This window comes from Schistocerca gregaria, chromosome 1, assembly GCF_023897955.1.
Source record: "Schistocerca gregaria isolate iqSchGreg1 chromosome 1, iqSchGreg1.2, whole genome shotgun sequence".
Lineage (NCBI taxonomy): Eukaryota > Metazoa > Arthropoda > Insecta > Orthoptera > Acrididae > Schistocerca > Schistocerca gregaria.
The window spans coordinates 1052858197-1053002375 of NC_064920.1; the positions used below are offsets into that span (position 1 = coordinate 1052858197).

General features: G+C 41.1%; 1 protein-coding gene across 1 annotated transcript; it reads right to left on the reverse strand.

Moving 5' to 3' along the window:
- Window positions 1–12115: 12115 nt before the first annotated feature.
- On the reverse strand, window positions 12116–107981 carry LOC126280974 (protein halfway). Its single transcript, XM_049979807.1, has 9 exons — window positions 107888–107981; window positions 72716–72938; window positions 72281–72586; window positions 71951–72120; window positions 54708–54875; window positions 52972–53130; window positions 29594–29704; window positions 29442–29513; window positions 12116–15337 (listed from the first exon to the last, which is right to left on the reverse strand). Exons 2-9 carry the CDS (start codon window positions 72936–72938, stop codon window positions 15128–15130), a joined length of 1419 nt encoding a protein of 472 aa, XP_049835764.1. The 5' UTR covers window positions 107888–107981; the 3' UTR covers window positions 12116–15127.
- Window positions 107982–144179: the final 36198 nt, after the last annotated feature.

A 144179-nucleotide genomic window follows, 5' to 3' on the forward strand; every position in this document is an offset into this window, starting at 1 on the left:
TTTCCTTCCTTGATAAACTTGTAAGAATATAATCCCGTTTATCAAAATTGGTTTCATTGAAAGGAAGGCCTAAATCTTCACACTGCTCATCTCACTCTTGCACTTTCTCCTGTAGAGAAAGGAGCAAAAATGCTGCCTTAAAAAATTTGACCATGACTTGGCAGACAATGAAATTTTAAAAATTAATATAAATTATTTCTCTTGACAACTCCCTCTACTCTGTACATGCATTACTGAGTAGACAGTATGTAATGTCACTGTGGTTGTGTTAAATTTATCAAATTTCATTTTTCCATTCTTCCATCCTTTTTCTTCATATATTCAGTCCAGAATTTGGTTAAAAAGTTATCCAATTGTATTTACACTTTAAAACAGTGACTTTGCAACTGTTTATAACAGACTTACAAAATAACCCCAGAAAAGGTGATTGATAAGTAGACCATTTCATATGTAATAGGCTCTTTGATGAGTGCATTCTCATTGTTCTTAGGAGTTAGTTGGAAATTTGGCTGGAAGATGGCAAGAAGTTCCTGTGTGGATTGTGTCATTTCATATTCTAAGTTTGAGACTCGCCTGAAAGTTGAAATTGTGATATGTCAAAGAGATGAGAATTAAATGATCTGTGTGGGAAATATAGTGGCTCTAACAAGTTATTTCCCATACATATTTTTAACTAAAACCTGAATATTCTCCCACAAACAGAAATCATACTTCTAGCTAAAGAATTAACAAACACATCAAAATACATCAAACTGTGACAGTAAGATAAGTAATGAAAATTACTAAATTAATTTTTATCATAATCTTTATTTTATGAACAATTTGACCTGTGTTCATATTTGTTCTCAGTGGCAGAACACATTATGCAAACATATGCAAGAAGCAATTTGTGAAGTTTATTATAAAATTATATTTTGATAAAGTAGTAAATGTGAGTATCAAGGTTTGAGACTGGACTGCGAAGCATTTGAAAATGAACTACATTCCTGGTGCATCCATATGGCATAAGTTCATATACTGAAATCACAACTTTTTGTTGGATAGTGAGTGAAGACAGTTACATATTAAGTTCACAGGTAACTCCATATGATAGCCAAACATCGATGGTAGGTACCAACAAAGTCCAGGTCACAGACGAGGAGAAAACCACTTAGCGCAGGCCCACCAGAGATGTTGCATAAACATCATTTGTTTGTAATAAGTGACACTATGGTGGTCCATGGCAACCATGTAATATGCTGCAGATATTTTTGCATGTGAGCTGGTGCCAATGGATGCATACTCCTGTGCCACACCTAGTGTCCTCAGTGGACAATACATACAGTGAGACATCTTTGGTTACTTCCAATCCCTCCACCATTAATCCATTGATAACTCATTATGGAAGGCAGATACCTTGTGCAAAGATATTCTCATTTAGTGAGTTAAAATCTGTAACATGAAACTTTTAATTTTATTTTTGATGGTGTCAAGGTTCTGTTATGTGAATCACAAACAAACATCAAGTTATTTGCAACCCCGTTGTCACAAATTTTAAATGTATGAACCACATATTACATTAAATTAGCCATACTTCATGGAACCTGGGGAGCGTGGTGTATGGGATGGAGAAATAATTAAAAAAATGTGCATATGTACAGAGGCAGGGGGGAAGGAGGATCATAATGTTACATAATTTGCTTTGTCCAAGTTTATGTGCATATCCTGTTCATAGGTTTTATGGTTGCCCATGATATAGAAAGCACTTGGTGGAAGTGGACAACAAAGAATTTGAAAACTTGTAGGACAAATCGAAGCACTAGACCAACCTTAGGAATTGGTAGCTCCAGTTAATGCTGTAGGAGTCCCATTTAGCTTGGGAGTCATGAAATTTACCCTGAGAAAAATAAATAGATCTGAGAATTTATTGCCAGCAGCAGTCACAGCACAAACCTTTCTCATCAGGTGCAGTCCCTTCAGCATTTTGGTACCATGACTTCTGAAAGCTCATATGAGCTTAATCTTGTTCCATCGTAATTCTGTATGCCATTTTGTTGGCATTGATGATAGTCAAAGATCTTTTTGTAGCTGTTACAGATATCTGCACAATTTCTTTATTGAAAGTAATATCCCAAGCCAAAATTTTTGCTTGAGGTTTCCAAAGGGACAGTGTATCATGATAGTTATTGCCTTAAACTTCAGCCTTTGTTTAGCTACACTTTTTTGGCCAATTCAAGAGGAATCCATGACTTTTTATTACAAAGTCATAAACCAAAGACATTACTTGGCTTTCTTTAAGGTCATAGAACATAATTGCCATAGTTATCAAATTTTTAGCAATAATTGAGCCTCTTTGTAAATGAAAACTTTTTTTAAATACATATACAAAAAAATGTCTAACTGTTTGAATGTTTTGAGGTGGAAAATCAAGATACTTCTTTAAATTAGAGGACCCTGATGACTTTCTTGAATGAGCTTTGTGGCAGTTTCCTTATTTTGCATATCACTTTTTTCCCAGCACGATGCCAGTCTTACACTCAGTATCTTGAAATGTATTCTAGCAGTGCGAAACAAATCACTGAGTAGACATCTGAAACATTAATTGAAAGTGTTCTCACAATTAATTCTATACATAGTTAATGTCATCTGTAATTAATTTTATAAAGTGTGTTTAGTTGACCTGATCAAAGTACAACACATTAAAGTGGTCAGGGATAAAACATGTTGTCAGTATTTTTTGTGTTATTTGTTTTAGATTAGGAGCAGAAGATTCAAAGTTTTCATTCTGCATACTGAAAAGTTCATAAACATTTTACTTTTATTTCAGCAGTATAATACCAACCCATCAAAGGTTGTAGTCAAAAGGTAACAGTAGAAATTCTTACATTTCAATGATGATAACTGATAGAGATTTACAAGCAGTTTACAATAAGTAATGCAATACACTTTTTTTTCAGCCAATTTTGGCTGAAAAAATTCGGAACTGGTTGTGGGACATAGTGGAATATTCAAGCTTCAGCACCTACAGTTTCATGAATTTCTGATAGGTGGAAGTCCTATATGTAGCCTTCAAAATGGCATCTGTAACAGAGGTAGATTCCAAGCAAAGAGCTGTCACTCAATTTCTTTCAGTGGTAAACCAGAGCATTGCACACATTCATAGGCAATTGCAGAATGTCTACAGAGCCCTGGCAGTGAACAAAAGCACTGTGGGTCACTGGGCAAGGGTTCTATCATTCTTGCAACATGAGCACGAAAACCCGTCTGATCTCCAGTGCCCTGGCCAGCCGCACACAGTTGTGACTCCTGCGATGTTGGAATGTGTGAAGATTCTCATTCTAGAAGACGAACCACAATCAAAGACTTTGTTGTTCTTCTGGGTGTCTCTGTCTGTAGTGTTGACACACTCATTCACAAGTTGGAGAACTCAAAGGTTTGTGTCCGTTGGGTTCCTTGATGCCTGACAGCAGATCTCAAAAACCAACAAAGTACCATATGCGTGGAATTGCTTATGCATTACAACCTGCTGATCATGACCATTTTTTGTTGAACGTCATCACAGGCAATGAAAAATAGGTTCATCACATTTAACTGGAAACAAGAAGAAGATGTTAAAAGCTGCACCCTCAGCTAGTAAAGTTACAGTGTCAGCCTTCTGGGGCTCTGAAGGGGTTATTCTGCTTGATGTCATTCCTTATGGTGCAACATTCAACTCTGAAGTGCACTGTGTTACACTCAGGAAATTGAAGAAACAACTTCAGCGTGGTTGTCACCACAAAAATGCAAAAAAATTTCTCCTTCTCCATGAAAACGCAAGGCCTCACACAAGTCTGTACACCTGTGGTACTACTGCAACTGTTGCTGAGTTGGAAAGTATGGATTCTTGTAATGTGATTGCTTATTGCACTGCAAATGTAGGAGAGGTTGAAAATAAGGAATTTGGTAGGTCATATTATGCTTCAATATAGCTTGGCTCTCCCTACTCACAGTAAAAGTAGATTGGAGGGTACTGTATGTGTAAATCTGTGGTTCATTGGACTGTTCTTTCTCACCCACTCTACAGCCTGGATCTCTTGTCTTCTTTCCCCACTCTCTCAGTCTTTATTAGAATGAAGTTTCCCACTTTAAAGCTAATATGCTTGACTCTTTCATTGTATCTCCTATTTCTCTCATTGGACATTCTTTTTATCCATTGCCTAGCCAGTCTTTTCTTTCCTTACAAAACCAATTTTCTAATTTTTATCTTATTGGTCCAATGAAGGATGAACTCCACGTTGGTGATGGACTTCAGATCTAAAGCATTCTCAAGCCAAGCTTTCTTTCTTCATTTATTGGCTTGGAATTATTCTTAGTCTTTACTAGAATGAAGTTTCCAATTTAAAGCTGATGTGCTTCACTCTTTCACTGTACCTCGTATTTCTCTCATTGGTCATTCTTTTCATCCATTGCCTAGCCAGTCTTCCCTCTCCTTCCAAAAACAATTTTGTAACTACCGGAAACTCTGTTTCTTCCATAATTATGTTTCTCAGTTTCTCACCTGGCATAATGTGGCAAGAAAAAAGCCCTACTGCTTTTTACAAGAAGTTATTACTGTAATGCTGTTCTTCTCACTACTGATATGAAACCAGACTTTGCTGAATGTTTTCTGTGAGATTATACCCTACACAAATGATTTAAACCCTTCACTCTGATTCTGCTCATATTTGCTGATGGAAAGTGTTTATAAATCTATTTTATTTCTTTCCAGGCATTCCTTGAATATCTTGGATATGCAGTGTGCCTTGTATTATATCAGTTGATGCTTTTACATGTTGGCATCAGTAAAATATATGTAGGTGATTCTTTAAACTCATTGACAGGTTGTTAAAGCTCAAAAATTCTTGCAATTTGACTAGTCAATTTGGCAAAAGTCATGGGATAGTGATATGCACATATACAGACGGTGGTAGTATCGTGTACACAAGTATAAAAGGGCAATGATTGGTTGAACTACCATTTGTACTCAGGTGATTCTTGTAAACAGGCATCTAACATGATTATGGCTGCATAACAGGAATTAAATTTCAGGCATTACCTCTCACCACAGACAATGCAGTGGCTGGCAATCTTTACTTAACGGCCAAGAGCAGCAATGTTTGCGTAGAGTTGTCAGTACTAACAGGTGAGCAACAATGCATGAAACAACCACAGAAATAATTGCGAAATGTATGACAAACATATCCATAAGGACAGTGCAGAAAAATATGGCATCAATGGGCTATGGCATCAGAAAACAAAGGTGAGTGCATTTACTAACAGCATATCATCTGCAGTGCCTCTCATGGGTTCGTGGCCATATTGATTGGATTCTAGATGACGGGAAAACTGTGGCCTGGTCAAATTAGCCCTGATTTCAGTTGGTGAGAGCTTATAGTAGGGTTCAAGTGTGGCACACACTCCATGGAGCCACAGACCCAAGTTGTCAATAATGCACTGTGCAAGCTGGTGGTGGCTCCATAAACATGTGGGCTGTGTTTACATGGAATGGACTGGCTTTTCTGGTCCATCCGAACTGATCATTGATTGTAGTGGTTACATTCAGCTAATTGAAGTCCATTTGCAGCCGTTCAGGGATTTCATGTTTCCAAACAACAGTGGAATTTTTATGGATGACAATGTGCCATGTCACTGGGCCACCACTGTTCATTTTATTTTATTTTATTTACACATCACGTAACATGGGACCAAATTGAGGAGCAAATCTCCATGGTCATGGAATGTGTCAGTACATGAAATTACAACATAAAAGTAATAACAGATAACAATAAACGTGTATGAGCCTGAAAAAAGTCAGTCCATAAATTTAAGTAAACACAATCAACAATACAATAAGAATCAGCTTAATTTTTCAAGGAACTCCTTGACAGAATAGAAGGAGTGACCCATGAGGAAACTCTTCAGTTTTGATTTGAAAGCATGTGGATTACTGCTAAGATTTTTGAATTCGATTGGTAGCTTATTGAAAATAGATGCAGCAGGGTACTGCACCCCTTTTTGCACAAGAGTTAAGGAAGTCCAATCCAAATGCAGGTTTGATTTCTGCCAAGTGTTAACCAAGTGAAAGCTGCTTATTCTTGGGAATAGGCTAATATTGTTAACAAGAAATGCCAGTAAAATATATATATATATATATATATATTTTTTTTTTTTTTTTTTTTTTTTTTTTTTTTTTTTTTTTTTTTTTGAGAGGCCACTGTCAAAATACCCAGACTCATGGACAGGGGCCGACAAGAGGTTCGTGAACTTACACAACTTATTGCCCGAAGCACCCGTTTCTGACCCAAAAATATCCTCTTAGAATGGGAAGAGTTACCCCAAAATATAATATCATATGATATAAGCGAATGAAAATAAGCAAAGTAGACTAATTTTTGTGGCGAACGATCACTCACTTCTGATATGGTTCGAATAATAAAAATGGCAGTATTAAGTCTTTGACCAAGATCCTGAATGTGGGCTTTCCACGACAGCTTACTATCTATCTGAACACCTAGAAATTTGAACTGTTGAGTTTCACTAATCATATGCCCATTCTGTGAAATTAAAACGCCAGGTTTTGTTGAATTGTGTGATAGAAACTGTAAAAACTGAGTCTTACTGTGATCTAGCGTTAGTTTATTTTCTACAAGCCATGAACTTGGGTCGTGTACTGCACTATTTGAAACCAAGCCAATGTTGCACACAACATCCTTTATTACCAAGCTAGTGCCATCAGCAAACAGAAATATGTTAGAGTTATCCGTAATATTAGAGGGCATATCATTTATATAAATAAGAAGCAGGAGTGGCTCCAACACTGATCCCTGTGGCACCCTCCACTTGACAGTACCCCACTCACACCTAACAACACAGCCGTTATCAACATTGTGAATAATGACCTTTTGTTGTGTGTTGCTAAAGTAAGAGGCGAACCAACTGTGAGCTACTCCCCGTATTCTAAATGGTACAACTTCTGGAGCAATATTTTGTGATCAACACAATCAAATGCCTTAGTTAAATCAAAAAATTGCCAAGTATTTCAGACCTTTTTGTTTAGCCCATCCAGTACCTCACAGAGAAAAGAGAATATAGCATTTTCAGTTGTTAAACGACTTCCAAAGGTGAACTGTACATATGACAGCAAATCGTGTGATATGAAATGTTCAATTATCCTTTCATACACAGCCTTTTCAATAACTTTTGCAAACACTGTTGGCACAGAAATAGGTCTAAAATTATCTACATCATCCCTTTCTCCCCTTTTATAAAGTGGCTTTACTACTGAGTACTTTAATCTCTCATGAAACTGACCATTCCTAAAGGAAAAATTACACATATGGCTAAATAGAGGGCTGACATGTACAGCACAGTATTTTAATATTCTGCTAGACACTCGATCATAACATAATATCCTGTAGAAACTGAAATTTTATTTAATTCACAAGCAATGCTCGGAAAATAATTGTTAAATACTGTACATATATCTGATTTACCAGTAATAAAAATATTTTTACTACAAATTGACTTTATATTGTCGACCTTGTGCTGCTGACCAGACACTTCCTTCACAACGGACTATATGGTTTTAATTTAATCCTGTGAATTAGCTTTTCCATTTTCGTACCACATACTGGTACTCTTTGCCTTCCTAATAACATTTTTAAGCACCTTACAATACTGCTTGTAATGGGATACTATTGCTTGATTGTCACTACTACTAATATTCTGATATAATTCCCGCTTTGTTCTACAAAATATCCTTATCCCACTAGTCAGACACCTGGGCTGACAAGTTTAGTTTCACTAAATTCAACTGCCCCTGCACAACATTCAAATATCTGTTCAGTGTAGTGTTGTGATACATCTATGAACTCAAATGGAATACTGTTTTTTACGTACATAGCCACTCCCACCATCCCACAAGGAACTCCTTGAGAAAAAGCCACTCATTCTGTATCCTGGTAAAGGAAGCCTCTGAATTGTCAAATTATTTAAGTGGTGTTCTGATATATCAATAATTTTAGAGTCAACATCTATAAGCAGTTCACTAACTTTATCTCTAATACCTCTTATATTTTGATGAAATATGGTAATTCCTTCTCTACTTGGAATCATTACATCATTGGAAGGTGAGCCCTTAGTTAGAGGACTTCCTTTAAGCAGGTATACCTATCAGCTTACTTCAATCTAAAAAAAGGTGCAGCTCTAACACCAACTACTACAGGAATTTTTCCATGAGTGACCCCATCACCACCACTCACTACACTGTCACCTATAATTTTAGCCAGCTTCCCCTTCCCATACCTACTGAGGTGCAGGCCATGCCTAGTGAAACCCGATCTACTGACAGACCCAAATGGCACCACTGAGATGTGACCCATGCCCTCTGCCATCAGCGCCCTCCCCAGCCCCATGTTAACACGCCTAACAGCCGCATTAAGGTGAGGCCCATCATGACGCTGAAACAGTTTCACGAAATGGACATTAGTGCCACAAGTTTGAGTAGCTATCTTTACCAGCTCACCACCTACATCATATCCCCCATCCCTATCAAGACTGTTCCCTGCTCCACCCAATATCACTGCCTCATCCTCCTTCGTAAAATTCCTACATAACTCCCCTATGCTGTCAGTCTCTTGAGCCAACCCTGCACTGGGCTTCACAATGCTGGTGACCTGGTACTCACTCCCCATCACATCCTGCAACTGCTGGCCCACACATCTACCATGAGAACTACATAGCAGCAGAACCTCCTTCTTTCTGCCAGACTTTACGACTAACATAGGCAACTAACACAGGCCACCTAATTTAATTGCTGAGCACTGCTGCATGTTCCCTAAATCTACAGCTACTTGAGGTTCCCCTTCACTCAACTCTGACAGTTGGTCACATATATTGCATACCCAAAGTAAAACTGTCTGAATACCTCCTCTTCCTAGCTGCCTTCTTGCCAACTGCCAGTTCCCATTCCCTACCACCCTTCACCCTTCTCAACCTACCTAGTTCCTCCTTGGTGCGTTGTAACTGCATCCGAAGGGCACAGATCTTACACTCCTGCTCCTCTATCAATTTACTTCTACTACAGATTCTGCATTCCCAGGAGAGGATCTCACTAAAGTGACCACTGGCTTCCCCACTGCATTCCCCCCAATGAAAATACTTTGAACAAATCCCACACCGTAACCCACTACTCACAAACCTACAACAGAGCCCACACTTCTCACTGATGGTAAAATTTTACAGTTACTGAGAAAAACCATACGTCTACATTACCAAGTTAAGTTACACCAGTAGAACTATTTATAGAACTAACTATAATGGTCTCAAAATTCTCTGCCTACTAAGAAAGCAACAACTTGTATTAATACTACTACACCACAGCTAATACCAATACCAACAAGACTTCACAAATTTATTAGCTAAAACCAAAAAATTCAAATGGCCACTGGAACACTTAATGAAGTTAAAACACTGAATGCAAATTTTACTGAAATATTTCACCAGAAACAATAAGAAACGCCAGTTGAAAACTGATGCACAAAATTTACTAAACGACTTCAACGCACAGAAAACTCTAAGAAACACAGCAAGCAAATGTTTCCAAAAGTTTACTAAAACATTATTTTGCCACTATTAAATTTAAGAACTGTATAACAGTGCACAAATAAGTTTGTCAGTACTTAGCTTTATAACCGCTACAGCTGCAGTGCATGCCACAAAATGTAAACACACTACTCGCAATTGGTTTGAAGAACATTCTGGATAATTTTAGAAAATGATTTGGGCACCCAGAACACCCAACATGAATCCCATCAAACATTTATGTGACATGATCAACATTTAATTGCCAAGGCAATATGGCGATGTGTGTAAAATAACCGCTGAAAGTCTCATCTGCAGAAGGACGAAAAGTGGACAGTGCTTCGATACCAGCGTGGACAAAATCTTGCACCAGCAACACTTTCGCAAATTGTAGATGGCTATAGATGCAGCACAGCTCAATATTTCTGCAGGGGACTTCCGATGACTTGTCGAGGTTGCTGCTCTACACCAGGCAAAAGGAGGTCTGACATGAAACTAGGAGGTATCCCTTGGCTTTTGTCACCTCAGTGTACAGTTCCTGACACCAAATTGCCCATAACTTTGTTTTATGTAATCGAAACAATTTATTTACATCATGATCTGGCAAGTACAATTTACAACATCTCAATTTCAGCTGAGCAGTATTCCATTTTACAACATGTAATATATTTTCTCTTGGGTTGGTCATTTGGTTTCAAGTAACATTTCACTTCCAACAATCTATTGCTATCATCTTGCTGTTGGATATTTCTGAAAACTGAACTCTTAAGCTCACTGTTGATTATGACTGCTATGTATGGCAAACTGTGCTCTCAAGTTCATTGTCTTTTACTGATGTTACACAGAATATCCTTATCTCTATGTTGATCCTTCTTCTAAAAACTGCTTTTTCCTAAGCTCTTAGCATTCTTGTCAAGGTGTTTACCTTCACATCTATAAAAGGTAATATTGAACTGTTGTAAATATGTGGTCTATCTCATCAGGCAACCATCTACAGCTTGTCATAAACACTCAATACCTTATGATCTATGGACACTACTGCTCTATGCTCCTGCAGACATTTTATTTTATTTTTTATTTTACTCTATTTTCACCATCGCCTGCAGAACAAAACCCAGTAGTAGATTCCAAGATGGCTATACACAGCAAATGGCTGCAATTTTTCTCAATAACTAAGAAAATTTTCTTCATATCCTTATCCATTTCCTAGATACAGAGCTTCAAAGTCACCCTTCTTGTACACATAAAATCCAGTGTGAGATGAAAGTGTAGTTTATAAAGTGATATAGCACAGAGAAATAGTCCGTAAAGTCTCTCTTTAATCATCTGGAAACCCCATGTGTTATGACTAAAGCACATGCAAACTTTTTTTTTACAAGTAAAATTTGGTCTGGGATGTAAAATTAGTTTTGCATTATTTCAGTTTCACATAAGTAAACTGTCTAAATTTTACTTTCATTTCATATGAGTTACTTGCCCTGCTTCAGTAGGGAAAAGAAGAGAACCAATGGAAAAATGCTCCTATCAGAGCACAAAGAATGTGAATAAGTTCCTGTTTATATAAAAGATTGTGACTGAAAAGTGGGCTACTAGCTGCCTAATTTTACCTTCCTCAGCACCTTTAAAAATTTCCCCTAAAATTTTGGCATGCATACATATTTGCACTTTTTTAGGCCAAGAGAGATGAAGCCATTGGCACAGAGAGAGAAATGTAATAGTGGAAGATGGTAGACTTTGGCTGTGATATAGAAAAAGTGAAGGAGACAATGGCTGTGTGTGAGAGAGAGAGAGAGACAAATACAGTGGCAGTGGAACATAATTGAAAGTGACAGAACAGTGCTAGGCAAAGAGTGAAGGAGACAGTAAAATGGAAAGACAAAGTGGAAGTGGGTCAGTAATAGAGTGACAGAGTATACGACAATGACAACAAGAGAGAGAGATTGGGACAGTGATAAAAGACAGCAGCAGAAGGAAAGAAGAAATGAGTTTTCAGCAGTAAGAGAGACCAAGAGGGAGACAGTGTAAGTGATAGGAGACTAGTAGTTGGACAGAATGAAGGGGGGGCTGTGGCTGTGACCCAGACGACAATGACAGAAAGACACAAAGAGATAATAACAATGAGTTGTGTTGAATGCACAAGAGAGAAAGGGCAACTGAGAGTGGATACGGGTACGAGCAACTTACAGCAATGGACTAGCGAGTGAGTTACAGTTCGGGGAGCTTGTGGGATTTAAAAATAGTGTGAATATGTTTGCGTGACAAAATTTTTAGAGGTGCTGATGAAGCTCTCTTCTTTGCTTGTGTGATGATGGTGGCATATCATCCTTGTATTGTCTTGTCTTCTACAACTTACTCCAGGCTGCTGTTTTATTGTCTAGAACAATATGTATAAGGCTCCACATTCTTGAGTGTCTTGTAGTACTAAATTTTCTTTATTTCTTGGTTCTTTCTCCAAAAAAAAATTCACAAGAGTACTTAAACCAACACATGAAATGGAGCTGCAAGTGAGTCTTATTTAAAATGAAAAGCTGTTAAATTGGAAGTAATAACTTCGTTTATTTGAAATATAAAGACATTAAAAACAGACATAAATTCAAATCACATTTCACATTCATTTAAAAATATATATATCAAAGTGACTAAAATTGTGTACATCATATGAAATCCAACAGAAGGCACCATCTGACTATCTTTGAGGTTCTTTAGCACTGTTACTCATACTGCAGATGTAAATTTCAGTTGATTTGAATCTGATGATATATAAGATATAAAGTTAGGTGATAGGCATTTCAGTTTGGCATTAGAAAAGAGTCTCTCTCTCTCTCTCTCTCTCTCTCTCTCTCTCTCTCTCTCTCTCTCTCTCTCTCTCTCTCTCTCTCCCCCCCCCCCCCCCCCAACACACACACACACACACACACACACACACACACACACACACACACACACACACACACACACACACACACACAGACTTATAATAACTTTACAAAAATATATGTACAAATGTAAATTTATATCTACATACAATAAAATACCATATAAAATATCAATCAGAATTACTACAGTTATCAGCAATGACTGATATGCTATATGTTTACTCAGTCCATCAGCGTACTCAATCCATTATATGCTGAATAAGTTGCAGATCAATCTTCAGTATTTAGACATTGATTTAATGACAAAGAAAACCAACAGTATACAAGAGAGCTGCAATCCACATGAAAGGTTTAGACAGAAATCAAAATATTTCTAGTTCTTGCACTACTAAAGTCATACTGAATAAAATCTGCTTGGTTTTCAAGGCATGTCACTTTCAAAACACATTCAAGCTTCTGACAGCTATCTCTACCACTGCCATCAGGATTAAATACCAGTGACTGCCGGCACCAGTTCGGTGTTCCACTTATGTAGGCACGATACCAGTATTTGTAAACTTCCAGAGAAAGCTGAAGTGATACTTGCATGGACGGTGAGCTGGGAAGCTCGTAGCAGCTGCAGCCTGCCACAGGACTGAGTGACATCAGGTGATGTGAAAGGCTGGTACCACAATCGAAACTGACACTTCCACCTTCCTAACAGCATTAAGCATCCATCTTTGCTTCTGCTCGATATCCAAAGCCAGCCCTCATGCTCTACTAAGGGTGTAACTTTTTCTCTGTTAAAACTGTTGCAGTTTATTCTAATTATGACCACCTCCTTTGTAATGTAATCCCAATGTGATGCATAAGCCAATACTCTTGTCTCATGGTGAGTCAGAGCCACTACAAGCTGTCCAACTCATTTTACCATGCATGCTCTCTATTGGGTGCAGATGCTGCTATCATGCCCAAATAACCATATACACAGAACAGTGTGGCAGTTCTGGCATTCAGTGATTTTTATCCCTAGCGATGACGGCAGAGCCAGCTGTCAAAAGCCCACGTGTTTTATGTGAAGTGATATGGCTTGAAAGCTGAGATGATTTTATTCATGCATGCCACTGTCAACAAGTCGCATTGATTTAAGAATTGTTTGTCAGATGCAATATATTTGTCAACAGTGAGAAACAATTAGATTTTCTGTACTATAAGGCAGCCATTCAAATGCCTGTTTCCTCCCCTGACATAATGATTGTGACTTTTTGTATTTAAAAAAAAGGCATGTTCACAGTGTAAAGTAGCTTTTTCTTTCACTTATTTTCTTCACATGATAAATTAAATAAATTTCACAGAAACACAGCACATTCAACATCTGCTAAATAATAGCACTGAAACAATACATTTCTAGTTCAAGAAACACAAATAAGATAATTAAAAAAAAATCAGATCTCAGAAATAAAGAAATTATTAACATCTCAGAAATAAAGAAATTATTAACAACTTCAGATCTCACGTGTTGCTATGAAAGGTGTACTGGACTAGAAAGGAATGAATTGAGATTATACACCAGTAAAAAAGTTACAGATATTGTCAAAAAAAGAAGTCATTTTTTCTGTAGTACTGGAGAACAATAAACAACTTTTCAGGAATCTGATCTCTACAAAACTATTACAAACAAAATAAACAGAGGGGATGGGCATAAAATTTTAAGAAAATATCTACATCACAGAAAAAGCAATGCAATAAAGACTAATGAGACAATAATAATAAAAATAAACTGGAAGTGTAAAGCACTACACAATTCAGAAAAATAGGTATTTGAAACTTGTGTTAAAAAGGTCAATACACTGTCTCATCTCGGTTGCAAATTTTCTTTTTAAATTTTAGGTGCACTAAATTTTTTACACTATTGTATATTAATTTTTCTGTAAAGCCAAAAAAAATATACTGGAATGAACACTACGGCATGGCCATGTCTTCACACCTTTTGTGCAAACTGTCAAACAGCAATTTCAATACCTCTGAGAGAGCATAAGAATTCGTATTTCCCTTAAAAATATGATGAATTGCTGTATTATTTATGTTTGCCTCTCACACAGTCTGCATGTACACAATGCAATACACACTCTGTAAATATAAAGCTCAAAATGAAGGAACTGCCTAGCTAGTACCATAATAACAACAATAATAAGTCATATTACTAAGTTTTTGGACCCATGAAATGGAAATTCATATTCTAATAACTCTTCATATGTATCTCAATCTCTGACCATCAAATTTTAGCAAAAGCTTTCAGTTTATTCTTTAAAATATAATGTACATACAAAATCAATGCACTCCACACATGATGCATTTGATTTGTTATAGTGCCACTTTAACTTCATAAGGACATGAGCAACAGCAGTAAGCAAGATTCTACACCACTCCACTGTACAGCATCAAGAACTGATAATTTATATTAAATTCACTGAACTGTAATAATGGTTACTTTACTGTCTTCATCACATGGGTCCAGCATAAAGCAACTAATTGTAAAATTAGAGAGAGATGTTCCAATGCTTTCAGAATTATTTGTACATTTTTCAACACCAGTATAAATGGCAAGTAACATCTGTATAAAAATATACAATATGAAATTTGAGTTTCCATTACAGGAAGTTTTCAGAATAGGCAAGGCTGAATTAGTGACTTTAGGCTTCACAAAGCCAATCACAAGGCAACTTTGGCATTTTAGAAGCAGGCCATGGTAAGTGTCCAACAGTCCTAAAGACCCAGTAATCATAAGAGACCTTACTGATCAATAGTGCCAGCAACAGTACTTCTCCAGCTATTATATAGTAAATGTAGTCTGTTAACACACGATTGGCTGCACATATTTCACTGATTTCAAGGTTAACAACCTGCAAAATGAACAATGCTGCATCAAATTTTCATATTACGACAGATGACTGTAATAAATGATAATACACCACTACAGCAATTTCAGAAGAAAGAAATAAAATCAGTACACAACAAAACATAATATTTCTAAGGCATAACAAAATTCTCCCACTTTTATAATGCTTAGTAATACAAGTCACATGTCACAAGCTTAAATAACCTTCATGAGTTTTCAGTTCTCTCCTGCTGTTTAGTAAGCAGCATATTATCTTATCACTTACAGATTCAGATGTTAAAATGTCGTTAAGCTCATTCTGTCTCCAGAAGAAACTTCCAATTAGAATTTATAAATTTGAAGATGGCAAAACTACAGTCACAGCATATCTTTTACATGCACCCAAGCTTTTAGTGAAAGCAAAAAAGAATAACAGAAAGTATCAGTCAGTCTTTCCTTCTCATCCCATGCAGTAAGTCTTCCCTGACCTGACTTTCCCGAAATCTACCCCTTTTCCTAGACATCTCCAGTCCTTTTCCTTCACCCCCCCCCCCCCCACCCTCTTCCTTCTCCATCAACCCTTCTGTCTGAAGGAGCCACTGCCTCCAAAAGCTTGCCAATTGCAACCATCTTTTATGTGTGTGTTCTGCCACCACTTGGTGAGTACTTTTTTTATCCATCCAGTTAAATTATTTTGACAAAAAGTGACTCATTCTTCAACCACCTACAAAAATTTTTCAGCATCTAGAAGCACTTAGCTGGTACATGCTTAATCAACAAAAATTTAGGTCAATGTAAAACTAACGTCTGATTAATTTTTTACAGGTGTATCATAGTTTACAAATAAGAAACAACTGAACTGATGAATCCTGCAACCATAAACAGAACAATATGTTCCCCATAAGTTGAGGAGCACTTATCTTTATGATTGTTTTTGTTGTAGTAGTAGTAGTAGTAGTAGTAGTAGTAGTAGCTGTTGTTGTTGTTGTCTTCAGTCCACAGACTCATTTGATGCAGTTCTCCATGTTACTTTATTATGTGCAAGCTTCTTCATCTCCAAGTAACTACTTCAACCTACATCCCTCTGAATCTAGTTAGTGTATTCATCTCTTGGTCTCCTTCTATGATTTTTACCCTCGAAGCTGCCCTCCAATACTAAAATGGCGATCCCTTTGTGGGGCGGCGGGTGGAATTTACTTGTTATAAAAATGATAACTGTGGAATGCCTTTCCCGGCACATGCACCATATGTGGGGCGGCGGGTGGCATTTACTAGTTGTAAAAATGATAAATGTGGACTGTCTTTCCTGGCACATGCAACATATGTGGGGCGGCGGGTGGAAATATTTGTTATTAAAATGTCCCTACGATTTATTTAATGCTGTTGTTTGCCGTTCTCAACACTGGCTCTCTAACTACAATATTGGCAACCAGAAAGTGATTAGCAAAGCGTGAAGCCTGTAATTAGAATTCCTAGTGCCCACTTCATCTGAGAAATACATTTATAGTTACAGCTTATAGCTCTGAGGAATTAGGAGATTGTTTGGGATTCATAATCAAAAACGATTCTCTCTAAAATGTTCACTATATTCTGAAAGTCACAGACAAAAAAGAATCGACACAATCCAACTACTGGAGCAGTTCAGAGTCTAATGCGCTGATGCAACTATAACTGTTCAAATTAAATGTTTAAGTGAATGCTCGCCTTAATTTGATGATAATGTTCATCAAACGCCACGCTAAATAATGGTAGAATGTCTGTCCTGTGGCGGCACGTGAAAATACGACATACGCAATCTGAAGATAGATAATTACAGTCACCCCAGAATTAACGATTCACTCGAAAACGATTTCATGGTTACACATATCCCGAGTAACTTATTACGGTATCCGAGGCTGTTTATAGCAATGATACCGACGCGACGCGACTCCCAGCAGAGTTGGTGCGCTAATCAGCGTCTGGAAAGAACTGGGGCCTTTTTTTTACTCGTGCAGTGTTCTTATATATAAAGCCGCGGTGCGGACAGCTAAGGGAACGCCTGATTAAATCCGCTCTCCCGACTAGCCGCTGGGCTAGTAATGCACCACTTCAAGTTATCGAATAAATCATTGTTTCCTTTGCTAATGACCGATGAAGCTCTCAATTTAAATGTGTAATCAGCACACAGGTAAGTAATCATAATAAAAGTCTGACGTGGCTCAGTCAAATATTTTGGGTGAGAGAATTAATTTAATTACACTACACGCAGTAGATGAGATCTGAACTTGCCCTTTGGAGATACGCTATCACTATAGTTTTATAGTTATTCAGTTGAAACTTCTCACATCTTTATGATTATAGCGGATCTCCCTTCTACTTAAATTTAAACATCTTAGCTTTATTTCTTAGCCTACTTAATCTATCTTGCTTCCTTAATTTTTAAGAAAAAACCCAGAAAATCATGAATTTCCACTAAAATTTTAATTTATGAGATCCAGAATACTGTTTCTACGAAATTATTATGAAAAGGAATCTAAATATAAATTTTTAAGTTTCTAGCTCTTTTCTGTTGCGCCAATGATTTTTACAGAAAAACGTCCAAATTTCAAAAGTGGTTAAAGTTATTGAACTGACATTTGACACATTGATTTAGTATTACTCCTGACATGCTAGAAACGTTTCAGGTTATTTACTTGATTTTTAAAGTGTTGGGCAACATTTATGACGTAAGAGCTAGTTACAGCGGGCTGGTTGGCACACAATGGAAAGACTGATGTGAATTTTATAAGGTGTGAGTATGCTGCTTCCCTACACCTTGATGCCTCAGAACATGTCCTACCAACCGATCCCTTCTTATATTCAAGTTATGCCACAAATTCCTCTTCTCCCCAATTTGATTCATTATCTCCTCATTAGTTATGTGATCTACCCATCTAATATTCAGCATTCTTCTGTAAAACCACATTTCAAAGGATTCTATTCTCTTCCTGTCTAAACTATTTATCGTCCATGTTTCACTTCCATACATGGCTACACTTCATACAAATACTTTCAGAAAAGACTTACTGACATTTAAATCTATACTCAATGTTAACAAATTTCGCTTCTTCAAAAACACTTTTCTTGCCATGGTCAGTCTACATTTTAAATCATCCCTGCTTTGCTCCCCAAATAGCAGAACTGATCTACTACTTTAAGTGTCTTATTTCCTAATCGAATTCCCCCAGTATCACTTGATTTAATTCCATTACATTCCATTATCCTCATTTTGCTTTTGTTTATGTTCATCTTATATTCTCCTTTCAAAACACTGTCCATTCCATTCAACTGGTCTTCCCGGTCCTTTGCTGTCTCTGACCTCAAAGTTTTTATTTCTTTTTCATGGATTTTAATTCCTACTGCTTGCTCAATGTACAGATCAAATATCATCGGGGATAGGCTACAACTCTGTTTCACTACCTTCCGAACCACTACTTCCATTTCAAGTCCCTCAACTCTTATAATTTCCCTCTGGTTTCTGTACAAATTTTAAATGGTTTTCACTCCCTGTATTTTACCCCTGCCATCTTCGGAATTTGAAAGAGGGTATTCCAGTCAACATTGTCAAAACCCTTCTCTAAGTCTACAAATGCTAGAAACGTAGGTTTGCCTTTCCTTAATCTATCTTATAAGATAATTGGTAGGGTCAGTATTCCTTCACATGTTCCAACATTTCCATGGAATCCAAACTGACCTTCCCTAAGGTCAGCTTCTACCAGTTTTTCCATTTGTCTGTAAAGAACACCTGTTACTATTTTACAGCTGTGACTTATTAAACTGAAAGTTTGGTAATTTTCTCATCTATCAACACCTGCTTTCTTTGGGATTGGAATTATTATGTTCTTCTTGAAGTCTGAGGGTATTTCACCTGTCTCATGCATCTTGCTCACCAGATGGTAGTTTTGTCAGGGCTGGCTCTCCCAAGGCTATCACTGGTTCTAAGGGAATGTTGTCTACTACCAGGGCCTTGTTTAGAACTAGGTCTTTCAGTGCTCCGTCAAATTCTTCACGCAGTATTGTATCTTCCAATTCATCTTCAGCTCTTCTATTTCCATAATATTGCCTTCGAGTAAACTGCCCTTATATAGACCCTCAATATCCTCCTTCCACCATGCTGCTTTCCCTTCTTTGCTTAGAACTGGTTTTCCATCTGCGTTCTTGATATTCATACAAGTGGTTCTCTTTTCATCAAACGTCTCTTATTTTCTTGTAAGCAGTATCTATCTTACCCCTAGTGATATATGACTCCACACCTTTACATTTGTCCTCTAGCCATACCTGCTTAGCCATTTTGCACTTCCTGTCAATCTCATTTTTGAGACGTTTGTATTCCTTTTCGACAGCTTCATTTGCAACATTTTTATATTTTTCTCCTTTCATCAGTTAAATTCAATATCTCTTCTTTTACCCAAGGATTTCTACAAGCACTCATCTCTTTACCTACTTGATCCTCTGCTGCCTTCACTACTTCATCTCTCAAAGTTCACTATTCTTCTTCTACTGTATTTCTTTCCCCTGTTCTTGTTTCTTTGCCCTGTTCTTGTCAATTGTTCCCTAATGCTCTCTCTGAAACTCTCTACAACTTCTGGTTGCTTTAGTTTATCCAGGCCACTTTTCTCCTTAAATTCCTCCTTTTTGCAGTTTCTTCAGTTTTAATCTACAGTTCATAACCTATAGATTGTGGTCAGAGTCCACATCTGCCCCTGGAAATGTCTTACAATTTAAAACCTGGTTCCTAAACCTCTGTCTTACCATTATATAATCTATCTGAAACCTTCCAGTGTATCCAGGCCTCTCCCACATATAAAACCTTCTTTCATGATTCTTAAACCAAGTGTTAGCTAAGATTAAGTTATGCTCTGTGCAAAATTCTACCAGGCAGCTTCCTCTTTCATTCCTTACCCCCATTCCATAATCACCTACTACTTTTCCTTCTCTTCCTTTTTCCTACTATCAAATTCCAGTCCCCATGACTATTAAATTTTTGTCTCCCTTCACTATCTGGATAATTCCTTTTACCTCATCATACATTTCTTCAATCTCTTCACCATCTGTGGAGCTAGTTAGCATATAAACTTGTACTACTGTTGTAGATGTGGGCTTTGTTTCTATCTTGGCTACAATAATGCATTCACTATGCTGTTTGTAGTAGCTTGCCCACACTCCTATTTTTTTATTGATTATTAAACCTACTCCTGCATTACCCTATTTGATTTTGTATTTATAACCCTGTATTCACCTGGCCAGAAGTCTTGTTCCTCCTGCCACCAATCTTCACTAATTCCCACTATATCTAACTTTAACCTATCTATTTCTCTTTTTAAATTTTCTAACCTCTCTAGCTGTTTAAGGGTTCTGACATTCCACTCTTCGATCCGTAGAATACCAGTTTTCTTTCTCCTGATAACAAAGTCCTCCTGAGTTGTCCCTGCCTGGAGATCTGAATGGGGACTATTTTACCTCTGGAATATTTTAACCAAGAGGAAGCCATCATCATTTAACCATACAGTAAAGCTGCATACCCCAGGAGAAATTATGGCTATAGTTTCTCCTTGCTTCCAGCCATTTGCAGTACCAGCACAGCAAGGTCGTTTTGGTTAATGTTACAAAGCCAGATTAGCATGCAAGCCTCCCCACCAACAGCAAGGTCCATGGTTCATGGGAAGATGATGATCAGAAGACAGTTTATTATAACATCAAAGCACAATATTTCGCAATTTAACATTTTATAAAATAATCATAACAAGGTTTCTGTTGACCATAACAATGGATTTCAGTTAAACACTGTTTGAAATCTGCTAGCATACATAATATTAAGAGATTGTAATAATCCAACATGAACCATGCCTACACTTAGACTTGAGTGCATTCTGAAGACTCTTCTGAGCTATTCACCCTTTGGCATAGATTAACATATTCTGGAGTGCTACACATTTTTTGTCATGTGTGGGCAGTTACTACATCAGCAAGTAACAAATACATCTTTATGTGCCACAAAAGAAATATCCATTTCAGGAAATGCTATAAATATGATTATGCTCCTATCTCCAAACAAACATGCTTGACCAAACAAAACAGCTAAAATAACCAAAAACCAGATTTCAGAAGATAATTCCAAAATAATCAAGAGAAGAAGATAAACAGAAGGAATAACAAAAAAAATTTGCCAAGAGCCAGAAATGTGCTATGGGCACTGATATGAGTGATAAAAATAACGAGTGGAGACCACCATAGATCTACATGTAGAAAGCTTTCCAAGCAATTTGAAATCTTCACATCTATTGCAGAATATATATTCTCCTTGGTGTGTTTCATTTTAGGGGGGGAAAGGTCCCTTTTAAACCCAACAGAATGTATCACAGTCATGATACCTGTGTGAAGATCAAAGTTCTCTTCAAGTTGAGCATAAATGAAAAAAAAACGTGTTAAGATTCAACAACAAACTACTTGAAGTATTGATGTACAGGTTAAGGTTGTTGAATTGATTCTGTGCGTTTTGATAATGTTATGTTTGAGATACTCCTACAGCTTAGTGCGGCAGTTGGAGACCTCCATTCAGGTCACTGAGATCAGTGCAAGTTTTTGCTGACAGTCTACAGTACTGTACAGCATGTCACAGTGTACAATGGATTGGGAGATTCCATGGTGGAGCCATGCAACAATCACAAATACAGTATGCAGCTACAGAAAAAAGAAAAATTATACTCAATGTAAAAGAGGAGAGTTATGTTTGCTACAATTCAAGCACTCAAGTTAGAGTCTGAAGTATTATCATACTTTGAGAGAATAAATCAATCATTAATATGCACAACTACTCTGCAATTCACAATTAAGTGGCAGCAGGGTGTTCTCCACACCAAATTCAGACTATTTCTCTACCGTTCCACTCCCTAAAAGTGCATGCAAAAAATGAACACTTAAATCTTTTTGTATAACCTCTGATTTCTCTTATTTTGTCATAATGATGGTCTCACCCAGAGCAGGTGGGCAACAACAAAATATTTCTGCATTTGGAGGAGAAAATAAGTGAGTGAAATATTGTGCAAAAATCCTTCCGCAACTAAAAATGCCACTGTTTAATGATTGCCTCCTCTGCTCACTTACTATATTTGTGACACTCTCTCCCCTATTTCACAATAATACAAAATAGCTGACATCCCTTGGACTTTTTCAATGTCCACCTTCAATCCTATCTGGTAAGGATGCTATATTACATGGAAACACTAGCAGTGAATGGACAACCATAGTGCACACACTCTCTTTAGTACACCTGTTGCATCTTCTAAGTGTTCTGCCAATAAAAGACAGTCTTTGATTTGCCTTTCCCATAATTTTATCTACGTGATCATTCCAATGTAAGTGTGTGTAATTGTAATTCCTGGGTATTTAGTTAAATTGATAGTGTTTAATTTTATGTGATTTATTGTGTAACTGAAGTTTAGCAGACTCCTTTTAAGACTCTTGGATGCCGTAAACTTTTTATAATTTAAGGGCAACATCATTTTTCACACCATACACATCACAGATTGCGAGGCAAAAGTCTTTCTGGTCTTGACTCAAGGGCCATGGGACAAACCTGGTGGTAACACGATGCATTCCAAGATGCTGTGCCAGGATTTTATGACATGATAGAACTGAAATGTTATGTACTTCTGCAATCTTTCGGATCAAAGTGTGCAACACAACATTCTTCTCAATACAGCACTGAAAAATAACTAACAAACGTACAACAATGAAACTTCCAACAGTTACACATTAAACACAGACATGTGCAGGGATGCCAACCGCATTTTGCTCCAGCACACCATTTGTGCAAAATTATCAATGTTCTGAGATTTTTGAACGCACCTCGTATACAGCCCAGAGGAGGGAAGGAATGACATTACTTTCATTATGACCTTCAGGAAGAAGTGAGCAAAATTAACAAGCTAGACCATGTTGTCATTGATGGTAGTTTTAATGCAAGAGTTGGAAATCTAACTATACCAGGAATAGTATGATTATTTGGAGAAAAAAACCCTTAAAAATGATTGATGGGAGCTATGCCACTTTGCCTCTTTTTAATAACTTTAAAATTACTAACACATTTCACAGAAATAATGAAATTCACAAGTTTACTTGCAATGCACGAGGACTGAGGTCTGTGAATGATTAATATGCTAATTAATAAAAAAAGGAAGAACCTTATGCAATATTTACATGTTTATAGAGAAAGCACCATAGGTAACAGCGACCAATTCATTTTAGGCAGCAAAATAATGCAACGATTAAAATGGAAGAAAACAAAGAAACCTCAAAAGAAGCCACAACATGAGTTTTTCAAAATACATATCCTGTCAGAATATAGTATTAGGAAACATTATCAAGACAGCCTCCATGAAAAGCTTGCTTCACTGCCAATCAATAAAGATGACATAGATACAGAATGGAATAATATTAAGACCTACATCAATGAAGCAGCCTCAGAAGCACTTGATAAAGGGAATGAAACAGATGAGAAAAAATGACCCAGAATTTGGAACACAGAAATTAAAGAAGCCATTACAGAAAAACAAGTATCTTATTTGCAGTTTCTACAAACAAAAACCTCATCAGAGAGATGGGAAATATACAGAACAAACAGGAATGCAGTGGAACAAATAGTGTGCAAAGCACACCAAGAGTTATGGGACTCATTCAGAAGTATGTTAGAACATGACATACATGGCAGACAGCAAGGGATTTCAAACTGATTCTGTAATTCTTTCAAATTTATTCTGCATTTCTAGTTTTCTATAAGGCTTTTGACACTGTACCTCGCAAGCAACTTGTAGTATCATTGTATGCTTATGGAATACCTATACAAATAATTTAGGAGACAATCTGAGCAGCCACCTTAGGTTGTTTGCAGATGATGCTGTGTTTTATCATCCATAAAATCATCAGAAGAGCAAAAGAAACTGCAAAACAATTTAGAAAAGATACCTGTATGGTGCAAAAATTGGCAACTGACCCTAAATAATGACAAATGCTAAAAGAAATGCGTTAAACTTTGGTTACATGATAAATCAGTCAAATCTAGAGGCTGTAAATTCATATAAATGCCTAGGAATTACAAACTACTTAAATTGGAAAAAAACACGTAGAAAACGTTGTGGCGAAGGCAAACCAAAGGCTGCATTTTATTGGCAGAACTCTTAGAAGATGTAACAGATCTACTATAGAGACTGCCTACACTATGTTTGTCTGTCCTCTTTTGGAGTACCCCTTTGCGGTGTGAGATCCTTACCAGAAAGGGGTAACTAAGTACATCAAGAAAGTTCAAAGCAGACCAGCACATTTTGTATTATCAAGAACTAGGGGAGAGAGTGTCACTGACATGATACAGGATTTGGGGTGACCGTAATTAAAACAAAGGCATTTTTCATGGAGACAAAATCTTCTCATGAAATTTCAATTACCAACATTCCCCTTCAAATGCGAAAACATTTTGTTGACACCAACCTACATAGGGAGAAATGATCACCATAATGAAATAAGAAATCATAGCTCGCACGGAAAGATATAGGTATCTGTTTCTTTCCACGAGCTGTTCGAGATTGGAACAATAGAGAATTATTGTGAAGGTGGTTTAATGAACCCTCTGCCAGGCACTTACATGTGGCTTACAGAGTATCCATTTAGATGCAGATTTACAAGAAATACAACAGTAAAATTAGTAACAAAACAAAAATACAGTGAAACCCCTATTTTACATTTTCCTGTGGTCCAGACTTTAAAATGCAAAATTGAGGAAAACACAGAATCGAATAAAATGTTAAAACCCCCCATAATATGAGCAAAGACACATTTAATTGTCTTATATGACTAAATATTGCAATCTTCTCCAATACTTTGTATAAAATCTGTCTAAGTGAAGGAAATTAGATGTACAGTAAAGTGTTTATACAATAATTTGTAGTAATGAATTTCATCAGTTCTTAAAAAGTCACAGATGTGAAACAGCACGTAAAAACTCATCAAAGAATTGAAATTGGTATCTGGGTACAAGGTAAAAGAGCTATTTTACAACATGCTACAACCACAAATTATTTGTTCAAAACACACGTTTTCGAGAGTTCATCCTTTGTGCTTACTCAGAGAAAAGCAAAAATTGATGAACATGTTGAATTAAACCAAAAACATCACAGCAGCTAAATGGTTAAACCAAAAGTATAAATGCAAACATCTGCTAAATGATGAACTTTGTCACCATTGCTTTCTTATGAGCCATACTTCATATGCTCACCACCATTACAGTGTTATTTCGAAGTTGGTGAGAGAAACAGAGATGCAAATGCACTATCATAAAACTCTTGCTCTATTTCTGTGTGACATCTCTGCAATAGGACATCATCTTCACAAAAAGTATATTTTCTGCACTTCACAAAATGCATTTGTCCCTACCTGCATTCTCATAGCTGAAGGGCCACTCCGCTTTGCCCCACATCCAGAATGTGAGCGCATTTTACGTGTGTTAGTATGGTGTAGTGGCTGTGCTGCATATTGAGTGACTTAACAAGTTGCCAGCCAATAAGAGTTCACTAGCCAGAAATGGGCAACATTTCCTCGATTATGACCGAGCATATTCTTCAAGACTCAGTGTTTGAATTTAAAGGGTTGATGACTGATATTGATGCTGAATACAGTACATCGGAAAGACATGCAAAATGATGAGACTGAGTTCTAAGCGACATAAGAAAAGGTAGTGGCTGGGCCCCTTTGTCATGTACTGGCTCAGTCCAGAACACTTCACGTCAACTGCCTTGTTTTTCCATTACCACTGCATCCCAGCAGCAGTTGTATTGTAACTGTGTAGTGAAGCTAAACACTGCAAGCTGTGTTGGTAACACCGACTGTGGATTACATCAGCATTTCCCCTCTCCAGAACAGCCTAAAATATTCCCTTAGCTCCGCAACCACCCATGGTGAGAACCATCTGTCTTTTGTGCCGCTTATAACTCATTTAGTCACATCAAATGACGATAGGACGAAAATGGGATGAAGTCAACAGAGATGACGAGTAAGAACTTAGAATCGAGGAACACTTTACTTGGAAGAAATGTAAAATTCAGGAATTTTTAGCAGTGATATTATGGTTTTTTTACAGGGGCTATGAATTTACAGTGTGGAATTGCGAAAACATAAAATCGGAGAATGTAAAATCAAAGTAGCATTGCAATGGCAACCCGAGGAAAATGTTGTTGTTGTTGTTGTCATCAGTCCTGAGACTGGTTTGATGCAGCTCTCCATGCTACTCTATCCTGTGCAAGCTGCTTCATCTCCCAGTACCTACTGCAACCTACATCCTTCTGAATCTGCTTAGTGTACTCATCTCTCGGTCTCCCTCTACGATTTTTACCCTCCACGCTGCCCTCCAATGCTAAATTTGTGATCCCTTGATGCCTCAAAACATGTCCTACCAACCGATCCCTTCTTCTAGTCAAGTTGTGCCACAAACTTCTCTTCTCCCCAATCCTATTCAATACCTCCTCATTAGTTACGTGATCTATCCACCTTATCTTCAGTATTCTTCTGTAGCACCACATTTCGAAAGCTTCTATCCTCTTCTTGTCCAAACTAGTTATCGTCCATGTTTCACTTCCATACATGGCTACACTCCAAACAAATACTTTCAGAAACGACTTCCTGATACATAAATCTATATTCGATGTTAACAAATTTCTCTTCTTCAGAAACGCTTTCCTTGCCACTGCCAGTCTACATTTTATATCCTCTCTACTTCGACCATCATCAGTTATTTTGCTCCCCAAATAGCAAAACTCCTTTACTACTTTAAGTGTCTCATTTCCTAATCTAATTCCCTCAGCATCACCCGATTTAATTTGACTACATTCCATTATCCTCGTTTTGCTTTTGTTAATGTTCATCTTATATCCTCCTTTCAAGACACTGTCCATTCCGTTCAACTGCTCTTCCAAGTCCTTTGCCGTCTCTGACAGAATTACAATGTCATCGGCGAACCTCAAAGTTTTTACTTCGTCTCCATGAATTTTAATACCTGCTCCAAATTTTTCTTTTGTTTCCTTTACTGCTTGCTCAATATACAGATTGAATAACATCGGGGAGAGGCTACAACCCTGTCTCACTCCTTTCCCAACCACTGCTTCCCTTTCATGCCCCTCGACTCTTATTACTGCCATCTGGTTTCTGTACAAATTATAAATAGCCTTTCGCTCCCTGTATTTTACCCCTGCCACCTTTAGAATTTGAAAAAGAGTATTCCAGTCAACATTGTCAAAAGCTTTCTCTAAGTCTACAAATGCTAGAAACGTAGGTTTGCCTTTTCTTAATCTTTCTTCTAAGATAAGTCGTAAGGTCAGTATTGCCTCACGTGTTCCAACATTTCGACGGAATCCAAACTGATCCTCCCCGAGGTCTGCATCTACCAGTTTTTCCATTCGTCTATAAAGAATTCGCGTTAGTATTTTGCAGCCGTGGCTTATTAAACTGATAGTTCGGTAATTTTCACATCTGTCAGCACCTGCTTTCTTTGGGATTGGAATTATTATATTCTTCTTGAAGTCTGAGGGTATTTCGCCTGTCTCATACATCTTGCTCACCAGCTGGTAGAGTTTTGTCATGACTGGCTCTCCCAAGGCCGTCAGTAGTTCTAATGGAATGTTGTCTACTCCGGGGGCCTTGTTTCGACTCAGGTCTTTCAGTGCTCTGTCAAACTCTTCACGCAGTATCGTATCTCCCATTTCGTCTTCATCTACATCCTCTTCTATTTCCATAATACATCACCCTTGTATAAAACTTCTATATACTCCTTCCTCCTTTCTGCCTTCGCTTCTTTGCTTAGAACTGGGTTGCCATCTGAGCTCTTGATATTCATACACGTGGTTCTCTTCTCTCCAAAGGTCTCTTTAATTTTCCTGTAGGCAGTATCTATCTTACCCCTAGTGAGATAAGCTTCTACATCCTTACATTTGTCCTCTAGCCATCCCTGTTTAGCCACTTTGCACTTCCTGTCGATCGCATTTTTGAGATGTTTGTATTCCTTTTTGCCTGCTTCATTTACTGCATTTTTATATTTTCTCCTTTCATCAATTAAATTCAATATTTCTTCTGTTACCCAAGGATTTCTAGCAGCCCTCGTCTTTGTACCTACTTTATCCTCTGCTGCCTTCACTACTACATCCCTCAGAGCTACCCATTCTTCTTCTACTGTACTTCTTTCCCCTATTCCAGTCAATTGTTCCAGTAAAAAAATAAAAATAAAAAAAAATGCTTTGGATAATTCAGTTTTAGAACAAGTGTCTCAAATTTCTTATTCAGAGTGTGCTGTAAGTTTTGATTTTGATATTGATATTGAAAATAAAATATACAAATTCTAAGCTGTCTGTGGTACCATCAGGACAACATTGCGCTATAAACTACAAAATGAAACAATCACAAAATTCTATAAAGCGAATGTTGTTCCTTTGTTATCCTCTGAAAGCAAAAGCTGGGAAAAAGATACTAGAACGGAATTAAACGTTTTCAACATAAATTAAAACATTCAAAAGTGTCATGAAGATTGGAGACAACTCCTCATGAGAACACCACGTCACGGGATTCCCCAGAAGATAATTTTTCAAATTCCTTTGTACTGCATTTACTCCAGTTTTCATCATCCAACAATCTGACAACACACATGTCAAAACTATTCTACCAAAACTTTTGGATTTATATTTGGACTACATTGATAAATATTAGTTTCTCCATGCCTGGATGATGATGCCTTTGATTCTGCAACTGATGTTCAGTTTATGAAAAGCTCCTCCAGTCACTTTTTTATTTTTATTTTTTTAAAGAATTTTATTAAGTTAACTACTTAGGTGAACTTAATAAAGTTCTAAGAAAAGTAACCAGAGCAGCTTTTCATTAATTAAAATACAGCAAATTATGAGCCTGAGTGTTACATAACTCCCTTGAATGCATAATCCTTATTTCAAAATTAACACAATTCAATCTGTGAACAAGTTACACTGTATGCAGAATACTTCAAATGGCGCATAGATCAATTTATACATCATTTTATTTGCCAGGTTTCCATGATCTATTAACGATATCAGCAATAAACTTACCGAAATTGGAAGATTTGCACACATTACTTTGTCTGTATCTTTTATATGACCTTTATTTGACAGGAACCATTTCTGCAGACAAAAATAAATGATTAGAAACAAAACTATAAAACTAAAGGAAAATAAACAAACTTATGTACCATTTTACAAACCTTTAAGGCCTGTGCAGTATTACATTCACAAGACAGTTTATTTCCAGCCAGGTTTATACTTAACATATTTCTGTTTCGACTAAATGTGTCAGTCAGAAAATATGTTGGCACCTAAAACATTGGACAATACATCATTTTCGAAACCACATTTGGAAAACATGATAAAGATATTATAACACAAAGATTATAAAGCTGAAACATTTTGTCCAAAATCTTCAATTATATTACTGAGGTTTCTGCATTATACAGTAGAAGAAATACATTCAATCAAAAATTCATTATAAATTATCAATTACACTTTGTAATACAAGTTCCTGCATGGTGAACATTTATACTGAATACATTATCAACTGTAGTTGTTATTCTGTTTGTCACTTGGAAGACTGGTTTGCTGCAGCTCTCCATGCTACTTGATCTTGTGCAAGCCTCTTCATCCCTTTGAACCTGTTTACTGATTCATCTCTTGGTCTCTCTATGATTTTGTCACCCCCCCCCCCCCCCTCACACACACACACACACACACACACACACACACACACACACTTCCCTAAATTGGTGATCCCTTGATGTCTCTGAGGGGGTACTATCAATCAGTCCCTTTTTTTTAGTCAAGCTGTGCCACAAGTTTCTTTCCTCTACAATTCTATTCAGTAGCTCCTCACTAATTACACAATCTTCCCATCTAATCTTGCAGAGCAAAGTGGGTGGTGCGGTGGTTAGCACACTGGACTCGCATTCAAAAGGATGACAGTTCAAACCCAAGTCCAGCAATCCAGATTCGGTTTTCCGTGATTTCCCTAACTTGCTTCAGGCAAATATGAGGATGGTTCTTTTGAAAGGGCACGCTCCATTTCTTTCTCCATCCTTGACAAAATCCAAGCTTATGGTCCGTTTATAAAGACCTTGATGTCGACACAACCTTACACCCAAACTTCCTTTCTTTCTCATCTAATCTTCAGCATTCTTCTGTAGCACCACACTTCAAAAGTTTCTTCTTGCCTGAATTGTTAATTGTCCACATTTCACTTTCGTACAAGTCTACACTCCAGACAAACACCTACAGAAAAGACTTTCTATCACTTAAATTTATATTAGATGTTAACAAATTGCTCTTTTTCTGAAATGCTGTTCTTGTCATTATCAGTTTACATTTTATATTCTCTCTACTTGGGCCTTCATGTGTTATTTTGCTGCCCAAATAGCAAAACCCATATACCACTTTTAGTGTCTCATTTCCTAATCTAATTCCCTCAGCATCGCCTGATTCAGATGGACTACATTCTGTTATTCTTGTTTTGCTTTTGTTAATTCCTTTCCTTTCAAGACACTGTCCATTCCATTCAAATGCTCCTCCAAGTACTTTGCTGCCTCTGACAGAATTGTATTGTTGTAAGCAAATCTCAAAGTTTTTATTTCTTCTCCTGAACTTTAATTTCTGCTCCAAATTTTTCTTTGGTTTCCTTTATTGCTTGTCCAAGGCATATACTGAACAACAACAAGGATAGGCTACAATCCTGTCTCACTCGCTTTCCAACCACTGCTTCCCTTTCATGCCCACTGACTTTTACAACAATTGTCTGGTCCCAGTAGAAGTTGTAAATAGCCTTCTGCTGCCTGTATTTTACTCCTGCTACCATCAGAATTTCAAAGTGAGTGTTTCAATGGACATTGTCAAAAGCTTTTTCTAAATCCACATATGCTGTGAACATAAATTTGCCTTTCCTTAACCTATCTGTTAAGATAAGTCATTAAGCTTTTTCTAAATCCACATATGCTGTGAACATAAATTTGCCTTTCCTTAACCTATCTGTTAAGATAAGTCATTGGATCAGTAGTGTCTCACGTTCCTACACTTCTCCACAATCCAAACTGATCTTCCCCAACGTCAACTTCTACTAGGTTTTTTTTAAACATTTTTCTGTAAAAAATTTAAGTTGGTATTTTGCAACTAAAACTTACTAAACTGGTAGTTGGGTGATACTCTCACCTATCAGCACCTACTTTCTTTGGAACTGGAATTATTACCTTCTTCTTTGAAGTCTGAAGGTATTTCACCTGTATCATACATCTCTCATGCCTGCTGAACAGTTTTGTCGTGGCTGGCTCTCCTATGATTATCAGAAGTTTTTATGGACTATCATCTGCTCCAGAGGCCTTCTTTCTAATCAGATCTTTCAGTGTTCTGTTAAATTCTTCTCACAATATCACAGTTCTCATCTTTGTCTACATTCTCTTCACTGTCTATAATACTGCCTTCAAGTTTATCTTCCTTGTATAGACTCTCTGTGTACTCCCTCCACCTCTCAACTTTCCCTTCTCTGTGTAGTACTGGTTTTACATCCAAGCTCTTGATATTCATGCAGCTGCTTTTCTTTTCTCCACAGGCCACTTTAATTTTCCTGTATGTAGTACCTATCTTACCCCTAGTGCTATTTGCTTCTAAATCCTTACATGTGTTCTCTAGCCACCCCTGTTTAGTATTTTTGCATTTCCTGACACTCCCATTTTTTAGACATTTATATTCCCTTTCGGCTGCATCATTTGCTGCATTTTTATATTTTCTCCTTTCGTCAATTAAATTCAGTATCTCTTGTGATCTTCAAGGACTCCTACTATGGTTTGCCTTTTTATCTATTTGATTCTCTACTGCATTTACTATTTCATCTTTCAAAGCTTTCCTTTTAGCCTCTGTCAGGTTAATTTAGTGCAATCTCACAAATCACAAAAAAATTGAACACAGCAATAATTGTGACAGCACAGGTGTAGTTGCTAAACACACACACACACACACACACACACACACACACACACACACAATAATCTTGTGATTTACGCACATTGTATATTTCAGTAGATTGAAAGTTGCCTATCTGGAGGACATCTTAGGAAATTACCATTGCCTGTGATATTCCAAACACCATACCATTCAAAGGAATCTTCTCTCTATTGTATTCCTTTCCCGTGTTCTTGTCAATTGTTGACTGATTCTCCCTGTGAAATTCTCAACAACCTCCAGTACTTTCAATGTATCCAGATCCCACCTCCTTAATTTCCTATGTTTTTGCACTTTCTTCAGTTTCAATCTATGGTTCACAACCAATAAATTGTGGTCAGAGTACACATCTGCCCCTGGAAAGAGGCTAAAACATATTAATGAAGTCTAGTCATTACAGACAGCATTATGTGATTTTTTGCACTTCCAGGAATAGTAAGTTGTGATTTACTCAAATGCTAGCATACAGATACCAATCATTTGATTCTGATTAAAGTACAAGGGACATGTAAAAAAATTGTTAATACAACTTCACTGTAGCTAATAAGATAGAGCGTTATTTAAACTTTAATGTAATTTTTTGTGGAAAGACATTTATATTCACATAACTAGATGACTGTTCAAATATTAGTTCATCCTTCATGAAATCTTCAACTGAGTTGTAACATTAGTCAAGTAGAGTATCATGTGGCTTCCACTGCAGTGAATCTAGGTTTCTAGTCAGAATGTTCTTGGCTTTTAGTTTGTTGTAAATTTCAATCTCAAATATTGTGTCATCGTAGCTGCCATCTGTGTCACATCTGCTGTGCAGTGAGCTACATTACTTTAAGTATTAACTGTATTTTTCTTACTTGTCACTTCTTCTTCCGTGTGTTTTTGCTTTTAGGAAGCTTTAATTGTCGAGTGCTAGTAATAGTGTTCCACAGATTTCGTGTTTGTTTTGAACACCTTTAGTGAATTACCAGTCTAGTTAAAAGTCATTAACTCTCTACAGTGAATTGATTTCTTAGGATGGATAGGATGTGTGACTGCTGCGTACGGACACAGGAGGAGCTGGCCACTGTTCGCGAGCAGCTGCACGTGTTGACGGCCGCGGTCAGCCGTCTTCAGGCTGCTGCCTCAGAGTGTAGCGGCAGTGGGGAGTCTGCTGCGTCGCATGATACACCCCAGGTGCTACATGCTCCACCCACTGTCCCTGCTGTCGAGACATCTTCGCGGGTACCGTGCGCGGTTGGGCCACCCTCTCCCCAAGGGGAGTGGCGGGTGCAGCGGCATTCGCAGTACACGAGGCGGAGGGTCAACGTGGAGGCTGGCCATGTGGCATCGCCCGCTCTGCCTGTGAGTGGTGAGTGGACATGTGGCCGCTCCTTTAGCAAGGTCCGAGCAGGCACACGGGGGCAGGGGTTTATTAGTGATTGGGAGCTCCAACGTTAGGCAGGTGATGGAACCCCTTAGGGAAATTGTGGAAAGGTCGGGGAAGAATGCCAGTGTTTGCTCTGCCTGCTTGCCGGGGGGGGGGGGGGGGGGGGGGGGGGGGGGGGGGTCTCATCCGTTGCTCATGTCGGCACCAATGACTCCTGCCGTCTGGGTTCTGAGGTCATCCTCAGTTCATACAGGCGGTTGGCGGAGTTGGTGAAGGCGAAAAGCCTCACTCGCAGGTTGTAGTCTGAGGTAACTATTTGTAGTATCGTTCCCAGAACCGATCACGGTCCTCTGGTTTGGAGCTGAGTGGAAGGCTTAAACCAGAGGCTCAGACGATTCTGCGGAGATCTGAGGCGCAAATTTCTCGACCTCCGTTATCAGGTGTGGATATGTGGGGTCCCCCTGAATAGGTCAGACATGCACAGCACACAGGAAGTGGCTACAAGGGTAGCGGAGTACGTGTGGAGTGCACATGTGGGTTTTTTAGATCAGATAATTCTCTCCCTAGGCCCGACAGGATGCCTCCTGAGACGCGGCACAGTAGGAGTAGGAAATGCAACAGGGAATAACAATATTAATCTGACAACAGTAAACTGCAGGAGTGTCTATAGAAAGGTCCCAGAACTGCTCTCATTAATAAATGCCCACATAGTACTAGGGACAGGAAGTTGGCTGAAACCAGATGTAAACAGTAATGAAATTCTAAACTCAGATTGGAATGTATACCACAGAGACAGGCTGGACAGTGAAGGGGGAGGCGTGTTTATAGCAATAAGAAGTGTAATAGTATCGAAGGAAATTGACAGAGATCCGGAATGTGAAATAATTTGGGTGAAGGTCACAGTTAAAGCAGGCTCAGACATGGTAATTGGATGTCTCTATAAGCCCCCTGGCTCAGCAGCTGTTGTGGCTGAGCACCTGAAGGATAATTTGGAAAATATTTCGAGTAGATTTCCCCACCATGTTATAGTTCTGGGTGGAGATTTTAATTTGCCGCATATAGACTGGGAGACTCAAATGTTCATAACGGGTGGCAGGGACACAAAATCCAGTGAAATTTTTTTAAGTGCTTTATCTGAAAACTACCTTGAGCATCTAAATAGAGAACTGACTCGTGGCAATAACATATTAGGCCTTCTGGTGACAAACAGACCCGAACTATTTGAAACAGTTAACGCAGAACAGGGAATCAGCGCAAAGCGGTTACTGCATCGTGACTCCAGCCGTAAATAGAAATATTAAAAAAGGTAGGAAGATTTTTCTGTTTAGCAAAAGTGACAAAAAGCAGATTTCAGAATACATGATGGCTCAAGTACAGATAGTGTTGAGGATCAGTGGACAAAGTTCAAAACCATTGTACAATATGTGTTAGATGAGTATGTGCCAAGCAAGATTGTAAGAGATGGAAAAGAGCCACTGTGGTACAACAACCGACTTAGAAAACTACTGCGGAAGCAAAGGGAACTTCACAGCAAACATAAACATAGCCAAAACCTTCCACACAAACAAAAATTACGCGAAGCGAAATGTAGTGTGCGGAGGGCTATGCAAGAGGCATTCAATGAATTCGAAAGTAAAGTTCTATGTACTGACTTCGCAGAAAGTCGTAAAAAATTTTGGTCTTATGTCAAAGCGGGAGGTGGATCAAAACAAAATGTCCAGACACACTGTGACCAAAATGGTACTGAAACAGAGGATGACAAACTAATGGCCGAAATACAAAATGTCTTTTTCCAAAGCTGTTTCACAGAGGAAGACTGCACTGTAGTTCCTCCAATAGATTGTCGCACAGATGACAAAATGGTAGATATCGAAATAGACGACAGAGGAATAGAGAAACAATTAAAATCGCTCAAAAGAGGAAAGGCCGCTGGACCTGATGGGATACCAGTTCGATTTTACACAGAGTACGCAAAGGAACTTGCCCCCCTTCTTGCAGCGGTGTAGCATATGTCTCTAGAAGAGCATAGCGTTCCAAAGGATTGGAAAAGGGCACAGGTCATCCTCGTTTTCAAGAAGGGATGTCGAACAGATGTGCAGAACTATAGACCTATATCTCTAATGTCTATCAGTTGTAGAATTTTGGAACACGTATTATGTTCGAGTATAATGACTTTTCTGGAGACTAGAAATCTAGTCTGTAGGAATCAGCATGGGTTTCGAAAAAGACAATCATGTGAAACCCAGCTCGGGCTATTCATCCACTAGACTCACAGGGCCATAGACACGGGTTCCCAGGTAGATGCCGTGTTTCTTGACTTTTGCAAGGCGTTCGATACAGTTCCCCACAGTCATTTAATGAACAAAGTAAGAGCATATGGACTATCAGACCAATTGTGTGATTGGATTGAAGAGTTCCAAGATAACAGAACGCAGCATGTCATTCTCAATGGAGAGAAGTCTTCCGAAGTAAGAGTGATTTCAGGTGTGTCACAGGGGAGTGTCGTAGGACCGTTACTATTCACAATATACATAAATGACCTGGTGGATGACATTGGAAGTTCCCTGAGGCTTTTTGCGGATGATGCTGTGGATATCGAGATGCTGTAACAATGGAAAATTGTACTGAAATGCCGGAGGATCTGCAGCGTGTAGGGAATGGCAATTGAACCTCAATGTAGACAAGTGTAATGGGCTGCAAATACATAGAAAGAAAGATCACTGATCATTTAGCTACAATATAGCAGGTCAGCAACTAGAGCAGTTAATTCCATAAATTATCTGGGAGTACGCATTGGGAGGAATTTAAAATGGAATGATCATATAAAGCTGATCGTTGGTAAAGCAAATGTTAGACTGGGATTCATTGGAAGAATCCTAAGGAAATGCAATCGGAAAACAAAGGAAGTAGGTTACAGTACACTTGTTTGCCCACTGCCTGAATACTGCTCAGCACTATGGGATCCATACCAAATGGGGTTGATAGAAGAGATAGAGAAGATCCAACGGAGAGCAGCACGCTTTGATACAGGATCATTTAGTAATTGCGAAAGCATTACAGAGATGATAGATAAACTCCAGTGGAAGACTCTGCAGGAGAGACACTCAGTAGCTCGGTACGGGCTTTTGTTGAAGTTTCGAGAACATATCTTCACAGAGGAGTCAAGCAGTATATTGCTCCCTCCTACATATATCTCACGAAGAGACAATGAGGATAAAATCAGAAAGATTAGAGCCCACACAGAGGCATACCGACAATCCTTCTTTCCATGAACAATACGAGACTGGAACAGAAGGGAGAACCGATAGAGGTACTCGAGGTACCCTCCGCCACACACCGTTAGGTGGCTTGTGGAGTATGGATGTAGATGTAGATGTAGATTGGGGAGGTGAAGCATATAAATTTAAACAATTTGTAGGGACTTAAATTATCTTTATTTCCTATATTATAGGAGTGATCAAAACAGTCTAACTTGCTTGATTCTAAATAGCTATGTCAAAAGATAATAATATTGTAGATTTGAATGGAAGGAACTGTTAACAATTTAAGACTTATAAATAAGGGTGATGATATGCAAGACTGTATATTTCAGTTTATTCTTCATTCTTCTGGTGACTGATATTTGTTACTGATTTCTTACATGAAAGTTAAAATGAAGTATCCTGCATCAATACCTTTCGTCAGTGCTCCTTACTTTAGGGTAAAACGAGTAACTAAAGTGGTGACCCCACAATTCAAAGATTAATTTGTCCACACTGCACAATATACTACACCACCACAAAATGGTAGATCAAGAGATGCCTCCCTTCACACAGAAATATCAGCAGCAATACAATCACAATTCCCTGGTTTTGTCATCAACCTCTTTACAAATGAATATTTCACCTATAAAAAAATCTGTACGAATACTGACTTTCTGGACAACTCTTCCTAAGGAATGATTCGTACAAGTGGAATGCAACTTTCAGCAATAGTGTGTACAATGACAAAGACAGACTGAACTATATCTTCACCAACACGGATCAGAAACTGGTTAAAGTGATGCATGATCTGGTATCGCAACCAATCACCAAGCAGTCATATTAAAGCTTTAAAGACACAGTAATAAAGCACTTGTTGGTGCTGAAGGAACAACATATGCAATGCATTCTACATGAGGAGGTCATCAGAAACCAAAGCTTGTCAGAACTATTGCAGCACTTGGATAATTTGGTGAATCAGAACCTTTTTTCAGAACAAGTATTATGCATGATACGGTTCAATGACCTTCCATCAACAATGAACATCATTTTGGTGACATACAACAGTTTACCAATGTTGACTTTAGCTAAGAAATTTTCCATTTCTCCCAGTCCGCACTCACTCAGTATACATGCACTACAACAAGGTCAGTTCCAGATGCTCTATTGCATGGTGGTGTAATAGAAAGTAACACACCAGACATTCAGACTGACACCACCTCTGCCAAAATGTATTGAGAAAAGGATACATTTTTAGGTGCTTTAAGAGATCTACAACACCATTTCAGTATTTTGGAAGGGGATATCGGTGTCTACCACCATGCAAATAGTTCTCAATCTGCATGACAACAATACAACTGCAGGTCAAGGATCAACAGAAGTTATATTTACAAGTGGTCCTGTGTCATATCAAATTCAGAAATAGAGCTAGGAGGTGTGAACAACAGTGCTGTTACCCAAGTGCTAAAAGCAACTGATATAGGAAAATATTGGTTACAAACAACAGTTTAATCACACTGCAGATACTGAACAAAAGTGAGTGCATGACAACTCCACCTACCCACACTGTTCATATCTGCAAGTATCAAACACTTCAGTAAAGCATATAATGCTAAAGACATAGTGACCAACATCAAATATTTAATTCACAGAGGATAATATATAAGCAACATGTTCCCACAGTGCACTACACCCACACATTTTCACCTGCAAACAATACAGTCATCCCTGCTTCTGGCATGCAAATACATGGTGAATGGACTTTTAAAGTTTGCATAGTCTCTCACTCTATATTATGGATGGATTTTTTAAACCACTTCAGACCTCCTGTGGATGTACACAACCATCAGCTATATACAATGGATCTTCAACAAATAATCCTGCAACAATGATGAAAAGTCAAATGCAACCACCACTGCTATGGAGGACAACAATCCACTTCAAAAACTACAGAGCTTTCCATACTTAATCACACTAAGCATACCCAAAAGGATATGAGGCATTCAGCAGTGCACTACATTCTAACAATTCCTAGACAACCTTTTTCCACCCACACCCATCACTTAGCACAAGAATATTATGCTGCAACCAAGCAGCATTTCGACAAGTGGTTGGATGCAGGAATTACATGCAGATCAGTCACTGGGCATCACCACTTCATTCGATGGTACCATCTTTATTTTAGGGATCTGAATGCTAGGACTGTCCGAAATCTTTACGTCATTACAAATGTCCAGGACTTAACATGTCCTTTTCACAGTGCTATGAGTTTCAGTGCAATTTAATTGGTCTGAATTTTTATTTCACATACTACAGATAACATTCTGGTTATTTTACACGATGAATAAGAACTCAAGGAACATTTATAGTTGCTGTTTCAGTGTTTCCAGCAATATGGCTTACTCCTAAATGCAAACAAGTGCACATTAGGGAAGCCTTCTATTAAATTTTTAGGATACGAATTGGCAGCAGAAGGTATAAAACCAATCCAAGACCATGTTCAGACAATTTTGGATATGCCCCAGCCAAAAACTTATAAAGATTTAAAACATTCTGTGGAATGATAAACTTTTACCGACGACATTTGCCAAATGTGGCCCAAATCCAAGCCCCTCTCAATGCCATTCTCAAAGAAAAATACAACACTGGCAAATGCTTAGTGCTATGGACACAAATGATGACAGAAACCTTCAACAGACTTAAGGATGCACTGGGAATGGTTATCTTGCTCTTTCATCCAAATCATTCTGCACAGTTAGCTTTAACAGTAAGCACTAGCCAAACAGCCACTGGTGCAGCATTACAACAACAGGTATTGGGAGTTCGTTATTAATTTTTTCTCATAAACATACTCAGGCTTAAACCTTGTGGTCAGTAACTGATCAAGAATTATTGGAAATGTATGAATGTTCACCATCTTCATGGATCATCGACCTCACGTCATGGTTTTCCAGAGAATTAGTCAGTAATTAGTCAGCAAAGCCCACCTCACTGCAGGACACTTTTAGGGTGTATAGGGCAGTTAACTACAGACATTCACCACATAAGCAGGTTAAAAAACATTGTCACCTGATCCCATCTCATGTCCATGCAATGCAATCAGTGGAGTGTCATGGCCAGACATGGCTGACACAACATTTTATATGGCCAGGAGCTGATAAACAGTGCCAACTGCTAGCAAGAACATGTTTGCATTGACAGCCAACAAAACAATGTCAATCAGCACACCTTGCACCTATTGGAGATATACTCACCCCAGTAACCAAATACACATATGTGCACTTGGATATCGTTGGAATACTTCCTTACTCCAACACGTACAAGTACGTTTTGATGACAATAGACCATTATCCCCATTGGTCAGAAAATACAGCAATTATCCAGCAAAGACTGTGGCTAAAGATTTTGTTTACACATGAATTGCAAGATTTGGAGTTCCAGCTACAGTGACCAAGGATTGTGCCTGTCGACTTGATTGCTCACTTTTTACGAGCTCAAAAAACTAAGTGGAGTCTCCCATCTCAAGACTATGAGCTACCACCGTGCAAGTAATGGAATGGTAGAACAGCTGCACAGAACACCTAAAAGTAGCATTCATGCGCCACTACAGTACCTGAAATGATGCACTGCCTGTCATGCTACTCAGCTTGAGAACAGTTATCAAGCCAGTCAGAGACCTGGCCCTGAGCCACCTAGTTTATGGATAGCAAATTCCTGTTCCAGCAGATCTCAAAGAAAGCCAGGAGGTTACAACTTCCCTGCCCCATGTATGGCAAGAGTTTGCACAGACACTGCAGCACACAATGCAGTGGCTCATTCTGGAAAAACCAACCTGTCATGGCATCAAGCAAACACTTTTTCAGAAGGCTCTCAGAAACTGAAACTTCCTGGTAGATTAAAACTATGTGCTAGACTGAGAATCCAACTCAGGAACTTTGTCTTGCATGGCCAAGTGCTCTACCACCTGAGCTACCCAAGTACAACTCATGACCCATCCTCACAGCTTCATTTCCACCAGTACCTCGTCTCCTACCTTCCAGACTTCACATAAGTTAACACGAGTTCAAGGAAGGTAACTGAAAAAAAATCATGGGTGACAGAAGAGAGACTTCAACTGATCAACAAAAGAAGGAAGTACAAAAATGTTCCTGGAAATTCAGGAATGGACAAATACAAGTCACTTAGGAATGAGATAAACAGAAAGTGGAGGGAAGCTAAGGCGTAATTGTTGCATGAAAAGTGTGAAGAAATCCAAAAAGAAATGTCTGCCAAAAGGTCTGATTCAGAGAGCAGGAAAGTCAAAATGACCTCTGATGGAATTAAAAGAAACGGCAGTAATTTTAAGTGTGCAGTGGGAATTCCATTGTTAAATGCAGGGGAGAGTGTGGATAGGTGGAAAGAGTACACTGCAGGTCTCTATGAGTGGTATAACTTGATGGTGACATTACAGAAGAAAAAACAGGAGTTGACAGGGAAGAGATATGGGATCCAGTATTGGAATCAGAATTTAAAAGAACTTCGGACAACTTAAGATCAAATAAGTCAGAAGAGAGAGACAATATTCCATAGGCAACAAAATGGCCATTCACATACGTGTATAGAATGTATGAGACTGGTGATATACCATACCTGCTCGTCACTATTGATGCCACCTCCCTGTACACTAACATTCCTAATTCCCATGGCCTTACTGCTATTGAACACTAACTTTCCAGATGCCCTATGGATTCCAAACAAACAACCTCCTTCCTAGTCGCCATGACCAACTACATCCTCACCCACAATAACTTTTCCTTAGAAGGCATTACATTCAAACACATCTGGGGTATGGTTGTGGGCACCCACATGGCAGCATCCTATGCCAACCTATCCATGGGCCATCTAGAAGTATCCTTCCTAAAAACCCAAAATCCTAAACCCCTCACCTGGTTCACATTCCTCCAGAACCTCAACAACTTCTCCCCCATGTGCTTCACCTGGTCATACTCAACCCAACAAGCCACCTTCCTATATGTTGATCTCCACCTCAGAGATGGCTATATCAGTACCTCCATCCATATCAAACCTACTAATCACCAGCGATACTTCCACTTCGACAGCTGCCACCCATTCCATACCAAGAAGTCCCTTCCATACAGCCCAGCCACCCGTAGTAGTCGCATCTGCAGTGACGAGCAATCCCTGTCAAAATATACCGAGGGTCTCACTGAAGCCTTCACTGACCGTAATTATCCTCCCAACATAGTATAAAAACAAATCTCACGTGCCTTATGTATCCAGTCTCCCACCACCTCCCAAAGTCGCGCAGTCCAGCCACAGGGGAGCATTCGCCTCGTAACTCAGTACCATCTGGGACTGGAGCAACTGAATTACATTCTCCTCCAGGGTTTCGATTACCTCTCATCATGCCCTGAAATGAGAAATGTCCTGCCCACTATCCTTCCCTCCCCTCCTACAGTGGTATTCCGCCATCCATCGAACCTACCCAATATACTCGTCCATTGTTACACAATCCCTGCTCCTAATCCCTTACCTCATGGCTCATACCCCTGTAATAGACCTAGGTGCAAGACCTGTACCATACTTCCTCCTACCACCACCTACTCCAGTCCTGTCACTAACATTACCTATCCCATCAAAGGCAGGGCCACCTGTGAAACCAGTAAACTGATTTACAAGTTAAGCTGCAACCACTGTGCTGCAGTCTATGTAGGCATGACAACCAACAAGCTGTCTGTTCGCATGAATGGCCACTGACAAACTATGGCCAAACAACAAATGGACCACCCTGTTGCTGAATACACTGCCAAACATAATATTCCTCATCTCAATAACTGCTTCACAGCCTGTGTCATATGGATCCTTCCCACCAAATCCAGCTCTTCTGAATTGCGCAGGTGGAAACTTTCCCTGCAATACATCCTACATTCCCATAACTCTCCTGGCCTCAACCTTCGTTAGTCACTGTCCTCACCCATCCAGCCCCCTCCTTGTTCCCGATCCAGCACTACACAGCCATCATTTCACCGCCACACCCTGTCTTTTAATTGATTTTTATTTCTCTCCTTTCTGCTACTTAACCCCCCTCCCCACCTTCTCTCGTGCCCTCCACCAAAACAGCAGCACTTTACTGTCCACCACCCCCACAATACTATCCCTCCTCCTCCCCATTCCAGCCTCCTCCTTACCCTCACCTAGTTGCCACTCCCATCATGCACTGATGCTGCTGCTCGCAGTGTGCTTTCAATTGCCTGAGACTGCAGATGTGTGTGTGTGTGTGTGTGTGTGTGTGTGTGTGTGTGTGAAAGAGAGAGAGAGAGAGAGAGAGAGAGAGAGAGAGAGAGAGAGAGAGAGAGAGAGACGCTATATGATGAGTAGCAACTTTCCTTCTCTAATATTGAGACATTCCATCCTGGATTTCCCTTTGTTTGATATACCATCAGACTTTCAGAAAAACATGATCCACATAATTCCCAAGCTTACAAGAGCCAACAAGTGTGAAAATGATTGCACTATCAGCTTAATAGCTCATGCTCCCAAGTTGCTGTCAAGAATAACGTACAAAAGAAAGGAAAATAAAATCGAGGTTCTGTTAAACAACAATCAGTTCGGCTTTAGGAAAGGTAAAGGCACCAGGGAGGCAGTTCTGATGCTGCAGATGGTAATGGAATCACGACTGAACAAAAATCAAGACTCCTTCATAGGACTTGCAAATATAGAAAAAGTGTTCAACAATATAAAATGATGCATGATGTTCGAAACCCTGAGAAAAATAGGAGTAAGCTGCAGAGAAAGGTGGGTAATATATAATATGTACAAGAACCAAGAGGGAACAATAAGATTGGGAGATCAAGAACGAAGTGATTGGATTAAAAAAGGTTGTAAGACAGGGATGTAGACTTTCACCCTCACTGTTCAATCTATACATCGAAGAAGCGATGATGGAAATAAAAGAGAGGTTCAAGAGTGGGAATAAAATTCAGCGTGAAAGGATATCAATGATACAATTCTCTGATGACTTTGCTATCCTCAGTGAGAGTGAGGAAGAATTACAAGATGTCAATACTTTCAGCATTTCGTGGCCCTGTCAGCAACTGTATAAATATTAAATTCAAAATTAACAGCCTCAGTTGCGGAGTTACCTACATTTACCTAGGTTTCAATTGGGATAACCCAACCTTCTTCAGAATTACACTTACTAATGTTTGTCCATAATGGACATTGTCAAACTAAAAATACAAATACACCAAGTGTCGTCATATTTTAAAAACTTAACTGAAGCTGCCTCAGCCCCACTTCCCGACCGCGATGCGGCAGCCACGAGTGTTGTACTGGAACTGACAGTAACATCATGAGGCCCGTCTAAGCGGACGCATTACTTCGCGCCTGCGCATAAACTGTGTGATGTGTACTTTTTGGGGCAAGACGCAACCTAACTCTTAAATTAGAATTTACCAAAAAATGAAATAAAATAAAGGTGCAAGTGAGGAAAAGGGCATATATATTAACCTGTGCAGAACGTATTTGGAACTACTGTCTTAACATTTATTGATTATTCTTTGATCTTGATATGAAAAGGACATCACGTGTTTACAATGTGTGACCTGTCTAGGACAATATTGTGCTTAATCACGAAGTTTAATCACCTAATAAGAACATGGGTGTGGGAAGGACATTAGAATGCCCACATCGTCATTATTATGCCTAGGTGCATAATTTTCAAGACGTAAAGGTTAAGCATTTGCTTAGCTATAGTTACAACGCATGAACATCCTATTGACTTAGCACACAAATGGTCATGAATGAACTTATGAACAGTCTACATCTAATCTGTAACAGTTGGAAATACTGACCATATAAAATAGTCAATATTCAAGATTAGTATACTTGACCTGATGGGCCAGAAACAAGCCAAAACCATTTAAGCCGGCCGGCACATCAACTAGAACTTGCACCGTGTTCCTCAATCCATTCCATCACACTCCTAGTCTTGTGGCATGGTACATTATCTTGTTGAAAAATGTCACTGTTGTTGGAAAATATGATTGTCATGAAGGGATTCATGTGGTCTGCAAACCAGTGTACGGCACTCTTTGGGTGCCATGGTGACTTGCATGAGCTCCACTGGACACATGGATGCCCACGTGAATGATCCTCAGAACATGATGGAGCTGTCACCAGCCTGTCTCCATCCTGTAGTACAGGCGTCAAGAAGCTGTTTCCCTGGTGATGACAGATTTGCGCCCTCCTATCGGCATGATGAAGAAGGTATCAGGATTCATCAGACTGTGTAACACACTGCCAACACACCAATGTCCAGTGCCAATGGTCACATGCCTATTTTAATCAAAGTGCTGATTTTATGGTGTTAACTCTGCACATGCAATGGATCATCGGATGTGGAAGCCCATTGTTGGGACTGTTTCATGCAATGTGCATTCAGACACATTTGTACTTTGTACAGCATTAAATTCTGATATTATTTCTGTGACAGTTTACCATCTGTACTGTTTCACCAGTCTGCCCAGACTATGATGTCCAACATCTGTAGAGAAGTGGGCCGCCTAACCCCTTGAATTCTGGATGTGGTTTCACCACATGTTAAAGACATTCACCCCAGCACTCCACAAACACCCAACAAGTAGAGCAGTTCCTTCTTAAATATCTTCTAGCTGTAAGTAAATCCAGTTTTTCTTCAAAATATGCAGAACCTATTTCAACAAAGCATATTTCACTGAGAAGGAAGAACACTATTTAATTCTCATGACCAGCTGTATCCAGAAATAAAATTATGTTATTAACAAAAGTAAATCTAATCATTAAAACAAGTAAATATCTCCCCCTTCCCTAAAAAAAAGAAAAAAATCCAACATTAAAACAGAATTAAAACTGGACATTAATAACTGACCCACAAACCAACCTCACCCAATCTGCAATGTAATAAATTTGTCATGAAAGATGAAAATTTTTCCCATTATGGGACACAATCACAGATTTCCTATTTTTCCCTTGATCACCTTCCTTAGGCAGCCTGAGCACACCTCCAGGTCTAGCTCAAACTTTCATTGTCACTGATGTTTCCACCTACAATTTACAAACAGTACTAGCAGTTCTCTCTCTGGATGAGCTCCCATATCACTTTTCATCAAATTCAGGACATTTTTAAAATAATATACAAAACTCTGGACAAATGAGCAGAAATCAACCATACATTGATGAGAGGTTAACAGTAGCATTGCACGTACAAGGGTCGTTCAGTAAGTAATGCCCCATATTTTTATTCTCAAAGCATATTTATTGTTAAGAGTCAGAATTTGGTGACAATATACATCAACATATCTTGCCCATATCCTATTTTTCTACATAGTCTCCACCACGCTCCATGGCTGTACACCAACATTGTGGAAGACCATGTATTCCCTGCTGATAAAAGCTCTTTCCAGCACAGAGCAGCGCACCCAGACTTTGTCTCCCGTTCCAATCCATGACAGAAAGGCCTCTCTGTCAGTCTCAAAATGCTCCAACAATTCAGTTGAAATGGCCTTTCTTTGAATCTTGTGGTCCACTGTGAACATTCATGGAACCAATCGCGAGTATGTCTTTGGATATTCGAGAATGTCTATTGTTGCAGGCACATTTCCAATGCTGACCGACAACTACAGAGCCAATTTTTTAAGTTGTGGTGTGCTGGTCAGAACGAATAATGGCATCCGCACGATTCAGCATGTCCGGAGCAGTGGCTGTGACAGGACATCCCATCAAGAGTGGCTGGTCGTGGAGCTCTGTTTCTTCATTTCCTGAGGCTGAAACTTCGCCCAACTGTACTCCTATCAACTGCAGCATCGCCATACACTGCACACAAACGTTTATGGATGTTCACCATGGTTTCTTTTCCTGCATACAATAATTCAACAGCAGCATGTTGCTTGTAACATGAGTCATATGTAGACACCATTTTTGATGCTGTACTATGGCTCTGGCATCTGCCTGAATGCTTCGAAACTTCACAGGTGCACATAACAAATATCAAATGTGAAGCACCAAGAAAGATGTTTGTCTATGTATACTACTGGCTTTTAAAAACAAAATGTGGGGCATTACTTATTGAACAAACCTAGACAATTTGGATGTAAATATAAACAATAATTTCACACATATTATATGGAAGATGATGGCACAGGCACATTGTTACTGTCGCTTGTGTAGTACTGTTTAGTCTGTGTATTTGCTCTAGAAGTTTATTTTCATTAAGTATCAAATTGCATAAGCCCATACAAGGGAGGCTAACAATTGTGGCTATTATCACTGTCGGAGCTTTTACTGTTTATAATTTTAATCATTTTTACCTCCATTTGTTCACAAAGCTTAATTAGAGAAAATGCTTTTTCAATTGAAGAACTGGAATAGCTAGTGAAAATTTAACCAAACTTCTAATAAGTTTTAGACAAACTCATTCTTGTGAAAATGAGTACAAATTTCCTGCCTTTTTCACTAACATTAATATTTGATTTTATATTCCAATCTGGCAGATTACCTTCATGATATTTACTTACTAAACAGCACTTGACAAACAGTTTTCTGTCATCTCAGTGAAGTTCATGACACCACATTTTATTAAACTATATATTTTTGAACACTAATCCAGCTGATGATTTTTCTTGGGGTGGGCCACTTCATTGGCTGAAAAGGTTCCAAAAATGGTTCACATCATTCACCGGTATATCCATAGAGCAGACATCATAAAAGCTGTGGTGATACTATTAAACTGACCAAGTGTCACTTGCCCTCACTTTCCAACATGTTTAACTGCTGTCAAATATATTTCAAAGTTTCTGGCTCCTAATTCTGGTATAACAAAATTATTTTGCCTGCAACTTCAGTTACAGTTACAATTACTTTCAGTGAACACAATATTGTTCAAGGAATTGATTAATCGACTTGAAAAGAACTGAAAGATGATGAAGGAGAAAGGATTTTTGAAAAAAATTGTTCAGTGTGATTGGACACTTGTCAAGGGTCAGGAAATAGGAGGAGGAGGAAATTAGTGTTTAACGTCCCGTCAACAATGAGGTCATTAGAGACGGGGCGCAAGCTCGGGTGACGGAAGGATGGGGAAGGAAATCGGCCGTGCCCTTTCAAAGAAACCATCTCAGCATTTGCCTGAAGCGATTTAGGGAAATCACGGAAAACCTAAATAAGGATGGCCGGAGACGTGACTGAACCATCGTCCTCCCGAATGCGAGTCCAGTGTGCTAACCACTGCGCCACCTCGCTGGGTCAGGAAATAGGATTTTAATGCTTGGAAGAGATATGTAGTTACTCTTTCAACAGCTGATAGTGGAGATAACCACCTACTTTTACTACGACCTAAATCTTTCTTATACTCCACTTCAGCAAACTCACAGGCTGATTTTCGTTTTTCAACTCATACAGAGTAAATATGGATGGACAGGTTTTACCAATTATGAGCCGTATATCAATGAGTAAGCTGTCTGTGCCAATTTGGACAGTATTCTGCACTATATGAGGGCATCCCACAAGTACTACATTATTTTCACTCTCTTCTTCCAATTTAAAACTCTGATTTTTTTGCATCTTCCCTTTTCTTTTGCCAGATTGCAGTGTTACAAACTTTTTCTTAAGAATGAAATTTTACAATACAAATAAAGCACACAAACACAAAAACCCTGCACTTAACACCAAAGGTCACCAACTCCAACACTCACATTAAGATATCTGGCTTGTAAACCTGAAGGAACCAGCTTCATACCCATGTGGCAGGGAGAATCTATCACCACTGACATAGACTATGTTTCTTTCAAATCCATCATTTGTTCCATAGCAAAGGGTGATATCATGTTCATGAAAGGTGATTTGGTTTTCATGTATGACCACAAGAACTTCTTCAACACTGATTTAATTATGTCAGTGGTGCAGTTCAAGGACTTGAAATTCTTGTTGTGAATAACTTTTTGGTGCACAAGTGTGCATTCTTGCACTACAAATTGCTAATCCATATCTGAACCTACCTTCAGTAATAAGCAGTTATCCAGTTTTGATCTTTAAGAGTTTACCTGAAGCACAGCTTTATCTCTGTTGATTTCATATGAGTTACTATGTTGGCGTCCTCTGTATCCAATGGTAAATTTCGCACCACAAACAAACACAAACTGTACTGTGCCCTTTAACAAACAGGAATTCTTGCTGCATGTTCTGTTTAGTTTCCACTTGTGTTTTTCCGTTATAAACACATGTAACGTTAAGATAAAGTCAGTCAAACTCACTGCTGAAAGCACTTGAAACATTAAACTATGACACAATAGAACAACACACTGAGGTTGAATATTAATGTAGCCAGGCCCTAACTGGGACCCTACAATCACCAACATTTTCCCCACATCCTGCTGGTTGCCTAGGGACTGTGCCACAGGCGTTTCATTATCCAAGGCACCAGTTTACTGCTATGCTGCATGTGCACTTTAATAATGGTGCAGTGATCACAAAACTATTAACTTCATCCAGGATCATGTGGCTACGCGCATCTGTGCATGCATCATTCATAGTGGCACTCTGATCACAGTCACGCAATTATGCACCTATCAGTCCACCTGCCTTTACGGGCAACACCAAGGCCACCAGCAGGCAGACAGTTCTCCCACTCTGGGCATTTATATTGGCCTCTTGCGGCCCACCAGTCAGAGCCTAATCATCTGTCTTACCCATACATCAGTATCGTAGTGTCCTATGGGGCCACCAGTGATCACGCCGTTACTCCCATCAGCCACTGATGCCTACCAATGTCATCATTCGCTCATCACGGGGCCCTGCTGGTTGAGTGCCGCATGCTAGGTGCCATCCATCCCTGCTGACAGTGCCATCACTGCACGGCAACATCACCCTTGCTGGAGACCACCAGCAGACAGACAGTTCTCCAATTCTGGGCAATTACACTGGCCACTTGCGGCCCAACAGTCAGAATCTAACCATCTGTCTTGTCAGCCTGTCTGTATTACCCTGTCCTTTGCCATCACCACTGGTCATGCCACATATTCCCTCAGTCACTAACGCCGGCCAAAATCATCACTCCATTGGCAGCATTGCATCCCAGGGGACCTCCTGGTCAAGCATCATATCCCTGCTGCTGCCAATGCCTGTTGACAACAATCCTCTTGCCACTCTGTCAATCACCGAGCACCTGCTGCACCCTGTTGGGCATCACCAAGCACCAGCTGTATCCTTGCCACAGCACCAAGCTGGATCCAGACCACATCTGGAAGAGCTTTCTATATTTTAATACCATCCGTCTTCTTCTTGTTATGCTTGTGCAATAAACCCTTGCAGATGTCACTGGGAACCACTGTTTAATTCCTGTGTCCTTGCCACCATGCAAGGACACAAACAAAGCATGATGCCAAAGATTTCAGAACTTCAAAATTGATGTTTAAAGACAGGTAATTAGTTTAGAAACACAAAAAGACATGCTACATACTATGAAAATCCAGGACATTCCACTGATTCAAAAGAGGATTTGCGGACATTCTGTTGAATTTTGTTAAAAATTGAGACAGATCTGGAAAAATCTGTATGAATGAGAACCCTACCCATGCAATATGTGGAAATGCCACCACTGGAAGAATGGAGTCAGTGGAGGACCCTGATCTAGCCTCCACAAGGAGTATGTATTTACTGAGTATCAACTAATATATATTTCTTTGCACTGCATAACAACTGACACAGATTCCTTGTGGTAGAACAAACCATGGTATTCTACTGACTTCGCCATCCCCTCCTCTCTCCCTCATGATATTGTTCCCATGTACACTGTGGAAGAACTTCTGATACCGTAGTACTGTTCAGAATCTGTAAGTGGAAACAATCTTGACAATGGTAGTTTATGTCAAGCCTAGAGGCATGCTCATATGACCCAGTTGTTCTGGTTTGTATCTTCATCTGGCGCAAAATTTTGTTAGACATAACATATTCATGTGGACATAAACTGATTTAACTGGTCGTCAAATTTTATGGAACTTTTTTACAGTGCAGCATTTAACTCCAACAGACCTGACATGTACCAATAAAATATAAAATTTTCATGAACTCAGTGTCAAATTGATGCTCTGAGTCAGTCTACACAGCACAGAATATAAATTATTCATCACTGAACATTTTATATACACAACTTTCAGCTTGAGAAAAAGTTACCATATCTTTGAACTGCTACTGAAAATGGGTCACACAATAAGAAAAATGTCAGAACCAATGTACAAACCAGTGGACAGATTAAATATCCTCTGAAAGTCTGTTGAATACTTTGATTATATTAGTTTCGCAGTGGTTGGGATGAGGTGGCTGGAACTAAACAATGTTCATCGGACATATTACGTGATAAGGCTTTCACATGTCTAAGAGCAAGTGGATAAGGAGGTATAATAAGAGATACCATTGGCCTTCACAAGCATGTTAAGAATTATGTGACTACAGATTTTTCAAATACACTCCTGGAAATGGAAAAAAGAACACATTGACACCGGTGTGTCAGACCCACCATACTTGCTCCACACACTGCGAGAGGGCTGTACAAGCAATGATCACACGCATGGCACAGCGGACACACCAGGAACAGCGGTGTTGGCCGTCGAATGGCGCCAGCTGCGCAGCATTTGTGCACCGCCGCCGTCAGTGTCAGCCAGTTTGCCGTGGCATACGGAGCTCCATCGCAGTCTTTAACACTAGTAGCATGCCGCGACAGCGTGGACGTGAACCTTATGTGCATTTGACGGACTTTGAGCGAGGGCGTATAGTGGGCATGCGGGAGGCCGGGTGGACGTACCGCCGAATTGCTCAACACGTGGGGCGTGAGGTCTCCACAGTACATCGATGTTGTCGTCAGTGGTCGGCGGAAGGTGCACGTGCCCGTCGACCTGGGACTGGACCGCAGCGACGCACGGATGCACGCCAAGACCGTTGGAATCCTACTCAGTTCCGTAGGGGACCGCACCGCCACTTCACAGCAAATTAGGGACACTGTTGCTCCTGGGGTATCGGCGAGGACCATTCGCAACCGTCTCCATGAAGCTGGGCTACGGTCCCGTACACCGTTAGGCCGTCTTCCGCTCACGCCCCAACATCGTGCTGCCCGCCACCAGTGGTGTCGCGACAGGCGTGAATGGAGGGACGAATGGAGACGTGTCGTCTACAGCGATGTGAGTCGCTTCTGCCTTCGTACCAATGATGGTCGTATGCGTGTTTGGCGCCGTGCAGGTGAGCTCCACAATCAGGACTGCATACGACTGAGGCACACAGGGCCAACACCTGGCATCATGGTGTGGGGAGCGATCTCCTATACTGGCCGTACACCTCTGGTGATCGTCGAGGGGACACTGAATAGTGCACAGTACATCCAAACCGTCATCGAACCCATCGTTCTACCATTCCTAGACCGGCAAGGGAACTTGCTGTTCCAACAGGACAATGCACGTCCGCATGTATCCCGTGCCACCAAACATGCTCTATAAGGTGTAAGTCAACTACCCTGGCCAGCAAGATCTCCGGATCTGTCCCCCATTGAGCATGTTTGGGACTGGATGAAGCATCGTCTCACGTGGTTGCACGTCCAGCACGAACGCTGGTCCAACTGAGTCGCCAGGTGGAAATGGCTTGGCAAGCCGTTCCACAGGATTACATCCAGCATCTCTACGATCGTCTCCATGGGAGAATAGCAGCCTGCATTGCTGCGAAAGGTGGATATACACTGTACTAGTGCCGACATTGTGCATGCTCTGTTTCCTGTGTCTATGTGCCTGTGGTTCTGTCAGTGTAATCATGTGATGTATCTGACCCTAGGAATGTATCAATAAAGTTTCCCCTTCCTGGGAGAATGCGTTCACGGCGTTCTTATTTCAATTTCCAGGAGTGTATGTTCTCTCATATGATACGATGTGCCACACAGATCCATTATACATCAAAAGAATGCATTTGCACGCAGAGATACATATTCACTTACTGATGCTATTCTGTTATTCTGCAGGCTAAGTACATGAAAATTGCTGATGAATTTTGTTCCTTCCAGTTCACTTATTGATGTTATGAAATTGTTATCTGCATCAAGTTCACGTATTCCTTCATAAGTAGGATCAGTGCTCAGTGCAGCTAAAGATGTAATCTGCAATAGAGAAAAACAATGTACGCCCTCTGCCAGGCAGTTAATTGCAAACTGCAAATTAATCATCTAGATGCAGATGAAAGATAACATGTATTTCCAACCAATATAGCCTGGTCAGCACAATTACATTAGAACCATACACATAATCTTCTACAACAGTATGTACCAATCATTAAAATATATTACAAACTCATGACTTAAAGAGTACAGAATTAAGGCAGAAGAAAATGCTATACAAGGAAAACTGTCAGTACATATGCAATATCTTCAACATAAAATGTCAGAGATAAATTGTAAAACAGGAAACTTAAGTTGCTGAAGTTAATATTAATATTTCCAAAACAGGTGACAGTATTTATCATCAAAATTTGCTATTATGAGAAAAATGGAATTCCACCATTTCATGGAAATATAATGTTATTACCAAATACATAACAAAAAACCTCTCAGTACAAAAACAAGTTACATAAAATTGAACAGTTGAAATCACAAGAGCTAAAAGTAGCATTTCACAACAACAACAAAAAAATCACAAGGCTTAAAAGTAGTGTTGTGTACACTATGTACTGACGGGTCAAGATTGCAAAGATTTCGCAGTGGCCTTTGAACAGGTCACTAGCCTGCAACAGGAGGTGGTGAGTGGGTGAGTGTATAGGTCACGCCTTGCTCTTGGTTTAACCGCAGGTAAATGAACTACAAGATGCGCTCCTGGGAGTAGAAGTGACATTGCGCTTGAGCAGAATACTGAGTGGATGTAATGAGCATCAAGATGTCATTTTGGAGGTGAGGATATGTGTTGAAGTATTATATCTGTTATCTCACAGCAGGATCAGAGGTAGTCACACCCCGTCAATGTATGTGGTAGAGTTGTTCAAATTGTTAGTGAGATGGGGAAAACTGACTGGTAGCTAGCTGACTGTGCAGTGAATTTGTTAGTGTCAGTGGACAATATGGTGTAGTAATTATACTTTTGGAGAAAGAGGCGGGGGGGGGGGGGGGGGGCTGTAAAAAGAGGAGAATAGGAGATATAGAAGCTACTAAAAGAGAGAAGCACATGAATATAAGCCTGTCTTAATCACAAAAAATAGCCTCTACTTAACTTGCATTCATAAGTTTGTACGTTCCTTACAAATGGCTCTAGTCCATTATCCAATGGGGAAGATCTGTATTTCCACCAATAAATGAGCAAAAAAAAGAAATGTAAACAATGTAAGTTCATTTAAGCGCAACGAATGGAACAGTAGAGAAACTTTGAAAGGGCAGTGAATGGCTTTTTATAGAACCTGGCACCAACTCACCAGTAAAGAAGGCTATAATGTAATAGGCATCTGTAACCCAAAACACATCTACTGTGACAGTAATGGAATAGTAATAAGGATTACGAAAAAGATATATTAGTTTGAAAGAAAACACAATAAACAATAATATTACCACAGGTAAAAATACTTCAGCATAACTACAATAACCAATGTAAGTCAAGAAAGAGTATTTGATTATTCAATAAAATAAACTTGTAGCAAAAACAGTCTAATGTAAACCATACAACCTTAATAAGAACAATGTTACCTGTTACTTACATTGTTGTTAGAAACATTCAGATAATATGTATTCTGTGGTAAGTTTGGAGGTAGGCTAGTTAAATTGCTATTGGAGCAATCAGCCATCACACTGAATGATGGTTCTCTTCCGATGAACATAGTCCTTGCAGCATCACATTTGCATACTGGTGGACATGTCTGCTCCGCCTATTGAGAAAAGAAAAATCATAATATTTATTTATGTTGTTTTTGAAGTTTTCCTGACAAGATAGAATATTCATCAAGTTTAATGTGTACATCTGGGACATCATTATTCCCTCTTCCAATCAATCATCAGTTTCACCACATAACATTAAAAAAAAAAAAAACTTCTTTTGTTCTCATATCTAATAGTTCAATAGAGGGATGGGGGCTATAGGACATCTTGTGCACAATATATCAATCCATAAGCAGTTATACTTAATGATATTGAGCTGTCATCATCCTTTGTAGATTCTGAATGTTGTTACAACTTGGACTGACAGGAGACAAGTACTGTCTGATACTGACACTTACCAAGGTAAACTGGTACGCCTAAAGCTTGTGCCAAATATCTCTTCTTGAAAACAGTAATGACATTGGCATTTTTATATAATTCAGAATACTTTTTAGCTCCAGCAACACTTACATAAAATTTGATAGGTAATTTGGCCTTTCCCCTATTAAGAGACTGTATAATTTTGTTCATAGCTGCAGTTCAGCAGTTGCAGAATACTTCAACGAAGATAATAAGTCATGTGTAAGCTGCACAAGAAAACCTTTATTTGGTTCACTTTACCAGTTTCTTAAGTTTAAACTGTCATCTTCAGAAGTGAAACAGGCTCAAGTCATTGTAGGCCAACAGAAAAATAACAATCAGGCACTAGTGTCCTACAAGGGAGTCACAAAAAATAATACATAAAGCAAGTGTGTTAAAAGCAAATGTACAAAGATTGAACAGGAAATATGAAACAGATTTTTTTAAACAGATGTAAAGTAGTTAAGCTTAAGAGCCACAACATACCTTTCCTACAGGGTCAATAAAACAGAGTACCATCTCTGAAAATGTATGACATGTGTGATGAGTGGCAAACAGTTAACTTTCAAATTTCATATTGTACATAGCACATGCAAGAAAAGTCAGCCACCAAACTAATGACATGAAGGGCACTGAACACACCTATGTACAAAGTGGGAGATCTAGCGTACATACAAACTGATTCTGCAACAGGTAAAGTGCAAATACGCATTAATCTTATGAAATCAATGAAAATGATTAACAGAAGACAGTAAACCATGGGCCAAGTGTTAAGCAGACAGACATATACAAATAACATCACTACTACGTGAAGGGAGGAAAAAAGGGAAGGTAAACTGTTCAAATTTTATCATCATTTTATGGTGGCAACATCAGCTACTGGAACAGCAGTAATACATTGCACTGTTTAATATCTTGGAGATGAGGCCAGCCGCTGGATGCACATTAGCAGTAAACACAAGTGAGTGAGCTGCAGTCCAGCTTCGATAGCAGGAATTGGACAACACCAAGTTGAGTAAGTGCGAGGGGTCCCAGCAAGTGATTACAAGCAGCTTTACTGTGTGGAAACATTCCTGTAGTATGTCTAGGTGCTAAGTAAAACTTGGTGCTTGCAAACTAAAAACCTTGGTTGGCATTTAAAAGTCAGAAAGTGACAGTTACACATTAAAAATAAGTAGTAGTTCATGGTTATACAGAGGAGACATCGTCAGATTGTAAAAAATCTATGTTATATAAATGCGTTAGTACATATTGGACAGAAAAGATATAATAAAATTACTTTAAAACCTGTGAGCAAGTCAGCATCAATTGAGTAGTCAGATAAAACAAGAGCTGGACATGATGTAGATCAAAGTAAATCATTTAACAGAGAAGTTATACAATCAAAAAATAATCTGTCTTTCAGTGTGATCTGTACCATTGATTTTTTACATTCTAGACAATGTCTTCTCGGTGTAACCATGAACTAATACTTATTTTTAATGTGTAACTGTCACATGCTGACTTTTTAAATGTCTACCAAGGTTTATTATTTCCCAAATACCAAGTTTGGTTTAGCATCTAGATACATTACAGGCACGTTTCCATACAAAAAGTCAACTTGTAAACATGCACTGGGGCCCCTCGCACACCTTCAACTCGGCAGCATCCACTTCTTACTATCGAAGCTCGATTGTAGCTCACTCGCTTGTCTTTCTTGCTAACATGTGTAAAGCGGCCAGCCTCATCTGCAGGAACTAAATGTATCACTGCTGTTCTAGTGGCCCATGGCGCTACTATAAAATGATGATAAAATTTGAACAGCTTACCTTCCTTTGTTTATACCTTTGCATAGTAATGATGTGATTTTCAGATGTCTACTTATTTAACACTTGGTCCATGGTTTACTGTCTTCTGTTAATCATTTTAAGTGGTTTTATAAGGATTAATGCATACTTGCTCTTTACCTGCTGCAGAATTTATGACAAGGTGTGCATACACCAGAGCTCCCACTTTGTATATAGGCATGTTCAATGCTCTACATGTCGTCAGTCTGGTGGTTGACTTCTCTAACATGTACTATGTACAATGTGAAAATTGACAGTTAACTGTTTACCACTCATCGTGCATATTATATATTTTTAGAAATGTCACTCTGTTTTAATTGGCCCAGTCACAAAGTTATGTTGTAGCTTTTAAGCTTAACTATTTTACATTTATTTTAATGAACCTGTTTTACTTCTGCTGCTGAAACTTTGTGCATTTGTTTTTAACACAATTGCTGTATGAAACTTCTTGGCAGATTAAAACTGTGTGCCGGACCGAGACTTGAACTCGGGACCTCTGAGTCTCGATCCGGCACACAGTTTTAATCTGCCAGGAAGTTTCATATCAGCACACACTCTGCTGTAGAGTGAAAATTTCACTCTACAACTGCTATATGGTTTACCAATGATTTGAGTCTATTTCACTTGTGTAGATGACAGTTTAAACTGTCGAAACTCGTAATGTGAACCAAATAAAGATTTTCTTGTGCAGTTGATGACTGACTTATTATCTTTGTTGACAGAGACTGCCATCAGGTCTGCTAAATGGCACTCCAGTTATTTAGTCATATGCTATAAATTGACACCCACTACAGGAGATGCTCAAAGTTTTGCCCAGATACACCGAGAGATGCCTGATGTCGACACTGCTATTAATGGCGCACCATCTCAAAGATATCTGGTGTACCTTGAAGACATCTTACTGCCACAACAATCCTTGCTGCTTCATATACAAGGCCCTTCAGATAACTCCTTGGGAAAACATTGATTAGGGACAGATCGGGTATCATGGCGGTGATGCAACCAGCCGACTGCAACTAATCCAGTGGCTGGCAAAGGTTGCCTATATATATGTCCTCACCCATCTGCTAAAATGCATGGGGGCTTCATCAGCCTGAAATAATTGTGGCAACAAATAGGGAAGTGAACACTGTTCAGCATGTCTGGCAGAACCCATCACCGGAATTGCAAGAAACATGCAAACATCAAATCGGTCAAAGAGAAGGTACAACCCAATTAACCAATTTCCGACAATGCTAGCCCACACGTCAAGGATAAATTCGTATTGTGAGGCATCCATACGTCTAGTATGTGGACTCACATCCACGTACATATGCAGGCTGCAAACATTCATCACACCTGCAAGTGAGAAAGCAGTGTCATCAGTGAAGAGGACACTCCCTGTGAAGCTTCAGTCTGCAGTAAATTCCTGCAGAAAACGCCACGCAAATCCCATGCATTTGTTGTACTCCCCCTGTTGCAATGCCTGGGTGCGTTGGAAATGAAATGGATGCAGTCCTCCATCACGTACAACATGCCAGATGGAGGGTTGGGGTGTATCAATGGCGCGGGGTACACATCATGTACTTGACAATGTATGCTGCAGATTTTTTAGAACATTTTCTTCCACCGCAACATTCCATGTTGTTTGTTGGTGACTAGCATCCATCTTGTGCACATTGAATGAACCAGTTCCGCATAATCAGCAAAACAGGGTGGCAAAAATGAGTGGAAGGGCACCTTTCTATTGGGGTATTTTGTGTGATACAATCACACAACTTCTCGTCAATTGCAAATGGCTGTGCCATAAATCAAATGCATCTGAGTCATTTTGGAGTACATGCAACTAGTCATGCTACTCCCAATGTCTCCAAATTTTGGGACAAAGGCCTACCAAATCTCAAACACTAGAGAATTTATCTTATGATGACATGTTGGAGGCATACCATGTGATAAAACATAAAAGAGGACAACGTGTATGAAGTTTCCTCAGTCCAAGAAAAGGAAACTGGCATACAAGTGCACCATATGTATTCACCAATTTATGTGAAATACATATGATGAAAATTGTTGTGACAGTGCCACAACATTTAACAGTGCCACCATGACAGTACGCGCAAACGGCGATAGAGGTGCTCTGCAACTCGGCTGAGCGCAGGAGCGCCACCTAGCTACGAACGGCGCCGGCCACGTGTCACGGCACGGCAGTCGAATACGAGATACTGAGTTGTTATCATGTAACCAGCTATTGTTTCTAAATGATAGTGTTTGAATATCCACACAATTATTGGTGATTAAATGTTATAACACTTTTTGGCGACGAGGATGGGATATTTTCACTGCGTTGTGGATTTGTGTGTTTGTGATGGGGCAGACATGGAACAGCTTATGCAAGTGCTCATTGAACAACAAACACAGCTGACGGCTGCTATTAAGGCACAACAAACACAGCTGACGGCTGCGATTCAGGCGTTGTCGACATCGCTTACTCATTGTCTGTCTTCCTCTTCTCCGTCTCAATTCCCTCCTTACAACAAGGCCGCTGAAGACTGGGAGGATTATGAGAAGCGTTTGCGGCAACACTTCTTGGCTTTCAGCGTTATTGACGCTCCTATGTGTAAGTTGTTATTTCTATCTTGGATTTCCCCACGGATCTATCAGCTGCTATCTCAGTTAGCCCCTCTGCAGGAACCTGCCTCTCTGTCCTTCCAAGAAATGTGTGACTTATTGTCTAACTATTACCGAAAAAACACCCACATCGTTGCCACCTGCGTGACGTTCTGCCGGTGTCGTAAACAGCCCCATCAATCTTACCGGGCTGCGGCGGCGGATCTACACGGTCTGAGTAGGAAATGTCAGTTTGTCACGGACACTCATCACGAGTCTTATGCTGATTCAATGGTTAGGGATGCTATTCTACAGCTTGCTCCTGATAAAGAAGTTGGGCAATGTGCCAAACCCGTCGTTGTCAGAAGTTCTAAGCATCGCTCAATCCTTTGAAGTGTCTCACGCTGCTGGCGTGCAAATAGATGCGTGGTGTGATGTAGGCGCTGTACAGTCAACTTTCAACACGGACAATTTTCCTGTTTCACAGGAGAATGAAGATGTGGCGGCAGTTCACTCGTGTAAACAACGTTGCGTTGGGCCGCAACGCTCGCAGCGAAACCAACAACCACAGAAGCGGGTTCGTTCCGCACTTCCTTCTTGTCCACGTTGTTTCATACGGCATGACAGGGCCACGTGTCCAAAACGTTGGGCCACGTGTAATTCATGTAGGAAAAAAGGCCACATTGCTTCTGTGTGTCAGTCCCATAAAGTTCCTGTCGACGAGGACGAGGCATCGGACATGGATGATCACTGCGTGCTTTCTTAAACAAATAAGTTGTTTCTTACTGTTTGTGTTCTGGATAAAGACATCCGGATGCAAGTGCACACTGGCTCTGCAGTAACTCTCATTAATTCTCGCACTTATTTGGAGTTGAGCTCCCCTCCTTTGTCTCCAGTTACGCAAAATCTGAGAACTTATAATAAACAGAAAATTCCTATCATTGGCCAGTTTGATGCTTCCACTGCCTACAAGTCTGTTGTTAGGCCCCTCACGTTTTATGTGGTGGATCATGCGGGCACTGAAAACCTGTTCGGTTATGATGCTTTCCAGCTATTCGGGTTCTCCATTGATGATGATGTGCACCTCATATCTGAGGATATTCCGCATCAACAGCTGGATGGATTGTGTTCTGAATTTTCGTCCGTGTTCTCTGCTGGTCTGGTTCGTGCCAAGGATTTTGAAGCCCACATTACTCTTAAACCTACAGCTCGCCCTAAGTTTTTCTGGGCACACCCTATTCCGGTGGTGTTGCGTGCACCTGTCAAGGCTGAGATAGACAGGTTAACAGCTTCAGGGATTCTCCTTCCTGTTACCTCCAGCAAATGGGCATCGCCAATCGCGGTGGTTTCTAAATCAAACGGGAGTCTGCGATTGTGTGGTGATTTTAAAGCGAATGTCAATGCTCAGAGCCTCATTGACACTTATCCTCTTCCCCGTCCTGAGGAGTTATTTACCAAGCTTGCTGGGGGCCAGTTCTTTTCCAAACTTGACTTATCGGAGGCATACCATCAGTTGCCGTTGGATGCTTCTTCCAAGGAATTTCTCATCATCAACACACCTTGTGGGTTGTATCAGTACCAGCGGTTACCATTTGGCGTCGCTAGCGCGCCGGCCATTTTTCAGCGGTTTTTGGAACAGCTCACGGCTTCCGTTCCCGGCTGCATAAACTATCATTGTTATCATGGGGGCCTCCACTGAGGAGCACCTTCGCAATTTGCATTCACTGTTTCGGGTTTTGCATTCGGCTGGGTTGAGGTGCAATCTGGACAAGTCACAGTTCTTCCAACCCTCCATTGTGTATCTTGGTTTCCACTTGGCCCGTGACGGTATACGTCCTCTACGTCAGCACGTTGCGGCCATTAACGCTCTACCCAGGCCGTCTACGGTCAAAGAACTTCAGGCGTTTCTAGGCAAGATTGCTTCTTATCACAAATCCATTCCATCCGCAGCGGCGGTAGCTCATCCTCTGCATCAGCTGTTATGCAAAAAAGTCCCTTTCTGTTGGTCCGACGAGTGTGAGCAGACTTTTGTCCACCTGAAGGCTCATTTGCAGTCGGCGCCTTGTCTTGCCGCATTCCGTCTGGGTCAGCACTTGGTTTTGTCGACTGACGCGTCACAGTATGGCCTAGGGGCTGTTCTCGCCCATCGGTATGAGGATGGGTCGGAACGACCCATCGCCTATGCTTCCAAGACCCTCAACGATGCGCAACAGCGTTACTCTCAAATTGAAAAGGAGGTGCTTGCTATCATTTATGCTCTAAAAAAGTTCAGAGTTTTTTTTGTATGGTTCTAAGTTTCACCTGATCACCAACCACAAGCCGCTGGTCTCTCTGTTCAGCCCATCGGCGTCGCTTCCGGATAAGGCAGCTCACCACCTGCAACGTTGGGCCTATGCTTGTCTCGTTTTCACTATGAGATTCACTATCGCCCCACGGCCCAGCACGCCAACGCTTACACATTGTCGCGATTGCCGATGGGCCCCAACCTGGTTTTCGATCATGATGAACTACTCTGTTTCCACATTGATGAGGAAGAACGTCGTGCTTTCGAGGGTTTTCACTTACAGGTTCGCAGGTCACTTCGGCTACTGCACGGGACCCGGTCCTACGTCAGGTGATCGGTTTTGTTCAACGGGGTTGGCCAGACAGGACCAAGGGCCGGGCATCTGATCCCCTTCGCAACTACCATGCCTTGTGCCTTCGCCTGTCTGTTCGTGATGGTGTTGTTCTTCTGGCCACGGATGGCGCATCTCCACGGGTCGTGGTGCTAGCCTCTCTTCGCAAAGATGTTCTCAAACTGTTGCATGGAGGTCATTGGGGTATTTCTCGGACTAAGTCCCTGGCCCGCAGGCACGTTTATTGGCCCAGTATTGATTCGGATATCACCCACATGGTTGCTGCGTGTGCTCAGTGTGCTCAACAACTGGCTGCACCTCATAAAATGCCCTCTCCGTGGCCTGATCTGCCACATCCATGGGAACGGGTGCACGCTGTCTTTGCCAGCCCCTTCCTCGGTACTTATTGGCCACTGTTGATTGACGCCTTCTCGAAGTTTCCATTTGTTGTTCGATGTCCGTCGCCCACCACTGGGGCGACAACGCTGCCTTTGTCCAAAATCTTTGCACTAGGAGGTCTTCCATCCACGATCCTCCCGGACAATGGCCCTCAGTTCTCTTCGCAGGCCTTCTGTGATTTTTGTACTGGACAAGGAATTCATCATGTTACAGCACCGCCCTTCCATCGGCAATCGTATGGGGAGGTTGAGTGCCTTGTCCGCACTTTCAAAAGCCAGATAAAAAAATTCCTTTGTGATTTTTCCACAGATGACGCTCTGCTGCAATTTCTGAGTTCTTATCCCTTCACGCCTCAGGGTGATCGCAGCCCTGCTGAACTCTTTCATGGCCGCCAACCGCGCACTCTACTGCACTTGCTTCACCCTGTCAGGCCTTGTGCTGTGTCCCCAAGTGCGGGAAAATACTCGGTGGGCGCCGACGTGTGGGCACGAGGGTATGGATCTCGCCCTAAATGGATTCCAGGGGTGGTCCAGGCTCTTCACGGCCACCGGCTTTGTGAAATACGTACAGACGACGGCATGGTTGTTCGCCATTACGACCAGATGCGCCCACGAGTGGTGGCCACGGCGGTGCCACCGCCCCTTCCTTCGCCTCCACCAGCCCGAGAAGCCAGTCCTGTCGCTGCTGCCGATCTACCACACGTGTTGCTGCAGCCGACGTTGCTACCGCTTCCGAGTATGCCGGAACCAGCCCCAGTCGCGACGCCGCCTTCTCCGGGGTCCATCTCGCTGGAGCACACCCTCTGGTCCACGACACCTATAGATGCTGCTCCGGAGTTTTCATCCATCATCTCGTCCAGGAGGCACATTCCACGCATGAGCTTCTGTCCTGGACATTTTTGACCATACTCTCATGTCTCTCCGCGGGATCTTCTCGGGGCCTCACAAGAGGCCATGGACGTCTCCGCACTGTCCATGTCTCCAAGAAAGTGAGTGTTTCCCCCCCCCCCCCAAGGGGGGGGGGGGGGGGGAAAGCGTTGCGACAGTGCCATGACATTTAACAGTGCCGCCACGACAGTACGTGCAAACGCCGATAGAGGCACTCCGCAACTCGGCTGAGCGCGGGAGCGCCACCTAGCTACGAACGGCGCCAGCCGCATGTCACGGCATGGCAGTCGAATATGAGATACTGAGTTGTTATCATGTAACCAGCTATTGTTTCTAAGTGAGAGTGCTTGAATATCCACGCAATTATTGGTGATTAAAGGTTATAACAAAAATAATGTGGAATGGAGAATAAGAGGAAATGAAGAATTAAGAGGGCTCTACAAACACCGTAACATCATCGAAGTGCTCAAGAAGAGAACGTTAAATTGGACAGGCTATATAGCAAGAATGACAGAATAGACTATCCGGTATGGCATTCGTCAGAACTATAGATGGAACAAGAGGAAGAGGAAGACCCAGAATTAGATGGCGGGATAACATTTGGGAGGACACAACTAGGATAAGCAGCAACAGCAACAGCATCTGGACAAACAGCGAATTGGACAGACAGAAGTGGAAGAGGCTCATAGAGTACGCATATGGTCAATAAGGCCCTTGCCACATGTAAAGTAAAGTAAGTATATGTGCTTCAACTATGCGAAAGTGATGTGATTTAATATTTTCAATTCAACTAATCATTACCTTTGTTTACATTTTCTGAATTTTTCATTTATATTCATGAATATCATGACTTGTGTAACAATGTTAACAGTCATTTGATACTAAATGGCCACATATACTTATGGTATTTTGTACTTGTTTTACATAATGTAAACAACAATCCACATGCTGAAGAGTACCAAATTTACTTCTAATATGATTTAGCTGACTCTTTTCTTAAATTTTGTCAATTAATGTTGAGTTATGTGATAAGAAATTTTAATGTCTAAGAGGCAGCACATTTTCACATTTGAGAGATGTTTAGGGTTATCTTTCAGCTATATATTTGGCACATGAAACAATAAATGGGCATACTCCAATACTCATCACTTGACTCACAATGACAATGATAAAGAGGCATTTTAGCCATATTATCAGAAAAAGAGGAAGTAATGATATTGAAATACACTGCTAAAAAAAGATCATGGAATATTTAAGTATCTTATTTTGTTTACTGATACTATTATAATTACTTTTGGAAGGATAAAAATGTGAAGGTTAATACTATAAGTGTGAAACATTAACTTCTTACAAAATACTAGTGTCTGACCGAAAAATAATTTGCGGCCGAAACCGAATCTGTAACTGAATTTTGGCTCCTCCTCTAGTTTTAGGTGAAACCATAACTGAAATCAGAACTTACATAATGAAGTTAAAATTTTGCTAAATTTACATTATAGTCCAAATCAATAGTTTTTTGCCCAACTTTGCAGTAGATTATTGGATTAAGGTAAAATAAAAGGTTTTGATTTATTAGTAAATCACTTAATTTTTTTAATACATTGTAGACAAAGAAAAAAATCCATTGAACTACAATTTATATCACTTTTAAGTCTATTGTTATGTATCACAATCAACTAGTGTTTCCAAGAATATTTTGTTAGTATCTTGTTGATAGCAACATGTTTGTTCTGTAATACATTTTATAATTTTTATTATATTTGGTGGTCTCCTATAACAATATTCTTTCCTTAACTCAACAGCAAGTCATTAATTAAATCACTAAGATCTTGCATTTGACACTTTTTAACTATCAATGTCAAAATAATGATATGGTCAGGTTTTCAAAACAAGAAAATTGAATTAATGTAAATAACAAAATTATTAGTAAAAAATCTAAAAAAATAACTGTTATTTATAGATAGAAATAATACCAGAAACACTTTAAATGTTCCACTGATGAAGCAGTCCTAGTAATTGTAACTAAAAAGTCCTAAATTTTAAGCTAAGAAAAGAAGTTTTTCCACATTTTCACCGAGCAAATTACTTCGATGATCTGCATAAATTTGTCCAGTGGAACTGAACAGCTGTTCACTAGGAATGCTAGTAGGTGGAGTAGAAAGGTACTTCAAGACTGCTTTTCTTAGAGTGGGTTATGGAATAGAGTTCCAGTATTAGTATATGCTAGCACAGTGTGGTTCAAAAGGTAACACTGCATCGTCTGCTTGAACAATGAAGTTCGATCCTACCAAAGAATTACAGAAAAATGAACTATATTATCACTAGTGCCTCTTATAATGTACTTTTAATGAATTTTTAATGTAAATTCTATAATGTGTAATACATATATTATCTTTTTGTAACTAGCAGATATATGTACCAGTCAGATTATAAATGTTATCAGACATAAACTGGTATATGCCACTGTATTCTTTACATACACGTACACTTCATGTAAACATGACGTGTCCCATATCGTTGTAAGAAACGATCTATGGACAAATAAAGAATAAAGTATATAAAGTGCAATACTGTTGTATCCAAGCCTGACTGATGGCCTTTGCCTATCAGTAAACTACCATTATGCCCTTTCAAGAATCCGATTATTTCGGACATTGCAATGCCCATGCCCATTATGTCAGGAAGGGGGGGGGGGGGGGGGGGGGAATCCAGGATGGAATGTAATATTGTTACATTCTGTCAGAAGTAAGATATGTAGATTTAAACCAAGGGTTGAGAACTGTTGCAGCAATCAGTGAAGGATGTACTTTAACACAAAAGAATTTCATGTTTAAAGATTCATGCAGTGCCTTTCTCATAATTGCCCATGTCCCATCATCATTTTCGCATCGAGCTTGCAGTTTGCAGTTCAACAAAGATGACACAGGTATCATTACAGAAATACAAGCTTTACTGAGAGATAAGTCCAATGTGGCTTTGTAGAAAAATTTCAGGACATCTAGAAAATGTTTTATAACAAGCTGGTCAAAACGGAAAAGTGTGCTATTTGCACCACGTTCAAAACTACACAAGTTTACTGCTTTTTTTTCTAAAAATCTTTGCAACATTAAGTATGTGCTGTTCCATCTCACATCGGCATCTTGCATCAAATCACGTTTTGGCACTCCACACTGATTCTGACATTGTTAGTTTTCAGGAAGCTTGCTCACTGTGGTGGAAATGGTCCATGATTTTTTACTATGGCCTTGGTTTGTTCATTTGAGAACAGGGAACATTTCATCACAAACTGCAATGTATGTGACACACAAGCTATAGACACATATTGCCCACGCATTACACAAACCATACTTAGTGTGCTGACACATAATATCAGAAAAATCTTGTCCCTTACACTCCACTCATTAATCATCTCTGTTAACTTTTGTTTGATATATTGCCTAGTACAATAATGTTATAACACAGTTGCACTCAATATTACTCTCAAACATTGGTGCTCAATGATGAAATGCTCTGGAAAGCTGAGGAGATCATGTTTTGCTTGTGCTGGTTCATATGTCGGTGGTAGCAGTCAACCACTTCCATTTTTCAATCAGATTCTTTACTACGGCTTTCACTTCACTGTAGGTCTGCAACATCAACATTGTTCTAAAAAATTCTTCATATCTGAGCTGATATTTGTGAACAGCCTGTGGAGCAATAAAATTGACACAACGCAATGCATCACCATCTACCAAAGAATACGGCAGCATATCAACAATTAACAAATCCATAAAAGCTTTGTCTATTCTTTTCATAATCTCATGATTGTCTGCCCAGTGTGCAGATTTAGAGATCAAACTTGGAATGGTTGACTGAATTAGATCAGATTTTTCACCCTTGTCAGTACACAAGAAGAATATGGAATCCATCCACTTTGATTTGTTTTCATTTTTCAAATCATCAAATTCTGACTGACATTTTAAAACCCAATTTTATTTTGAGTCATGAAATTTTGGTAAACATTGCTTCAGTTCATGCAGTCTTTGCCTTTTGGGTCCACAGCTGCCCAACAAAAGTGTTTTGTTGCAAACTGTGCAAATGGCTATAGATAAATCAGTGCTACTTTTATTAAAGTATGTCAAAATCGGATTCTTCTCTGTCTGTTCTGACATTTCATAACCAAAAAAATTAAAGTAAATTACAGAATAAGTAAACTAAACTAGATATAGCTACCACAAAAAATTCCACATCATATAAAAATGTTACAGCCCTGCTTATCTACTAGTAGGTAAAATATTCTTTATGTGTACTACAAAAGTGCCAAGTATATGCTACAAAATGCTATAGCCTGGACATGAGTAATGGCATATCACACCATAATACAAAATATAGACAAACTAATAATTTGTTTGCTTCCATAAGTAGCCTTTAAAATACCTTTCTTGGGAGTGTTATTTTCGTACAACCATCTTCATTTCCATTTTTGCAATCGACAAACAACTTGATATACCTTCTGTTTGTCATTCCTAATTACTAGTGTACATAAGTTACAGTCAGTAAATCAACTTCAATGAGTGCTGTGGAATCTAGTTCAAAAAATAACATCACAGTTGTGACTAACAGTGGAATTGTTGTCTAAAAGTTATGCAAACTGAACCGGAACCACATGACCATGTTTTCTAAACCCACCTTGATTATTAAAGAAAAAAACCCCTTGCTTTCGAAGAAACTCATTAATTCAATGTAAGAATAACATGACAACCTATTCTATTAAGTACAATACCTAGTAAGTCAAATTGTTACTAACTCAGTATAAGATTACCACTATCAGATACGATTACATTATATTGTGATTAACAACAAGTCACTCACACTTTTTACACATGAGGAAAGACTCTCCTAACAGTTAATGGCACCTCACTATTAGAAGTCAAGCACTATTGTTGACTGAATCCATTCCGAATGCAACCTAACTTCATCTGTGAGTTCACAAAAACTGGTTTAAAATGAGCTGAAGATTTGGCTGATTTCTGGCCAAAACCAATATTTTTGATTGAAACTGAAATTTTAGTTAGTCCTTACAAAATACATTTCAGTTGTTCTTGTCTAATTGATAGTAACCTTTTAGCAATTTCTTGTGACAATGAGAAATTGCCTCCTGCGTATGCCATAATCAGATGGCTGAAGATGCTGTAATAACCAGGTAGTGACCCTAAAAGCTGTCTATTCTTAACCTGTAACAATTTTTCTGCGAACTAAAATAATTTTGAAAATGTTGTTATCTCTCACTTCTCTTCACTGCTACTTCAATCTCAATATTATCACATTTTGAGATTAACTCCAGATTCCTGAGTCACTATATGCAGTTTGTTTCTTTATATCACACCATAAGATTATTTTTATGCACAAAGGCTCACTACACACTTTCTCTGTGCATTCATACTTTTCTGTGGTTCAGAGCTTATTTCTTCAAACATATTTCAAACATATTTATTTCATCTTAGTTTTTTTTTATTTTTTAACAAGATACTATATTAATTTGACAGCATATTATTTCTCCGATAGGTTCATCACACTTCTATGTTCCCAATACTGGATTCGTTCTCTTCACGAATTCTGAAACACATGCATAAAAATTTTCTTTGTATCATCATGGGTGTCTCCACATATTCTTTCAGAAGCAATTTTGAATTCCAGTCATATTCATCTCCCCTTGTCCTCATATCAAGTGAGTCCCTCTCATCCTGGCATATGAGTTACTTGGCCCTCACTCCCAACCTTCCAACCCTTATCTCTCCTTCCACTCTGATGAAAGAACTAATGGTTCCAAAACTTTGGAAAAGATTTTTGTTATTTTTACTGTGACTACTGCCAACATTGCAATTTTGCCTCTTGAAAGTAAGAATTGACCAGCCATGCTGTCTTCTACGTCTACCTCTACATCCACATCTACAGTCCGTGAATCACTGTTGAGTGCATGGTAGAGAATGTGTCCCATTGTGCCACTTATTAAGGTTTCTTCCCATTCCATTTCCATAAGAAGTGGGAAGAATGACTGTTTGAATGCCTCTGTGCAAGCTGTAATTATTCTAATTTTGCCCTTACGATATCTATGTGAGTGACACTTAGGGGATTGTAGTATATTCCTAGAGTCATCATTCAAAGCCAGTTCTTGAAACTTTGTCAGCAAACTTTCTTGGGATAGTTCACATCCATCTTCATGAGTATGCCAGTTCACTTTCATCAGTGATTCTGTAACACTTTCCCACAGGTCAAACAAACATGTCACCATCTGTGCTGCCCTTCTCTGTATGCATGCAGTATCCTGACAGTCCTATTTGGTATGGATTCCACACAATTGAACAATATGCTAGAATGGGTCAGACAAGTGATTTGTCAGCAATCTCTTTTTAGACTGACTGCACTTCCCCAATATTCTAACAATAAACTGAAGTCTACTCACAACTGAGCCACGTGATCATTCCATTTCATGTCCTTACAAAGTGTTACATCCAGGTTTTGTACCAGTTGGCCAACTCACCGATATTAGAGTCATAGGACACTACATTTTTTTCATTTTGTGAAGTACAAAATTTTACATTTTTGGACATTTAAAGCAAGCTGCTAATCTGTACAGCACTTTGAAATCTTATCAAAATGTGACTGAATATTAATGCAGCTTCTTTCAGACAGTACTTCATTACACATAACTGCATTATCTGCAAAAAGTCTGTGGATAATATTAATATTTTCTGCAAGGTCATTAATATACAATGTGAACAGCAAGGGTCCCAGCACACTTCCCTGAGGCACACCCGAAGTTGCTACTACACCTAACGATGAATCTCCATCCAAGATAATGTTCTGCACCCTCCCTACCAAAAAGTCCTCAATCCAGTCACAAATTTCACTAAAAACCCCATATGATCATACATTTGAAAATAAGCATACTTGTGATACTGAGTCAAATGCTTTTCATGAATCACGAGATATTGCATATACGTGACTGCCTTGATCCAAAGCTTTCAGTATGTCACGTGACAAAAGTACAATTTGAGTTTCACATGATCAATGTTTACATAATCCATGCTGGTTGGCATGGAGGAGGTCATTATGTTCAAGATACTTTATTATGTTTGAGCTCAAAATATGTTCTAAAGTTCCACAACAAATCAGTGTCAAGTATACCAGATGGTATTTTTGTGGATCACTTCTACTATTCTTCTTGTGGATGGGTGTGACCTGTGCTTTCTTCCAACTACTGGGCACAGTTTTTTGTTTGAGGGATCTACAATGGATTATAGTTAGAAGAGGGTCTAGTTCAGCTGCACGTTCAGCATAGAATCTGATAGGGATTCAATCATGCCCGGGAGCTTTATTCAATTTTAACAATTTCAGCTGTTTCTCAACATCACTGACATTAATACTGATTTCACTCACCCCTTCAGTGGTATGAAGATTAAATTGGGGCTATTCTTCTGGGTTTTCACTAGTAAAGGAATATTTGAAAACAGAGTTAAGCATTTCAGATTTTGCTTGGTTACCCTCAATTTCAGTTACTGTCTCATTTGCTAGGGACTGGACATTATCTTTGGTGCCACTCAGTGCCTTTACATATGACTAGAATTTCTTTCGGTTTTGTAAAAGATCATTTGACAAAATTCTGCTAAGGTAGTCATTGAAGACTTCATGTATCATTCCCTTGACAACTAAAAGTGTTTCATTCAGCATCTCTCTATCTATAGTCCTACAATTTATTTGTCACTTCTTTAGAAGTTTCTTTACAGTGGTTGTATACCATGGAGGGTTCCTCTCATGAACTGTTCTACCGGGTTCATATCTATCCAGCACAAGGTCAACCATTCTTTTAAACAGGCCATAGGTCCTTCACATGCTCCTGCCTTGTGCTGAAAGTTTCGACTTCTCACTGAGATATGACACAACTGACTTCTTACCTAGTTTACTGAGCATATACATCTTTTGTCTTGTTTTAGTTGTCCTTTGTAGTTTAGTAATCACTGTTGCTACAATCGCATCATGGTCACTGATACAAGTTTCGACATGGACATCCTCAAAGGGGTCTATTTGTTGCCATCATGCGTGGAATTCTGAACTATCTGTTCTAGATAGTTTTCAGGCACAGCATTTAGTAATGTTTCACAGGATGTTTTATCATGCCCACCACTAACAAAACTGTTATTTTCCCAAAGGATTGTTGGATGATTAACGTTCTACCAACGATTACAGTTTGATTGGGGAACTTCCATACAAGCTAACTGAAGTGTCCTTGTAATTTTATATTTTTTATAGTGGAGTAGTGGAGGGAGGGGGGGGAGAGAGGGAGAGGGGGAGGGAGAGGGGGAGGGAGAGGGAGAGGGAGAGGGAGAGAGAGAGAGAGAGAGAGAGAGAGAGAGAGAGAGAGAGGCAGGCTTACCTTGATAGATTCTTCCAGTGCTTTCAGTGAATATTTATCAGTTGAATTAAACCAGTGGAATGTCTTATTTGCTAAACAGTATGTGTCATTAGGATTTCTGAAGTCAACAGGATCACTCCGATTTGGAGCCAGCAGGCTCTTCACGTCTGTGCACCACAATTTGAAATTTCCTGAAATAAAAAGTAAAACAATTAGTGAAGTTGTTTCAGAGCTGCACATAGAAACCTCTAGCGTCTATGATCAAATATTGTTTTTTCATGTACTTTTACAGTTTCCTGTGGTTTCATTAAGGTTATAACTGTTTTTAGTTAGCAGACACATATTACATACCTGAGATATCTAATGTAAGGTTCCTGATGGACATGAGGCTTTTTGGTAAGCTTGAAAGATTATTCCTGGATAGATCTAATATTTTGACCTGATTCAATGATGCAAATGTGTTGTCATCTATTTCAGAAATAGAATTGCCTGAGAAGTTTAGACATACAGTCGTGTTGCGCAGCTCACCACTGATACGCTTCAGTTTCCCACCAGTGATGCTTAGGACGTCAAAATTAAATATTTTTGTTATGCTTACATCCACTGTATCATAACTAGCATTGTATACATACAGAGAACGAATATTTACATTTTTGGCTGTTAAAAAGAGAAAAAAAATAGTTACAAAGAGCAGGTGAATATTGCTGTAGCTGTATAATGTAATCCAGTACCAATGAAAGAAAACATGGAGAAAAATAAAATGGAATACATATATTATAGACTTACGGGCTATTTGTGCAACAGCTTCCTTCAGGTGGAAATCACTGTCTAGGTGGCAACAGAGCAAAGTAGTGTAGTTAATCAATGCACAGCAGTTCTCCACACACAGGGTGGTGTTCACGTGCAAGCAACTCTCCACTTCAGTGCCTGCTGCATTCCACAGAGCTGGTAGAAACATCAGCAGCAGGCAGCATAGCGGCAGTCTAGCAACTGGCACACCACCCTGCATCTGAAATTGCACAAAATTTTATGCACAATGTGGCAAAAATTTTAAAAAAGACTATGATATGTAACGAGATAATGTTCTGCAGTGACACAGAAAAAGCAAATTGCATGTTGACTCATCAAATAAGTAACAGTATGTAGAAGTCTATGAGATAGTGGTGGTTTCTACTGAAATATTTGAAATATGAACTACAAATTTATGTTAGTACCCTGTGAAAAGAGATTACAATTTAATCAGTGACAATAGCTTACAACATAAACTGACACTAAAACGCATTTCAAAAACAGTAAATGCTAGTCAAGCGTAAGTATTCATCCATGCATCCCAACACATGATAATGTACACAGTAAATATGCAACATGCTTTCATAAACCACTAATTAAAATGCTGTGAACACATGTTCCAGCAACATTGAAGAAAATTCGTCATTTTATTGTTACTCAGTTGGTATAATGTGATATGAAACCAAGCCTTTTTCTTCTTCTTCTTCTTCTTCTTCTTCTTCTTCTTGTCACATTCACAGTCATGAAATGAACTTTCTGTCTGAAACTACAACTGTGTAATTCATCACAGCAAAATCACCATTAACATTTTAAATTCCCTCTGTTATGGAGCATAGACACATTAACAATTTAAAAATGCTAAGAATCTACAGACTGCACTGAATAGTTGTTGACAGCATCCATGTCATATTACAGCCTGTCGCATTTTTATTTTTCTCAATTTTTGCAAGACCATCAGAGGGAAAAGTACTGGGTCACATAATCACAACATTATATATTCCTAGTGACCTGTTCTGGCTTTCCATGGGTAGCACTAAATATTTATGGCCAGACAACTTGTAAATAATACACACAAACCTTTCTGGTGAATCTGTGTATCTAAAAGTGAAAACCGTATCCTAAATCTTAAAAGTCATTCTAGTGGGACCTTCATTTATAAAATGTATAGGTGGTGGTGGTTAGTGTTTAACGTCCCGTCGACAACGAGGTCATTAGAGACGGTATAAAATGTATAGAAGAAAAAATATACAGATATATATATTCTGGTAAAAAATAATTTTGTTTGGCCCAGTGACCTGGTACTGAGTATTTCAATCAGATGACATTTCTGCAACTTGCATGTTCCTAACCTATCTCAGTTATCCAACCAGGGAAAGTGGACCTACAGTTTAACATGGAATCCAAACCAAATTTATTTTCTGGTGAATCACCACATCATTGTGAGGAGAATGTTAGATTATAAAGCAGACTGAAAAAATTGCGGTTCGACCAGGATTTAATAGTGTGATCTTTTCGGTTCAAGGCACGCACTCAACGCTAGAACTCGTGGTCTGAGACAGTTTCCAGTCACATTTTGCTGTTCCCTGGAGCTGTTTATTTTACTGATTTTCTCACCAGATACCGCCTTCCTCTATAGCTGACCAGCTCATAGCTCCCATCATTTCCACGAGCTGTCACTGCAAACGCCAATTAAACATGGAAAAGATAATAAAACATATATGTCACACTTCTTATTATTTAATGGTAATAAACTGAGGTGACAGAAGTCATGGTGTGGCGAAATGCACGTATAAAGAAAGTGGTGGTATCACGTACACAAGGTATAAAAGGGCAATACACTGGTGGAGCTCAGGTGTACTCAGGTGATTCATGTGAACAGATTTCTGATGCGATTAAGGCCACACAATGGGAATTAAGAGGCTTTTGACTGTGGAAGAGTTGTTGGAGCTACATGCATGAGACATTCCATTTTGGAAATCATTAGGGAATTCAATATTCAAAGATCCACAGTGCCGAGAGTGTCCCGAAAATAGCAAATTTCCTGGCATTTCCTCTCATCACAGATAATGCAGTGGCCTACAGCCTTCACTTAGCTGAGAGCTGCAGCGTTTGCGTAGAGTTGTCATTGCTAACAGACAAGCAATGATGCATGAAATAATCACATAAATCAATGTGGGACATATGACAAGTGTATCCATTAGAACAGTGTGGTGAAATTTGATATTAGTGGGCTACTGCAGCAGACAATTGATACCAGTGCCTTTAATAACACCACGACATCACCTGCAGTACCTCTAGTGGGCTCCTAACCATTTTGATTGTACACTAGATGGCTGCAAAACTGTTGCCTTGTCAAATGAGTCTTGAATTCAGTTGGTATGAGTTGATGATACGATTCAAGTGTGGCACACACTCCACATGTCAACAAGACAGTGTGCAAGCTGGTGGTGCCTCCATAATAGTGTGGGCTGTATTTACATGGAAAGGACTGGGTCCTCTAGTCTAACTGAACCGATCATTGACTGGAAATGGTTGTGTTCAGCTACCTGGGAGACCATTTGCAGTCATTCAAGGACTTTATGTTCCCGAACAACAATGGAAGTTTTATGGATGACACTGCACCACATCACTGGGCCTGTCTGCAGACCATCACTATTGGTGCTCTCTCTCTCTCTCTCTCTCTCTCTCTCTCTCTCTCTCTCTCTCTCTCTCATACATTTTAACATTCCCTAGTGCCTAGTCTACATCTCTCTCCTGCCTGAAAAAGGATGTACTAGTTCCTAAAACTAGGATAGGATCATGTACTTTTACTTGCATATTGATGGTATAGACTTTGTCATCAAACACCAGCTTCAAATGTTTGACAGCTAAAGCTTTGCTCAAGTCACTTTTTGGAATGCAAGCAAAGCCTTTGAATGTGTAGGGCACATACCTCTTCTGGAGAAAGAAGACTTCTACGGCATTACAGATAAAGACTTGAACTTATCTGTAGAGCAGTAAGCAAGTTGTCTAAGTTGTCTGTGTTGACAAAGAAATGTCCAGTGAAGAACAAGTTAATGTAGGTGTGGCACCTTTGTTATTGTTCCTAGTAATGATTAATGACTTGATTCCATTTATTAAATCCACCTCAGTACTGTATGCAGATGAAATAACTTTTATTAAGAGTAGTAACATCAGTAGCCTTAAATCTTGTGACACAAAAACAATTGCTCAAGCATCCTATCCATTTAAAGCAAAAAGATTTTCCTCAAATGAGAATAAAATGCAGCAGATGGCTTTTATCTAAAAGACGAGCTTCAGTCAGATGACACAAGTTAAGTTTCCGGGGGGTATATTTAGATGATAAATTGTCTTCGGGCAATATGTCCATTACATCAGTGGTAAGTTGTCTACAGTAATGTGTTACGGCAGCTTATGGATTGTGTACCTGAAATGTACACTTCAGACAAAAAAATCATTTGCTTGTTTGAACATGTACATCACATTTACCAATTTCCATCCCATTTAGATAATCCTTTCATGGTGCATAGTGTTTTGACTTAAGAGTCTATGATAGAACATCTTATTTATCACCACAAGGTATTATTTTATGGGGAAACTCTAGTTGTGTGCATGAGATCTTAATACTGCTAAAGAGAGCTATTATGGTAGTTTCCAGTTATTCATTTAAGACACACTGAAAACCTTTGTTTCATGAACAAGAAACCATGAATGTAATAAATGTATACACACTATGTTTTAATTTATGCAAAGAAGAAATTACCAGGAGCAAAACGCTAAGAGAATGTACATTGTTACAGAATATGAACTCCTATGGCACAAATTATTTAATAATATTTCACAGACTGTAGAGAATTTACCAGAACAACCATTCAAACAAACACTGCATGACTGGTTAGTTAATCCACCCATTCTACAGTATAAAAGAATCCATAAATTTTTAATGTAATACCATAATGTTGATAACTCTCCTGTTGTTTCTTTTGAATCATCAGTTGTTTTGTGTTACGTATTCTAAACTGACAAAAGTGGTGGGGTTCCTCCTAATATCGTGTTGGACCTGCTTTTGCCGACTTAGTGCAACAACTCGACATGGAATGGACTCAACAAGACACAGGGAGTCCCCTGCACAAATGTTGAACAACACTGCCTCTACAGCCATCCACAATCGTGAATATGTTGCCAGTGCAGGATTTTGTGCAAGCAGTGACCTATCAATTATGTCCCATTAATGTTTGATGGAATTCATGCCAAGTGACCTGGGAGGACAAATCATTCACTCAAACTGTCCAGAATGTTTTGCAAAGCAATCCTGTTAATTCCCGCAGTGCAGCCATAATCACTTTGGGAACCTTTTCACATAAATCACCTGAGTACAAATGACAGCTCCGTCAATGCACTGCCCTTTTATACCTTGTGTATGCGATAATACTGCCAAAAACCACGGCTTTTGTCATGTCAATGTATGTGACACTGTCTGTTGTTCCAATGGCCTAATGACGATAACATGATTATTTTTATTATTATCACTTGCTGAAGGTGAGTACTGGTCTGAAATTCTGCCTCATACTTTAATGGTTTTTCTGGACTGAATTTTTCATCCTGTACAAAAAAGAAGTAAGACAATATCCATATAACTTCTGCCACTGCTTACAGTATACTGACAAGGCAGGTACAAGTAGCTGTCAGGACATTATGTTTATATGAAAGACATACGAACTGTATAGTCACTCTCATTCATATTTTCTGTGGTATCTCTGTATCAATTTAGCAAACTGTGGGATGACTGACTGAACAATGAAAATGCTGATTACCTACCTCTCCCTTGCCCAGCTGAGATAGTATTTCACATCTAAAACAACTCAAGTGTCAAAATGTATTTATTTACACATCATATTCCACAAACCCTATAACGAAGGAAAGACTTCAGAGATGTGCAGCAAGTCAAGTGATGCATTAAACCATCATAGGTTACTTCTGCAATGCGCTACTACTCAATTACAACTATCACTAATCTACTTTAAGTGTTAATTATGAGAAAAAGACTTCCACATCACATTTTTGAAACGCACTATACATCATGATATCATGTTCCTTGGATGAAATCCAGCTACTGCTCTTTCTCAGTTGTTGTTTTTATCTACTACTACATATGAAGCATTTATGTACCTATTCTGATATTAGAGATTGCTATCATCTCTCTCTACATGGGAAATGTTATAAACTGTTTCATGTGAACATTAGTGTTAGCCATAATTCACATCCTTCAATTCAAATATTCAGAAACTTTATAGTTCACTTTTGAATATCTAATTATTTCCAATTTTCTTCCCCATGTCAGGCAGCAATCTGTTAGAAACTTTTGTACCTTCATTCTGATCCCTAGATGGTAAAGGAAAATCAATATGAAAATTATATTTATTCCTACTATTGCAGCTTTTAATGTCACTATCTGTTCTAAACTAACTCTTGTTATGCAGTTCAGTTAGGATTGGGGAGTAAAGAGAATCACCACACAAGTGTAAAAACCCCAAAATTGCTTATGAAGATCCTGCAGGAGGTCCATTCCTTGACTCAGAAGCTAAACACAACTAAATCAAAAAATGAACAAAAGATTACTGAAAGAGGAAAACTGTTGACTTAGGAAAATTCTTAAATTTGGTCATAACAATTAATTTAAATAAAATTTGTTTCTAAATCAAGCAACGATTTGGGAGAAATTTTATGGCACAATATGAAAGCAGCGTATGTTAACACACTCTTACGTTTCCTGATCAGATAAAAAAGACAAGAACCTGGATAGTCACGCTTGATTTATTTCGTTATATAGCTTTGTTTCAAACACAATAAAGTATTCTAAAATAAAATTAACTTTTTGTCATTTTTCTGTCAAAGGTGCGCCGGGTGGAAAAACAATAAGAAGTAATTCGCGCTCAACAATGAGGCCATGAATTGAAGAATGGCAGTGAAACGGATACTGAAGAATCCGTTCCAGTATTCGTCTGATGAGACTTACTTCCACAACGCAAAATATACACCAGGCCTTGGTTAGTGTTTACACCTTGCTGCCAGCATGTCACCAGTTCCTAACACAATCACAATACCAGCAGCGGAATAAAAATAAAAAATATAAAAAACTGTAATAATACCGCAGCGTTCACAGTATGTTCCTGGTGGTCAATGATAAAATTTATTTATGAATCATCTACCCTGACCCCGCACTAAAAGTTATACTCATCTGACGCAATCTCACAAAAAATTATGACAAAACATTACGAGAATGGTTGATGGCAGTAAATTTCGTCATCCCTGAGTCTCTGCTAAGAAGCGCAGACACTGGCAAGTGCCGCCTCGTGTGTTTGCCCCCATCGCCGACTGCGTCACGTTGCCATAGCAGCGGCGGCAATTTGGAGATAATAGCTCGCTACTTCTGGACGAAACTATCGTCGAATCCACCAACACTTCTTCGGTCTCTCCAGCTGTTTACTTCCTCAGAAAGCAACGTGAGAAAGCGTAGCTCTAGTTTTAAGAGTCAAATTCTTTCGCCCCTTTCAACATGCCCCCACATTCGCTAAGCCTATTAGTGAATACAAATTCAGATGATTTTCTTTCACGGTTATTTCTATAACAAATAGTTTGCAAAGGGCTCTAGTTCTAGGATGTAAGTCAACTACGCACTTTATTCTTTATTCAAATAATATGTGCGGTACTTACATAGTACGGTAATGATATGTAGATCAAAAAGTAACGAGATTTTGTTTAATTTCGCAGGTTTATACATCAGATAAAAAAAATATATCTGGCTGATAAACATGTTCCTGGGCTACGTTTGCATTTTTAGCTGTTTTGAAGATTTAGTTTATTGTTGACAGCTTTTACTTTTAAAAAAGATAGATCAAAAAATTTGCATTAAATTTTGCTTTAAAAATGAAATAAAGTATAACACTGAATTCTAAATGCTGACTGCTCTTTGGCGACTCTACCGTAAGTTAAGTCAAGATCTTGAGACCGATGTAAACGTTTAAAAGAGGGTCCAGAACACGTTGAACACGACGACCACCCTGGCCGCCCTTGTTAAAGTTTCGCGTTGTGAACAGTTTTTTTTAATAACTTCACTGACATCCAATATCTCTGTCTTCCCAGACACGAGCTACTCTGCGTTCTTTGCCAACGGAAATTTACTATAGTCGTTAAGCGTTGTTCTGCAGACTTCTAATAATTCACTGTTTTTTTATCTACAAACAATCAAACAAGTTACTGGCACAGGTGTGCTACGGCGTAATTATTTAAACGAATTTAAGAAAGTATTGGTTAAGAACAGTCTTGGTTGCAATTTTTCATTTTTCAACTACGCGTTTCGCCTTACTTAGGCATCTTCGGGTTATCTTAATTTGATATTTCTTAGAAGGATCCTTTAATCAGTGTAGCCAAAAGGCATCGTCGAATATATCAGGCCAACGTCGCCTTCGTTAAACTCAGTAAAAACTTTTCTTGATGGACACGAGTGACTCCAAGACCTGCATAACGCGTTCCCGTTCACAGGTGCGAGTAACGAATAAGATGGGGCTCACGTAGTAATCCAGAATTACCCGATTTATTTTTAATCTGTAAAATTTTTGGCATACTACCAGATTAGTACCGTATTTTTGTTGATAACTTGACAACTCAACTTCGTGCATATGAGAAAGCTTTGTCGAGTAAAGGAGGAGATTATACATCGCAAGAGGCTTTTATAAGTAACTTATTAAAACAGTCTTCTACACAAACACAGTGGAAAAATAAAGTCGTCTGTCATTACTGTAAGAAGCTACATCACGTGATCAAGAAATGCCGAAAGTGGGTTGCAGATGGTCGACAACAAATGCCTCAGAAAAGTTATGTGTCTGAAGCTGCTGAAACTTCAAATACGAACATGGTTCTCTTTGCTGAAACGTCTGCTGTTACGTCATCCGAGTGTGATAATGGTAAATGAGTTGTAGATAATGGTGCAACAAGTCATATCACCAACAGTGACTTTTTTTCAAGACATTTGAACTATTTTCAACGACACAATTACATCAGCTGATGGTGATACTGCTGAGGCTGTTGGCAAGGGCGCAACAGAAATAGAAGCAACAGTGAATAGAAACTGGCATGAAATCACTTTGACTGATGTATAATACGTGCCAAAATTAAAAAGAATTTGTTTTCAGTCATAACAGCACAAGACCAAAATCAAAAACCTACATTTTCATCCGCAACGGAAAGATGTTATTTTAAAACTGGTGAGTCACAAAACTACCAGGGTTGGAACTTTAATAGTGACAACTATTTATTTACAGCTCGTACAAAATAGATACGAGTTTCAAAGTTTTACTGACCTTCAAAGTAGTCACCAACATTGTGTATAACCCGCTGCCAGCGATGTGGAATTCGTAGGATACTCTTAAATGGCTCTGAGCACTATGGGACTTAACATCTATGGTCATCAGTCCCCTAGAACTTAGAACTAATTAAACCTAACTAAGCGTAGGACAGCGCACAACCCAGTCATCACGAGGCAGAGAAAATCCCTGACCCCGCCGAGAATCGAACCCGGGCGCGGGAAGCGAGAAAGCTACCGCACGACCACGGGATACTCTTAGCAGTGCCAGTTGTTTTGTCAGTTCGCGAAGCGCTGTCTATTGCTCGACAAATTTGTAGCAGTTCTGAAGCGAATGCCGTGAAGTGTTTCCTTCAGTTTAGAAATCGAGTTGAACTCACGAGGGCTTAAGTCTGGGGAGTGCAGTAGGTGGTATAGCACTTAGCAGCCCCAACAGTCAAACAAATCAGTAACAGCTTACACTGTACGTGCTTGAGCATTGTTCTGAAAAATGATGGTCAATTCCTGCAGAAAGTGTCATCACTTCTGTCTCTATGCTGTTCATTTTTGGAACACAACCTACGAACAGCTCAGAGACTACGGATTTATTTTCAAAAGCGGTGAAGACAAAGGCATTCTTGAACGTTAAAGAGATCCCCATCTACCTCAGGTGTTCTCTGCCTGTACATTGGTGCACCTGGCATCTGGATAAGTCAGCGACAAACTTCAGTTGCAATCTCTACTACACAAGCTGAAATTGTAGCGGCTAGTGAAGCAGCACGAGAAATGGTCTGGATGACGAGATTTGTAGCTGAGCTTTGCCAGCTAAAAGACACGAAGCCTTACGAGGAGACAAAGAAGTCCTGCAGTTCGACTAACACAGAATCTTGAATTTCACCGGCGGGCAAAATATATTCGTCTCAGACCCTTCGTTGTCCAAGAGTTAGTTACAGCTGGTGAAATTACCATTTCAAGAGTAGATACAGAAAATCAGCTTGCGGATTTATTTACAAAACCATTGTTTGCTGCTCGAATATGACAGCCGTGCAAAAATATGAGAATGTGTAAACATGGAAGAGAGTTAAGGTTTTGCGTCGTGAACAGTTTTATTTAATAACGTCATTGGCATTTAAATATCTCTGTCTTTCCAGACACGGCTTGCTTTGCTTTCTTTGCCCCAATGGAAATGTATGATCGTTGTTAAGCGTTATTCCGCAGACTTCTAATAAACCAGTGCTCTTTTGCCCTACGAAAAACTCGTATCATTCCTAAATAACCAAACAGCCGTAACACATTACTTACTGACGAAAATGTTTAAAACATAAAGAAAATAGTTCTGGAAAAGCGCTAAACCACAATCGAAGAGCTTTCTGATGATGTCGGCATATCCTTTGGTTCATGGTAAGCTTTTTCGGGTGTTCTGGACATGAAACGTGTTGCAGCAAAGTTTGTTCTGACATTGTTGAAATTCGAGCAAAAACGATGTCCCGTGGACATCGCTCAGGAATTGCTGAATGAAGTCGGCAAGGATCCACGAAACACGGGTATAGGGGTATGACGTCGAATCCATGGCCCAAACGTCCCAATGGAAATTGCCTGAAGAGCCAAGACAGACAAAATTTTTTACAAGTTCGATCACATGTGAACGTTCTTCTCACAGTTTCCTTCGACTACAATGGGATAGTGCATCATGCGTTCCTGCCTTATGGTCGTACGGTCAATAAGGAATACTGCCTGAAAGTTAGGCGTCGTTTTCGTGAAGCAATCCAAAGAAAACGACCACAACTGTGGCAAAACCGCCCTTGGAACTGCATCATTATAACGTTCCCAACCACACCTCACTGGTTGTTCATGATTTTTTGGCAGTAAACAAATCGTGTCGTCTCAGCCAGCGTATTCGCCCTGGGCCTTCCTTCTCTTCCCGAGGCTGAAGACAAGCACGAAAGATGTCATTTTGACACCACTGATGAGATAAAAATAGAATCGCCGAAGGAGCTGAACACCATAAGGAAAAAGTGAGTTCTCGGACTGCTTCCAAGACTAGAAAAAGCGCTGCACAAGTGTAGGCTATTATATTTGAGGGGGGGATTGCTTTGAAGGGGGCGAAGTTAATGTTGATGAATCAATAAAGATTCTTCAATAAAAACAAAATAGCCGTTACTTTTTGATCACGCCGTTTTGCAATAGACGGCAGTAGCGGCAAGTGAGGTTCGGGTGGTTGGTCATAGGTGTAATACAATAAGCTTAGACATCTATAAACATAATTTCATAAAATTATTAGTTGATTTGTGATTGCATCATAAGGTTATTCTCGATTAAGTACGTCAACTAACGTACCCATTTCTCGCCATTTGCGGGAAGTTTTAATTTTCTGCTTTAACATGACGAAAATGTGGATGTGGCTCTCTTAAAATGCTGGGTAAGACCAATGGTGAGGGAACTATTAGTGGAAGAACGTACAGAGAATGTTTTCAACGCCTTAAGAACGGTGATTTTGATTTCAAAGACCGGCATGGCGGGGGATGACAGAACTTTTTAGTAGCTACTGAAACAGACGAAGACAGTCACAGGACATCATCATGAAAGGAATTGATGCGTTCGAACCCAGCACTGAAACACAAACGGCCACAATGCAGCGGTAGACACGTAAAGACAATTTTTCAGCATGTCAGTGCTCGGCCCCACGTCGCAAAACCCGACAAAATATACATGGAAACGTTGAAATGAGAAGTTCTATCCCTCCCGCCGTATTCTCCACACATAGTTCTCTCTGGCTACCGCCTTTCTCGATCAGTGGCATACAGTCTGGCTGACCAGCACTTCCGGTCATATGAACAAGTGCAAAATTGAATCGATTCATGGATCCCCACAAAAGACGCCTAGTTCTTCCGCCACGGGATTCGTATGTTATCCGAAAGATGGGAGAATGTAATGGCCAGCGACGGGCAATACTACGAATCATATTTTTTTTTGTAAGTTGTTCACAATAAAGTCCCAAACCTCGAGACAAAACGGCGGAAGCAAAGATGTAGAGCTAGGAGCGTACTGTGAAACTGGAAAGATCAGTGTAGGGAGAAATGTAAAGGGAATCATTAGTAAAATGTACGTATTTGTGTACATGTTTGCCTGTATAAATGTACTTATATTAAACGCACTGACGAAGCCAACTGCATAGAAAACATGCAGAAAGGCTAATGAAGATTCGTTGTTGTTGTTGTGATCTTCAGTCCTGAGACTGGTTTGATGCAGCTCTCCATGCTACTCTATCCTGTGCAAGCTTCATCTCCCAGTACCTACTGCAACCTACATCCTTCTGAATCTGCTTAGCGTATTCATCTCTTGGTCTCCCTCTACGATTTTTACCCTCCACACTGCCCTCCAATACTAAACTGGTGATCCCTTGATGCCTCAGAACATGTCCTACCAATCGATCCCTTCTTCTGGTCAACTTGTGCCACAAACTTCTCTTCTCCCCAATCCTATTCAATACTTCCTAATTAGTTATGTGATCTACCCATCTAATCTTCAGCATTCTTTTGTAGCACCACATTTCGAAAGCTTCTATTCTCTTCTTGTCCAAACTATTTACCGTCCATGTTTCACTTCCATATATGGCTACACTCCCTACAAATACTTTCAGATGTGACTTCCTGACACTTAAATCAATACTCGATGTTAACGAATTTCTCTTCTTCAGAAACGCTTTCGTTGCCATTGCCAGTCTACATTTTATATCCTCTCTACTTCGACCATCATCAGTTATTTTGCTCCCCAAATAGCAAAACTCCTTTACTACTTTAAGTGTCTCATTTCCTAATCTAATTCCCTCAGCATCACCCGACTTAATTCGACTACATTCCATTATCCTCGTTTTGCTTTTGTTGATGTTCATCTTATATCCTCCTTTCAAGACACTATCCATTCCATTCAACTGCTCTTCCAAGTCCTTTGCTGTCTCTGACAGAATTACGATGTCATCGGCGAACCTCAAAGTTTTTATTTCTTCTCCATGGATTTTAATACCTACCCCGAATTTTTCTTTTGTTTCCTTTACTGCTTGCTCAATATACACATTGAATAACATCGGGGTGAGGCTACAACCCTGTCTTGCTCCCTTCCCAACCACTGCTTCCCTTTCATGCCCCTCGACTCTTGTAACTGCCATCTGGTTTCTGTACAAATTGTAAATAGCCTTTCGCTCCCTGTATTTTACCCCTGCCGCCTTTAGAATTTGAAAGTGAGTATTCCAGTCAACATTTTCAAAAGCTTTCTCTAAATCAACGAATGCTAGAAATGTAGGTTTGCCTTTCCTTAATCTTTCTTCTAAGATAAATCGTAAGGTCAGTATTGCCTCACGTGTTCCAACATTTCTACGGAATCCAAACTGATCTTCCCCGAGGTCGGCTTCTACTAGTTTTTCCATTCGTCTGTAAAGAATTCGTGTTAGTATTTTGCAGCTGTGGCTTATTACACTGATTCTACTAGAAACTCCATATTCTCGAAAGAATCGAAATCCCACCTGCAAAGAACTGCAAATTTGTGATTAGAAATGAGGTAATGTATTAAATATTCGACGTCAGGTATGTACGCGAGAAAAAGTTTAGGAAAGGGTTGAAACTGTGTTTAAAGTTCGTCGGATGTCGTTTACTGCTCTCATTATCAAATATTGAATGAATATATCCTGGGTTATTTGGGCACCGTTTTAAGCAAAAGCTAGTTTTCACGCACCCCAATTTGTGTGACGTCGTACCTCCTCAATTACGTATCGGAGAACGAAATAATACTGCAAGTACACACAGTGATATAAGCAGATACTGTCTGCAAAATATGCTACGAACGGCCGGCCGAAGTGACTGAGCGGTTCTAGGCGCTACAGGTTTGAATCCTGCCTCGTGCATGGATGTGTGTTATGTCCTTAGGTTAGAGCAGTCCCATAGTGCTCAGAGCCTCTTTTTTTTTTTACGAACAGAGTTAGTAGTAAACAAGTTATAAATTGAAAGGTCACGCCTGACGTAGCAGTTTTGCTTCATGAACAGTGAAAATATAGTAAGCGAAACAAAGGTTCAAATGACTCTGAGCACTATGGGACTTAACATCTGAGGTCATCAGTCCCCTAGAACTTAGAACTACACTACTGGCCATTACAATTGCTACACAAGGAAGATGACGTGCTACAGACACGAAATTTAGCCAACAGGAAGAAGATGCTGTGATATGCAAATGATTAGCTTTTCAGCGCAATCTCACAAGGTTGGCACCGGTGGCGACGCCTACGACGTGCTGACATAAGGAAAGTTTCCTACCTATTTCTCATACACAAACAGCAGTTGACCGGCGTTGCCTGCTGAAACGTTGTTGTGATGCATCGTGTAAGTAGGAGAAATGCGTACCATCCCGTTTCCGACTTTGATAAAGGTCGGATTGTAGACTATCGCGATTGGATTTATCGTATCGCTACATTGCTCCTCCCGTTGGTCGACATCCAATGGCTGCTAGCAGACTATAGAATCGGTGGGTTCAGGAGGGTAATACGGAACGCCATGCTGGATCCCAACGGCCTCGTATCACTAGCAGTCGAGATGACAGGCATCTTATCCGCATGGCTGTAACCGATCGTGCAGTCACGTCTCGATCCCTGAGTCAACAGATGGGGACGTTTGCAAGACGACAACCATCTGCAGGAGCAGTTCGATGACGTTTGCAACAGCATGGACTATCAGCTCGGAGACCATGGCTGGTTACCCTTGACGCTGCATCACAGACAGGGGCGCCTGTGATGGTGTATTCAACGACTAACCTGGGTGCACGAATGGCAATGTCATGAATCCAGGTTCTGTTTACAGCATCATGATGGTCGCATCCGTGTTTGGTGACATCGCGGTGCACGCACATTGGGAGCGTGTATCCGTCATCGCCATACTGGCGTATTACCCAGCGAGATGGTATGGGGTGTCATTGGTTACACGTCTTAGTCACCTCTTGTTCCCATTGACGGCACTTTGAACAGTGGACGTTACATTTCAGATTTGTTACGACCCGTGGCTCTACCCTTCATTCGATCCTGCGAAACCCCACATTTCAGCAGGATAATGCACGACCGCATGTTGCAGGTCCATTCTGCGAAACCCCACATTTCAGCAGGATAATGCACGACCGCATGTTGCAGGTCCTGTACGGGCCTTTCTTGATACAGAAAATGTTCGACTGCTGCACTGACCACCAAATTCTTCAGATCTCTCACCAACTGAAAACGTCTGGTCAATGGTGGTCGAGCAAGTGGCTCGTCACAATACGCCAGTCATTACTCTTGATGAACTGTGGTATCGTGTTAAAGCTGCATGGGCAGCTGTACCTGTACACGCCATCCAAGCTCTGTTTACTCAATGCCCTGGCGTATCAAGGCCGTTATTACAGCCACAGGTGTTTGTTCTGGGTACCGATTTCTCAGGATTTATGCACCCAAATTGCATGAAAATGGAAACATATGTCTGTTGTAGTGTAACATATTTGTCTAATGAATACCCGTTTATCATCTACATTTGTTCTTGGTGCAGCAATTTTAATGGCCAGGGGTGTACTTAAACCTAAATAACATAAGGACATCAAACAGATCCACGCCCGTCGCAGGATTCAAACCTGCGACCGGAGCGGTTCTAGACAGAAGCGCCTAGAACCGCTCGGCCACACTGGCCGGCCTGTATTAAGCGGCAAACCTTTTTCGTTTCATCCTTTAATGGAGGGTGTCATTGAGAAAAGGTTTAGTTAAGGTTTGAAATTATATGTAAAGTTTGTTGCAAGTCATAAGTGCTCTCATTCTCAAATACTGATTGAACATAGTCTGGGTATTCGCGTGCTGTGAGTTATGCTTCCCCAAGACACATCATCGTCACAAGTTGTCGTTCTCATTTCTTAGCCTCCTGACCCCTTGAACCAAGCGTCTCCATCCCGAACGGTTATCAGCTTTCTGAGCCCGCTGAAGACGCAGACTGGAGATCTCCATTTGACACATGCTCGTTCTCGCTATTCTCCCCTTCAGTCTCGTGCCATCGGTCCCTCCTCCAATTATTATTTTCTCTTGATTTTCTCCATCGCTTCTCGCAATATGGCTAAATAGTTGGAGACATTTTTGATTGACGCGAGAAGAAAAGGGGCCTGGAGATACTGAGTTGCTCAGTGACGGACACATTAGTTCTTCTTTCGGTCCATTTTAAGCACATCATCCTGCATCAGCACCAAAGCTGCTTGCCTCTGGCCTGAAGTGTGCATGTTTCATATCCGTAAAAGAAGTCGGAAAACACGAGTGTTCCAACAAGCCGGATCTTTGTGCTGTTTGTTTATCGCTCTGTTCTGACAGATCTTCGTGAGTTTCTTCACAGCCAGTCGCTCTAGTGTGATCCGCCTTCTTATCTCGTCTTCAAATGGTTCAAATACCTCTGAGCACTATGGGACTTAACTTCTGAGGTCATCAGTCCCCTAGAACTTAGAACTACTTAAACCTAACTAACCTAAGGACATTACACAAATCCATGCCCGAGGCAGGATTCGAACCTGCGCGGTTCCAGACTGTAGCGCCTAGAAGCGCTCGGCTATCTCGTCTTCACAACTTCCCGTGACACAGATGGTTTAGCCAAGATATATGAAATATGCACGACTTCCAATTCCTTTAATCGACATGTGAGTTGGACCTGTACTCCTCGATCAGTTGTCTTGAGTCTGGACTTGCTGGGATTGATGTCCAGCCCATATGACTGATTCACGTACTTTACTTCTGAGGGTAGCTCAAGAAGTTCATCTTTGTTGCTGGTTAAAAATCGGATGTCATCAGCAAATCGGAGGTTGTTAATGGTGCTTCCATCATAAGATCTACATCAGGATCTTTCCTAATCACATGTTCGGCATAGATGTTGCACAGTTGCGGGGATAGGACACAACACTGTTTGACACTTTCTGGCACACTCAAGAAATCAAAAAGTGCCAGCACTTGTTTGGACAGCTTAAAGTTAAGTACGGCATAGCGTTCTGTTCAGTACTATCATCAAGTGTGGTGGGCCACCGACCTTTTCAGGTACCTGACACAGTCCTTCCCAGAAAACACAGTCAAAGGACTTTCTATAGTCTAGGAAGCAGATGTAAACGGGAACAGAGATCTCTCGTTATTTCTCAGTTATTTGTAACTCTCGTTATTTCTCAGTTATTTGTCGTATGTTCAGGATCTGTTTGCGAGTTACTTTTCCTCCAACAATAATTGTTTCGTCTGTAAAAATATGAGGCTGAGCGTGCGGTTTCAAACGACTATTCAAGATGTAAAACAAAATTTTGCTTGCGTGGGACATGAGAGCAAGTGTTCGGTAGTAGTGCAGTTCTTGACTGATCCTTCCTTTGTAGGGCAATAAAGAGAGAAGTAAGTCAACAAGGCGACTACGCAAAAGCAAATAATTTCGTTCAGCCACATTTGATTTCCCTCTGGAGATACCCGAGCTCTCATTCCGATGCCGTCCACGTACTCCGGCGGCCTTGTGGCTATCGAGTGGATGGACACCATCTGCACGCTATTCCCCGTGGGCAACACCTGGTCGGGTGACGTCAGCCTATTGCTCTTGCGCAACCCACTTTATAGAGCAGTTTTCCGGTTTGTATCAACGCGAGCAGGAATTACAGAGCAGGTAAGACTGGGTTGTTTAGCTTTAGTTTTATGTACGAAAAGCTGGATATAGGTCGATGATAGCTACACTGAAGGGAAAAAAATCAGAACACAAAAGAAAAACAATTAATGTAATGACTAGACCGCGGATTTTAGGTAAAAACCTATTTTCTTCCTGAGTTCCTATTTGCATAAAAATTTGTACTTACGCGTTTCATGACTATTTACACTTAATAGCGTTAATTCTATAGCACCTAAAAAAGCCTATTTCGACGTTAGTGCCTATTTGTGCCTATTTCGGCTTTAATATCCTAAAAAGTGCCTATTTCATCATATAACACAGTGGCTCCACGTTTTTCCACACTATACGACAGATGGAAAAAATATTTTCTGCTCAGCGTGCAGCAAGGTGGCTAGTTGATATGCGCTCATGCTTCGTATTTGCCTAAAACTTCGGTCTTTTTTTTATTTTTAATATCGCTATCCCTGTTAATACCAAATACTCTTTATAGGTGTTTTATTATTCATATGTAAAAAATAGATCACGGATATTGAGGTTAAAACCTATTTTTTTCCGAAGCTCCAATTTGCATATAAGTTGGTACTTAAGCGTTTCGTGACTAACTAAACTGAATACCGTTAGTTCTATAGGACCTAAAATTGCGTATATCGACGTTGACGCCTAATTTTGCCTATTTCGGCACCAAAATCCTAAAAAGTACCTATTTCGTTAATCTGACAGTTCTTGTGTTTTCAAAGATTAGAAGAAGGAAGTAAACTTTGGGCTTTACGTCTCGTCGAAGGCGAAGGTCGTTAGACTGTTTACAATTCCTTTGCTTGCTTTACTATCAACAGCACTCGGCACGGTTGAATGGTCATCCATCCATGTACGCGCCGAGCGCAACAGTGCTTAACTTCGGTGAGCGAATGGGAACCGGTCAAAGATTTGAGTTACACATTAGAATCGAACGTGAGAGTACTAAATGTTATATTTGAAAATATTTCGATCGTAGGATTCTGGCCAGCTGTGTATTTTTGCAAAGAATCGGTTTCATAGGCCTTAAGCGGAGCACGGATTAAAAAAATCACGATGTTAATCGTAGACTCCCTCTATAGTTAAATTACTGCCCTTCGCGCATTTTCTCGCTGCTACCTACAGGTAATCCTATCAAACTACTCTGTTTCGTGAAAGATATTATACGTGAATTTTCCGGTTCCAAAAATAATTTGCGAGTAGTGAGATGTTTTCATCTGAAGCACCGGTAGATTCCATTCGCTTGTTCAGAAGGGGCGGCCATCTGTCAGGTGCCATATGTCCAGCAACGAGTACGGTACTTCCCCTACCACTCCCATGCAACGCAGTAAAAGGAAAAAAAAGAGTCATCGTTCAATTTTCCCAGCGAAAACAAATCAGTACACTGAGTAGCGACCGACGTGTCAAGTGTTACTGACGTTCTAAGTGCAAAATAAATTCTAGTTTCTGTGTGAGAATACTACGCCACGCCGGAAAGAGCAAGTTCAAAGTCTACTCATATAAGGCAGTGGCTGCAAGATTTTCCGCATTATACAACAAATGGGAAAATTATTTTCTGCCAAGCATGCAACTAGGAGGTTAGTTGATGTTTTTCTGAGACTTCTTATTTTCCTGTCACTTAGGATTCTTTTTTATCGCTATCCTTTAGTAATACGAAATACTCTTTATATGCGATTCTAAATTGCATTTCCCTTTTCTCTCGTATTAGGTTTCGAGTGTTGAGAAATCTCACTTAACTCAGCTTGCAGATGGGATCTAACATAAAGCTAATGTTGAACAAAGTCAAAATTGTAGCAAAGTCTTTTAACCAATAACTCTGGTGAATCCTCCGAAGAAAACAAGTTCTGCAGTGCTTTGTGTCACGCACTTGTGGCAGCAAACATCTCCTTTCGGAAACTAGAAAACCCTATTTTCAGAGGTTTTCTTGAGAAGTACTGCCATCAGTCTATTCCTGCAGAGTCAACTTTACGTAATAATTATGTGGATTTAGCTTACAATGCTGCATTGCACAGAATCAGAGATGATGTTGGATAATCTTGTATGTGGATTTCTGTCGATGAACTGCTGACAGTCTTGGCCGTTACATTGCAAAACCTGATTGTTGGCAAGCTAGATCCAGATGCTCAATCCAGGGCTCATTTGATTACTCAAAACAGCTTGCAAAAACTAACCAACAAACAATAGCATAGTTTGTGAACAATGGGCTTAAGGTGCTATACCAAAATGGAGTGGATGAGAGTAAGGTGCTTCTGGCCGTCACTGATGCTGCTCCATATATATGATAGAAGCGTTTCAACTATTAAAATTATTCTACCCATTGATGCTGCACGTAACTTGTGTAGTGTATGGGATCAACCGCATAGCACAGCAAGTAAGGCTACAATTTCCTAAAGTAAATAAAGTAATATCTATGGTGAAGAAATTTTTTGTTGAGGCACCATCAAGAATACAGGCATTGAAAGAACAGCTTCCAGATGTCCAACTGCCGCCAGAGCCTGATGTCACCCGCTGGGGCACGTGGCTGATAGCAGCAGAATACTATAGTATGCATCTCTCAACTGTCCAGAAGACCGTTGAAAATATACCGGAGGAGCAATGGAGTTACTCAAAGATTCTTCTTTAAAACGGAACTTATCTTACATTTGGGCCTACTACACATTTATGGCAAGAATAAATTCACAATTGGAAGGCTCAGGGAGACCTATCTACGACAATATTTCTTTGCTTGAAGAAGTCAAAATGAAAATTAATGAAGCGCCAGGTGAAGTAGGGGAAAAAGTACGGGCAAAAATGCAAACGGTTTTGCAGAAGAACACTTGCCTGAAGGAGTTGTGTGCAGCTGCCGACATACTTAGTAGAAAATCCAGCACTCCTGACTGCAACATTCCTGTCCAACATGTGCCGAAAATGAAGTACGCCCCTGTCACATCTGTTGATGTAGAACGTTCTTTTTCAGCGTGTAAATAGATTCTGAATGCCAAGCGCCACAGTTTTTCACTAGAAAACCTAGAAAAGATTTTGGTTATTTATTGTGAATCCAACTACGGTCAGAATGTGTGAAACAGCGAATTTATTAATTAAACCATTGCCACATCTTTTTTACGGAGATATTTATCGTGCAGGAACTCAAAAAATTTGGAGTTATGTTTAACATTAATGTTGCAGATTGCGTGCTCTGTAACTGTGTAAATATTCATTCTCCTTGTTTTAATGACTAAAAAGATGTTCATACTGTGAACACCGTTTATTTTAATTTATTTTTATTTTCTCTGCATCATTTTTATTAGAGCCTATTTCAGGTGTTAAATAGCCTAAATGAACTACTGAAAGAGCCTATTTTAGGTGCCTAAAACACACTTTTTTACGACCTAAAAATCCGTGGTCTAGTAATGACATTTCAGGAATACATTTGACTACGTAACAAATTTAAGTGTACAACATTGCAAGATCACATGTTAATGTAAGCAAGAGATACGCCATTGCAAATACGAAATGCTGGGATGTTAATAAAGGGTGTAACTTCCAGAATGTTGAATGTAAGCGTGCAAACGAGCATGCAGTGTTGTACAGGTGCCGGATGTCAGTTTGTGGCATGGAATTCCATGCCTGTTAGACACTTGGTCGGATAATACAAGGACGGTTATTGCTGTTTCTGGCTGATACTGGGATTGTCACCCGATGATATCCCAAATTTGCTCGATTGGAGACAGAGCTGATGATCGTGCAGACCAAGGCAACACGACGACACTCTGTAGAGCATGTTGAGTTACAACAGCGGAATGTGTGCGGGCGTTATCCTGTTGGAAAACACCCCCTGGACTGCTGTTCATGAATCTACATCTACATAGATACTCCGAAGCCACCGTACGGTGCGTGGCGAAGGATAGCTTGTACCACTACTGGTCATTTCCTTTCGTGTTCCACTCGCAAATAACGTGAGGGAAAAACGACTGTCTGTACGCCTCCGTATGAGCAATAATTTTTCGTAATCTTCGTGATCCTTATGCGCAATGTGTCTTGGTGGCAGTAAAATCATTCCGCATCAACCTCAAATGCCGGTTCAGTAAATTTTCTTAATAGTGTTCCTTGAAAAGAACGTCGCCTTCCCTCCAGGGATTCAGATTTGAGTTCCAGAAGCATCTCCGAAATACTTACGTGTTGTTCGAACCTGCCGGTAACAAATCTAGCAGGCCGCCTCTGAACTTCTTCGATTACCTCCTCCAATCCGACCTAGCACGGGTCCCAAACACTAGAGCAGTATTCCAGAACAGGTCTCACCAGCGTCCTATATGCTGTCTCCTTTTCAGATGAATCGCACTTTTCTAAAATTCTCCCAATAAACCGAAGTCGATCATTCGCCTTCCCTACCACAGTCCTCACATGCTCATTCAGACGACGTGTCTGAGTCAAGCAGTACACAACTAATGTTGTATCCGAGCACTGTACGTTAGCTTTTCCTACTCATTCACATGAACTACATTATCACATTTTTAAAGCTAGCCGCCACTCATCACACCAACCACAATTTTTTTCTAAGTCATCTTTCATGTTCCTACAGTCATTCAGTTTCGGTACCTTGCCGTACATCATACACTACTGGCCATTACAATTGCTATATGAAGAAGAAATGCATATGATAAACGGGTATTCATTGGACAAATATATTATAGTAGAACTAACATGTGATTACATTTTCACGCAACTTGGGTGCATGGATCATGAGAAATCAGTATCCAGAACAACCACATCTGGCAGCAATAACGGTCATGATACGCCCGGACATTGAGTCAAAAAGCGCTTGGATGACGTGTACAGGTACAGCTGCCCATGAAGCTTAAACACGATACCACAGTTCATCAAGAGTAGTGACTCGACGATCAGAGGTTTCTCACAGGCATAAAATACTGCGGATCTCTGAAGTCTTGCATTGCACAAACCATACATGTATGAAAATTTAAAGTGAGCTGCCCATTTGTATTTTACCTTTGTCTCTGTCGTGCTGTATTTACCCATAATTACTGAGTGGTGAGGCTTTGCTAGAAACATCATCATCAACGAAACAATCAGTGAGTTTTCCTCATTCACCCCGACGCCCTGTTCATGTAGATAAATTCAAAACATGATTGGCCCTCACATCCTTATTCGTAGCTACCAGAAGTTGAGGTTACGCAGTTTTCTTTTCTTCATCTTAGTTTTTGTACGGTGGATATTCCTCTGTGTCGTTGTGTACTTAGAATGAAAAGTCTGAGTTTGAGTTTGGCTACGCGACAGAGTGCATGTTTTTACCGAGACACCGCTCTGATACAGAGGTCATGAACTTTGACAGTCTAAGAGAGTTTTATCAACATGTCAACGCGCACTGTACCGCGCATTTAAACATCTTCCCAACCGCATAATGCAATAGCCAAATGCAGGTTAAATTTGGTGGCTGTCCTCAAAACCAAAGTTAATTATTCTTAGCGCGTTACCGCGTACTTTTGTAAAACAGTTCATTGCAATGATTAAAAATATTATTTAGTTCTTTCTTGCATGTGCTCAAAACTCAATGAAGATTTGGCGAGAAGCAATAAAAAACAATACCACCTCAATGGCTTCATTAGTAACACACTATTTGTCAAATTGTACACCTTCAAATTATTTATCCCCAGACAATGATCATGAAATATCATAACCAAGGATGATTCAAGAAGTTCTTCGGAAATATTTTAGTTTTTTGCAGTGTCATAGGACATGCAATTTTGGATGATATTCATAATGGTATCCACTAAGCACCATTATATCCTTTTACTTGCTCGTTTTTTGTGTTCTCTGTAGTTCCCCAATTGTTACTATATTCCTTGAGATGTGTTCCGTCGGTGCAACTAAATGAAGGCTGTTTGTCTTGCGCCATACGCGTTTTGCTCCTTTTTATCCATGAAGCGTCTTCAGTGGCGGTTTCATGATCTTATTATTCAATGCGTGCAGTCCTGAAGTTTTACTTAGTTGGCTTGCGTATGTCAGGATGTCCACATGTCAGCAGTTCCGAACACATTTCAATGGTACACTTCGGTTTCATTGTTTTCTGCTTGATATTATTTCTTTCAGAGCTTGCCTCTTCAAAAATGGTTCAAATGGCTCTGAGCACTATGGGAGTTGGGGGGGAGGGGGGGGGGGGAGAGAAGAGACCAAACTGCGAGGTCATCGGTCTCATCGGATTAGGGAAGGAAGTCAGCCGTGCCCTTTCAAAGTAACCATCCCGGCATTTGCCTGGAGCGATTTAGGGAAATCACGGAAAACCTAAATCTGGATGGCCGGACGCGGGATTGAACCGTCGTCCTCCCAAATGCAAGTCCAGTGTGCTAACCACTGCGCCACCTCGCTCGGTGAGCACTACGGGACTTAACATCTGTGGTCATCAGTCCCCTAGAACTTAGAACTACTTAACTTAACCAACCTTAGGACATCACACACATCCATGCCCTATGCAAGATTCGAACCTGCGACCGTAGCGGTGGCGCGGTTCCAGACTGTAGCGCCTAGAACCACTCGGCCACCCAGGCCGGCCCTCTTCAAAAATGTATTTTAGTCATAGTGGGTCTGAAAGAACTCCGCGGCTATACAGGAAATGCAAATAATGAGAAGGAGAGGATGCAGACAGTTTGGCGCATTAGATAGATTTACTTTTTCATTTCAACAGCAATTATTAACTCCATAATTTTTAGTGCTTCTTTCGTTCGTCGCTGCCTAGGTAACATCGATTCAGTAACTAAGTGTTAAAATATCTTCTTTGCTGCGTGGGCCTCTTCTACATAGGAACCAAAATTAAAATTTTGTTTTGAACAGTTTTAAACCCTATGCTCTTTCACTTTGTACACTAACTACGAAACCAAACCGGGAACGACGCCAACATTTCAACACTCAGTGCACGAATACCAAACTGGATGGCGCTCTCGTCCAGTAGTACGAAGATAAGCAGTCATTTAATTGGAAGAATTCTTCACTGTAATACAAAGCATTTCCTATCGCCATATAAAGGGTATTTCAAAGTCTTTGCCACAGACGTCTAGGGATGACAGATCACGTCACGGCGAACAACTTTTATTCGAGACGCTCCCCAGCAATGCTAGACGTCCTTTAGTATTCACCAGGCCTGAGACGACGGCATTTCACCGACCTGTCATGGTCTACTAACCGGGAGTGCAGCATACTAGGTCTCCTAGTAAACTGGCAGTTCAATAATGGTTCAAATAGCATTTCAATCGCTAGGTTTCACTGTTTAGGCATTATTAGTCTTGCGCAAATCAGTTTGGTGCGTGTGAAAAAGTAATAACGTCAATTGAAGTAACAAATGGTTCAAATGGCTCTGAGCACTACTATGGGACTTAACATCTGAGGTCATCAGTCCCCTAGAACTTAGAACTACTTAAACCTAACTAACCTAAGGACATCACACACATCCATGCCCGAAGCAGGATTCGAACCTGCGACGGTAGCAGGTTCAGAAGAGACTCAGGAGCTTGAACTCTGCTCGCATTACCGCCTTTCACGCGTGGAAGGTGACTGGGTCAGAGGCAACACAAACAGCACATGCGTACGTGGCCAGGGAAGGGGAAAGAAGGTTAGTGCATCCTGACAGACAGGAAGTTAGATAAAATAAAGAAGGCTTTAAACCTGTACTGTTTATGCATAACATTAATGCTGGTAACCTTAGTGGTTCATTTCCTCAGGAAGCTATGATGCACCTTCAATGCTTCAAGCTCACTACCCCTTATGTAATGGTGGTTTTCTCACGATGTATGTTGCTACTACATCGGCCCTTGCCTGGCTCTAAAAATTTTTGCTCTTCCCTGTGAAAAGTAGCTAGGATGGTTGCAGGTACTAGTAGATGGGAACAATGGCAGGAGGGTGTCCACAATCAGGAAATCAAAGAAAAACTGGGAATGAACTCTATAGATGAAGCAGTCAGGATGAACAGGCTTATATGGTGGGGTCATGTTACACGCATGGGAGAAGCAAGGTTACCCAAGAGACTCACGGGTTCAGCAGTAGAGGGTAGGAGGAGTTGGGGCAGACCAAGGAGAAGGTACATGGATTCGGTTAAGAATGATTTTGAAGTAATAGGTTTAACATCAGAAGAGGCACCAATGTTAGCACTGAATAGGGGATCATGGAGGAATTTTATAAGGGGGCTATGCTCCAGACTGAACGCTGCAAGGCATAATCAGTCTTAAATGATGATGATGATGATGATGATGATTGTACTGTGAATGTGTATTAACAGGATCGTGTACCAGTGTCCGTAAGTCTTTCTTGACAAGAGCCATTATCGTCAATTTTGAAGTTCTGACATATATACCGTTTGTGGGCTTCACTAATATAGTAATGTAATTTTTTTATTTTAGCTGTATATGCCACTGGGCGTAAGTTTCTCGGCGTAAGTGCCACGTGCTTCTTTGATGCATAACTACATTATTTGTACCAATGATCCCATACTGTTATAACGGGAGTGTTAATTTCCTTCCTTTTTTATTGTCACTTTACCTAAGGACGTTATTAATACTGATAATTTACACGTTGTCTTTGTACGCCAATTGGCACACGTTTCTCGGCACGAGCGCCACCTGCCCTGGTTTCAGAGTAACTACGCTCGCCGATTACACTCACAAGGGAACCTCCCCATCGCACCCCCCACAGATTTATTTATAAATTGGCACAGTGGATAGGCCTTGAAAAACTGAACACAGATCAATCGACAAAACAGGAAGAAGTTGTGTTGAACTATGAAAAAAATAATCAAAATGTACAAACTGAGTAGTCCATGAGCAAGATAAGCAACATCTAGGATGCTCTGAGTCCAGGAGTGCCGTGGTCCAGTGGGTAGCGTGAGCACCTGCGGAGCGGGAGGTCCTTGGCTCAAGTCTTCTCTCGAGTGAAAAATTCAGGCACTCACACATAATCAACTTCGCTCTCCAAAATTCCAGGACGTGTTCAGATATGCTTGGACATAAACAGGATTTCACGGTCTACACATGGAAAAATTTGAAAACGTTTAGGAAACATATGTTTTGACAGAGCACAGGGAAAACTGTGCGACTGTGAAACTGTTGCATTCATTTGTTGCAGTTTATGTGACAAACTCTTATGTTTTCATCAGTTTTTTGGGAGTGATTATCACATCGACAAGAAAACTTAAATCGGGCAAGGTAGAAGAATCTTCTTACCCATTAGTCAACTGTAGAAGTTAGGTGGGTCGACAACATATTCCTGTCATGTGACTCACATGCCGTCACCAGTGTCGTATCGAATATATCAGACGTGTTTTCCAGTGGAGAAATCGGTTGAACTATGACCTTGCGATTAAATGTTTTCCGGTCCCATTGGAGAGGCACGTCCTTTCGTCTACTAATCGCACACTAAACTTATTACAGTGAACAGAGACGTCAATGAAGGAACGAACAGATCATTACTTTGCGAAAATAAAGTAAGTAAAAATTTTCACTCGAGGGAAGACTTGAACCAAGGTTCTCTGTCCTATCTTGCAGATAGACTACTCAGTTTGTATTTTTTGCTTTTTTTTATAGTTCCACACAACTTCTTCCTGTTTTCTATTGATCTGTGTTCAGCTTTTCAAGGCCTATCCACTGTGTCAACTTATAACTAAATCTGAGAGGGATGCGATGGGGAGGTTCCCTTGTCAGTTGGTTGTGAGCTCTGCAAGATCCATGAACTATTTTGTATTTACGTGAAAACCCTAATTCTAGGGCTATCTTTCATTTTTGACAAAGGGATCTATGCCGACAATTGTAAAAACGGCGATGGTACATTAGTCCTTACTAATGTAAAACTGGAAGTACCAATGGAACGCAGAGCCGGAGACTCTGCCTCCTAAGAAGACGTCTGTGCTGCTGGAAGTCTGGATCATAAGAGAGACAGAGGCAACTGTGTTCTGCACTGTAGAATCCTCCAGTGTCCACACACGTGACCTGTATCCTACGCACGCTATTGGCTAAAACCGATGGCGTGAATTCGCTAGCAGTTTCAGCAGTGCGCTCAAGGCGTCTCTTGTCAGCAGCTTCAACTAGGCAGAACTGCCGTGGTTCTGAAAGGGAGACAACTTGTGTCACGCAGACACAGTGGAAGTTCCCCTGGGAGATTTGACTAGGCCTTTGAAATAAATTTTTTAAACCTATTCCCTACAATATTCCTTGACTGGCTGCCACCCTGTACATATGAATGTCGCACACTGTCTATGCCCCGCCACCTCACAGAGCATAACCAGCCGTAAACGATGGCTACTACTGTCGCTGAGAAGCAACAACGAACATTTTGCCTCTTACAGACGTTGTTCCCTAAGATGTGTTCCATTACCCTAGATGTTTGTCGCGAAAACTTCGAAACTCACCGTACAATGGGAGAACGAAATTGCCATTGCAGCTAAAATTGGTTTAAAATACCACCAGGTACAAAAACGTGTTTCAAACTCGGCTCTACGATCGGTTAGTAATCACTCATATGGGTATGAGCACGCATGAACAATGACATTATCGCCGTTAGATCAGGCCAGGCAACCATTTTTCTATTGCAGTGCCATGAGACCTACAAGAATTCAAATTAACACTTTAAAAAATAAACAGAAACGAAAAACTCTGAAAAAGTTAAAAAGAAATATTTATTGGCCATTAAGTTTAATACACATAGTAATATTTTGATCCAATTGTCGTCGCGTTGAGGATCCGCTAGTAAATAAAACAAAAAAGGTTAATAGTACCTGTCCTTTCTATATTCTGTTCGTCGTAAGAGTAAAACTCATGTAAACAAATATAAACGCAATGATTGGTCAGACGGCCAAACACAAGTACACTGGTGCTGTTATACTTACACTGTACACACACATAAAAAAAAAGGTTTTGGATCTCGTCGGTTCCGAGAGTTCCGGGATTGGAATAGAGATCAACATAAACATCATTTCCGCCCTTTTTATTGCTCATGAAAACCACACACTGCATGCTGTTCCATCATACAACGAGACCTTCAGAGGTGGTGGTCCAGATTGCTATACACAGCGGTACCTCTAATGCCTAGTAGCTCGTCCTCTTGCATTGACGCATGCCTGTATTCGTCGTAGCATACTATCCACAAGTTCTTCAAGGCACCGTTGGTCCAAATTGTCCCACTCCTCAACGGCGATTCGGCGTAGATCCTTCAAAGTGGTTGGTGGATCACATTGTCCACAAACAGACCTCTTCAATCTATCCCAGGCATGTTCGAAAGTGTTCTTGTCGGAGGCCATGCTGGCAACTCTAGTCAAGGGATGTCGTTATCCTGAAGTACGTCATTCGCAAGATGTGCACAATAGGGGTGCGAATTGTCGTCCATGAAGACGAATACCTCGCGAATATGCTACCGATATAGTTGTATTATCGGTCGGAGGATGACATCCACGTATCGAACAGCCGTTACGGCGCGTTCCGTGACCAACAGCGGTATACGTCGGTCCCAAATAAAGCCACCCCAAAACAGCAGGGAACCTCCACCTTGCTGCACTCACTGGACAGTGTGTCTAAGGCGTTCAGCCTCACCGGGTTGCCTCCAAACACGTCTCCGACGTTGTATGGTTGAAGGAGTATGCGACACTCATCGGTGAAGAGAACTTGCTGCCGATCCTGAGTAGTCCATTCGGCATCTTGTAGGGCCCATCTGTACCGCACTGCATGGTGTCGTGGTTTGCAAAGATTGACTTCGCCATGGACGTCGTGAGTGAAAACAAAAAATTGTTCAAATTACTCTAAGCACTATGGGACTTAACATCTGAGGCCATCAGTCCCCTAGACCTATAACTACTTAAACCTAAGGACATTACACACACCCATGCCCGAGGCAGGATTCGAACCTGCGCCCTTAGCAGCAGCGCGCTTCCGGAGTGAAGCGCCCACAACCGCTCGTGAGTGAAGTTGCGCATCATGCAGCCTAATGCGCACAGTTTGGGTCGTAACACGACGTCCTGTGCGGCATGAAAAGCATTATTCAACATGGTGGCGTTGCTTTCAGGGCTCCTCCGAGCCTTAATTCGTGGATAGCGGTCATCCAGTGCAGTAGACACCTTGGGCGGCCTGAGCGACAGTTCCTGTCTCTCTGTACCTCCTCCATGTTCGAACAACATCGCTTGGTTCACTCCAAGACGCGTGTACACTTCCCTTGTTGAGAGCCCTTCCTGGAACAAAGTAACGATGCGGACGCGATCGAACCGCGGTATTGACCGTCTAGGCGTGGCTAACTACAGACGACATGGCCGTGTACCTCCTTCCTCGTGGAATGACTGGAACTGATCGGCTGGCGCTGCTCATGCATCGTTGTTTACATCTTTAGGAGGGTTTAGTGGCATCTCTGAGCAGTGAAAGGGACTGTGTCTGTGATACACCATCCACAGTCAACGTCTATCTTCACGAGTTCTGGGAACGGGGTGATGCAAAACTTTTCTTGATATCTTATTACTACTTTACATTAAATGAAACTTTAATATATTAAAATGTATTAATAGCCATCAACGGTTTCTTAATCACCCTTTAGCTATGTAGTTTTTATTTAAAAAGTCGGGTACAGTCACAGTCTCTGTACTGCTGTGCTCTGATTATCGCGCTGTTAATACGCAATGTGAAAATGGATGAAGGTGCTACATTCTCCGTACTGTAAAACGGTTAAAATGTGCCAAAAATAGGTTGTACTTAACGTTTTTCATAAATTTACAGAAAAATCGGCTTTGAAGTTTTCCGATAGACTGTATTTGATACAGTCGAGATACAAAGCAAATAGAATGTACAGCGGAATCACTAGCGTAGCATATTGATAACCTAGTGCAGTTCACAGATCGCTGGTTCAAGTCTCGTCTGTCATTTATTCGTTCAATTTTAAATACCTACATCTCGTAATTCTAAAAGTCATCATCATTTTTATGAATAACGCACATCATCTTGTTTCTAATTACACACTGCACGCGAAATTCCTGTTTTCACTTCAAATATAAATTCTTAATTACCCATATTTTATGAAAATTGTTAATAAAGGATGCTTAAATAAAGAAAGCATGTCAATTTAATTTTTAGGGCACAAACGAAAAACCAAATACTCTTTATTTGGACTATGTCCATTGTTTTATACAACATATGTGGCCTCACACGAACCAGATTGGTAATTGTCGTAGAAACAAGAAAAACAATCATTTTCACAGCATCGAGCACACCGTACAAATGCTGCATTTTTACATTTGCCACTGTACCGTTGCAATATAAATCCAGGTGATCCGGAGTTAACGGGAATTGGCTCGAGAAATAACAAGACTTACGCTACCAGATGTACTGGAAGTAACGGACGCGGCTTTTTCACAAGTCACTGCCGAACGCTGGCAGAATATACAACGGCACGTAAGAGGAGAAATGCGCAGCCTGGATGTCTTTGTACATTCTGTTGTTGATCGACTCGTTATCAACGTATCAGATGACAATTCCAAAATTGAAATCTATTTCTCGGATAAGGGCAAGGAAGGATCTAAGAGACTGCCAGACGACTGAATGCAATCTATGTGAAGAAGTGTTTTTAACAATGGAAGAAATTTACCACATCCAAAAATATATCACAGATTGCAAAAAAGTTATCAATGACCAAACAGTACTGTGCAATAAAACGCTATTTAACACTCTTAAACTAATTATCAGACAAAACAAATACACACACACACACACACACACACACACACACACACACAGGCTCGCGTGTATATGTACGTGTGCGCGCGCTGAATGTAAACAAACTGAACAGATTCACAGTTCGCGGACGTCGAACCAAAATAAAACAGTGATCTAACGGCAGTCGGAAGCGCATCAGGAACAGGAATTTGTGCAGTTAAACGCATGTTTAAGTCACAGGAATATAGCAAGACGCACATTCACAAACGAGCAGCAGAAAACGTGAGTAAACATTGTCAAAACGCGAAACATAGCTCGCCGCACCTAAGCTTCACCAAACGTTTAGCTGCGTCCACAGGCCGGCCGCGGTGGTCTCGCGGTTCTAGGCGCGCAGTCCGGAACCGTGCAACTGCTACGGTCGCAGGTTCGAATCCTGCCTCGGGCATGGATGTGTGTGATATACTTAGGTTGGTTCGGTTTAAGTAGTTATAAGTTATAGGGGACTGATGACCACAGCAGTTGAGTCCCATAGTGCTCAGAGCCATGTTTTTGCGTCCACAGCTTCAGCTCAGCTACACAAAAACACGTTTGGGACACAAAAGCAAACCTGCCCCAGCACAGGACAAGCCAAATACCACAATGGCAAGGCAAATATTAAACGAGTTCAACCCGAACATAAATTTTAGACATTAGATTATTTAAAAAAAAGAATCGATGCAAACGTTTTCTAACATCCTTCATGTTTGCAGATGACATGAGGTACTAATTTAGACCCGAGGATGATTCCAGTTGGCAGCCAAAGGAGACACACAATGTAAAATAAATTGTAAAGTACGCATATACTTTAAATAACATCAATATCTGATGCAAAATATTTCCTGACTTAAACATAATTTGAATACATGCATTCCAGAAAAATAAAAGGAAGGAAAAAAAAAACACTGAGGATGCCACAGATGAGGTGAAACATGTTTTGGTGTTAAAACAAACCGATAATTTGTGTACTTGCAAAAAGGCGAACTCACCCTTAACTCATTATTATTTTATGGAAGCACAAAACTCCAATATTGTAATTACGAAAGTTACTTTCAAAAGTTAACAGAATACTGCGGCAGACTTTTATTGAACTTGACTTTTATTGAACGCTACACTATACTTCAAAACGAAACAGATACATAACACTGTTTTTCAAAACAAGTCACCAAGTCTCTTTAAACGACTGTCGAAACGTTCTACCAATCGTTTAATTTCGCGATGACAGAAATCCGCCTCTTAATCACGGGGCCATTCGAGAACCGCTGAGTGAACGTTCTCAACGTCGGAAAGGCTGCAATTTCTCCGAATCAGTTCCTCGATTGCCCGGACAATAACGTCTGTGGTCCATGTCTATGGCCTTCCTTCCCTCTGCATCAACCCACCTCTCTGCAGTCTCGGTCAAACTGTTGTCACTATTTTGGCACTGCTGGACGCAAACTGCACTTCGTTTATGTATCGCCAGAATTTCATGGTGAATCTGTGCACAGTTTAGGTGTTTTGCCCCACACGAATCCTGCCGTACCTCGCAATTCAACTTTGGATCACATTTACAGTTATCTCGCCATTTCACTCCCACACTGTGATGCACCTGTCATCGTACGCCAGCAAAAATCTGTACTCCGTTCATCTGACAATGCGCCACTCTTGTTTGTTAGTTGATTGATTGATTTTGGGAAGGGGACCAAACATCGAGGTCATTTCCCACATCGCATTAGGAAAGGATGGGGAAGGAAGTCGGCCGTGCCCTGTCAAAGGAGCCATTTCGGCATTTGCCTGAAGCGATCTAGGGAACTCACGGAATATCTAAATCAGGATAGCCGGTCGGGGGATTTGAACCGTCGTCCTCCCGAATGCGATTCCAGTGTGCTAAACACTGTGCCCCCTCTCTCGGTCATTCATGCTGCGCAAAGGTCTTAGTGCGGGACAACATGTGTAACTTACTTTTTCAAGTCCCCTCGTGGACCAGAAATACACTAATGGCCATTAAAATTGCTACATCAAGAAGAAATTCAGGTGATATACGGGTATTTATCGGACAAATATGTTATACTAGAACTGACGTGTGATTACATTTTCACGCAATTTGGGTGCATAGATCCTGAGAAATCAGTACCCACAACAACCACCTCTGGCCGTAATAACGGCCTTGATACGCCTGGGCACTGAGTCAAACAGAGCTTGGATGGCGTGTACAGGTACAGCTGCCCATGCAGCTTCAACACGATACCACAGTTCATCAAGAGTAGTGACTGGCGTATCGTGACGAGGCACTTGCTCGGCCATCATTGATCAGACGTTTTCAGTTGGTGAGAGATCTGGAGAATGTGCAGGCCAGGGCAGCAGTCGAACATTTTCTGTATCCAGAAAGGCCCGTACAGGACATGCAACATGCGGTCGTGCATTATCCCGCTGAAATGTAGGGTTTCGCAGGGATCGAATGAAGGGTAGAGCCACGGGTCGTAACACATATGAAATGTAACGTCCACTGTTCAAAATGCCGTCAATGCGAACAAGAGGTGACCGAAACGTGTAACCAATGGCATCCCATACCATCACGCCGGGTGATACGTCAGTATGGCGGTGACGAATACACGCTTCCAATGTGGGTTCAATGCAATGTCGTCAAACACGGATGCGACCATCACAATGCTGTAAAGAGAACCTGGATTCATACGAAAAAATGACGTTTTGCCATTCGTGCACCCAGGTTCGTCGTTGAGTACACCTTCGCAGGTGCTCCAGTCTGTGATGCTGCGTCAAGAGTAACCGCAGCCATGGTATCCGAGCTGATAGTCCATGCTGAAGCCAACGTCGTCGAACTGTTCGTGCAGATGGTTGTTGTCTTGAAAACGTCCCGATCTGTTGACTCAGGGATCGAGACGTGGCTGAAAGATCCGTATCAGCCATGTGGATAAGATGCCTGTCATCTCGACTGCTAGTGATACGAGGCCGTAGGGATCCCGCACGGCGTTCCGTATTACCCTCCTGAACCCATCGATTCCATATCCTGCTAACATTCATTGGATCACGACCAACGCGAGCAGGAATGTCGCGATACGATAAACCGCAATCGGGATAGGTACAATCCGAGCTTTATCAAAGTCGGAAACGTGATGGTATGAATTTATCCTCCTTACACGAGGCATCACAACATCGTTTCACCAGGCAACTGCTGTTTGTGTATAAGAAATCGTTTGGAAACTTTCTTCATGTCAGCACGTTGTAGGTGTCGCCACCGGCGCCAACCTCGTGTGAATGTTCTGAAAAGCTAATCATTTGCATATCACAGCATCTTCTTCCTGTCGGTTAAATTTTGCGTCTGTAGCACATCATCTTCATCGAGGTGGCGCAGTGGTTAGCACACTGGACTCGCATTTGGAAGTACGACGGTTCAATGCCGTCTCCGGCCATCCTGATTTAGGTTTTCCGTGATTCCCTAAATCGTTTCAGGCGAATGCCGGGATTGTTCCTTTGAAAGGGCACGGCCGATTTCCTTCCCAATCCTTCCCTGACCCGAGCTTGCGCTCCGTCTCTAGTGACCCTGTCGACGGGACGTTAAACACTAACCACCACCACCATCACATTTAATATTTGATGACAAGCTTTTGTATTATTTTTATTTGTATATACGCTTATGACTTTTTCCCCGAATCCACATCCATAAGAGCAATTTCATTTGGGACATGCATTAGCATATGTATTCGTATTTTGTAAATATTTATTGTGTACTCTCCTTTCGTGACATGTTCCACACCCCAGAGGATCTCCTCATTATGGATCAATTGGGACGAAAAGTACATATAATCGTGTCATCTAATCTAATCTAATCTTTCCTCCTCTACGCGTATCACGGAGTTACCACGACGACAAAATCGCAGAACTTATAGCTCATACGGTGCTTTACTGTCAATCACTTTTCCCATTCGCTATTTGTCACTGGAACACTGAAGAGTGGAATGGATTCTGGTGCCAGAAATACTCTCCAACATCACTGTAAAGTGGCTTGCGGAATATAAACATACATTCTATGGCTAAGGTGTCACTGGATGGAAGAATTGGTCAATTACGTGGTCGACACTCCCCTGTCCTGCGCGTTGTCTTCGGTTTCAAAACGGGAACTGCCGTGTCTCCTATAAGAGATTCTTCACGTTGACACAAAGCTTTCTGAATCTCTATCAAGTTCTACCACCAAAGAAACGTCTTTGGCACCTGTAGGGAATCGAATATGTCTCTTCTGTATACTTAACCATTTAGAAACGCCTTACGCGGCATTCCTATACAGACAAACATCATGTCATTACCTTTTAAACGGAACAAGTTATTGAAGCTGTGCACATCATTTCTTACTGAGAGTTTGTCACATGCTACGGAACACGGACAACTTAGGCGACAATAACCTGTTATAGAAGCTGGCCATCCGTTCGCTATCGCAGCAATATTCGCACACACGCACACATACCTTATCTGGGTAGGCGAGTAAACAGCTGCGTCTGTTTGGCTTGGGCTGAGCAGCAGTGCTGTAGCGCTGAGCCGAGGATCTGTGCTGGCTAAGCACTTACTTCTAAACGGGAGCCGCTCCGTGCGCCTCTGGCTCAGCGCCATGTGTACGTGACGGGTGCAAACAACAACATACTACGCCAAGGACACTGAAGGACTATAGTTCGAGTTAGAAGTGTATGCACGTAACATATATTCGTGTAATTATGAGCCAAAACATTATGGTCACTGTCCACTGCTGCCTCAGAGCTCCTATACAGTGGTGGAAAATCAGTATAAAGGCATAGATATTTGAAGGAAAATTAACATTGTAAGCTGGAATAGTTGTGCACTGTGTATATGCAATAGTATGACATCCATTATACTGACAAATGCAGTCATATGGTACCGCCTTTGATGACAGTAGTACAGCGCATAACAAGACATTAACGATTCATGCGGTAGGGGGAGAGGGGGGGGGGCTCTAAGCTGTGTTAGCGTGAGCGTGCCTGCCTTAAGCGCAGTTCTGAAACAGACACCATTAGTGACAGATCATGTTGTATACATAAGCCACGATTGTGGCAATACAACGCGGAAAGCATTTATCATGCGATACAACAGCGCCGAGCGGGACTAGCCGAGCGGTCTATGGCGGTGTAGTCATGGGCTGTGCGGCTGGTACCGGCAGAGGTTCGAGTCCTCCTTCGGGCATGGGTGTGTGTGTTTGTCCTTAGGATAATGGTTCAAATGGCTCTCAGTACTATGGGACTTAACTTCTGAGGTCATCAGTCCCCTAGAGCTTAGAACTATTTAAACCTAACTAACCTAAGGACATCACACACATCCATGCCCAGGCAGGATTCGAACCTGCGACCGTAGTGGTCGCGCGGTTCCAGACTGTAGCGCCTAGAACGGCTCGGCCACCCGGCCGTCTCTTACGATAATTTAGGTTAAGTAGTGTGTAAGCTTAGGGACTGATGACCTTAGCAATTAAGTCCCATAAGATTTCACACACATATGAACATTTTTGATGAAAAAGCAAAAATTGGTGTGTACAAGATAGTGAGACTCTCTAACCGTCAAATCGCCAAGAAGTCGAACCATTCAATAACAGTGACTGATAATTTCGTTAGATCGCGTGCACGACTGGACAGAACGGAAAATATGCGCAAAGTAGAGTTTCATCTGAGGCATCGAAAAGATTACTTTTGCGCAAAGCAAGGACCACAAATCGTTGTTCTTCTCAACTTGTTGCTGGTTTACAGTTGCCACTAACTACCAGATGTGCACGACAAATTTTGTCAAAAGACAAACATCTCGCATTCAAGAAGCGACTGCAGAAACCTGCTCTAACGCTTAAACATGAACAGGCTACACTGAAGTTCGCTGAAAAACATACGTCATGGATTTAAGAATGGGCTAAGATGATCTTCAGTGATGAGAAGATGTTTGAATTAGATTGGCCAAATGGATTGCAGTATTATTGGCATGATCTGAGAACAGGGCAGCACGTACGAATGAGCAGAATTTTAATGGTGAAGTGTTATGATTTGGGCAGCCTTTTCTACTAAAGATAAATCACGCTTTGCTCGGCTCAACACTGGAATGAACCAGTATGAGGACCTCGGGAACGAAAGTCTAATGTTTCAACGAGATAATGCGTCTGTGCACGTTTCTGCTACAACCAAAATGTGGTTTGAAGATAAAATATCGATTTCTTGCCTTGGCTTGCGCTTAGTCCGGATATGAACCCTATGACAAACGTTTCAGGAACACTTTCAAGGGGTGTTTATTGCAACTGATGGCAATTTGTGGCCATATGTCAACTCGGAAGAGGGATACGAGAAGTGGGGTCGATAATTTCACTGTAAGAACTACAAACTCCATCAAAATCAGTGCCGAAGAGAATTTTTGAGGTACTGAGAGAGAACGCAGGCAGGACAAAGTACTAACAAAGCAATAACACCACAGGACAGTGAATGCCTTTATACCAAATTCCATCTAGGAAATGCAAACGCCTTTTTTTTTTTTTTCTTTTTTGTTACTCGTGGTATGAATGAACCTATGTAATTCGTTGATGACTGTTTACGTCTTATTTGTATCTACTAATTTCATAATAAATTCAATACATATATGCTTCAGACATTTACTATTATTTTCGAAGGCCCTTTGACATTATACTGATTTCCACTATCATATAATACACGAATCGTGCGCTATGTTTTCCCCAACTCTGAGGACAGGGTGAGGTTTACCTTGTGGGTGGTTAATCTATTCACGCAACTTTTCAAATTTCTTATAAAATATTTGATACTGCATGTATGAAATGTACCAAACAGTAATTAATATGTATAGAGATATTTGGACCGCCTTTTCCTTCAACAGAAAAATTGAAATGTAATATTACACGGCCACAGAAATGTAGGCTCGGAACTTGCGTGGTAGTTTAATGTTAAATGTGTCTTCGAATAAGTGTGTTATGCAGTAACAACCTGCGACTGTTTATTAGTTTGCGCCCGTAAATAGGCATTTTCAAAAGTGGTGTTTATTTTTTTAACATAAGAATATATTTTAAGAAATGCGGCACTATAAAGCCCCTCGAATTGTACAGTATATGAACTAAACCCTAGAACTAGGTTCATATAGGCTTATTACTCAAAACTAACATTTTAGTTTTTTGTTCATTAGATTAAATTAGTTCTTTATGATGATTACCTGACACTGTCAGCTGTATTGGAAGCGATCTCAGAATCTAAACACGGTTTTTCTTCTTATTACAGAAGTTTATTCTCCCAGATAGCATAAAAATACACAATGATTACTAGTTTCAGCGGAATTAAATCGTCATCTTCAGATGACTTGTACGAAAAAAAAAATTTTACGTGGTCAGTGTTCACATTAATTGGATACAGCTGAAATCAAAATTCGTTATGTCGTGTAATGTGTAGCTCTGTATGTGACAGGCATTGTTAGTATGGAAGTTGAAGTGTTGCTACAGGTGCTATTACAGTAAAGTGATAAAATAAGTATATGATTCAGAGGAAAGTGCGTCAAGAAGTAATTTAAAAATGAGCAGTGCTGCTGATAACGGATTTGTGTATCCTCTCGTTGCGTGTCGTACCGTACGGTATCCATCATCCGCGCCGTTTTCGGTCTCCCAGAATGAACTAACGTGAATCAGTACAAATTAGTTACCATAAAAGAGTGCAGTCATGTGCCAGTGTCTTGTAGCGAGCGTGAGGACGTGCGTTCGATCACCGTGTTTCCACATTATCAACATCAGCCGCGCCGCGACGGTTAGGCGCACACTCGGACACGGGAGAACTGAGAAATTAACTTTACCGACAGTGATAAATCGTTACTAGTGTCAGGGAGGACTGGTACCAAAAGAAATCTGCGTATGCATGGCGGGCATAAGAACTTTCGTTCGATTATTCGGCTTTCGCATTATCAACAATCATCCGCGCCGTGTTCGGCACGCGTACGCTCGTCCAAGTGATATTGTGGTCAGATAATCATCAAGACTGTCAATTGGAATAAAAATTTATGACTTAAGAGTGTAAACCGTGCAACCTGTGATTTCCATATCGCCTCAGAATGTAGATATTCATACCAGGCGTAGATTAGTGTGCTGTTTTAACGTTGAGTGGCTCCCCTAAACCCGCTTGCATATTTCGATACATAATTTCAGGCACGCCAGCAGCAGTGTGGAGCAGAATAGTATGGCCGCCGCGGGATTATCAGGTACGTGGTGTGGACAGGGCGCACGGTCCAGAAGTGATAACCAGTTTAAGGGTCCCCCAATCCCACTTGTACCCCCGGGCGTCTTACAAGTTGTGCCCAGTTAATAAGTACAGTCGACGAAGTGGATTGACCCCGTAAAATTTTTTTCTATACAAATGATCTGAAGATTGTAACACCTCCGTTTACTATCCCGACCTGATCTGATCGAACAGCAGCCCAATATTTCTTATTAACATGACCGTGAACGTAATGGGGCTGGTAATCGGAATTGACTGCTACGGAAGTTGTTACTTTCCAGTTTCCTGTTCAGTACTATAATACTGAATGTCTGGTAATAAGGAACACCAACGCAGTTTTACTAATTACGAACTTATATTCTTCTCAAAACACAAAAAGGAGACAGCCACTGCCTTCGTCATACATATCTAATTACGGCTAATCTCAGTACAGGCTTTCTTCATTTTCCATTATCGTCACACACTAATCCATCACTGCATCCAACACTGCAATCCAAGGTTAGGTCGGCGCGGTAGACGCGAAACTCCATATCGGCACTGGTAACGTCACTGATCACTTTCATAATGAACCTTCTTCACTTTCCCGGTATTAATCTATTACTTAGGGGTCTAACCACGGCGATGGTGACACCCTTCCCGGTTAAAGACCCTGTATTTCAACAATGGCCTTCACACACACACATATACCCGCCAACAAAACTGGCGCATCTCGACACTCGCTCTCTCAACACGCCACAATCGATTGTTCGCCCTATCGACCTGTGCCAAGTGCAAAGTTATAGTAAGGGTCTATGGACCCCTTACAAGATGGAGACTTAATTCCACTGAAAACTAGTAATCATTGTGTATTTTTATGCGATCTCAGCGAAAAAACTTCTGTAATAAGAGGAACAGTCGTGTTTCGATTAGTTCTTAACAAAGAGAGAGGTCTGAGTAACCATTTCCCCCCTCCGTACACCAACTATAAAATTTGTGCATCCGGAATTCACGCTGTTATTAAATGACTTTGTCGTTAACAAAAACATAAAAAGGAAAATTTGTTTCTTGTTGAGTTGTGGTCAGAATTTGAAGATTATGTTACTTGTGCAGGTTACCTCACAATGACCAATCTGCTATAAAAATATCTCACTCGTCCAACGGTGTATATACTGTATAAGTTATGGGGTTAAATATTATTCAGTTTGTTAATCGTATGTATGTTCATGCTAACGATGTATAAATACATCATAAAAAATATTGCTCTCCACTTTGCGAACTGGGAAAAGGTCTCAGATATCGAAAAATTTTGAGCGAACTGGTTGGAAACAACTGTGTGCAACTGGAACGCTAGATTCCGACCTTTGCTCCACATGCAGTCATATAGGTAATAGCAACGCTCGAGGAGAATTTACTAACATATGTTTGCAATACACAATTGAGCGCCAGTTCCTGTTTCCCGGTTGTTTCTGCGGCAACGTCTTTTTTCTTTATTCAGGGCAACTCGGAAATCTAAAATTGTGAAAACCACTTTTGCAATGATTAAAACAGTTCACAGTTGAACAGCCACCCATATTTACGATATATTCTTCAACATATTTAACTATAAAACTCCACTCGCATCCTGACAGATATGTAAACAATTATGAATACCATATACTCTGGCGAAAACATGGCGTACAGTTCAGTTCAGATTAAAGATGTCTTAGCTGCCTGGTGACGTTGACATTACGTGACGCAGTAAGGTTCTAATGGCTCTGAGTACTATGGGACTTAACATCTGAGGTCATCAGTCCCTTAGGACTTAGAACTACTTAAACCTAACTAACCTAAGCGCATCACACGTATCCATGCCCGAGGCAGGATTTGAACCTGCGACTGTAACTGTTCCAGACTGAAGGACGCGCTAAGGAAAGTATATAATCGGAGCAGGAACGAGTGGGACACCATTCCAGTGTTCTCGTTACGTTGCACGATCTCATTTCTACAAAGAGCGATTTTGCTAAATGAGGCAAACTACATAAAAAGATCCCTGAGTGGACGAACAATAACGGTCACTCTCTAAGGAAGGTACACCGACTCGAAGGTGAAGATAAGAGCTGTTTGACAGTGACCCCGGTATCAGCACCAAGCAGGTGGCCCGCCAGCCACACGACCGTGCCGAACATTCTCGACAGCTGCCACTATCTGTATGGCGTGCAGGTCTTATGGTAGGCGGAGGCATGAGACCAAGATCCAAATCTAGCGTTCTTTCTTGTGAGTGGAGTGTGGCAGCTCTGCAACTTCGGTTGAGAGCTTTAATGGTGGAAGTTTCAGGTGTGTTGTCTTAGTGGTCTGCGCTTTGAAGTTTTCAAGATATGAGGTGAGTTGGTTATTTAAAACTTTCGATTATAAGTATTTATCAACTGATGGCTATATGTCTTCTATAAAAAAATCCTAAAGAATACGCAATACCGCGTATGTAAGTACATAATCTAAGTCACACCTTAACCTTAGTTGTTAGTTTAATAAGTAGCGTTTATGGCTGCTGTTACCGTAAGGTAATGGTGGTGGTATATTCCTGTTGGATCAAACTGCCGAGGTCATCGGTCCCTAGGCTTACACACTAATTAATCTAACTGAAACTAAGTGACGCTATGAACAGACAAACGAAAGCCCGAGGAAGGGCTCGAACCTCCGACGGGGGAGCTGCGCGAACCGTGCCAAGGTGCCGTAGACAGTGCGGCTACCCCGCGCGGCAAGTTCAGAAATTTGTGGCGCGGGCAAAAGATGCTGCGAAGTAGCTGGGGTAAAAGTCCGTATGCGTTGTTGTTGTTGTTGTCTTCAGTCCTAAGACTGGTTTGATGCAGCTCTCCATGCTACTCTATCCTGTGCAAGCTTCTTCATCTCCCAGTACATACTGCAACCTACATCCTTCTGAATCTGCTTAGTGTATTCATCTCTTGGTCTCCCTCTACGATTTTTACCCTCCACGCTGCCCTCCAATACTAAATTGGTGATCCCTTGATGCCTCAGAACATGTCCTACCAACCGATCCCTTCTTCTGGTCAAGTTGTGCCACAAACTCCTCTTCTCCCCAATCTTATTCAATACTTCCTCGTTAGTTATGTGATCTACCCATCTAATCTTCAGCATTCTTCTATAGCACCACATTTCGAAAGCTTCTATTCTCTTCTTGTCCAAACTATTTATCGTCCATGTTTCACTTCCATACATGGCTACACTCCATACAAATACTTTGAGAAATGACTTCCTGACACTTAAATCTACACTCGATGTTAACAAATTTCTCTTCTTCAATTGCCAGTCTACATTTTATATCCTCTCTACATCGACCATCATCAGTTATTTTGCTCCCTAAATAGCAAAACACCTTTGCTACTTTAAGTGTCTCATTCCCTAATCTAATTCCCTCAGCATCACCCGACTTAATTCGACTACATTCCATTATCCTCGTTTTGCTTTTGTTGATGTTCATGTTGTGTCATCCTTCCAAGACACTATCCATTCCGTTCAACTGGTCTTCCAATTTCTTTGCAGTCTCTGACAGAATTACGGTGTCATCGGCGAACATCAAAGTTTTTATTTCTTCTCTATGGATTTTAATATCTACTAATTTTTTTTTCTTTTCTTTCCTTTACTGCTTGCCCAATATACAGATTGAATAACATCGGGGAGAGACTACAACCCTATCTCACTCCCATCCCAACCACTACTTCCCTTTCATGTCCATCGACTCTTATAACTGCCATCTGGTATCTGTACAAATTGTAAATAGCCTTTCGCTCCCTGTATTTTACCCCTGCCACCTTTAGAATTTGTAAGAGAGTATTCCAGTCAACATTGTCAAAAGCTTTCTCTGAGTCTACAAATGCTAGAAACGTAGGTTTACTAGTTTTTCCATTCGTCTGTAAGGAATTCGCGTTAGTATTTTGCAGCTGTGACTTATTAAACCGATAGTTCGTTAATTTTCACATCTGTCAACACCTGCTTTCTTTGGGATTGGAATTATTATATTCTTCTTGAAGTCTGAGGGTATTTCGCCTGTCTCATACATCTTGCTCACCAGATGGTAGAGTTTTGTCAGGACTGGCTCTCCCAAGGCCGTCAGTAGTTCCAATGGAATGTTGTCTACTCCGGGGGCCTTGTTTCGACTCAGGTCTTTCAGTGCTCTGTCAAACTCTACACGCAGTATCGTATCTCCCATTTTATCTTCATCTGCATCCTTTTCTATTTCCATAATATTGCCCTCATGAACATAGCCCTCTATATACTCCTTCCACCTTTCTCCTTTCCCTTGTAACGTACTATTGTAACTAAAACCAACAATGATGAAAATTCCTGACTTAACCACAGGGTAATTTTTCTGCATAAGCTGCGTGCAACGTAAGAGAGTAGTTAAATATCGAAGCCACTGAAGGTATTACTTACAGTCAGTCGTCTGGTAATGTCTTATCTCCTTCCTTATCCGAATCCAGTTTTTCATTTTTGCCTTAAAAAGTTAAATCCGAAAGGGACGTCACTAAGTCAGTTCCAGTTCCCCAGAATCAACAACACTTCATGTGCCCATGGGTACGTGAACATCGTTCATGGTGTGATGAGTGGCAGAACGTAGTGTTCTTGTACGAGCCCAGCTTTAACCTGTTATCCTTGTGATCACATTTGAGAACATACAAGTGCGATTGTTTTGAGCAACACCGTATACAACTTGCGTTCGCAACTCCTAAAGAGTGAGGATAATTTACGCAGAAACACCTATATGGAAAACGTTTCTGAGCCCACAGTACAACATAATGACTGGCCACTCTAGGGAACAATATGAAAATCCTTCATCGAAGAAAGATGCTTAACACTGTTTCCCTGGTGTGCACTGCAGGTTCATGTGACGTGTTATCCATCGAATCTCTTCGTCAAGGTCATCAAAGAGTTACTGTTGGTGTTCTATGGACTATCTGTGTGGAGGGCGATTCTCCATAATTATATAGAACCCATCTTTGATTTAGGGCCACGATGTTTAGAAACTCTGACAAACTGTCTGTAGGCTTCTGTCTCGGGTTCATCGGCCGACATTTGTTTGATGAATTTTTCCTGACGTTTCGCCAGCGTTGTCGAATCTTCACCGTATATTACTGGAGCCGGGTGAAGCTTTGACAATGCCAGCCACTAACTCTGGTGAAACGTCAGAAAAATCACCAAACAAACCTCGGCCGAAGGAAAATGGCTCTGAGCACTATGCGACTTAACTTCTGAGGTCATCAGTCGCCTAGAACTTAGAACTAATTAAACCTAACTAAGCTAAAGACATCACACACATCAATGCCCGAGGCAGGATTCGAACCTACGACCGTAGCGGTCGCTCGGCTCCAGACTGTAGCGCCTAGAACCGCACGGCCACTCCGGCCGGCTCGGCCGAAGAACCCGAGAGAGAAGCCTACAGGCAGTTTGTCAACGAGTGACCACAAAAGCCTGAACTAGTTAGTTAGTTATGTGTTCCATAGAACAATAGCACGGAAAAACCGTTATGGTGTAGAACGTGTCAAACGCACAAGAAATGCGCACAGGAAACAAGTTTTTTTTTGTTCACTTTATAGTGTTATACCAAATATTTCTATTATCTATCCAATTCCCTTAAATGGCACAAAATGCATATATCTCCACATTTATTTACTCATATTCAAGAATTAATCTATGGTATAGGAGTTGTCAAGGAGGTATGATTTCAATTTGTTATTGAAACTATTACTGCTGTGTGTCAGACCTTTTATTTCATCTGGTAATTTATCAAAAGGTTTTATAGCAGCATATTTTACCCATTTCTGTGCCAAAGATAGGCTAAGTAAAGGATAGTGTAGGTATTTATTTTTTTCTGATATTGTAATCATGAATGTCGCTGTTGATTTTAAACTGGTCCATGTCGTTGAGAAAAAATTTCATTACTGAGTAAATGGACTGTGAAGCAGTTGTAAGAAATCCTACCTTTTAAACAGATGCCTACACGATGTGCGACTATGAACCCCACACATTATTCTAACTACTTTATTTTGAGCAGTGGATACCTTTTGCCTGAGTGTTGAGTTGCCCCAGAATATTATTCCGTATGACATCAGAGAGTGGAAGTATGCAAAGAATGTTAGTTTACTAATTTCTACATTCTCAAAATTGGCAATTATTCTGATTGCAAAAGTTGCCGAACCTCGTCACTTTAGGAGATCCAAAATATGAATTTTTCCAATTAAGATTCTCATCTATATGTACACCCAAAAACTTAGTATGCTCTACCCTGGCTACTGACTTCTTTTGATGTGTTATGTTTATTGAAGGAATTATACTTTTTGCATCAGAAAATTGGATGTATTGTGTTTTTTCAAAGTTCAGAGCAAGCTCATTCGCAGAAAACCAATTAATAGCTTTTTCAAATACCTTATTTGTATCATTTTCTATCGGACTTTCTTTTACTGGATTAATAATTATGCTTGTATCATCAGCAAACAGAGTCAGTTCAGCATCTTGTTGCACACAATTCAGAGTGCGTGCAGGACTGTGGTTCTAATCATTTACGTGCCGTCAAGCAAGTAGTATTATTTCAGATACATGGTTTCTTGATACAGTTTTCACAAACGTCAGTATATCTGGTCGATAAACAGAGTGTCCGCAATTGAAGTTCATGTTTCAAAACGCCGTAGAAAGAGAACCACAGCTCAGAATGGCGTCATATTTGAACAGCATATTATTAACTCAGGGGGAAACGTCGTGAAACCAAAACAATTAACGTAAACCTGACCAGTAGTTGGCGCTGTAAGCGTCAGAATGCGGACACCAAAAGACGCGCGGCACACGCTGTTCCTGAGTGTGTGTCCGAGACGTCCAAGACGACTGTTCCGTGAAGGAATAGTGACTGTAGGCCTGCAGCAGTTCCGGACATGTCTGATAAGGGTCCGGAGAACATGATGACGTCAATACGCTGAATTGCAGAATATGGGGAACGGAAAATACGCACGCGCATCAGCCGGCACCACTTTATTGTGCAAAAGTGACTCTGTGGGCGTGTTGACCGCATCGCTTATCGAAGGACCGTACTTTTTCAGATGAGTCCTGCGGCACTTGTAAACGCTATGAGTGTCTCTCGCGCAGCGAAGTCATTCCAATCCTCCAACAGGCGTCATTATGTCCCTACAGCCTGGCCAGCCACATAGCCTGATCTTAATCCGTGTGACTTCTGGCTGTGGAGTTAACTGAAATATGTCATCGGTACTCCAATTACAAACGTGGCTGAACTGAAGGCACGCGTTGCGCAACGTGTTCTGAACGTTACTCCCGAGACACCCCGGTCTGTTGTGGAACATTCTGTTTCTCGGTTTCAACTTGTGGCTGAAAATGATGGACAGCACACTGAACATGTCTTGCGCCGGTCTCGCGAGAGAAACATATCATTTTGCTTTTATGCTGCATTTGGTCCCAGGACAACCAAAAACCGGATTTCATTTTGCTTTTTATGCAGTTTTTGGCCTCAGGACAGGTAAAAACCGATTTCTGTCATCCGATGTGGTACGAGCCTGTCGTGCTGGATGGTTTACCTAATTACCAGTGTCACAACTGTTGACTGCCGAACTCGTGCAGTCATGTACATTGAACAGTACGGATGGTGTAACGTGCAGCTCGAACCATAGCCGTCGTATTGCGATTCCTCTATCTTCTGTAGCCGATCCCATTTAACTTAACAAGCTTACAGTGTCATCTATCGGTAAAATTTTCGTGTTTTTTTCCCCACGACATTTTCCCCTGCGTCAATAACATGCTGTTCAAATCTCACGTCATTTTGAGTAGTGGTACTCTTTCTACAGCGTTTTGAAACTGCGACTTTACTTATGGACATCCTGCATATATACAATATCCTATTCTGAATTTGCGTTCCTTCGAAATTTATCTTATTCACATTCCCTGAAGTATTTGCCGGATCTGATTATCGGTAGCATGCTGAATGATTATATTTCTTTATTGGTTCGCCACACTGATTGGTTCCGGCTGACAATGAGATGGCTAGAGATATGGTTTCCTCTCTCGTGACATTCAGTAGAGCGGAGCTAGCCGGCAGTGTGGGCCTTCTCTAGAGGCTGTGATGATAGCTTGCCTCCTTCAATCGTTGAGATTAAATGCGTATCTTAATGCTGTTGTGACCAGTTTCTATCCCGCTGTCATGTGCAAAAGAGTGGAGTTGCCTATTATCCACTATTCTCTTAAGTAGCGGAGGTGCTTCGAACTTTTTCTCAGTTGTCCGATGGTGCGGCTAATCAACTGTGAATAGAAAAAAACATCGTTTAGAGTCATTATGTTCTACCAGCTGTATTTAGAATTCTGTTGTGTGGGCCGGCAAGTTGACATGTGAGTGGTTTCGTGGCTGGTTAAGTGTGCGTGCGTTCCTAGTCGGTCATGTACCGCATCTTCGGAAATTAATTTCGGCTTTGTTGCAAGTGTTTCCGCAAAGACGTGTGGTTGGTGATTAGGGACATTCGTGCTGTCTCCTTGAATACAAACCGTGTGAAGCATTAGTTACTAATAGTTGTCAGATATTTTCGGATTAGTGATGTTCCTGGTCGATTTATGTACTACGTCTGTGTTGCTAATGGCGACACTTATGCTCTCTGTGCGTTTGAACCATGTGCAGGATCAGGGACCAATAGTTTAGTTGTCTGATGCTTTGTACTATAAACTGCCAACTGAGATCGTTGTCTTGGTGGCATTCATTGAATTCTTGCCACTGATTCCCTACATCAATGATTGCGTAATTCGCGTAGAGAGTTTAGTGATGTGGAACGGTACCTGCACGGAGATAAATACGGTGTAGTATGCTCCTGGAAGTGGAAATGATTTCGAGTTGTTTCTCTCAGTTGTCACAGGGCTCGGAAACTCAAGTATCGCCGGCCGCGGTGGCTAAGCGGTTCTAGGCGGAACCGCGAGACTGCTACGGTCGCGGGTTCAAATGGCTCTGAGCACTACGGGACTCAACTGCTGTGGTCATTAGTCCCCTAGAACTTAGAACTACTTAAACCTAACTAACCTAAAGACATCACACACATCCATGCCCGAGGCAGGATTCGAACCTGCGACCGTAGCAGTCGCACGGTTCCGGACTGCGCGCCTAGAACCGCGAGACCACCGCGGCTGGCTACGGTCGCAGGTTCGAATCCTACCTTGGGCATGGATGTGTGTGATGTCCTTAGGGTAGTTAGGTTTAAGTAGTTCTAAGTTCTAGGGGACTGATGAGCTCAGATGTTAAGTCCCTTAGTGCTCAGTGCCATTTGAACCATTTGAACTCAAGTATCAGTTGTTGAAAGAACCAGCTGGCGTCGGTCGTGTTCTATCGGCAGCAGTTTAGTGTTTGTTTCTTGCTGCAGGCACCAGCATGCTACCTCCGAGTGTTCTGCCGTGAATGTGGTGATAGTATGTGTACCGTTAATCACGTACCACATCTTGGGAAACTGGTTTAGGTCCGCTTGTGGACGTGTAGTTGGTGATTAGGGACGGTAAGTTTCGTTAGTTTCCTCACACGCAAATGGAGTGGAGGATCAGTTACTAATAGTTTGTCAGTCTGGTATCTTGTATTCACAGTTGTTTTGAAATATTTGTGCAATTCGATTCAAATCTTGATGATTCCCTATCTCAGGGCTTGTATGGTAAGAGTAGTGCCTTTATTGATGCGAAAATGAATTTTGAACGCCATTCGGGCGGAAATGGCAAGTATGTCTCGCTGTGTAATCCTGAGCAGCTATAACTGAAGTAAGACCGCTTGCACCACTATGAATTGAGCATTCTCGACGTGTTTTTGATATTTTGTGTTGAAACCACGGGGCTCACATCGACTCTCCTACAGCGCGAACTGTTCTAATCCTTGAAGTGATAAAATAATCAGCCTGGAGCGGTGATTACTACTGAGGCTACCGCCGATCCTGTGTTTAACTGTTAGTGACGATCAGGCTAATGCCTCTTTAGTTACAAAGTGGTGAAGTCCACGCTCTTAACTGAAAAACGCCGGCCGTTGTGGCGAGCGGTTCTAGGCGCTTCAGTCCGGAACCGCGCTACTGCTACGGTCGCAGGTTCGAATCCTGCCTCGGGCATGGGTGTTTGTGATGTCCTTAGGTTAGTTAGGTTTAAGTAGTTCTGAGACTAGGGGACTGATGACTTCAGATATTAAGTCCCAAACTGCTCAGAGCCATTTGAACTGAAAAACTAGATTAAGCTACGGCTAGTGCCTACTGGCAAAAGGGTCTTATCATCTAATAGTTGAGTGATATCGTATGATAAATGCCTACTCGCATAGTTGTAAGTGACGTTAAGGCCATTAAAGCTGACGAATAACGAGCGCTCTACCTTAAGTAGCTTGGGTGTAGCTCAGAGAGCGGACGCTACTTTGTCTACTAATGTGTAGTAACTTTTATTACTAACTGGGTGCGTGATAATATGTGAAATGTGTAACTGCCTTGCAGAAGGTTGTTGTTTGTTAATAGTATTGTGTGTTGCCTTCACAATTAATATTTATTCAGGCCTAAAATTTAAAGATTATAATGAATCCATCTCGATTGCAAATGGAAACCGGATGTTAACCTAGGTTTCGGCGCGGATAACCACGCCTTCTTCGGAACACACTAAAACTACACTACTGGCCATTAAAATTGCTACACCACGAAGATAACGCGCTACAGATGCGAAATTTAACCGACAGGAAGAAGATGCTGTGATATACAAATGATTAGCTTTTCAGAACATTCACACAAGGTTGGCGCCTGTGGCAACACCTACAACGTGCTGAATTGAAGAAAGTTTCCAGCCGATTTCTCATACACAAACAGCAGTTGACCGGCGTTGCCTGGTGAAACGTTGTAGTGATGCCTCGAGTAAGGAGGAGAAAAGCGTACCGTCACGTTTCCGAGTTTGATAAAGGTCGGATTGTAGCCTATCGCGATTGAGGTTTATCGTATCACGACATTGCTGCTCGCGTTGGTCGAGATCCAATGAGTGTTAGCAGAATATGGAATGGGTAGGTTCAGGAAGGTAATACGGAACGACATGCTGGATCCCAAAGCCTCGTATCACTAGCAACCGAGATGACAAGCATCTTATCCGCATGGCTATAACGGATCGTGCAGCCACGTCTGGATCCCTGAATCAACAGATGGGGACGTTTGCAAGACAATAACCATCTGCAGGGACAGTTCGACGACGTTTGCAGCAGCATGGACTATCAGCTCAGAGACCATGGCTGCAGTTACCCTTGACGCTGCATCACAGACAGGAGCGCCTGCGATAGTGCACTCAACGATGAACCTCGGTGCACGAATGACAAAACGTCATTTTTTTCGGATGAATCCAGGTTCTGTTTACAGCATCATGATTGTCGCATCCGTGTTTGGCGACATAGCGGTGAACGCAGATTGGAAGCGTGTATTCGTCATCGCCATACTAGCGTATCACCCGGCATGATGGTATGGGGTGCCATTGGTTACACGTTTCGGTAACCTCTTGTTCGCACTGACGGCACTTTAAACAGTGGACGTCACATTTCAGCTGTGTTACGACCCGCGGCTCTACCCTTCATTCATTCCCTGCGAAACCCGACATTTCAGCAGGATAATGGACGATCGCATGTTGGAAATCCTATACGGGCCTTTCAGGATACAGCACAGTCTCCAGATCTCTCACCAATTGAAAACGTCTGGTCAATGGTGGATGAGCAACTGGCTCGTCACAATACGCCAGTCACTACTCTTGATGAACTGTGGTATCGTGTTGAAGCTGCATGGGCAGCTGTACCTGTATACGCCATCCAAGCTCTGTTTGACTCAATGCCCATGCGTATCAAGGCCGTTATTACGGCCAAAGTTGGTTGTTCTGGGTACTGATTTCTCAGGATCTATGCAACCAAATTCCGTGAAAATGTAATCACATGTCGGTTCTAGTATAATATATTGGTCCAATGAATACCCGTTTATCATCTGCATTTCTTCTTGGTGTAGCTATTTTAATGGCCAGTAGTGTAATAAGATGGCCATAATGTTCTGGCTCAACTGTGTACACTACATAGGCTACCGCAAGCATTCACAAGTACCTTTATCAATGGAAACTGAGGCGGGAACATAAATTCAGAATTAGATCTGGATTCACGGTCTCATTATGTTACACGACAGGATATATTGTTTTCGTAACTGCAAACAGATTATTTTGCTGACCAGTGTCATCAGTAGCCCAGTTCATGCTGTGTTTCTGGCATCTCTGACGACGAAAATATACAAATTTTAGAAAGACCCTTTAACATCACATCCTGAAACATTATACCGACCTTGATGGTATATTGCTCGAAAGACCTGAGTCCGCATTCGGGAGCTAACCAACTTTATTATTTTGTGATTTTCCTACATTGCTTAAAGTGAAAGCTTGTGGCTGCTTTGACATGGCCATAACAGATTCTTCCCATCGGTTCAGGTTCAACTGAATTTGAGACCCGTCTCATAAATGTTCACCAAACGTTAAAAATCAACCTTCCTACCAGCTTTCAATCAGTTTGCGAGGACCAGGTCACTTTAAAAAAAAAAAAGAAAAGAAAACACTTCAGACTGAGAAAAAAACTACGATTTACACTGAGTAGGTGATGCTCTTACCAATAAAACAAGTGTACAAATATCGTAGTTCACTGCTACGACACAGTCGTGCACCACAACTCTAAAACGGTTTCTGAACTCACACATGTTTAAAGAAAATCAGCTCAGATGTCTTCGCGTGTTGAGCTCATGTAACATCCGAATTGTTGAATTTAGGCCAGTCAAACGAAATGCATTATTCCATCTTACCAGTATCACTAGTATTGCTGCTACTACGACCTCACTGCCGCCGTCCTATAATGGTACAATACCAGTCATATACGTGTCACGTGCTTATTACTGTACTGCGCACATAATCGCCAGAATCTCATATCAAGTAGCCCCACACAGTTTTCTTTTTCTTTTTTTTTTTTTACGTCCGTTCATTAGAGGCTTCCAGTGATGTGTTACACAAGACAAGGACACAGAGTGGTCGAGACAACTGACTAAAGCGCCGTCACCATAATGGGCAAGTCGTGTACCGTGTGCGAATTGCATTAACGCTAACATATGGCTCACAAACGATCTACGCTCACAACTTCACTGTATAGTCTTTCTTTCTTTAATTTTTTTCATTTAATTAAGTTCAGATGCAAACCAAGCCATCTGAATTTTAATCCAAGTACAGGTGGCTGACTAAGAGCTTTACAGAATATAGAAATTTCTTCGAAAATTGACAGTATCAAATGAAGTTTAGACTAAGTGTGTACTTTGTGAAACAGTCATCTTCGATCCGTTGACTATAGTTTGCAATGAAATAGGAGTACCATCTGAAGGTAAATTATTGGCGAACTCGCCTTTATACCGAACTTAATGCCGATAGCAGTGCTCTCAGTTCTATTTTTCAAATCTATTGGACTGGATGTCGGACTTGGAAAACAAGTTTAAAGAAACTTCATAATAAAAACACTTGATTGTGCTCCCTGCCGCCGTTGGATAAGCAGCTGCAGCAGCAAGTCGTATAACCCTAGCTTACTTATTTGTTAGATAGTTTAATTAATTTCTTTGCGTGTTTTTGGGTACTTGCATTGTTTAATTCATACATTTCGGGCGTATGATAGTATTTGACAGTTGTAGCATCGCGCTTTACTGTTTACTTGGTAGATTCTTATTTAAATTGCGTGTGAGTTTCGTATAGGAGGTGCAATTTCGAGTTTTAGTTACCGTAATCGTAAATTCAGCAGATTGTAGCACAGTCGTTAGGCATTTGTACAGGTTAGTTGGTACATTCTTTGCGTGTTTCGCTTGCGTTATCTAGGCACGGACTCGTGTTTCAGTAACTGTTGTTCAACATCGATTAGAATGGACAGGGACTGCGATTGCTGTGTTCGAATGAGGGCTGACTTGGCATCCCTTCGCTCACAGCTGCAATCGGCGCTGACTTCGGTCGCGCAGCTTGAGGCTGTTGCCAATGGGCACCACTGTGGGGAGCCGGACTCGGGTATCACGGGGATGTCAACCTCGTCCCGTCTGTCCCCAGATCGGTCTGCCGCTGTGGTTGCCCCGGTTGCTGCCCGCAGTGGGGCTGAGCCCTCGCCTGTGGTTGATTGGGAGGTTGTTCCAAGGCGTGGCAGGCAGCGAAAGGCGTCCCCGGAGGCTGATCAGAAAGCCTCCCCGGTGCGTCTGACAACCCGGTTTCAGGCACTGTCTCTGGCTGAGCCAGATGCAGCTGACTGCCCTCTTTCAGAGGATCATTCTCAGCCTTCAAGGTCCGGGCAATCGCAGAGGGTAGGCTTACTGGTAGTTGGGAGCTTCAATGTTAGGCGCGTAATGGGGCCCCTTAGGGGTACGGCGGCTAAGGAGGGGAAGAAATCCAGTGTGCACTCCGTGTGCATTCCGGGAGGAGTCATTCCTGATGTGGAAAGGGTCCTTCCGGATGCCATGAAGAGCACAGGGTGCAGCCAGCTGCAGGTGGTGGCACATGTCGGCACTAATGACGTGTGTCGCTTTGGATCTGAGGAAATTCTCTCTGGATTCCAGCGGCTATCTGATTTGGTGAAGGCTGCCGGTCTTGCTTACGAGATGAAGGCAGAGCTCACCATCTGCAGCATCGCTGACAGAACCGACTGCGGACCTTTGATGCAGAGCCGGGTGGAGGGTCTGAATCAGAGGCTCAGACGGTTTTGCGACCGTATTGGCTGCAGATTCCTTGACTTGCGCCATAGGGTGGTGGGGTTTCGGGTTCCGCTGAATAGGTCAGGAGTTCACTACACTCAGTTGGCAGCTACACGGGTAGCGGAGGCTGTGTGGCGTGGACTGGGCGGTTTTTTTAGGTTAGAAGGCCTCGGGAAAGTGCGGGATGGGCTGCAATGTCAAAGGGTGCTTGGCAATTACAGAACTTGCTTGGATCAAGGAACAGTCGGAATTATAGTTGTAAATTGTTGTAGTTGCGCTGGAAAAGTCCCTGAGCTTCAAGCGCTGATAGAAAGCACAGAAGCTGATATCGTTATAGGTACAGAAAGCTGGCTAAAGCCTGAAATAAGTTCTGCAGAAATTTTTACGAAGTCTCAGACGGTGTTCAGGAAAGATAGATTAGGCAGAATTGGTGGTGGAGTGTTTGTGTCTGTCAGTAGTGGTTTATCTTGTAGTGAAGCCGAAGTAGATACTCCGTGCGAATTGGTATGGGTGGAGGTTATACTTAACAGCCGAATTAAGTTAATAATTGGCTCCTTCTACCGACCCCCAGACTCCGATGATACAGTTGCGGAACAGTTCAGAGAAAGTTTGAGTCTCATAACAAATAAATACCCCACTCATACGGTTATAGTTGGTGGGGACTTCAACCTACCCTCGGTATGTTGGCAAAAATACTTGTTCAAAACCGGTGGTAGGCAGAAAACGTCTTCCGAGATTGTCCTAAATGCTTTCTCCGAAAATTATTTCGAGCAGTTAGTCCACGAACCCACGCGAATTGTAAATGGTTGCGAAAACACACTTGACCAGAGCTGATAGAGAGCATCACGACTGATACAGGGATTAGTGATCACAAGGTCGTTGTAGCTAGGTTCAATACAGTTTCTTCCAAATCCATCAGAAAGAAACGCAAAATAATTTTATTTAAAAAAGCGGATAAAGTGTCACTAGAAGCCTTCCTAAATGACAATTTCCATTCCTTCCGAACTGACTATGCGAATGTAGACGAGATGTGGCTCAAATTCAAAGATATAGTAGCAACAGCAATTGAGATATTCATACCTCATAAATTGGTAATAGATGGAACGGATCCCCCGTGGTACACAAAAAAGGTCCGAACGCTGTTGCAGAGGCAACGCAAAAAGCATGCGAAGTTCAGAAGAACGCGAAATCCCGAAGATGGGCTAAAATTTACAGACGCGCGAAATTTGGCACGTACTTCGATGCGAGATGCCTTTAATAGGTTCCACAACGAAACATTGTCTCGAAATTTGGTAGAAAATCCGAAGTAATTCTGGTCGTATGTAAAGTACACAAGCGGAAAGACGCAGTCAATATCTTCGCTGCGCAGTGCCGATGGTACTGTTATCGACGACTGCGCCGCTAAAGCGGAGTTATTGAACGCAGTTTTCCGAAATTCCTTCACCAGGGAAGACGAATGGAATATTGCAGAATTTGAAACACGAACATCTGCTAGCATGAGTTTCTTAGAAGTAGATACCTTAGGGGTTGCGAAGCAACTCAAATCGCTTGATACGGGCAAGTCTTCAAGTCCAGATTGTATACCGATTAGGTTCCTTTCAGATTACGCTGATAATATAGCTGCCTACTTAGCACTCATATACAACCGCTCGCTCACCGATAGATCTGTACCTACAGATTGGAAAATTGCGCAGGTCGCACCAGTGTTCAAGAAGTGTAGTAGGAGTAATCCATTTAACTACAGACCTATTATCATTGACGTCGGTTTGCAGTAGGGTTTTGGAGCATATACTGTATTCAGACATTATGAATCACCTCGAAGGGAACGATCTATTGACACGTAATCAGCGTGGCTTCAGAAAACATCGCTCTTGTGCAACGCAGCTAGCTCTTTATTCGCACGAAGTAATGGCCGCTATCGACAGGGGATCTCAATTTGATTCCGTATTTCTAGATTTCCGGAAAGCTTTTGACACCGTTCCTCACAAGCGACTTCTAATCAAGCTGCGGAGCTATGGGGTATCGTCTCAGTTGTGCGACTGGATTCGTGATTTCCTGTCAGGAAGGTCGCAGTTCGTAGTAATAGACGGCAAATCATCGAGTACAACTGAAGTGATATCAGGTGTTCCCCAGGGAAGCGTCCTGTGACCTCTGCTGTTCCTGATCTATATAAATAACCTGGGTGACAATCTGAGCAGTTCTCTTAGATTGTTCGCAGATGATGCTGTAATTTACCGTCTAGTAAGGTCATCCGAAGACCAGTATCAGTTGCAAAGCGATTTAGAAAAGATTGCTGTATTTTGTGTCAGGTGGCAGTTGACGCTAAATAACGAAAAGTGTGAGATGATCCACATGAGTTCCAAAAGAAATCCGTTGGAATTCGAATACTCGATAAATAGTACAATTCTCAAGGCTGTCAATTCAACTAAGTACCTGGGTGTTAAAATTACGAACAACTTCAGTTGGAAGGACCACATAGATAATATTGTCGGGAAGGCGAGCCAAAGGTTGCGTTTCATTGGTATGACACTTAGAAGATGCAACAAGTCCACTAAAGAGACAGCTTACACTACACTCGTTCGTCCTCTGTTAGAATATTGCTGCGCGGTGTGGGATCCTTACCAGGTGGGATTGACGGAGGACATCGAAAGGGTGCAAAAAAGGGCAGCTCGTTTTGTATTATCACGTTATAGGGGAGAGAGTGTGGCAGATACGATACACGAGTTGGGATGGAAGTCATTACAGCATAGACGTGTTTCGTCGCGGCGAGACCTTTTTACGAAATTTCAGTCACCAACTTTCTCTTCCGAATGCGAAAATATTTTGTTGAGCCCAACCTACATAGGTAGGAATGATCATCAAAATAAAATAAGAGAAATCAGAGCTCGAACAGAAAGGTTTAGGTGTTCGTTTTTCCCGCTCGCTGTTCGGGAGTGGAATAGTAGAGAGATAGTATGATTGTGGTTTGATGAACCCTCTGCCAAGCACTTAAATGTGAATTGCAGAGTAGTCATGTAGATGTAGATAAAAACACAAGTGGAGAATATCTGGGTTGTAGATGGAACTACCCCGTCGAGCAGAAATTAACGGTGTAATGTCTACTACACTCCTGGAAATGGAAAAAAGAACACATTGACACCGGTATGTCAGACCCACCATACTTGCTCCGGACACTGCGAGAGGGCTGTACAAGCAATGATCACACGCACGGCACAGCGGACACACCAGGAACCACGGTGTTTGCCGTCGAATGGCGCTAGCTGCGCAGCATTTGTGCACCGCCGCCGTCAATGTCAGCCAGTTTGCCGTGACATACGGAGCTCCATCGCAGTCTTTAACACTGGTAGCATGCCGCGACAAGCGTGGACGTGAACCGTATGTGCAGTTGACGGACTTTGAGCGAGGGCGGATAGTGGGCATGCGGGAGGCCGGGTGGACGTACCGCCGAATTGCTCAACACGTGGGGCGTGAGGTCTCCACAGTACATCGATGTTGTCGCCAGTGGTCGGCGGAAGGTGCACGTGTCCGTCGATCTGGGACCGGACCGCAGCGACGCACGGATGCACGCCAAGACCGTAGGATCCTACGCAGTGCCGTAGGGGACCGCACCGCCACTTCCCAGCAAATTAGGGACACTGTTGCTCCTGGGGTATCGGCGAGGACCATTCGCAACCGTCTCCATGAAGCTGGGCTACGGTCCCGCACACACTTAGGCCGTCTTCCGCTCACGCCCCAACATCGTGCAGCCCGCCTCCAGTGGTGTCGCGACAGGCGTGAATGGAGGGACGAATGGAGACGTGTCGTCTTCAGCGATAAGAGTCGCTTCTGCCTTGGTGCCAATGATGGTCGTATGCGTGTTTGGCGCCGTGCAGGTGAGCGCCACAATCAGGACTGCATACGCCCGAGGCACACAGGGCCAACACCCGGCATCATGGCGTGGGGAGCGATCTCCTACACTGGCCGTACACCTCTGGTGATCGTCGAGGGGACACTGAATAGTGCACGGTACATCCAAACCGTCATCGAACCCATCGTTCTACCATTCCTAGACAGGCAAGGGAACTTGCTGTTCCAACAGGACAATGCACGTCCGCATGTATCCCGTGCCACCCAACGTGCTCTAGAAGGTGTAAGTCAACTACCCTGGCCAGCTACATCTCCGGATCTGTCCCCCATTGAGCATGTTTGGGACTGGATGAAGCGTCGTCTCACGCGGTCTGCACGTCCAGCACGAACGCTGGTCCAACTGAGGCGCCAGGTGGAAATGGCATGGCAAGCCGTTCCACAGGACTACATCCAGCATCTCTACGATCGTCTCCATGGGAGAATAGCAGCCTGCATTGCTGCGAAAGGTGGATATACACTGTACTAGTGCCGACATTGTGCGTACTCTGTTGCCTGTGTCTATGTGCCTGTGGTTCTGTCAGTGTGTTCATGTGATGTATCTGACCCCAGGAATGTGTCAATAAAGTTTCCCCTTCCTGGGACAATGAATTCACGGTGTTCTTATTTCAATTTCCAGGAGTGTATATCAGATACGATAAACTGACCCGAAGTCACTTCCTCATGAAACGTAATCTTGGGGTAAACTACTAATAAAGGAACGCATGGGATTAGAGGAGTCAGCAGTCATAAGGTAAGGAGACGTTAAAAAACGAGGCAGTTTATTTTGTTCTGGTAAAGTAATTACCTTGAAAATGGGCACTATGTTGGCGGTATAGGTAAAAACGGAAGCACATACAATACAAATTCGCGAACTGAGGATTGCACAAAATCTAGAAATTTTAAGACACAAAGCTGCACAACCAAATTCAAATGAAAATGAAATGGCGAATAGCTAATACATGCAGTTGTCAACACTTGCACGCAAAGCCAGTTTAAAGAAGAAACTAAAATACCGTAATTCTCCAGCTTCATGTTAATCTTAACTTTTCTTCTATTTCGAAAATTTCAAAAACTAGCTTGTTGCAACTTTCATAAAACCAATTTATGAAAAAAATGTTCATTGTTCCATTTCATTTACAAAGAACGTAATTAATTATATTTTCCAGAAAACTGTAAATTGTGTATCAGTAATTTTGATTCTCCTAAATTTGTATACTCGTACCTGTAAAGTAGAATTATATTAAACGAATGTCTTCGGCAGTACACAACCCACATGGCTAGTATTTCCACGCATCACTTTTATGTGGTTATAAGAGTGGCTACAGGTGAAATAAAGAAAAGGAAATAAAGAAGCACATTTTCGCTAAGTGCAGAAATTTATTACCGCCACAATTTATTTTCGTTTCCCACCTACTTATCCATACAACATTTCTTCTACATCTACATCACTGCTCTAAAATTGAAAATTAAATGCCTGGCACAAGGTTCATCGAACAACCTTTCAGCTCTTTCCCTACCGTTCCACTCTCGAACAGCGCGCGGGAAAAACGAACACGTAAATCTTTCCGTGCGAGCTCTGATTTGTGTATCATATCCGTTACACTCTCTCCCCTATTTTGCTATAATAAAAAACGCCGCTTCGGGAATTCGGAGAGCCACGCCGCCCTGGATGCATCAGTTCGGCGGATTAATGACGAGGGCCGGTTTAACGGCCAGCCTGGATGTGGTTTTTATGCGGGATCCCATATTTGACCAGGTGAATAACGGGCTAGTACCCACGTACCGCCTCAGTTACACGATTCGCAGATATTTAGAAAACGTTCGCACACTTTCACATGAGACAATACTAGACGCAGGCAGTTGTGGTGCACGAATTCCGTCCCGGGGAAAGGGTGTGGCGGCAGGAAGGGCATCCGGCCATATTCTACTACTAATATTGCCAATTCCACAAATAACATGCAGACCCGGTAAAGACGCAGGCTAAAGGCTAGGAAAAAGAAAAAGAGGGTCATATGTGGTAATTCCTTACAAATATTTCGTTTATTTTTCAACAATCAAAACTGCAGAATATGTAAGCCACAGAAATTCCGGATGGAATCCCAGTTCCATTTTACAAAGCGTACTCTACGGCAGGGCTTCCCAACCTTTACAGCTGGCGGACCCCTTCTTCAGTCGAAAATCCATGGCGGACCCCTAGTCAGTCAAGAGCACAGTAACTTTAAATTTCAGAGCGAAACCCATGGGAACTGAAAGCTTCTTAATGCAAGTGCTATGTTCTCAATGACCCCCCCCCCCCCACCCTCAAAAAGTATCAATAGTCGTTGGTTTAGAGATGAATGAAAACAACTTGAAACTAACGATCCAATTTGAATTCCCACTGTATCCAGACACTTACTAATGGATTTACTCCCTTTGTTCAACACACTATAGCCTGATTAAAGTTACTTGGTAATTGAAATTTCACACGATGCGACTGTCTTCCTCCAAGAGCAATCAACGTCACGTCCAAACTGTTCGCTGTTGACAAGCTGCCGTTATGGTCTGTTCACTTCCACTATTTGGCTACTGTTGTGTAAGGAGCATGCATATTTCGCAACAGTCGTGTGTGTGTGTGTGTGTGTGTGTGTGTGTGTGTGTGTGTGTGTGTGTGTGTGTGTGGTTTTTCGTGAAATGTATGTAAAGTCTTCCTTTGGTCGTCCTCCCTCCTCATTCATTTCAACTGGAAACTTCCCTTGTTGTGAAGGCGATGGAGAAACTGCACCCTTCTTCAATGATCCTGACTTCAGCCACCGATCCATGTTAGAAGTAATAAACTGGTCAAAAATAGACTTATGAAATAGGTAGCACACTGACAAAGCAAGTTTAACATTTAATGATACCTGGGGCCGCATACGTGCCAGCAAGCGATGTGATTGGTCGACAAAGCTCGCCCCGCGCATGCGTAAAAGGTTTCAGCGCATCTAGCGCCGTGAGCCGGCGCACAAACGACCCCCGTATTGTTGCTAAACAGTCGATCAGAGAAGCCGCATTCTCCGGCACTAAACTGTGTTGCCTTCTCACTTAGGAACCGCAAAGGCTCTTGGGGATACGACCTGAAGTAAAAGTACACATGTTTTTCACACACAAAAAAATAGTGATGAATTTGTTTCCACATTTTTATTCAATAATTTTGCTCATTATTTTACACGATTTGGTGCAAGGTGGATGCGGACCCCCCAGAAAGAGCCAACTGACCCCTAAGGGGTCCGCGGACCACATGTTGGGAAGCCCTGCTCTACGGCATTGGCCACTTACCCACCTTGCATTTATTGTGAATCTCTCGCCCAGCACAAAGTCCCGAGCGACTGGAAAAAAACGCATGTGACTCTAGTATATAAGTAAGGTAAAAGAACGGACCCGCAGAATTACAGACCAATTTCCCTAACTTCTGTTTGCTAAAGAATGCTTCAACCTATTTTCAGTTCGAATAAAATAAACTTTCTTGAAACAGAAGCTCATCACCAGCTGCGACATAGTCGCGTATACGAACAGTGATCTAATGCTGTCAATTTTTTTTATTCCAGTCTTTGATGAAAATATCAATTCTTTCGACGATGACCGATTTCAGTCCGTGACGATACTATGCTGATTATATGTTTTGACTATGCCATTATGGCCTCCTCACTTTAGGACAAGGTGTAGAATAAATCTGAGGATGGTCATTACGGACTGAAACAGGTCATCGTCAAAAGGATTGATATTGTGATCAAAGACTGGAATAAAAAAACATTTGAGAAGCTTATGGTTTAGAAAGCATCGCTCAAGCGAACCTCAGCTTGGCGTTTTCTCACATGAAATACTGAGGACTATGAACAGGCAGATTCCATATTTCTAGATTTCCGGAAAGCATTTGACATGGAGCCCCGTTGCAGGCTGTTAACGTACGTACCAGTATATGGAATAATTCACAGATATATGAGTAGCTCGAAGACTTCTTAAATAATAGAATCCAGTATGTTGTCCTCGACGGCGAGTGTTTATCAAAGACAAGGGCATCGACATGAGTGTCCCAGAGAAGTGTGATAGCACCGCTGTTGTTCTCTGTATATATAAATGATTTTGTGGACAGGGTGGGCAACAATCTGCGGTTGTTTGTTGATGATGCTGCGGTGTACAGTAAGGCGTCGCAATTGAGTGACTGTATTAAGATACAAGACGACTTAGACAAAATTTCCAGTTGGTATGATGAATGGCCGCTAGCTCTAAATGTGAAAAATGTAAGTTAATAGGGATGAGTTTGGCTACAGTATTATTAGTGTCCAGCTTGGCACAGTCAAGTCATTTAAATATCTGGGCGTAACGTTGCAAAGCGATGTAATGTGAAATGAGCAGTGGTGGGGAAGACAAATCGTCGTCTTCGGTTTATTGGGAGAATTTTAGGAAACATTGGTCCACCTGTAAAGGAGATCGGAATATAGGGTGCTGGCGCGACCTGTTCTTGAGTACTGCTCGAGTATTTGGGATCCGCACCAGGATTGAAGGAAGACATCGAAGCAATTCAGAGGAGAGCTGCTACATTTGTTACCGCTAGGTTTGAACAACACGTAATTTTACGGAGATGCATCGGGAACTCAAATGGAATTCCTGCAGGGAAGGCGGCGTTCTTTTCGGGAATCATTATTGAGAACATTAAGAGAACCGGCATTTGAAGCCGACTGACGAACGATTCTGCTACCGCCAACATACATCGCGCGTAAGGACCACAAAGATATGATACGAGAAATTAGGGCTCATTCGAGGCGTACAGACAGTCGTTTTTCCCTTGCTCTATCTGCGAGTGGAACAGGGGGGGGGGGGGGGGTTAAAAATTAGTGGTACAGGACACTCACGTTACGGTGGCTTCGGAGTATCTATGTAGATGTACAATAACCAATATCCAGTGTTTTCCAGAATTTCGAAAGGAAACTGAGCCCAATATCAAAAACAAACTGATTTCATTTTCGAATTTGGCACCTATGACTTAACAAAGAAACCATTGTCATTCTTTGCAACCCTGACTAGTACTGTCAGTTATATGTCTTAGTGAAAAAACGAATGCATAACGTTCATATACGGTGTTCCGAGGACGTGTGTAGGTAACGAAATGGATATTATGAATTTTGGATTCGACCAATGAAATGCCTGCATAAGTCATGTAAACTAATAACTTCAGAGTGTAAGGTGTCAGGCAAATCCAACACCTTCCATGAAAACCCTGACATGAGAAGCAAATCCAGTAGTACGTCACATAGCTCCGAATACATCGTGACATTAAATTAAGCAAACTAATACGAGTAACGAGTGAGCAAATGGAATACCACAGACTAACACAAGAATGCCTAAATGCATGTCATACCTTCCCACCGTGAGACAGACGCAGTTCCGAGGGGAGAAACGAGAACAGAAGCCGAGAGCAGAACCGTGTTAAGCTAGAAGGCCCTACGATAAGGGACGGACTGGACACCCACGTCGCCAGTTAACCACTAGGACAACACCACCCGCAAGTTTTAGCGTGAGACTTTTTCGCGTCTCAGTTACGTTAGGACCACCCCCCAGCCCATGTTAAAAGATAGAGCCCTCCAGTAGAACAGTACAGATCTTACGATGAGGCTTTAAGGACCACACCAGCTGCAAGTTTTAGCGTGAGACTTTCTCGCGTCTATGTTACGTTGCAAACTTTAAAAACATTGCCCCACCACGATAAGTATAACGTTTCTCATTGGATAGACAGAATTTTTGTAGGCGGAGCTTAAGGTTAACATTGAGATCCTGATTGGTCAGATGAAAACAAGCCAGATAGTTTTTTTAAACCAACTTCGGTAAATGGTAGTAAGGAGAAGTTAGGAGAAGGAAGTTAGTTCCGAGACGGCGAGCTGGATGGCTGCTGCGCCTGCCGCTGCCCCCCCTGAAGCTGCTTAACCAACGACAAGGTAATGAACGCACGCGATGCCGCATAACAGCGCATAAAGCTTTACTCACAACTGCAGAAGTCTCATCTGTTACACCCCCTTTTTGCGTAATACTAGTGTCGATCGTAAATTAAAGCTCATGGTGTTCACATTTACCACTTGAAGCAAAAATCTGAAACGCGATAATTTCTCTGTTATATAATTATTGAGAAGCCACATCAGCCACTGTAGACCATTTTGATAGTTTGCTCTTTTATGAAACTTAATTTAAACCTAGATTATAGATGTGATATGGCATAGGTCATCCTTCGATCCATTGTAGAACTTGGAAACCCATTCAGGGAATATTCGTTCACCTTTTTGTTGAACGCAGTTGGTTTTTACCATCCTGTATTAAAACACTTCCTTTTATCAATACCGCAATTTATAAACAATGTTTTGTGAGTAGAATAAAATTTCCAATGGTAAACTTATCTGCTTTTTCGACGTTATTTTACCAGCTAACTAAAAATAGGAAAGCCTTGAACCCCTTCCACTAAATTTAGTTAGTATTAAAATTCTTTTACAGGGAGTGCAGTGGAGCTGACGCTGAGATGATCACGTATTTGGTTATATCATCGCTAGTCTCACTGAACTCTTCTGAATTCTACATGTCATGTTTGGTCTGGCGTCTCCTTACCAGCAACAGGTCCCAGGTTCAAACTAGTCAATTCCCTTAAAAAACACGCTGAGAACGTCGTTGCGCGAAAGTGGTAGGGAGATACGACACCACCATGAATGTTAGAAGAGCAATGATTAACTAGTCTTGTTAGCTTGTGGCTGATCATATTTTTGGGTTGCGAAGCAGCATTCACTGAACCAACATACTGAATGACTGATAAAGACACAAACCAGATGCTGCACGAGGTGAATTAAAGATCAGGTCTGTGGAATACATTATACTGCGTCCTCCTTTGTCCTGGCGCATATGGACGCCGGGCAATAGGTACCTGGCAGAGGCTAGGCACGGGACGGATGGCACCCAAGCAAGAAGCAACAGGCGGAATTCGAGTGTACACAATTTTGGAACTGTGTGTGGGTAACCATCTAGCGTCAGAAAAAAGTGTCAAAGTCCCATACCTGCTAGTGACAGTACATCGTATGACAAGCACGTACGATTAGAGTTGTAAAACTACTATCGTAGACTGCGGTAGTTTTCCTAGTAGGCTTGGTTATTTAATTATGTACCCGTGTTTCCTGAACAATAGATGAGGGCTTGTAAAGTACTGCATACCTGCAGAACATTTATGTTCTACATAGTTATCCTCTTGACTGTTACTTAAAAATACAGTACTGACAGCAAAATTGAAATTGTCAATGTTTAATTCAGGTTTTATTCAAAAGTTGTTGATTTGTAACTTGAAGCAGAGAGACGCTGTAGAAATAAATTTATGCAAACAGCACTTTAAACCGCAATTTCCTCAAGAACAGTACAATTTGAAAAAAAACGCAAAACAAAAATATATCAAACATCGCTCCAATACTTCGTCGAACTTATGTAAAACATGTTTCTGTTATTCGTAAACAACTTTCGCGATTATCAATAATAACAGGAAACTCTTGCCTTAGATCAGGATGAAGAACGTTCTATTGCGTACAAAATAAGAGTAATTGTATTGTTTTTTATATTTGTGCGTGTAAACTGTACTTGCATCAAAAGTAATGGCTTTGGTTACAAAAAAGTGCATAGGTTACGCGATGAACTAATTCTTATTAATTATAAAATGTAGTTTGTATTCAGAAGGAATATAAAATACTCAATGAAATAACACTGAATGATGTGCATTTCTAATTACGAGCAAAACAAACAAAAATACGTTACACATTTATTTATGTTTCTTTCCCTACCAATGATGTGCATTTCTAATTACGAGCAAAACAAACAAAAATACGTTACACATTTATTTATGTTTCTTTCCCTACCAATACTACCAGTAATCCTATCATTCACTACGTCATGTATTTATTGTACCACAAATACCGAACCGTAGATTTGGTAGAGCACAATTGTACGTATGGCACTTCTGTACACTAGATCAAAGTGAAGCAGTGTAGTGTGATACCTCTCCTCACATACACCCAAAACACCACTATGCAAGCCGTAAACTCATCACGGAAGGAGGGGGACTTAATATCAGGAAACAACCGAGATGGCACAACAACCATCATACTTTGGATTCCGCCTCTCTTTCAGTATCTGCTTTCACTATTTACACAATGATGACAAGCCACTAATAGCACATTGACGATGTTTACCCAATAACTGCTTTTTCGGTCGGTGAATAAATTGTCCTTTCTATATAGCAGGAACCGCCTTCAAATTTCTTCAGCTGCAGGTATAACCTTATTCTTGCTCTACACTTTCGCCGTGTTTCCAACAGTGAAGACTAAACAAGGCAGCAGTTTTCCGCGGATTCAGAGCGTCTGCAGGCGCCGGAAAACGTGTGTGTTCGTCATCCAAAATGCACTTGTGAAAAAGTCTGATCAGAAATTTTGAAGGATTAAGAAATGCAGTGAGTTAGCTATACTTATTTCGGAAAAGGACAGTATTAAAAACATCCCTATTAACCTTAGTGTGTCGATCTTTTGCAGCATAACTAACATTCCGTTGCTATTGATAAGAACATTTTAGTGATTCCAGAATGAGATTTTCACTCTGCAGCGGAGTGTGCGCTGATATGAAACTTCCTGGCAGATTAAAACTGTGTGCCCGACCGAGACTCGAACTCGGTTAAATCAGAATGGGTTAGATGGTTCAAATGGCTCGGGACCGAGTTCGAGTCTCGGTCGGGCACACAGTTTTAATCTGCCAGGAAGTTTCAACATTTTACTGATTTTGAACGTATGGCCGATGTAATGAAATACACAGCCTGACAAAAAAGTGAAGGAAACGATATGGAACTTCACAGTTTCGGAGGATATGTGACGTTAGTTTTGTGATTACATCATCGAGTTAAATGTAAATGTCATGTGACTAGGGCCTCCCGTCGGGTAGACCGTTCGCAGGGTGCAAGTCTTTTGATTTGACTTCACGGTGGCAAACCGGGATAGCGCAGGACCGCGATTCATCGCTAAAAACAATGCGACGTCACTCATCAGCAGTCAATGCTTCCGGTCACAGCACTCCAAAGGCTATCGTCTGTGTCGTAATGTTAACAACAGACCAAGCATGGGACTGTAATTCACTAGTGTCTAGCTACTGCTGGTCTCCGACCAATGGTGCAGGATGGCCGAGAGTCCGTTACTCGTTCTCATAATGTTGGCACATACATGAGGGGTTTACGATGTGCTTGGTACATGTCGCACACGATACGGTGGCCGATGTGTGATGACCAGTTTTCGTCCAAAACGATGAGCAAATTCATTCCTTCGCTTAGCAGGGGAGACCGAAAAGCGTTTGCCGCCTTCAGGCCGGTCAGCGATGACAGAATTGACGCGCTCGCCCTGCAAATATTTATATACTTGCTGTGGACGATGGCCACACAAACTTGTTAACCACAACATTTTGGCAAATGATAGCACACAAAAAGTAGAGTATTTCATCGTATGGTTATGATGAAAATTTTTATTATCTTCTATATTATTCCACTAACTACAGACTTTTCCGATGAATTTTTAAGGACCATCGATAGCTGGTGAAATTGGAAATGCTATTGGTGTTAGAACAGCATAAGTGAAGTCATTACATGTTTATTTTGTACCGAGGATGTGCTAGTTCATAAGATGCTTACCTTACTTCTTCTCAGTTCCTCACTTAATAAACCTCTGTTTCAGAATTTTCTGGTAACTCTGTCTGCAAAACTTGTTAGTGAGGTGAGACTCTGTAAACTGCACTAAGTTTTGGCAAAAGAAGCAAATTTTAACAGGGCAACAAGAGAAATGTGTAGGTTTTATTCAAAATTCCCCACTGGTGACACTTCTCTGAAATTTACAAATGGTTAACAGATCAGTGGAAAATAAATCGCTGTATTTTCGGCAGAATCATTTTTAGATACTAACCAAAGAAGACATGACATATCTTTTTGAATGATGCTAGTGTGGGCGTGAAGGGGCTCCGCTTAATATTTATAAAAAATGTGAGTGTAGGCTTCAGTTTAGAACAACACTTCCCCTCCAGCGCACAGCATTTCCCCTACAGCACCTGCCTACAGTCTCCAACACTAGCGCTCTCCCCATGTGTGCCCTGCTGTCTGCCCATCTACTGGCCAAGGTATTCTGCGCCCACTTTATACAATGGGGCGACTCTCACAGTACCATGCAATCCAACAGTGGGCCATTGGTCACATCTGAACGCCCCACAAATATAAATATTGCGTAATTCGAACAGCCAGTCAAATGAGACCCACAATAAGGCCTCTTTCCAGCTCTGTCAAGTGCTGATAACGCTGCCTCACAGTTGTGTGAGGCATCTCCGTACCATTTGCAGTGATCACTCAACATCTGACACTGTTCAGGCCCCTCATATACCCTACCAAAATGGGTAACAAAACTAAACACAAACAATACTACCACACTCTGGTGACTGCTCTGTCAAAGAATTGCAACCACAGTCATTTACACCCCAGCCAATGGTGTGCTCATGTTTGAAGTCACATTGACATTTGATTATGTATTCTGAGTGCTTCGCTTTTTCTCGTTAGGCAGTTTTAATAGTGTGTTCCGCATAATGTTAGAATCTGCTGATAATTTTTCGCCGGCCGAGGTGGCCGAGCGGTTCTAGGCGCTACAGTCTGGAACCGCGCGACCACTACGGTCGCAGGTTCGAATCCTGCCTCGGCCATGGATGTGTGTGATGTCCTTAGGTTAGTTAGGTTTAAGTAGTTCTAAATCCCATAGTGCTCAGAGCCATTTGAACCCATTTTTGATAATTTTTCGTTTTATGTAAATACTGGACTATAAAAGGAAGTAAGAAACTGACTCTCCGTTTTTTTACATGAAATGTATTCACAGCTGCGACTAGGTACAACCTTCAGCTGAATAACGACATGACGACAGTAAAAATTTGTATTGGACCAGGACCCGAACCCGAGTTTCCCACTTATCGCGAGCCGAATGATAAGGCAACCGCTCACCATAAATTTTCAATGTCGTCATTCCATTATACAGCTGATGGTTTGTTCATATTCATGACTGCGAATATAGTTCACTTATTCCATAATGGCTGTAATGCCGCAGTGTCTGCTCCTTCAAAAGGTTCAAATGGCTCTGAGCACTATGGGACTCAACTGCTTAGGTCATCAGTCCCCTAGAACTTAGAACTCCTTAAACCTAACTAACCTAAGGACATCACACACATCCATGCCCGAGGCAGGATTCGAACCTGCGACCGTAGTAGTCGGGCGGTTCCGGACTGCGCGCCTAGAACCGCGAGACCACCGCGGCCGGCGTGTCTGCTCCTTCGGAAATGCATGTACGCCCGAAGGCATATTGCATCACACATCTGAAAAGTATAGGCACTGCAATATCGTGCTACGCTCGTTTTCATGCGATAATTCCATAGTCAGAGGAATTTTGTCTGGAGCTAAATTCACAAGCCAAACGCTAGCTAGCACCAAAACATATTCCTCGGTAAGCGCGTTTCTGAAGAAATAAATTTGATTCTCATGTATCTTCGCAGAAATCTTTGATCAATATAACTTAATATTTAAACTGGTAACTTCCACAAAGGAGAGACAAGTCCCAAGTACCTACGCCTCATCAAAAACAGTGTAACACATTAAGCAAACATACGAAAGCCATAATGTTTTGATTTGGTCGGTCGACAGTAAAATAGAAACGCTGTGGGGTAGTCCAGCTAGGAGAAGGAAGAAGAAAATGTAAGCAGCTTAAGGATAACATAGGACATCAGGAGAACGGGTTGTTTAGAAGTGAAATTAACAGGAAGTGCAACAGGTTAAATCAGAATAGGTTAGATGGTTCAAATGGCTCTGAACACTATGGGACTTAACATCTGAGTTCATCAGAACCCTAGACTTGGAACTACTTAAACCTAACTAACCTAAGGACATCACACACATCCATGCCCGAGGCAGGATTCGAAACTGCGACCGTAGCAGTAGCGCGTTTCCGGACTGAAGCGCCTAGAACCGCTCCGCCACAGCGGCCGGCAGAATGAGTTAGAGAAACGTGTACAAATATTAATAAACGTAAGATTCTAGGAAAACCTGATACTGCGTATAGGAAGATTAAAAAGAATTTCGGATAAATAAAACGCAAAGGTGTCAACCTACGAGATGTTGATGGGGAACGCTAATAAATACAGAACAAAGGGCTGGCAGATTGCAGGAGTACAACGTAGATCAGAATGATGGAGAAAAACTGTTCTGAAGAGTGAGACAGAAGTGATATTGAAGAATTAGGGGATCCAGTAACACAGTCAAGAGTTTAACAGTGTGTTGAACTGACTTGAAGGTAGTCAGCAGTACTCGATGATATACAGTGGGAATTACTGACTTATCGGCCGATACTTTATCCATTTTTTCCGCACACGCTTTTTTCTTATTGTGACGATAGTATTAAGTATTGTGACGATAGTATTTTCGTGAAAATCTGATGCTAAGTCACCCGTTTCACAGACTTTCGACACTCCGTGTAATAACCACTGATCTGACAAGGGGAGGCCAAGGCGTTTGGATCACAGATTTCCTTCCAAATCTGTACATCTTTAGTAAGCCATTAAAATAACACAATGTGCAAGTAGTAAAGTGCACTACTCCGGCAATTCCGGGAAAATCGCAAGAGGAGTTTTACGCGTCTCTCTTTCTTTTGCATATGCCATAGTCCCGCAGCGATCGCAGGGTCGGCGTGGTTAGAAGGGATTTGGCAAGGTTAGTGTTGGGGGTGGCCAGATGCTCTCCCTGCCGCCATCCTGTACTCCCAGGGATGGGCTCAGTTTACCCCAGCTGTCTGCATCTAGTGTAAATAGGGAAATAGTGCGAACGTGTTTCAAATGTCTGCGAAGCGTGTAACTGAGGCAGAACGTGGGGACCAGCCTGTTATTCGCCTAGCAGGATGTGAAAAATGTTGTGGTTGGCAGGAGAGCCAACCCGTATAACTAAAGGAGGTCGAAATGCACGCGTTTTAGCTCACGCAGGATGACGTGAGGTCTGGAACATTACAAGGGAATTAGAATTGAGAAAAACGGACGTAGCTAGTGGAATACTTAACTTTAATCCATTAATGAAGAACGTCGCTCTTTATGGTACATGATTCACAATATCAATAGTACGGACACTGGCGCCTTGCTAGGTCGTAGCAAATAACGTAGCTGAAGGCTATGCTAACTATCGTCGCGGCAAATGAGAGCGTAGAAGTCAGTGAACCATCGCTAGCAAAGTCGGCTGTACAACTGGGGCGAGTGCTAGGAAGTCTCTCTAGACCTACCGTGTGGCGGTGCTCGGTCTGCAATCACTGATAGTGGCGACACGCGAGTCCGACGTATACTAACGGACCGCGGCCGATTTAAAGGCCACCACCTAGCAAGTGTGGTGTCTGGCGGTGACACCACAAAAACCGCCTAAAAACCACATCCAGGATGGCTGACCGGCACACCGGCCCTCGTCGTTAATCCTCCGGGCGGATTCGATCCGGGGCCGGAGCGCCTACCCGAGTCCAGGAAGCAGCGCGTTAGCGCTCTCGGCTACCTTGGCGAGTCAGAAGTTTTACGTGTCTATTACGTAACTATGTATCCGTACTTAGGGGCTCGGCGTTAGAATCCGTCGTGTCAAGTGCTTAGCGCACGAGCTACGTAAGACAACTATATTTTTCTCATCACTGGTCATATGATTTAATTCATACGGCACTTGAAAGGTAATACACTTAAAAAAAGCACTGTATATGCATGAATTGTTAGTGAATTTAATGTTATTTGACTATTTCCTATTTTTAATTAAATTCAATTATTAGAACAAACACATACATAACCATTGAGAAGTAAATGAAGA

What these genes read in the sequence shown, in the direction of transcription:
- LOC126280974 (XM_049979807.1), bottom strand. Translation starts at nt 72,938, where the DNA reads ATGCAGGGTGGTGTGCCAGTTGCTAGACTGCCGCTATGCTGCCTGCTG. An exon ending in AGCTGTTGCACAAATAGCCC is followed by an intron (nt 72,587 to 72,715) that starts GTAAGTCTATAA and finishes TCTTTTTAACAG; the next exon opens with CCAAAAATGTAAATATTCGT. An exon ending in AGAATAACAGAATAGCATCA is followed by an intron (nt 29,705 to 52,971) that starts GTAAGTGAATAT and finishes CCAATGTTTTAG; the next exon opens with GTGCCAACATATTTTCTGAC.